We start from the raw sequence: 144,179 nt of genomic DNA on the forward strand, positions 1-144,179 counted from the left end.
GCAAGGGATGAAAGAGCAATTTTTGTTTGATTTGGCAAAACAGTAGTTGTTGGTATAAATATTATTAAGAGTGAAATGCATGCTCATGCTTGTTGTTTTATTAGTCATTTGATAACCTTAGGACTAATATTTTTCAAGAAGACTGTACTGCCTTTTTATTTCAAGTCTAAATTCGACTGTGTCACTAAAATGGATTGAAAATTCCACAAAACTGCCAGTTGATTACAATGGGATTCTCACCTGTACATTTTTCTTGTACTGTGCTGCTAGTTTCATAGCTAGAATAGTAGCTACATCTTGCATTTGAATAATAAAAAGCTGTTATTTTTAACCAAAAACATTTCAAACAGTGTGAAAATCTTCCATTTAAGTAGCAACACACTGTTTTTTTAAGTACGTTTATATTTCTGACAGTTTCTATAGGCCATATTCATTAATGTCTATACTAAGTGTACATCATGAATCTGGTCCTATATTTCTTACTTTGAACAGAACTAATAGCTATTCCTTTGCTGCAAGCTGAGTATTTCAGAAATGTTGCAGTTCACCAATTTTTAATGGGACTTCTAACTTTAAATTGGATCCTTCCTACAGACACCTAAATCTCAGTAAAACATTCAGATTTCCTTATGTATGTATAATTTTAAGGACAAGACACTTGAATGCTTAGTCATATACACTATACAGCATGAGCTAATAGCACTAAACGTAAGGGAACTATATAATTCCAAATGTATCAAACCCAGTATGCACTTGTCAAATCTGACACTGTTGTTATAAAATTTAAAAGGAAGAAAATCATAATTTTTGAGAAATAAAAAAATTGTTTTAATATGACAGTGTACTAAATGCATGTCCGTTTACTTGATTTGGATTAGGGCTTAACATCCAGGTGAATCTATTTTATAAGACTATGGAGGGTCCAGTAGCAAATGAAAGACGTAAAATTAAACTCAAAGTAACTGTAAAGAACAGATGGGAGTGCAGTACAGAAAATTAAGGTTATGAAGTGCTAATACTCTTCATTCTATAATCTTGGGCTTAATTTTCTCATTTACCATTAGTATACTGTATGAATGTCAGAAAGTAGAAAGCATTTAACCAGGTATGGGTCCCAAGTTGCTTGTGGAAACTGGCACATGTGCCTAGCAGGTTTTGCAAGTTAACTAAGAAATTAAAGAAAAAAATCCTTGTAAATAAACAGTTTTTAGGAGCACTTAGTGTCCAGTATAGAAAAAAGTAATGAATGGGATATTTTAAAAGTGAAAATAATTGCAAAAAATGTCCAAAATGTCCACCAAAGAGAGCTCTGTATTAAACAGAAATCAATAAACCATCTAGAAATATGCAAAGGCTAATGTAAATAATACTTTCTTATAGGACAGAAATGTGACATGCATGTCCAGTAAGTTAAAAGATGCCTGAATTGCCTTTTGTTTACACTGAATGGAATGTCAAGAAACAAGGCCTAATTTCAGTATTAAGGAGCTAAGGACTGCTCACCAGTAAGGAAGACTTCCCCAATACAAAGAAAAGTAACAGTGCAGGGCTACACATCACCATCTGCATTCAAAGAATGATTTTGTAATAAGCTTATGTAAATGAACAGCACATAATTAGAGTTAACAGCACTAATGCTAGAACTGGGGACATTAACAATGTAGTACAATATTATAAATGCCTCAAAGCTAGGAAAGTTATAAACACAATTAATATATTTAAAGATGGTCACTTCTGAATTGAAATGTATCTAAAGTGTGTGTGTGTGGCATTCACAGCACTATGTGTGCAAACAAAGCAGGATAGACAGCAGGCAAATCACAGCAAACTAGCAAATAACACAAAAAGGTACATCACCAGTCTCTATTGCTTTTATGTACAAATAAAGTGACTTGACAGGCTATGATAAGTTGCAGCTTGGAAGGTTTGATTGTCAGGGGAAAGTTGGACCCAACCAAAGAAAGAAAAGTAAGTTACCAAAGCAAATAAAAATAGGATGGACAAGGGGTAGCATCCGTGTACTTTGGGGAGCATTAGAATATTACTTAAACAGAAAAATAATGTACAAAATAGCTAGCTAGGTGCACACTAAATACGATTCCATGGGGGTAAGAAAACACAGGCAGCTTTTACAGGGTATATACCAACATTAAACCCAGAGATGTGTGCGTGTTTGTATGTGTCTGTTTGTATATGTGAGCAAGAGAGAGACAATAGAGAGAACACTCACACTAAAACAAACACAAAGAGAATACTTAAGAGAAAATCTCCAGGGCAAGTAAACAAAACAGCACAGGTCAAAATTCAAAACACAATACTTTCAATACAACACATCACAATACTTTCAATACAACACATCATTAACTTTAAGTAAAACATCGTACATGTTTCACTGCGACAAACTGTAGAGCTTAGTAGGGTCAGACATTGCTTTAATATAAACTAAATATGAAAAATGTAGTAGAAACAAATTATATACAGCATCTCATGACTATAAGGAGTCTGTCTGTGACAGGAAACACAATAATACTGAAGAGAATGTATAATACAATTTAGTATAAAAATAACTCTTCAAAAATGTATGTTTATAAATGCAGCTGCAGGACATAAAGCTTTGTTCTTCGGGTGAGACTGATGGTTGGACAGTGGCATGACAGACATACCTGAGAACCAATGGTCAGGATGATGTGCAAAAATTTGCTTGACATGCCTGACTCCAAGAAAAAGATGGCCAAACGTGCACACTGAAGTAAAATGCATTTCTTTTGTAGGACCAAGCATGGTCTACCATATCAATTAAAAAGAAACAAAATTAAATTTGAAATTTAAAACAACTTATAATACTAGTCAGAGTAAGTAAACATCTGTTTGTTAGACCCACACAATATCAAGTATTATAAGTACATAAAAGAAAAATAGGTAAACAACAAATTTCAGTTAAAAATAACTTCTAACAAAATACAGGTACAGACACAGTGCACAATGATAATTTATATTGCTTCCTTGTAATATAACTAGGATTTAAATACAAATGAAAATAGTTAAATCTGGGTAAAAGGGTGCTTAACTCCTTTGTTAAGGTTATAGCAAACTGTCAAACTGTATTCTAGAATTTTCTGAAGTTTTATTAATAAAAGCTGCAACAGTTATACTTTAGTAGAATACCTAGCTCTCAGCCTCTTACCCCAGTAATGAAGGCCAAAGGTGAACATAATCAGAAATCCTGCGTACTTTTATAAATACTAGAATGGTTCATTTAGAAAGCTAATGAAATGATTAGCATTAAAACCTTACTCTTGAAGAACAAAATATTTATGTTGTCCAACATCATTTAACATCCACAATTCATAGGTAGTTACTAGGCTATCTGCTCAAAGGCATTTATAAGCCTAGCCAGAATGTGTTGGCTTTCGCTGCCCCTTTACATTAGTTCCCTGTGCCTCTGTCCAGCAGAGCCACTGAAGTGATCACTGGGGTAAACTTTCTGTTTCCCATCCACTTGTCAAGGTTTCCCTTGAAGAGTGTTAGCGAGGAGCTCTGCCTAATGTAGACTGGAATCTTGTTCCAAAGCATGGGAAGTCTCTGGGACAGGAATCTATCCCTCCAGTATGTCCTATTTATTGTTGTGGTGAGGTTTAGATCCCTAGAGCGTGTGGCTCGAGGGGATATGGTTTTCTTTAGGTGGAGCATGTCCTTCATTTCTGGGTTGGACATGGCCAATGTACCATGTATGTCAGGCAGAGATCACCTCTGAGTAGGCGGTATGCAACCAAGTACAGCTGGAGTTTCTTCAGTCGAGCTGCATAGGGCATCTGGTTGAGGCCAGTGATCCTCTTGGTGAGGTACTTCTGTGGTCTTTCCAGCTGTTGCAGGTGTCTTGTAAGGTACATCCCAAATGGGGTGTTGTACTCTATGATGGGTCTGATGAGTGATGAGTAGAGGGGCACAATGACCTCTTTTGATCTGGATGTGAACCCTTTTGTGATTAGGTGGGCCACATAGAAGGATTTTCAAACCACTTTGGCAATGTGATTATCAAAGGAGAGATTACTATCTACTTGGGTCCCCAGATCCCTTATTACGTCTTCTGTATTTAGGGGACTACCACCTATGTGGTAGTTTGTGGGTACTTTGTTTTTTCCAAAGGGGATGACTATGCACTTTTTGGCATTTAGCTTGAGGCCATGATTTTGACAACAGGTATCTGTCTCAGTGAGTCCCTTTTGGAGGATGTCTGTGTCAGCCGGAGAGTCAATTATAGCCCCTAGTTTGCAGTCGTCTGTGAACTTGGTCAGCCAGTCTTCCTGTGCTTGCCTGTACCTCTGAGAAATATATGCCAAACAGGAGGGATCCTAGGACAGAGCCCTGGGGAACACCACTTGTAACTGGTTTAGAGTCGGCCCTAGCTCCCGCAACTTTCACCATGTGGGTTCTGTCCATGAGCCAGTTGGCAACTCATCTTGTGACATAGGAGTTTAAATTCAGGCAGGTAAGCTTGTCTATAATACCAGAATTGGGAATGGTGTCAAAGGCCTCTGCGAGGTCTAGGTAGGTTCTGTGTACCACCTTTCCCTCATCTATAGCCTTGGCAACTGTCTCAATGAAGTCCACCAGGTTCAGAAGGCATGATCTGCCCTTAACAAAGCCGAACTGGGTAGGGTCCAGTGTTTGGAGGTTCCCAGTGCCTCTGTTAATGAGTTCCATGATGATGCACTCCATAGCCTTGCAGACCAAACTAGTCAGGCTTATAGGGTTTTAGTTCCCAGGGTCTGTTGTGGCTCCACCTTTGTGGAGCAGAATAACCATTGCTGTGTGCCACTCTATGGGTATGTAGCCTGTGGAGAGGCTGAGTTTGAACAGTGTGTTTAGGTGAGGGGTTAGTTCGTCTTTGAGCTTGTGCAGAATGCAGCCTGGGACACTGTCTGGTCCCATTGATGCTGTGTTTTTGACTTTGGAGAGGGCTGTTTTAACCTGAGTGTCTGTGATTTCAGGGGCTCTACATTCTTCTGGTATGGTTATGGGCCCTTTTGGGGGTGAGGGGGGGTGTGAAGTTTGCACTGAACATGTCTGCTAGGATGTTGGTGATATCGGTCAGTTCAGTGTATTTTGTGCCATTCTGCACTAACTCCAAGCAGATCTGAGCATTGCCACTTAGATTCTTGACATAGCTAAAGAATGCCTTGTGGTTATCTTTGGAGTCCTTGGCAATTTTTCTTTCAAAGCTCGCCTTGGATGATTTTATGAGTGATCATAGTTTCTTGCTGATACTGATCAGGGATGTCTTCCCTTCTTGGGGTTTTACTCTTTTTTGTACTAGTTTCCTCCTTCTATTGTATAGCTTGTTTATGGCAGGGGTCCACCAGACTGGTTTCCTTTTCTTGGAGGAGTGAGTCTTGGTTTTGCTTGGGATAGCATGATTCATGCATTCTTGTAGGTGCCCATAGACTGCATTAGTAAAGGATTTTGCAGCTTGGACAGCATTATCCTTTAGCATGGCAGCTTTGAAACTTTTCACCTTGGTCTTAAGTAATGTGATGTTTGCTTTTGAAAAGTTTTTCATGGTGGTTTCCTTGTCCAGGGGTGTGGGGGGGGGGGGTGTGGATATCCAAAGTCATTTGTTTATGGTCAGATCTAACCAGCGAGGGGTTTACCTCCGGTGTGGAACACCAGTCACCCATGTTGGTGATGATCAGGTCCAATATGTTGTCACCTCTGGTGGGAGTGTTGACCAGTTGATCCAGGGCATTTGAGTTTATAAATTCTAGGAAATGTTTGGCCAGGGAGTTAGTACTTGAGTAGTTCTCCCAGTTAATGTTTGGGTAATTGAAATCATCCAATATTAAGGTGTTTGGTAGGACCTTTATGTTTCCCAGTGTTGCCAGAAATGCAGAATGGGGGTCCTGGGACATGGTGGATGATCTGTAGCAAGCTACAATTTGAATTGCAGTTTTGCCCATTGTTAGTTGCACGTGGATGATCTCTGAAGCATCGTGCTGTGCCACTAACCTGGAGGTATGGGTATCCTTGATGAATATGGGTACGCCCCCGCCTTTTGTATTTCGGTTTGGGTTCTGTGGCCAAAATGTATGGTATGAGGTATAGCCTGGTAGTGCTGGTGTGCTCTCTGGAGCCTTAAACCAGGTTTCTGTTACTGCATATATATCGATTTTCTCCATACTGAGGAGTGCCTCGAGTGTGTGCATTTTGAGGTTTAGATTTCTGGCATTAAGTAGCATTACCCTCAGTTTTTTGTTACTTGTGCTATTTATGGCAGTGAGTTTGTCTTTTGAGCCTTGCCTTGGGAGTGGCCAGTATTCGAAAGCATAAGGGTAACAGGTGCAAGCCGTCTCTAGCGAAGCAGCGTGGCTTTTCGAGCATGTCATCCCAGGCAAACAGACACTGGATCCCCTTTGCATGACACCAGAAAGTTAGCCAATTGTTAAAATTGATAATTTTTTCTTTATACCGTGGTATCATTCTTGGTGAGGGCAGGATGCTACTCAGGGTTAGGGTCATACTGGCCTGGGCTACGTGATCAGAGAGCTCTTCCATGCCTCTTTTCATGTAGTCCAGGAAGGTGCGGCTCACGTCATTCACACCAACATGGACAATGACAGAGTCATATTTGTACTTGTTCTGGAGTGACCTAAGTGCTTGTGTTATGTGGCGGATCCTAGCACCCGACAGGCAGCTAACAGTAACCTTCTCCTTATTCAGCCTAGTGAGTGGGATGTCAGTGTGCCTGACTATAGAGTCACCTATTATTAGTATGTTGGGTATGTTATTTTGCCTTAAGGGCTGTGATTGCGTGGCACACTGGTTTTGTGAAGTATGTGTTTCATGGTTTGTGTTGGGGGTGGAGGTTGCTTGGATGTCTGCTTTGGAGTTCTCTGTTGCTTTTGCAGACTTTTATTTAGAGCCTCCAAGTATGTTTTCTCATGACTTTGCTGCAGTATTAGACATGTTTCAAAGGGGCAGAATATACCAGATGCAAAAACAAGGTAATTTCAGTCTTTAACTTAAAATCTTCAGTATTAACTATGGCCTAGTTAGTATTATTTCCTACAACAAAACAGTACCATGAAGCCTGCCATGCTGATATAATTTTTTTCTTATTCAATTTATTGTATTCCACAGTACACCCATGTAGTCTCCCTCCCACAGAGTGAACAAATATTACTTTTCCTGCTCATTATCCTCCTTTTAAGTTATAACAACAGTTGTTTAAACTGATGCTGTGTTTGGTATATACAATCAGCAGTAGTTTAAACCGATGCTTTGTTTTGGTATTTACAATGACACTGTCAGTAGATTTTCTATAAATTACTCCCTGAGAGATGCCAAATTCAAGCTCTTAACATATATTTATAGTTCTTTTGGTACTCTAACCAAAGACTATCACCAAGATGATTACTTTTATAAGCACTGAATATCTTAGATGGTGCTCTTTCTCATCTCACTCAATATCTCAAGTTATAGGTGTCTAGTTTTCTGCTACTCATGGATGTGTTGCACACTCATTTTGAATAATATCTCTCAATTTTCTTATGAGATCGTATTCACCTGGGCTGTGACTGCAAATGATCTATTGACATCAGTGCATTATTTATTTATTTTATTTATTTATTTATATCAGTTTGGTAAATGGGGGAGTTCACTGGGCCAAATAAAAGCCCATTTTCACTAGAGTCATGGGGAGAAAAGCTCCAATAACAATTACAGACATAAAGATTTATACAATAAGTTTCTTACACAGAGAAATACAATATAAAAACAAATTTCTTACTCAGAGAAATACAATCTAAAAATAGAATGTGATAAACTAAGCTAGTACAAAGAAATACACATAATGAGATTTAGGTGGAAGTTTTATATGTACAGAGTTAGAATACAGTTTCCATATAAGAGTGTTTAAGGTGAGGTGCAGTAGGAAACTGTCCTGCAGGGTTTTAATGCATTGTTGTAGTAGGTGAGTGAGGTTATGAGAAATAGGTGTAGTAGACTGTGGAGATGTGGATGGCTAGTGGGGGAAGTTATATTGGAGAGTGGCATGGGCATGACAATTTTGAAGTGAGATGAGGGAACAAGAGAGATTTCAATTTGATGTGGTCAGGTATACTGTGTAGGGAGGGAGGGAGAGAGAGAGTTCCAGAGTTTAGATATTGAGCAGGATAGAAGGAGGTGGCCGGGGGGGTTGTGAGGGTTTGTAGATTTGTAGGAGGTTTTGGTTTTCAGATCTGAGTGAGCAGTTAGGAATGTAAGGGATTAATGTGGTAGAGAGAGGGGCAGCTGGAAGGTTTGTAGATGAGTTTGTGGGCATTGGTGAGTTTAAGGAAGATCAAGTAATTGGGCAGTACTAGCCATTGTAAGGTATGGAGATAATGGCAGTGGTGGGAGGAGTATTTTGAGTTTGTAGCAAAATTCCTTATTTTATTGTAGCACAAATCAAGTTTGGATTGAAGATCAAGTTGAAGATTGTTTAACAGAGGTGCACCATACGTAAGAGGGGAAAGGGGATAGGGGCAGGCTAGAGATTTCCTGGTGGATGGGGAGAGGTAGCAGTTGTGTCTGTATAGGAGTCTTAGCATTTAGTGGGTTTTTTTGATGGCGGTTTGGATATGGGTATCAAACTTTAGATGTTCGTCAATAATGACACCAAGGAGTTTGGTAGTGGATATTATTTCAATGGGGACTTTGTCCTGACTGAATATGGAGAATGAGTTTTTGTCATTTGGGCAGTTACTAGATGGGGGAAAGATTATCAGTTTAGTTTTATTAGCATTTAGGGCCAGGTGATTGTTTTGCATCCAGAATTCAGCTTTAGAGAAGGCTAACTGAGTTTTTAGAAGTAGGTCAGAGGGGAAGTAAGCTGAGCAGATGATTGTTGAATCATCTGCGTACTGGATTATAGAGGAGTCAGGGATGGTGCGGTGAATAAATATATTGAAGAGTAATGGTCCTAGCACAGAATGTTTTGACACTCCAATGGGGGTGTGCAGGAAGGGGGAGGTTGAGAATTTCCATTGAATGGCTTGCTGTCATTCAGAGAGGTAGCTAGAGAACCAGGCTAAGGTGGAAGCGGAGAGGTTGAGAGATGAGAGTTGAGATATGAGTAAAGGGTGGAAGACGGTGTCAAAAGCTTTGGATAGGTCAAGGAACAGAGTAGATAACTGACAGAGTTGCATGCTTGGTTTATGGAATCAAGGAAGGATAGGAGGGCAGTCATGGTACTGTGGCCAGGGCAGAAGCCATGTTGAGTGGGGATGAGAAGGTTGTTATATGTCAAATATGGCATGAGTTGATTATGGATACATTTTTCCAGGATTTTAGAAAGTGGGGAAAGGATGGCTATAGGCCTGAAATTTGAGGTGTCTGTGTTTTTACCTCTCTTGTGGAGTGGGATGATGTAAGCACGTCACCAGGTAGAAGGGACATAAGCTTCATGGATGGATCTGTTGATTAAGATGGAAATGGGAAAGGCAACACTGTCAGCAGATATTCTAAGGAAGGTAGATGGAAGATTATCAGATGCGTTGTGGCCAGGTTTTAATTGGACGAGTAGTTTTTTTATAGTACTTGTGGGAATGGATTTTAGGTTGAAGGGGGAGGGATGTAAGTGGTCGGTGGGGTTAGAGGAGCTGGAGGTGTTGGGGTTGGAGGAGGGGTGGGGAAAAGGGGAGGGCAATTTAGATATGCAATCAACAAAGAAAGAATTGAATTGGGTGGCAGTATAAAGATCAGTGAGGTTGGGGTTAGGGCAGGAGTTATATCTATTACCTGGGTGGAGGAGGAAGGAGATTGTGTCCCAGAATTTTTTGGGGATGGTTGAGTGTTTGGATTGAAGTTTGGAGTAATATACTTTGTGGTCTGTGGTTATTAGTTTTTTTACGCTGTTTTGGAGTTGTTGGAATTCAAGTAAGTATTTATTTTGTTTGCTTTTTTGGTATTGGTTCCAAATTTTATTTGTTTGTATCATGGCAAGTTTGGTTTCTTTTGATAGCCAGGGGGAGGCTTTGGCTTTGATTCATTTGGTTATTAGAGGAGCATAGTAGCTGAGTATGTTTAAGAATGTATCACTGAAGTAGGTAATGGCATTGTCGAGGGGGAGGGTTCTTAGGGGAGTCCAGTTAGTAAGTTTTAGGCATTCAGAAAAAGTTTGAGGGTTGAAGTGGGAAAGGCTGCGAGTGTGTATGTAGTGATGTTGCTGATGCAGAGGAGAGGGGTGACGGTTGGCAAAAGCAGGCAGGTGGTCACTAAGAGGGTCTGGTAGGATTCCTGAGGTTGAAATAAGGTTGGGATGGGATGTAAGGATCCAGTCAATGATGGTGCCAGAGGTCCCATCTTTGTTTGGCCTGGTAGGGGAGTTTATTAGTTGGGTGAAATTGAAGAGGCTGACTGAGTGAGAAGTGGCTTGTGAGTTTATTATAGCCCAATTTATGTTTATGTCACCTAGGATATATGTTTCATTTTTAATGTTTGAGGAAAACCATTAGCCCAATAAACAAATATTTATGACAGTCTGTTGTCATTAGCTGTAAAATATGCTAGATAATGTGACAAATTCCAAAAACAGACAGTGTAAGATTTCAAGGACAGCTAAAATAGCACCCAGAGAGGCAGGAGGAACAGGTGCAGATAAAAACATTGACAGAACTACATATTACATAAAAAAAAAAAAGTACTTCACAATGAAACAAAAAAACTCTTTGGCTATATGCAGATGTCTTGTAAAACTATAGTAAGGGCAGTACTGGCTCCTGTAGTAAAACAGTATGACTCAGAAAAGAAGCATTTTAAAGAATATGTGCTTTCTGAGATAGGGAATAGTAATGAATTACAGCATATTATTTTACTGGCTTGCGTACATATCATCAGTGCTTGCTAAGAGTTTCATGGTTCAGTTCAAGCTTTACAGCTAGGGGGAAAAACAGTTCCATTGCAGATTATCAACATCAAAACCCTACGATCCAAATTGCTGAAGCCCAACACCAGAATGAAAAAAAAACACTGAAAAACATAAGTATTTTTTGCAGGGAGGACAAGATCTCCTGCACCACTAGAATGGAGATAAGGTCCCCAGAGCCCAAACATAAATATATGTGTGTGTGTGTGTGTGTGTGTGTGTGTGTGTGTGTACACACACACACACACACACACACACACACACACACACACACACACACACACACACACACACACCGACTCCATAGTTACACCAGCCTGAAGAAGGGAGAAATCTGTCCAAAAAGAGCATCACCACCAGTATACACTTAGATGTCTCACTGATAGTGATTTCCAATTGTAAACACAGAATTTTGTGCCCTAATCAATTGACATTCAAGGAATAACACTTTGCCTAAAAACTCCTCCAAAAAATCATATAGGTCTCTCCCATCTTATTCACAGTTAGCTAGCTGACTTCCTATACTGGGTAGATGAATCTGCTGATATCATTAAAAACCCTTTTTCAATGTATAGTAATTTTAGTGTATCTTTCCTACAAATTCACTCATCAACAGGCAAAGAAACACACCAAATAAAGTATTTGTTCAGTGGAATTTAATTCTGAAATTACACACATTTGAAGAAAGGGAGGCAGTCTAAACTCTGAAATAGCACTGATTTCCTTTTCTGCAATTGCACAATCTCAGTATGGGAATGATAATTGACTCTTGACAGCTGGTAGTCAGCATATTGCCATTGGTTAAGTTGTACTTATAAAATGAGCACGCCCTAACTATACTTATCCTGCAAACAAAAGCAGAAAGTAGAAACCTATATATTGATCAAAATACAAGCCCAGGGATTCAGAAACACCACATCTGCAATTGCAGGCAAGGCAGCATTATTTGCAGTGTGTGCTCAATAAGCCTCAATGCTTATTACCTAGCCATGCAGGCTAAGTCACTGTCCTTGACAAGCTGCTGCTCCTTGCAGCCACAATACAAACTCATAAACAGCTCATGTTAGAGTATCTCACAGCTGAATTAAAGTATAAACAGCTAAGGTAAACACTGAATGTGCAAGAGTACTGCTGGTATCACTGCAAGCCCACATGCAGAGAAGGGAAAACTAAGCTGATAATGCTGATATAAAGTACAGCAATATATATGTATAGAAACGTTCTACGAAAAGGAAAAGGACAATGGCTAAAGGTGGATTAGAGGTTCCCCTGGAAAACAGAAACCGCAGGGACATAAAGAAGAGTGGAAAGAGTGATGCTCACCAAAACAGGATTGCAAAACACACTGGAGAAGGTGGTATGACAATAACTGAATGTAAAATAATGTGATACTTAGGAGAGGTGGGATACAGGAAAGTAATATGATGCTCTGACCTGCACTAATCCTGGATACATCAGAGTATGAGCATTGGACCTGCACTATAATGTCAATGTCATTAAAAAAAGGAAAATATGATACCTTAAGGCTAGTCAATCCATCATTTCAGTCCACTTGGCAGTATATCCTCAGTTCACTATCTATAGATGCCACAGAAGAGGTCAGAGTAAAAGATAATAATAATAACCTTAATGGATTTGAGCCTATCCCTTTTCAGTGATATTCGCTATACTGGTGCATTAGCAAGGGGAGCCACAGAAGGAGTCAGAGAAAAAAAGTGTCATAAAGCACAGATATTAGAGGAATGCAGCACAATTATAGACTGATAGCAAGGAAAGAAAAATAGGCCTCAAGGGATTTGAACTTATGCTTTTGTCAGTGATATTATGGGTACAGGAGTTTTAGCAAGGGAGGCCACAGAAGATAAAAGGTGTCATAAAACACACATATTAGGGTAATGTAGCACATCTGCAGGTTGCAAGCTGAACAATATAAAACAATATACAACGTTAAGGGGCTTAGAACCCCCCACCCACTGCACTGATACAGATCAAATCACTTCTGAGTATAGTGAGTCATTGAAGCAGTTAGTACTGAAGGCATTACCATTACTTTATCTCATAAATGCCTGGTGACAAGCTGTGATGCGCAGCTCATTTGTGCAATTGATGACAATATTCACAGCGCATAACATAGACTGGATTTTATTTTTGCCATAGGATGAGAAGTGTTATGTCTTGTTGGTTATTCATGTGCTTTGGTATTGCTCTCTGCTACCCATCATGCAATTTATAACCACAGGAAGATGATTTTTTATTTTATAAGTCCTTTTTTGGCCATGTGTGTAGTGTGATAATCTTTTTGTCAATCATAAAAAAATTGTTGGAGATAGGAATGTAGGACAGAAAAAAGATGAAGTAAACAGAAGGAGTAACACAAAATAAGCAAATAAATGAAAAGGATGGAGATGGGACAGGTACACACCTCTTAACTTCCCAGTTCAGTAATCATGGAAAATTGCAGCAATAGCAGTAATTATTTAATGACTTCAGTCCTTGATGATAGTAGTAATTATTTAATGACTTAAATCCTTGATGATTTGTCAGACGACTACACAGATGAACAATTGGAGCCAATAATGAGTACAGTAGTCAAATATCTGGGAAGCTGAAAAATATGGGTGGCAGTATTTTCTTCTGAGACAGATATCTTTATATTTTATTTAGTTATTTATTTAATTTATTTTCACAAAAAGGAAAGTTGGGGAAGAAAGTCAGGGATGTAAATGATTGTTAAGAGGGGGGAGGTCAGATAGCAGGGAAAGACAGGCATGATTGACACGTTGTGGGGTAACATGATGAGAAGGGGGGAAACAATAGTGAAGGAGGCAACAGACAGATCAATAGTGAGGGGAGAATTATATAACTTACTGGGGTAGGCATAGACATGACAGGGAGGGAGAGGAATACCCGGTTGGGGTATAGGAACGGGCATTCAAAGATTCAGTCTCTGCCAGCTTAGACTCAGTGGGAGATTACTTATCACCCTGGGAAATATCACCATTGGATTCTGCTGAGAAGGTGCAGTCAGTGCTGAGCAGGGATGAGACTCAGTGAAATGCCAGAGCATGGTCTCCATGCAGCTGATGTGGGCATCCAACCACTTATCTATTATCTACCAAACAAGCTCTGCAAGCTCCTGATGAGTGACAAAAGTGTAATTTCCAAATGCACTTTTACCAGTCGGTACCACTGTGCCACCCGCTAGTGCAGAGCTACCTGATGAAGGTAAGGCAGGAGTTGTGTAAGCAACTGTGGCATGCTGGGACGCATTTGTGATGAGTACCTCTGGTGGTAGTGGTGGCACTACTGCTGCTACCTGTGGGGGGACGGCAGGCCTTGCCAGTAGGAGAGGTGTAAATTGCTGTGCTGTGCATATAACAGTTGTAGAAATGGTGAGAAATAATGGAGGAAAGAGAAAGGATGGTGACAAAGCGGGTGAGGAGGGAAATAAAAACACAATGACTACTTCTGAACTATGTTGATATTTAGATTGATATTGATATAGTAAAGCATAATAACCTTTTAAAAGTAGGACTTACACAGGTATGTCAGCTACCTGAATGCCTGATTATAACATATGGAGGGGGACCTAAGCCACAGGCCATCTTCACATGCAGTCTGAAATAAAAAAATACTAATTACAAAACCCATTTCTCAAGATAATATATCTGTGTCTGTGGCCAGTGATACTATCTGAGATTTGACAATAATAAAACTGTACATATACAAGATAAACATGCTGATCATGCAATAAATATGTCCAGCACAGGTGATAGACTAGGAGCAGGTACTTCTATTGTATTTAGTGAAATCCCCAGCTGATAACTACTACTACATATTGATATTATATATATGGACCTTGTGGTGGTGCACAGATATTAGCAGGACCAATATGTTTTGCCTTCACAACTAAAACGTTTTTGGGGGGAAATGAACCTACAGCCATCCTTACAATCTCTGTGTTCACAGACATAACACAATGTTCTATGTGTCCATCTATACAGGAGGAGGCATGCAGAAGCACACTTTCTAAAACTGCATAGTTTTACTTCTACTCCTAAACTATGCCAGTACTGATAGATGTGGTACTACTGTATAAAAGTTACAGAGAAGTGTTTTATATAGCTACAATTGTTACAGTGCCAGCAGAGACATTTTCCATGACATCATGTATACTCACCCCTGCACTCTCTTAGGTGCTCTAGTTTGATCCTGTACATCTCCCTATTTGTTTTGATCTATGTAGGGTCTAGAGACATAAATATGACATAATAAGAAATTGGATTGTGCCATGCAGTAACAGGTTATTTGTTTAGCTAAAAGATAGTAAACTTACAGTAAAGAGGAGATGGTTGTGCCCTAACTTCATCTTTCCTTCTGCCAAGGAAGTCAGGCTTTCATCAACCCAAGTCACTGTAGTGGTGATGCAACTGTTTGCCCACACTTTAGATGCCAGTATCATATGTGACAACCATGGTCCAACCATTCCAGACATCAGCCTTATGTGACAACCATGGTCAAACCATTCCAGACATCAGCCTTTTAATGTGGTCCAGTACAACCCTCCTGCAGGAGCTTATGGCTGTAATGCTTATGTAGGATTTCCTAAAATATCTTGGACTCCTCCTCACACCACCTATATTTTCTAAAAGGAGCACTACCCTCACCTTCTCCAGCCATAATTGTCTCACCTTCAAAGATCTCAGAGAAATATGGCACAGAATTGTCACCCAAAACAGTCTCTGCCTTTGCAGAATGGTGGGCATGGATGGACATCTCATTTACATGATAGGTGGCAAACTAATAAAGTATAGGTATTGTGTTATAATGTTTCCAATGACACTTTAAGGAATGAAACAAGGCAGTCCTTCAACCCTCTGTTTGCTGCTAAGAATACATGTTCAATAGACACTCCATGTTCAGATTGTTAATTAGGAGATGGCAATTCTCTCCACCCTAACATAATTGGCTTCCTGTGTGTGCATGTAGCTCCCCTCAGGATCTCAGGTACATTTGTGGCATTTTGTAGTAATCTTCATAATGTTTATCAAGTTTGCACATTGCACAGATTAAGCAATTCAGAGTTAATAGTGAGATAAACCCTAATTATCATAATCGTCATGCCCATAGGAGTGAATTGACATGATATAAGGCCAATGAGGAGCCTAAAATGCTATTGCTATGGAAGAAAATAAGAAAGATGTTTGAATCCTGCAAACTGCTTTTTTTTTTTTAAATCTTACTTTGTGAGTCAGTTAAGTACTACTTCTTAAACATTTCCATTCAGTTGTACAATTCTAACTTTGAGTTATCCTTTACCCTTATGCCTGTGTGGAATGTCATTTTTCCAGTAGTTTTAGAGAAGTTTTAGTGGGTCTATATTAGAACATTGAAGTTTCAAAACTTCGAATGTTCTAATATCGACCCCTATTCAGCGAAAGCTGAAAACATCGAACATACAAAACAGCAAATTTTTTCCTAGGGAAAATATTTGCTGTTGCAAAGCACATACACACAACACAAGCACACCAAACAAACAGCAATCCACACACATACACCTAAAATCTTACACCTAACCCTACACTAAACTATACACACACACCACTAACTATCCACTTACCTTAACCCAAACCCTAACCCTAACCCTAAAGTCCATCACTATCGTGCACTCACCTCACCCGCACACTAACCCTGACTCACCTACCCTGCCCTAACCCTCACATCCACACAATCGCACACTTACCTGACCCACGCCCTAACCCTAACTAACCTAACCTGCCCTAACCCTCACGTCAACACAATCGCACACATACCTAACCCGCACACTAACCCTAACTAACCTAACCCACACTCAATTGCACACTTACCTGAACCCGACCCGTAACTTTCCACCACAGTGCTGAAAATACCGAAGCAACAGAAACGGGCAACCAAATTCTTTCCCTAGGAAAGCTACATGACAAATCTGACAAAACAATTAGCTTGTCACCGGTCTACTAATTTACTAATCACTGTTCTGCAGACTGTTATACTGTACTTTGCTATTTAGTATTAGTGATAAACACTGCTTACTTCAAGTGTATCATCTTATCTTTGGCAGAAGAATAGAGCAGCTATGACACCCTGTATCTGCTATGCACATTGTTGTAATGCCTTACGTGCAGTCTGGAGTGGGAAATATGGTGGTGGGGTGGGGGGGTAGTTCCTCCTCTGCATCCTCGTCACTGTCATCTTTTACTCCATCTCCATGCTATCTACTGCAACGTTATATGGGATCCAGCAGGCCACAGATATCCAAATATTTTTATAAGTATGTATTGTAGTGTGTCATGACAGCTGTCCAGACAGTGGAAATGCATTTTAGGTGTATAGAGATACATTCAGTGATGTTCTGTTCACAGCAGTTGGCATGGCTGTAGGCATCCTGTGTAGATGTCTATGGAGAATGTATGAGGGTCAGCAGCAATAGCTCCAGTGGATATGCAGCATCAGTTAACAGACATCCACAATGAATCAGACATTGGCATTATGTGTTTCTCAATGGGCTGTGAGCAAACGCACCTATGATGTGGATCTGTGGTCATATGCCAGCTGTCAGTTATCCAGATGGTAGGCATGCCTATTGAGGTACGCAGATAACTGGCTTTCTTTGTGGCTCTCTGTGTGTGCCATCCACTGCACCAAAATGTTTAGTAAGCAATGTACTATACTGGAACATCAATAGGGATTATTTCCACCATCCTGTCAGGGACTGTTATGTACTGGTCCACATGTGCCAACAGACAGTCCAAAAATTGCTATGGGAGGTAGCTGCTAAATGCATGAGATAAGCCATTTGTATCATCTGTAAATCTCTGGAAGGTTTCTGTGGCCATGATGATAACAATAATTCTGACCTTGGTTTGCACAGGTACTGGAATATCTCTTAAACTTGCTATGCCCATTGAATGAAACCTGTCCAGCTGCTGTCACCTTGTCAGATCACTATGCAGGATCCATGCCTTGAAGCTCCTGCTAGCACAATGACAGAGTATGGATAGATATCTGGATGCCTCTGCTGTGCTGACAGTATCAACAGTGACAGCATAGATTATTATATCAGGCAGACTATCTGTTTCTAACAATGGTGTTTATGATAATGTTCACTGTTCTTGGCTCATAAATGTATGCCCTTGCCCACTTCCCTGTACACCACTATCTTCCCTTCAAGTGCTTCGTGAATCACATGAGTTTGGAATGTAATGGTTGTAGGCACATTTGCATACTCTTTTCATACTTGTTCTGACCATTGTGCACGTGAGTTCTGCAGTCCCTGTAGCTGTGTTTATAAGTCATTATTTTCACTCTGCACATGTTATTTTACATGTGCATGGGTTACACCATTGCACACTATGTCATTAATAGGGCTCTGTACATACTCAGAGAATTTATACTGTGTCAACCCACTATCATGTTGGTCCATTCATACTATAAAAATATCCCATTCTGACCATAAGGCATGCATTCTTTGATACTCAATTATTACTCTTTCAGACAAATAATAGATAAATGGAACCTGAACTCAAACCTGACCCGCTTCATAAGATTTATGCCTACAAAAATAGCAAAGCTATTTCTAAGAATCTTTTTGATTAAGACTAACACACAAAAAGCTAATAGCTTAATTCATGTCCTAAATTATATTACTTGTTAATAATAATATTATAAATGCTACTATATTTTGCCCAACACATACCATTACATAGTGGACAGCTGCTACAGATAAAGAGACTATCCAGTATGATTGGTCTCATATCTGGTCATGCAAAATTAAGTACTCACCATTCTCTAAATTAACTCACATATAGTACAGGATACAGCACAATGCTTACTTAAACCAACCAATTTAATATATTTGGAATTCATATACCCCCCCATTTCATCTAGTCTGCTGTGTAGGAAAGGCTGAACTCAAACACAATATATGGAATTATAAATATACTAACATACAGTGAAAAGGTTTATGACTTGTACTGAACCTAAACTAAAATAATCAGCAGCCCTTTATACAGGAAACACTGTGTTCTAAACTTAATCCCTCAAAATGACTTGGTCATCATGGTCATACCATGCCTAACATTGGCATGACTTGCAATGCTTATATTACCTGTTAATGGACAGACAGACATCAGGCCTGCTTCATCATCTGGGCTAACTCATCATCAGTAAAACTTCTCAATTCTAGGAATTCATCCAACATTATTTTCTAGCAATTTATCTAATTATAAGTGAGTATGAAATCCATTGTGCCAACATGTATAGAGATCAATACTGAAGTAAAATATAAAAAAGACCATGTTAAGTTACTGAATATAGTCACAGTGTACAATCAGGTCATTCAGAGTCAGATTGTCAGTTTCCAAGCATCATCTGGACAGAGGAACTCCCAGTGTGATTAAATGTTTATAATGTCCACCTCTGAGCCCACCGCTGTTCATATTGATGATAGACCACATTAGCAAGCAAGCCAGAGAGGAAAGATCAACAAAGCTGCTGTATACAGACAATGTGGCATTATAAGTGGGTGCTGATCAAGAGCTTCAGCAAAGGATAGGGGAATGGAATGCAAAATGAAGGCACATAAGATGAAACTGAGTACAGAAAAGACAGCTGTTATGGTAGCAAATGAAGGAAAATCAGAAGCTAAAAATTCTGAGATAATTCTGTTGATATGAGAAAGTCCAGTTTATCATGAGCAAAAGCACTCTTCAAACTACTTGAGTTATTTCTATACTGAAACATGCATATATTTATAAAATAAGACTTGCTCACAAATGCTTTGCATGTGCTTTCATGCTTTTGTCTCTGAATGAAACTTCATCAGTCTGAAATAGCAAATCAAACTACTTAAATACTAATATGTGTTTATGTGTTCAGCCATAATCATGGGAGATTTTAACATGGACTGGAATACCTGCACTTCCCAAAATCCAGCTAACTTTATCAACTTATATGGGTACTCCCGGATTATATTTACCCCAACTAGAGTCAACAAAAACAAGAACAAACTATCCTCGATTGGACCCTGACAAATCTCTACCAACAAGTAGGCTGCCTACCCGACAGTGTGAGTGACCACATGCTCAACTACCTGGTTTGACCCAATCTAGTACTTCAAAAAACACAATTTATAAACACATATAGATCAAAAGAAACTTCTATCCCAACTTATTTAAAAAACTGCTAGAACAATACAACTGGTCCTCTTTAGAACAATTCTCTCTAGACTCAACGGTACAACTATTCAATCAAATTTTCCTCAATATTTTAAATAATCTAGTCCCCATAAGGAAAACATGAGTTAAAGCATAACAAATTCCATGGCTTTCCCTAGACACCAAGCAACTTCTCAAAAATAGGGATACAGCCTGGTCCTGCTATCAGGAGACAAAATCCCAATCCTCCCTGCTTACCTATAGACAACTAGGAAACCAGACAAAAAGTAAACTAAAAAAAGATTAAAAAAAATTACTATGCCTCTCTATAGCAAACCCCCCCCCCCAAAAAAAACAGAAAAACAAAACAATCATCAGAAAATCTGGGGAACCATAAAACATCTCCTTAACCCAGGTCAAACTACTACCCCATCACCCACCACCTTTGAAAGTACTGCAGCCCAATTTAACTCCCACGTCAGAAAACTCAATACTATCTCTAGTAAATCATGACAAAATCTCACCACTAATACTACCTTTAGGCACTCTTTCAAACCTCAACTCATTCACTGTCAAATCAGTTCAAACCAATACCATAAGACTCCTCCTTAACAAGCTAAGGACTACCACTCTTGCTGCTGACCAGTTATCCAGTGAATTTCTCAGAGTAGCAGCTGACAAAATTGCATACCCCATTTTCATTCTAATTAATCAATCTACAACTGAACAAAACCAAAACATATCCAAACTGTGGAAATATTTCACATCATACCTCTGCATAAAGGCGGCCCCTCGGCAGAGTTATTTAACTAGCATCGCAGAGCCATTCTACCCCCATTAGCAAAATCCTCATAAAATGCATTCATAAGCAATTGCTAGACCACCTATTAAGGAACAACCTTCTCTCAAACTCACAACACAGTTTCAGGCCTAAGCACCACAACAGCCTTAATCTGCTTCACCAATAAGATCATTGAGCTTAAAAACAAGAGCATCTTAGTTTCAGCCATCTTCCTCAACATGTCAAAACCCTTTGACACTGTATCACATCAACAACTGCTAAATGAACTAGCATCAATACACCTCTCCCAAACAGCATTAGCATGACTCCATAGCTACCTAACTGACCACCAGCAAGTAGTTAAGTGGCAAAACACAAACACTCTCTCCCCCCTTCTTCCTGTCTCAATGGGTGTCCCTCTAGGGTCAGTACTCGGCCCACTACTTTTATACATATTCACCAATAAATTATCCAATGCTACTAATAATGCTACTACTATTCAATACGCTGATGACTTCTCTCTTATATGGTCAGCACCAACTCTTCCCAAACTCCTGGAAATAACACAAAAAATATTCCTTGACAGAGAAGAATACTTGTCAACTCATCAGCTAATACTCAACCTAAACAAAACAAAACTGATGATCTTTACTAAAAGCAAATCACAAGTAACTCAACCCCCTTTCAGTATCTTGTAATCCAACAATACCAAAATATAAGCAGTATAACACATAAAACTTCTTGGGGTAACAATTGATAACTCACTAAACTTCGATAAACATTTGGCTTTAACCATTTAAAAAGGTCCATATTAAACTTGGTACTCTCTATAGAGCAAAACCCTTTCCTCACCAACACCACCAGACAGACCATAGCAAGAACACATCTCCTTTCCACCCTTTTATATGCCACCCCATCTTTAATAATAAAAAACTGACCTAAATAAACTAGAGGCCTGCTATAGCAAAACAGCTAGATTTGCCCTAAACCACCCAAATAGAACCCATCACTGCACTGCACTACAAGAGCTAAACTGGATTGAACTTCCCAGCCTCCTCCACTTAAACCAACTATCACCCACTCCATCATCTACAAACCAGACCACTGCCTAACTCTCAAAGACTTAGTACAGCAATACAACAATAGAACCTTAAGATCCTCTGATAAATTATTACTAAAAACCACAAAAGTCAATAACAGCTTTGGTGAATCCCTCTTCTTGTACAAAATATCCAAGATCCAGAACTCCATTCCACAACAAATTGTAAACACTACTAATACAAAAACATTTCAAATCACTCCTCAAAAATGACCTAAACGACAACTGGATATGCTCCTGCTCTTCCCCAGGATGACCACTCATCTCACCCCTCTCCAGTTGTCTTAAATTATTCTACTCCTCTCTTCCTACAAAAATCATGTTTCATGCTTCCTACAGCTCAGACTTCTCTCTATCTCTAGTTTCCCACGCTTTCACTTATTCTTTCTTTTTTGCACTTCACCTCAAGATTGCCTCAGTATACACAACTGTGAATTAGTATAGTTGTTTCTTTTCTCTTTTTCTGTAACAGAGCTTTTAGATTTTGAACTATTTTATGTAATATTTTGTATCTATGTTCTGTAATGTTTTTACTCTATGGTACATAATAATTTTTTTTCAATTAATTTTTTACTTTCTTTTAATGGAGCTTTTCTCCCAGGGCCTCTGCTGAAAAAGGGCCATCTGGCCCAGTGGGACATTCCTAGGAAACAAATGTAAAATAAAAAATAAAATAAAATAAATAGTCCCCCGGATTCTCTATAGCTTGCATGACATGCAAGATCGGTGCAGGAGCTCAAGCAGACAATATGTCTGCCATGCAATCCAGGAACAGCCTGCAGGGGCGTGCACAAGCGCTCCTGCACTAATCCTGCATGGATTAAGCCCTTGTATGCAAATCACCCCATTTGCAGGAGAAATCCATGCAAATGAGGTGATTTTGCAATCCAGGAAGCTTGTAACCATCCGTGCAGGACTGGTGCTATCTGCAGAAATGTACTCGGTTAGTAACCAAGTACATTTCTGCAAAATCCAAAACGGAGCTGTGACAGCTCCAACTAAAGACTGCATATCATGTAGTAAGCATGCCAATGGTCAAGTAGAAGTCCACTGGCATTGCAAACAGTAAAAAAACCCACAAAAATCAACTTTTATTTTTTTAGGCGATCACGGCTGTTTAAGCGTAGGGCAGCGGCGTGCAAATGGGATCGGGGGGAAAATAACAAAATGAACCTAAATTAAGCATTCAAACTAAAATCAGTATTCTGCTATGCAAGTCAATGGCAGGCAGAAGACAACATGGCCAGTGAGTAGTGGTTGCAAAGGGGGGGAGGCTCAGTGTGAGACATGTAACTATGCATTAGTAGGCAATCCTATGCAAATGAGGGGAAGGATAGTAAATTCCAGTTTTCCCCAGCATGTAAGTCAGTTCCCAACAGTGTAAGAGTAGGAATAGCTTGGTGCAAGCCTTGGAGTTAGGTGACATCATGGGGGTGTGTGTCAGGCATACTGTAAGAGGATTGGAGCCCTGTGGCTTGGGTTTGCTCCAAGCTTAGCACAGCTAAGCTAGGGGTGTGTCTAAACCTGCCTAGCACTCTTTACAAAGCCTAAGCGGGTGTGTGCACCGCGCATCAGGTTTTACAGGAAGAAAAAAGAAGTTAAACCAGGAAATAGCAGCAGTGTGCATATTTGAGCACTCTGTTTGCGCAGCGCACACCCAGGCTTAAACAGGAAGGCAATGGGAAGGGAAAACAGCAGTAGGAAGGTAATCAAGGAGAACTAGCTTAGCTGGCAGGTGAAATGTATCAGAATCAGCCAATTACACAGGCAGCAGACCAGCCCAGCCAAGAACACAACTATAAACTATGCAAACACCTTCCCCTCTGTTTTTCCTACACTCTACACCACCAGTGTATACAAGCGAGGAAATTTTAACAAACAAACCTACAAAATGAGAAGGCCTGCAGCAGGCAACATAGGACAACAAGAGGCTGAGGGTGGTGAGGATGTGAATGCTACTGATCAACCCACATTGAGGAGACAGAGAAAGTGTACAGACCCAGGGTAACCTACCAAGGGCTACATGAGCTGGAGATAGTAGAGCGCTATAGGGTAGACAGAAACCTCCTACAGCAAACTGACCAAGGGGAACCCATCCCAGTGGATACCAAGGTATGTGTAGGCCTAGGAATACTAGCCACAGGTACCTCCCAAAGCTCAACTGGGGATATTATGGGGATCTCACAGGTATCAGCATCTAGAGTATTCCACCAGTTCCTGGATGCCATATCAGCACATGCCAGTAAGCACGTATATTTCCTCAACACCCATGAGGTGTTGGCCAGCAATATGTGTCTCTTCCACCAAATAGCAGAATACCCTGAGGTAGTGGGTGCTATACACTGCACCCACATATGCATCAAAGCACTACCTGTTGATCAGGGTAGGGCCTACATCAACTGCAGGGGAATCCCCTCCATCAACTGCCAAGTCATATGTGATGCCCAGGGCATTATAATGAATGTGTGTGCTGGCTGCCCTGGAAGCTATGATGATTCCCACATATGGCATCTGACACAGCTGTACCAGAGATTTGCCAATAGGGACATCCCATGCGGTCACATAGTGGGGGATGCTGGTTACACACTGGAGCCTTGGCTGGTGACACCCATCAGAAATGCACACACACCTGTACAAGAACGCCATAATGAGGCACATACACAGACCAGACGCATAATAGAGCGTGTGTTTGGGATGCTCATGTCATGGCTCCTGCGTCTGGACACATCTGGTGGAGTCTTGCAGTACTCACCAGCTACATGTACCCAAATTGTTATGGTATGTGCCATGCTACACAATATGATCCTGCGGAAACAGCTGCAGCAGGAACAGCATGGGGCAGGACCACACAACCCCCCCACCAATACCAAGGCCTTGGCATTGGTGGGGGGCTGTGTAGCCCTACCAATGCCAAGGCCTGCACAGGCACAGAGTGAATCGAAGGAAGAACAACCTGAGCCTGCCCCAGTAGGCAGATACAGCCATGCCCAGTATGTCGAAGCTGCGGCAAAGAGACAATGCATAGCACATACACTGACACAGTAGGGACCCAAGGAATGACACCTCTCTCTGACTCGCACATACAGTAAAAGGGATGACAAACATTACACTACCTGTGCTCAAGTTTGTATAGGGAGTGCACTATGAGCATCTGACATAGGCAGCCCTCCAGCACCATCCACAAGTCTGGCACACACTCATGGTAAGTCAATCAATTACCAATTGCCAAATGAAGTAGAATGTGTTATTACCTGTATCTATGGTATGGATATGAGCATGCAAGGGAATTGGGTGGCTGAATGTTATGACAGCAGATAGTAGACACCCGTAGTGGCACCATGACATCTGTAACACATACTGGAGTCACCATAGTAGCCAGTACTACACAGGGTGACAAAACCCATTGCAGAAATGTGCTGAGCAACATGTGTGTCCATATGACTCACACATGCCAGTCAGGGTAGATCACATACCCAACAACAGTCTCAGCCAGCAGGACAGGTATAGACAAACCCAAACCGAGCCTGTGCTATGGCCCCTGAATGATGGCTATGGTTAACCTCCCCCTCAGGCCTACACAGACAGACTAGGAAGGAAGTCAGACACTAATATGTAGGGCAACCAAATCTACAATCTGTAGTATATTGGTATGCCACTAGTAAGCATGATAGGTAAGAGTACAGAATGAAATGGAGTACCTGACATATCAGTACAGTCATAGCAAATGTGTACAAGTGTCAGGTGTGCCCCCCATCCTACTTAGTAACGTAATAGCAGTCAGGTGTGCCCCCCAATCCTGTGTAGAAATGTAGAAATAGACAGGTGTGACTCCCCCCATCCTACGTAGTAATGTAATAACAGTCAGGTGTGCCCCCCAATCCTGTGTAGAAATGTAGAAATAGTCAGGTGTGCCCCCCCATCCTACATAGTAATGTAATAACAGTCAGATGTGCTCCCCCCAATCATGTGTAGAAATGTAGAAATGTAGAAATAGTCAGGTGTGCCTCCCCCCATCCTACGTAGTAATGTAATAACAGTCAGGTGTGCCCCCAATCCTGTGTAGAAATGTAGAAATAGACAGGTGTGCCTTTCCCCATCCTACGTAGTAATGTAATAACTGTCAGGTGTGCCCCCCAATCCTGTGTAGAAATGTAGAAATAGTGAGGTGTGCCCCCCATCCTACATAGTAATGTAATAACAGTCAGGTGTGCCCCTAATCCTGTGTAGAAATGTAGAAATAGTCAGGTGTACCTCCCCCCTTCCTACGTAGTAATGTAATAACAGTTAATTGTGCCCCCACCCATCCTGTGTAGAAATGTAGAAATAGTGAGGTGTGCCCCCCATCCTACATAGAAATGTAGTAACAGTCAGGTGTGCCCCCCAATCTTGTGCAGAAATGTAGAAATAGTCAGGTGATCCCCCCTATCCTATGCAGAAATGTAGGAACAGTCAATACCAAATGCTTGATGGATACTCTGCAGAAACAGCATGCTACCTGTCGGTGTACAACACAAAGGTCAGCACTGCAGTACAAACCACCTGGACTCAAGCCACACATTAAATACAGATGGGCATACTGGGCATGCTTACACGCTTAGAGAAATGAAGGCAATGTCAGTCAACAACATACTGAAAGGTCATACTGGGCATGCTCACACACAAACACATGAAGGCCATGTCTGCAAACACCAGTGGACCAGACATATCTGGCAGTCGCAGTTGTTAGTGCAGACACTCGTCAGTATGCACCACTCATGCCTTGCACACACAGTGGATAGGAATACAGGCATATATGTAAGGCAACACACTATAATAAACCAAAGGTAGACGTACATAGATGTGTGGAAGAGGATGACTGTGACAAGGAGCCATCCAGGCCTGTCCCACCCAGCACACAGCCAAAGTGCCCCAACCACATGAGGTTCAGATGTCACTCACTGCAGATACTAGCCACCAGTATCTGTCAGCATTAGAGACTATGTGGTGCACGTGCCAGCTGTGCAACATGACTGTACAAGGAGGTAGTCATCTAGCAGCTGTATACACGTACTTGTGAAATATGACCCTGTGCCTTCCCGCATGTGGCATGTCAACCCCTAGATGAATGGGTTATGGCCTATGCACACAAACTGCCCTCCCCATAGCCCTACTATGACAAGCCTGCTGAGGTCATCCACTATGAAATACACCTTTGGGAGAGTTATAGCCCAGTAATCTCCATGGCGCATCCCATAACTGCGAACTGCTGTAGTGTGATAAACTAGTTAGGTAGGAGTTCTAATCCTAGACCTGGCAACTGTGTGTGTGTGTGTGTGTGTGTGTGTGTGTGTGTGTGTGTGTGTGTGTGTGTGTGTGTGTGTGTGTGTGTGTCTGTCTGTCTCTGTCTGTGTAGAGAGCAATGCTTTTTGGGGTAGTCAAACTCCCTAGAATTCAAATGCTCAACTTTGGCAAGGCTGCTGATGTCATCCACCTAGAAATACACCTCTGGGAAGATTGCAGCCCAGCAATCTCTGTAGCGCATCCTGTAACTGTGTACTGCTGTAGTGTGATAAAGTAGTCACACTCCCTACAATTCAAATGCTCAACTTTGGCAAGGCTGCTGATGTCATCCACCTAGAAATACACCTCTGGGAAGATTGCAGCCCAGTAATCTCCGCAGAGCGTCCTGTAACTGCGTACTGCTGCAGTGTGTTAAGGTAGTTAGGTAGGTGTTCTAATCTCAGACATGGCAAGTGTATGTCTGTCTGATTTTATCTGTTTAGAGAGCAATGCTTTTTAGGGTAGTCACACTCCCTACAACTCAAATGCTCAACTTTGGCAAGGCTGCTTATGTCTTTCCCCTATAAATAGATCCCTGGGAAGGTTGTAGCCCAGTAATCTCCGTAGGGCATCCTGTAACTCCGTACTGCTGTAGTGTGAAAAAGTAGTTAGGTAGGTGTTCTAATCCCAGACATGGCAAGTGTGTGTGTGTCTGTCTGTGTAGGGAGCAATGCTTTTTAGGGTATTCACACTCCCTACAATTCAAATGCTCAACTTTGGCAAGGCTGCTGATGTCATCCACCCAGAAATAGACCTCTGGGAAGGTTGTAGCCCAGTAATCTCCCTAGCGTGTACCATAACTGTGTAGTGTGATTTAGATCTCTGGTAGGGTTCTATTCCCACGCGTGGCAGTTCTGGATGTTTTGTGTGTGTTTCAATGTCTGCGTAGGGAGCAAAGCATTATAGGCTAGTCACACTCAGTACATTTCAAATGCCCTACTTTGGCAATCCTGCTGATGTCATTCATTGTGAAATACACCTTTGGGGAAGGAGTTCTGTATTAATTCCCATGGTGCGTCTTATAACAGCACCATGCTGTAGTGTGATATAGACCTCTGTTAGGGGTTCTATACCCACACATGTCAGTTGTGGATGTTTTGTGTGTGTTTCAATGTCTGTGTAGGGAGCAATGCATTTTAGGCTAGTCACATTCAGTACATTTCAAATGCCCTACTTTGGCAATCCTGCTGATGTCATTCATTGTGAAATACACCTTTGGGGAAGGTGTACTCCAGTAATCTCTGTGGCACATACTATAACTGCATAGTGCTGTAGTATAATAAACTAGTTAGGTAGGGGTTCTACTCCCAGACATGGCATGTGTGTGTGTTTGTAACTTGTATCCTGCAGGTGTGAGTGTGTGACATCTGGGCCCAATGTGGAGTGGGTTTTGCAAATTTCTTATATGGTGGCCCTAGCATATATCACAATTTCCACCATACAGGGATAACAGATGTGAAATAGATGAGAGGCTGGGGTGCAAATCCATACCCATACATGTGACATCTCACAGTTAGCAACCCCAGTATTACCCAGAGCACACTCTCAACCCATGTCTCATACACACACACACACACACACACACACACACACACACACACACACACACACACACACACATGCCTAGGCAACAGCCAATATGTGGGCAGTATACTGCATATTGGCCACTGATAGTAACTATGGAGTGATTGCAGTGGGCTACAGAGGGCATGGCACCCTGTCCATCTATCCAATAGGCATGTACATGCAGACAGTGCACCTTCCCAATGGACACCTGCAACACCTGTGATGCCATCACATGTGACCCACAAAGGACATACCATGCCTGAAAACATGCCCTGTATGGATAGATGCCACTGACACCAGGGAATGCCATTAGCATGCTATCAATGTAGGTGCAGGGTAAACCTGCTGTCCATTACCAGTTCCTGCCAAAGGTGGCCAAGAGTGGCACATCTAATGATAATCTGTGTACACAACATAAGCCAGACACCCCAGGAACAGTTCCACATGTCACTGTACATGCATGTGGGAGGTGTGCACATCCCAGACACCGTCCATGTCATGGACTAAGAAACACATACATGGCAAGCAATGCACAGCATTGGCCACACACAATAGTCACCCAGGTGACTGGATGGGGGAGACAATACCCACCTGTGTGGGCAAATGCAGAAACTACAGCCCTGAGCCACAATGCAGACCATTGTTATGTGGCCTGATGACAAGGTATACCCATTACCTAGCTTTGTATAGCCATCTGGCACAGTCAACCACCACACACCCGTGCAGAAATGCACCCATGCATGTCAGTACTGGCACCCTGTGTATTTGTGTGTGTTGTATGATGCGTATGATCACATCCACACTCACTACAACCCCCATTGGCATACTGAAACATGCTGTCTGATGTCAGACACCTCCCCATACCCTTTACCCATATAACCTCCGCATGACCCATGTGGTGCATGTGATACCTGCACAGTAATGTGCTGTGGCAATCTCACTAGTTATGAGTTGTAATCCTGGCCCTGCCAAGTGTGTCAATGTGTGTGCGTCCCTGTGAGAGTGTGGCTGTGTTGACGCTGGCACCTGCTCATATGGGTAGGCACTTGTACGTCACCTACCATATAGCTACCATATCCCTGTTGCAGATGTCACTCACCATCACATATATGTTCTGAAGGCTCCACAACAGGTAACCTATGTGGTGCATCCAATAACTGCATAGAATTGTGATAGCACTACATAGTCGTTAGGGGTTTGATACCCTGTGCTGGTAGGTGTGTGACACAAACATGCTTAAGTTTTACTCTCCCACCCCTCCCTGACTTGCCTTTGCCTCTGTCTGCCTCACTCACTCCCTCTCTGGTGGATGTGGAGACCTACACCTGCTTTGCTTAGGCAGCAGCATGTATATTTCAAGTGATGCTCACAATCAGCTGATGGTCTCTGCATGAATTGCAGCCATCCCCTAGCTGATTGCATGTGGAACAGCTGTGGTAACATTCCCATAGCCAATTGCATGGAAACACACTCCAATATCTAGGAACATCATGTTGGTGTTGGCCCTTTTCATTCACTGTGAGCAGGAACTAGATATGTTGTTTGGCAAACAACATCTCAGATGGATTGGGGATTTACCTTTAACAACATACACTGTGGAAACAGGGCAACACACAGGAGGGGGTGGTGCCTTACCTGACTACAGACTGTAAGTGCTGCTATACTGCATTGGGAGTAATGTTGGTTTAACAGTGTGTGTATGGATATGGCTGTCCTACATGTTTTAATACCTGCCGTGTCAGTTCTATGTTTATGAGGAATCCCCATCTGTAGGGTCATGTGCAGACTGGGCAGTGTGTTGTGCCTTTGGTTTCATGTGTTACCCACAGAGCATCTATCTGTGAACTGCAGAAGGTAGTGTGAGGATTGCAGTCTGTAGATGGTGAAAGCCATGACAGTTACTGACTTCATATCCCTCATAAGGGCATATGTTGCAACAAACCCTGGTACAACAGTAAATGTATGAGGTTATCACAGCAACATGTCAATATTGGTCTTGTGTATGTGCTTCCAGCCACAACTCTGTCAACCTTTGTACATATGTCGTGCATTAAGAGGTACATATGTGCTGTACACCATAATTAGTGTCATCATATCTGATAACAAGCCAGTGAGATATCAGACTGCTACACATGTTATGTACAGTAGGGCTTATATTTGATGACATAACCTGGACATTCTGTGGATGTTTGTGCAGTACTGAGGTCTGTATACTTATGGTGAATGTCGACAGTGTGTGTATTGTTAATATGTACTTTAGCCTGTGTACAGACTGTGGTAGATGTCATTTTTCTAGGTCCCATCCTAGCTGATGTTACATGCTGCTCCACTGTATGTTACCATATTGGCTTACATGTTTGTAGGGCCATACACACATGTCCCATACCAAAGACAGCCATCATACCAAACTGTGTAGCAGCCCAGTATATGTAGGCTTAGTCTGTGAGTGGCACATATGAGGATGGTGTTGAACAGATAGTACATATACTGTAATATTATACTAGATTACCATATGTGGCTGTGGCTGTATTCACATTGGTTGTGGTTATGCACTTTCACACAGGTGTATCTTACTCTGTGCTGTGACATGCCTGTAGAGCCTGCTATATATGCAGGTACATGTGCATTCTCCCATAGGAGATGTAGGCCAGTGGTGAGTCAGTCTGTCTGTAGCCTGCACAGTGCATTGTTACAGGCCTAGCAGCTTAGTGTACTTACCCAGTGAGATGTCATGTACAAATACCTGCCAGATATACTGCTGCCGAGCCTCCCTTAACAGTCATGTATGTCAGACAGAGCAGTGGGATGCTGTACAGATGTATGTCAATATCTAGTGGGTAGTATGTGGCCATGGCACCCCTGCATCAGCGGTTATTATGTGTCAGGCCAGACAGGGGTGTGTGAATGCATAACCTATGGTGGCAAATGTATACCAGTCATTATGTGTTATTCCTATCTACATGGCTGTCAACATCCATATTGTCAGGCATGGTACACATGTTTTGCACTAAGGGGTTCTGTGTATACCTCTGGATTGTACAGAGGGTGTCAAAATGTCCACATATATTGGCCAATATCTCTGCTGCAGTCCACAGGGGCATTATGTGCTAGCAGCAGTACTTTACTATGATGTCCTTAGGATGTCTGTCAGTAGCCAATGGCACACATGTGAAAAGCAGATGTGACCTCCCACACACCATGTCTGTTTAGAAAATCCCAATTACAGTAGCAATAGTCTACTAATATACCTACTATACGTACCTGACATCCCCTTGCACTATGAAGTTGGGACTATAGGGGCTGGGGTAGGGCTACACTCCATGTCCAGGACATATGGTGAAAATATATGTACATATAATTATCCAGATATCTATATATATGACTACACATATACATAACATAAATAGATGGGTATGTATATGACAAAGATATACATATACACACCCAGATATATACATATACAGAGCAATATATATCTACACATATACAGATAGTGATACATATGCACATATATATATGGATATCTACAGATATATTGACAGTAGTAGGTATATCAGAATAGATATGCATGCAGATATAGTTTTACATATATATATATATATATATATATATATATATATATATATATATATATATGCCAACATAACTAGGCATATCTGTACACATAGGATGCCCATAGATATATAGCTATATACACATATATCTATATGTACATATACATATACATATACATATACATATGTATATATACATATGTATGTGTATATATATATACATATATGTATATATATATATATATATATATATATATATATACCAAGAGATGTACACATGGACATATATATGTAGCACTATACAGATGTGTATACAGACATATGTATGAGTATACATGTGTATGTACATGTAGACATATATACACCTATGATATGTATACAACCATATTCCTGTCATGAGTAAACGTCACGGTTGTGTATACCCTCCCATATGTATCTCACTGTATGTATCTGCTATGTGCACATAATGATAATACAACATATGTGATGCAACAGTCATATTAATAACAAGGACTACACAAATTAGGAACTAAAGGCAATTGTACAATGCTACTCAATATGTGTATGGACAGCTATATTGGTGAAACAACAGCTGTCTCCACGGTGGTCGTGGCGTAGTGGTTAAGTGTTGTGACTTCAGTGTAAAGGGTCCTGGATTCAAGATCTGCAAGGGCTGTTCATTTTGTTGCTGGGCAGAACAAGGACTGTCGGATACAGAGTGGTTAAGGCAGTTTTGAGCAGCTTTAAGCGGGTTTGTGCGAAGCTAAGTGGTGCTAAGCTATGGGTAAACATATGGGCACTTACACAGTGTAGGCAGCACTTACCAGCATGCAAATCAGCTTAGCTGTTATATTGCAGCAATGCTAATACTTGCTAAGCATAGCTTAGCCCTGGTAACCAGGACACACAACCCAGTTGGATAACCTGTAATAAGTGTATGTAATGCCATGTACAATACATGCACCTATGTGCTGTCATTACAGTAGCAAGGGGTGTGAGTGTCATGTGTGGGACACAGACATATATGAGGCCTGTACAGCACTGTTATCTATGTGAATGTGTGACATACAGGTGTAGTAGCACAGGGTACGTGCTGTCACACTGGCATGTAGTGTATCATGGCAGTACTACTGCTGCTGACAGTGCTAACCCAGGCAAGAGCAGAGTGCTTAATGTAGTACTGACAATGGGCACACCTGCGAGCATGGCTGGACACTGATGGCTCAATGCTGTATCCCTGGTGTGTGAGCTGTATCACAGTATATACCCCTTACTGGTCTGTCAATGCACTCATGCTACTGCATAGCTACCTGCCAAGCTGATGACTGTCAGCCCCTGTACAGATGTGCAGATGGCAGATATCCAGCTGGGATATGTACAGGCAACCTATGCTTGATTGACAGCCTACTACGCATGTGGCATGTGCATGAGATGCATATCCCTGTAGTACCAAAGTTGGGGTATACTATGAGTTGTATCGCAGTCATGGCCAATGTGTGATGGTGGGTATGGCAGAGTGTCATCATGGGTTTCAGGGAGTACAATATCCAGTAGGGGATGTGGGTTCTGTGTACACTGTTATTACACCAAGGTACACCAGGTATATGTCCCATGTACCACGTTATGGTTACCACTGTCACCATCAAACATACAGGTAACTGTTACCACAATCCAAGCCAGTTATGCATGTGATGTGTGCAGCTTACCTGTAACACACTGGAGGCATGGTCAAGGTAGTTAGCAGCAATAGGCCCTGGTATCTCAGATGTGTGTCTGGCTGTTATGTGTCTGTAAATGTATATATGACAGTATGCCACACTACGTATCGTCCAAATACACCCATTACATCCCCCATTAGCATACTGTACATGCCGGGGGATGTTCTGCATGTACCATGTAACCTGGGACACACCTCACCCTAAATGCTGTGCGGTGTGTGTAATGTAAGCCACACACATCAGTATCACAACATAGTTAGGTAGGGGTCTAGTCCCAGTGTTGGCAAGTAACAGTGTGTGTGTATGTGGATGGGTCTACATCAGGTTGCAGGCTATACACGCCTCAGTGGGCCACCTGTTCATGTGGCACAGGCAATAACTGGTATAATAACCTGTGAAATGTGTTTGATTGTACCCCAGATATGTCACAGTCATGGTGTCAGCACAGTGGCATACCCCATTGTGCAATATGACTGCAGACCATCCTTGTGCTGACACATGTACACCTTCAACACACATGGATAACATTTTAGAAACCATAACTTACCAGTGTTACTAACAGCTATAAGGCATCATTGCTGGATAGCTACACTACCTGCCAAATATGCCTTAGTCTACTCCCTACAACATGTTACACTGCAGGACTGTGGTGCACTGTTTTACAGTCACCGTGTGCATCAGAACCATATTAGCCTGTCCCTGCATCGATGGTATGGATGACAGGGATGGGGCACAGATATCATCATATGCACAGGGCATCCTAGTGCTAACACATGTACACCCACAACATAATTGGATAAAATTTTAGAGACCACAACCAACCAGTGTTACTAACAGCTATAAGGCATCATTGCTGGACGGCTACACTACCTGCCAAATATGCCTCACACTCTACTCCCTACAACAAGTTACACTGCAGGACTGTGGTACACTGTTGTACAGTCACCATGTGCATCAGAACCATATCAGCCTGGCCTTGCATTGATGGTATGGATGGCAGGGATGGGGCACAGGTATCATCATATGCACAGGGTGTGGTGTTGGTTTGCTAGAGGCTGAGGGTGGGCCATACATTTGACACCATGTGTGTGGGTGAGGGGTGTACTCTAATGAGCTGGTCGAGGTGATGTGGTGTGTGTAGGTATGGGGTTGCCCTAGGTGTGTTTGCATAGTGTGTGGGTATGCATGCACACAGTTCTGCCATGTGGCTGCCCTACACAGGTGTTTATGGTCAGATGCAAACCATACCTGGCAGGGTGTGCTGTTCACTGCCTCTAGCCATGGACATGTAGACTGTGCCTGCCAGGGGTTCTGTGGGTACGTCCAGGTGCAGGCGTCGATGTGCTACTCTCACCTGCTGATGAAATTTGTCCGCTGGTAACAGATGCCTTCTGGGACTGGCCAGGACCACGTGCATGTGGTCTGCTGTAGTGTGGTGTGGACAGCACACCCGCCACACTGCCGGGGCTGCTGCTGCTACTGCCACTACAGGAGCCCCTTGGTGTCCTAGCACGTCCACATTGACTGCCAGCTGTTGGTGTTGCTGGCCCACATCCACACGGGAGTCGTCACTTTCCCACCACACGTTGAAGCACAGACACACCACGGTCGATAAGGGCCATCATCTCATCATGCCATTTATCTGCTTGCTCGGTAGAAGCATGGATGGCACCCGACAGTTCACGGAGGATAAAAAAATAAAAAGAGAAAAAGCACCATGCTGAAACTAAAACTGTTTTGTTAGCACTTTCATTTACTGAAAATGTGTAAACTTCTTCAGACAGTTAAACACACAAATATTCAAAGTTTAAATACTTTAAAAAGTCATGACATCATTTCCTAAAATGACCCCACCTCATTTTAAAGTGAACAGACATATTTTACAAAAAACATAAATAAATTAATGATCACTATATCAAAATAATCATTCACATATATAAATGAAATTCCTATCTTAATAAAGCTTTAAGTTTTAAAATACTTTTGATGGAAATTACATCATTTAAACCTGGCGGAGCTGAAGCATTTAATTTCAACTGCCATAAAACTTCTTTTTCTTCAGGTTTCAAGCTAGTAGGACCCCCTCTCTCATTCTGAACTATTTTTTTCAATAGCCATAAATGAAAATTCATGTTCTGGAAATAATAAAATATGCCTAGTTAAGGCGTTGGTGGTATTACCTTTACCAATTGCATAACAATGTTCATAAATTCTATTTTTTAGTGGTCTATCCGTTTTCCCTATATAAAAAGCGGGACATTTAGAACATAAGCCCAGATAGACCACCCCCTTAGTGTTGCAATAAAACTTGCCGTTAATGTAAAACTTTTTTCTATTCACTGTAAATGAATTACTAACTTTTATGTATTTACACCAACGACAATTTTCACATTTGAACATTCCACAATGTGGGTGATGTAGGTTAGAATTATTGTTTTCCAATACAACTTTAAGGTTACATTCTTTACGAAAAACTACATGAGGGTATTCAGTAATGTGTTTGTTAATCAATTGGTCCTCAAATAAAAAACACCAATTTTTGATGATAATAGATTTCAAGAATGGAGCATCTAAACAAAATGTAGTAATAAAATTTGATGTAAAAGAATCCTCATTCTCAATTTTACCAAAATGGTTGAACCCTCTGATGTTATTAAATTCATGCAATAGCGAATGGTCAGTCGAAATAACCAAATTGTCTATTGAACTATCTAATGAGTCAACCTGGATTTCAACAATCATATCCCTTTCTTTTATCTGTAAAATTGGTTTAAATAATCCACTATTTCTTTTGTTAAACATCTCTTCAATAAGGTCACCAATAAGTTTAACTGGGTACCCACGTTTGATAAACATGTCTTTTAATAAATTACACTCTTCCAAAAAATTATTCTCCAAAGTCACCATCCTGGCAGCTCTAACAAGTTGCCCTTTCACCACCCCTCTCTTCTGGTGGTAAGGATGGCAACTGGACAAATGCAGAAATGCATTAGAATATGAGGGTTTCCTGAAAATTTTAGAAATAAAATTTTTTTGGGGGGCATCCTTGATTAATTCCACATCCAAAAATGAAATTTGTTCTGTTTGAAATTCCCATGTAAATTTCAAAAAGTTGGTGTATTTTGTGATTTTTTCAACAAAAGTAGTGGCAGAGACAATGTCGCCTCTCCACAAGATAAATATATCATCCAAATAATGGGTGTACCATGTGGTATTCTCCTGGAAGAAAGTATCCACAAAAAGGTAATGTTTTTCCCAAAAAGCCATGACCATATTAGCAAAGGTTGCTCAACAGGGAGACCCCATGGCTACACCCGTTTTCTGGAGATACAATTGTTTGTTAAACAAAAAGTAATTATTACTGAGGACCGATTCAAGCAAATAAATGATTAAGTCAATACTTTGTCCTTCTAAGTGCTTTTCTAAAAGAAAATCCCTCACCCATTCACAACCCAGGTCCTGTGGTATAGACATATAAAGGTCACAAACGTCTGTTGTGAGAAAGTTTAGGGTTTCATCAAAAGGGAAATTATTAATAGCTAGTAAAAAATCCCATGAGTCTTTACAAATCTGTGACTCATTTTTCAAGACCTCTTTAAGTTTACAATCGACAAATTTTGCACACCCGTATGTGATGGATTGTCTCCCATCAATGATGGGGCAGAAGGGTGGTTTTTGTAGGTTTTTATGTATTTTTGGTAACCCAAAGAGGGTTGGAGTAATTGGATGAATTATTTCTAAATAATTCAAAAGGTCCAAATCAATGCGACCTTCAATAAACAAGTCTTTAATAAACCCAGTGATTCTACGATATGCCCCATTAAGTTCATTTAGGGACACTTTTAAATAGACTTCACTGTTAAGTATTGACTCCATATTCAATACATAATCCTCTTTACTCATAAAAACCAAACCACCCCCCTTATCTGGTTTCATAATATGAATGTTCGCAAATTTCAACCCTTGCAACGCATCTTTCTCATTCTGAGTGAGGTTATTGTTTGAAATGTTACTTAAACAACGTTCTCCCATGAGTGACCTAAAATCATTTTCAAATACTTTCTCAAATAGTGTGATATTAGGATGCAAAACAGGGTTAAAATACTAGCAACCCTAAAGTCCTTTGTAAGACTCGAGTTGCTTCCTAGTAGAACATTCAAGTTAAGTTTCCTTGTAAAGGTTTTTAAATCAACCAGGGTTCTTTCCAAATTGCTCCTAAAAGTAGGAACAAATGTAAGCCCTCTAGCCAGAATCTCAATAAGTGTAGAATCAGGAACAAAAGAAGAATAATTATAGATCTTAAAATCTTTAGAACTGTTGCAAGAAATACACAGTTTGTTCTGTTCCACTTCTCTCAGAACAGTAATATTAAAGTCACTGGAGGAAGTTATCTCCTCCTTTTGTTCTGCTTCTTCCTCTTCCACTGGTTTTGGTGTTGGGCTTGATTTCGTTGCCCCCCGGTGTTGAGGTTTTTGCGAGCTTGAAAACCCTGGCTCTGATCCTGGTTAATAACTATTTTAGGGTCAGAACCATTGTTCCTGTGTTTACTCGCAAGTCTCTCACTCCTTCTAACTGGTGAAATAATCATGTCGTCCCCAAATGAAACATTATTATTGTCAAGTTCACTAGTAAAAATATCACCGGAAGTGTCCTGGTCATAATCAATGTTTGTTTTGCTTTTGTTTGAAAGTTTAGAAGGAGGCAAGGGGTAAGCAACACCCCTTTCATATGCAACAGAATCCCTATTCAAGTTCTTCATCTTGTTCTCTTTAATTTTTAAAAGAGCACTCTCCATACTTGAAAAAATTCGAAGGAAATCAAATTTATAATGTAAAAATTCTACATCCAGTCTTATGCTAGAATCTAAATCTGCCAGTTCTTTTTTAAAAACCTCTGTTTGTCTACCATAGTCTTTAATCAGACATTCCATAAGTTCAATTCCCTGTCTATTGAAAAGGCAAAGTAATTCTTTGTGAAATGGAGAATTAACTACCAAACTTGTTGGAAATCTCCATTGCGTAGAATCACTGGGTTTATTAAAGACTTGTTTATTGAAGGTCGCATTGATTTGGACCTTTTGAATTATTTAGAAATAATTCAACCAATTACTCCAACCCTCTTTGGTTTACCAAAAATACATAAAAACCTACAAAAAACACCCTTCCGCCCCATCATTGATGGGAGACAATCCATCACATACGGGTGTGCAAAATTTGTCAATTGTAAACTTAAAGAGGTCTTGAAAAATGAGTCACAGATTTGTAAAGACTCATGGGATTTTTTACTAGCTATTAATAATTTCCCTTTTGATGAAACCCTAAACTTTCTCACAATAGACGTTTGTGACCTTTATACATCTATACCACAGGACCTGGGTTGTGAATGGGTGAGGGATTTTCTTTTAGAAAAGCACTTAGAAGGACAAATTATTGACTTAATCATTTATTTGCTTGAATTGGTCCTCAGTAATAATTAGTTTTTGTTTAACAAACAATTTTATCTCCAGAAAATGGGTGTAGCCATGGGGTCTCCCTGTGGAGCAACCTTTGCTAATATGGTCATGGCTTTTTGGGAAAAACATTGCCTTTTTGTGGATACTTTCTTCCAGGAGAATACCGCATGGTACACCCATTATTTGGATGATATATTTATCTTGTGGAGAGGCGACGTTGCCTCTGCCACTACTTTTGTTGAAAAAAATCACAAAATACACCAACTGTTTGAAATTTACATGGGAATTTCAAACAGAACAAATTTCATTTTTGGATGTGGAATTAATCAAGGATGCCCCCCCCAAAAAAATTTATTTCTAAAATTTTCAGGAAACCCACATATTCTAATGCATTTCTGCATTTCTCCAGTTGCCATCTTTACCACCAGAAGAGAGGGGTGGTAAAAGGGCAACTTGTTAGAGATGCCAGGATGGTGACTTTGGAGAATAATTTTTTGGAAGAGTGTAATTTATTAAAAGACATGTTTATCAAACGTGGGTACCCAGTTAAACTTATTGGTGACCTTATTGAAGAGATGTTTAACAAAAGAAATAGTGGATTATTTAAACCAATTTTACAGATAAAAGAAAGTGATATGATTGTTGAAACCTAGGTTGACTCATTAGATAGTTCAATAGACAATTTGGTTATTTCGACTGACCATTCGCTATTGCATGAATTTAATAACATCAGAGGGTTCAACCATTTTGGTAAAATTGAGAATGAGGATTCTTTTACATCAAATTTTATTACTACATTTTCTTTAGATGCTCCATTCTTGAAATCTATTATCATCAAAAATTGGTGTTTTTTATCCGAGGACCAATTGATTAACAAACACATTACTGAATACCCTCATGTAGTTTTCCGTAAAGGATGTAACCTTAAAGTTGTATTGGAAAACAATAATTCTAACCTACATCGCCCACATTGTGGAATGTTCAAATGTGAAAATTGTCGTTGGTGTAAATACATAAAAGTTAGTAATTCATTTACAGTGAATAGAAAAAAGTTTTACATTAACGGCAAGTTTTATTGCAACACTAAGGGGGTGGTCTATCTGGGCTTATGTTCTAAATGTCCCGCTTTTTATATAGGGAAAATGGATAGACCACTAAAAAATAGAATTTATGAACATTGTTATGCAATTGGTAAAGGTAATACCACCAACGCCTTAGCTAGGCATATTTTATTATTTCCAGAACATGAATTTTCATTTATGGCTATTGAAAAAATAGTTCAGAATGAGAGAGGGGGTCCTACTAGCTTGAAACTTGAAGAAAAATAAGTTTTTTGGCAGTTGAAATTAAATGCTTCAGCTCCGCCATGTTTAAATGATGTAATTTCCATCAAAAGTACTTTAAAACTTAAAGCTTTATTGAGATAGGAATTTCATTTATATATGTGAATGATTATTTTGATATAGTGATCATTAATTTATTTATGTTTTTTGTAAAATATGTCTGTTCACTTTAAAATGAGGTGGGGTCATTTTAGGAAATGATGTCATGACTTTTTAAAGTATTTAAACTTTGAATATTTGTGTGTTTAACTGTCTGAAGCAGATTGCACATTTTCAGTAAATGAAAGTGCTAACAAAACAGTTTTGGTTTCAGCGTGGTGCTTTTTCTCTTTTAGTTTTTTTATCAGTTGTTGATTTATTCAGTTTGTTTTTAGTTCACGGAGGATGTCACTTACAGATGCAACAGCAGCCCTCTGCAGCCTAAGGCCCTGTCTGGTGTAACACTCAATACGTGCCTGCTCTGCCATTACAGCCTGAAACATGCTTCTGCTGATAGCAGCTATGTCGCCTCTGCCAGGTGCATGATGTCCAGTGACCCTACAATGAGCACACTGGGACATCTGCCTATGTGACAGCCTGCCGGACATCTGGCTATGCCTGATGTGACTGGACATAGTAGGCATGGTTACCACACTTTCCTGTGCACTGCCACTGAATGCCAGCTGTCCCTCTGCTATGGCCACTGGTGATGGTATGCATATAGGCACTGAAACTGTGTGCAGGGGTGGGGTGGCTAAAAGGGGGATGTCAAATGTTGGGGCAGTGCCAGCCCCTGACAACCCCACCTGTGCCTCAACATTATTATCATCATCATCAGTGTCTGTATGGACACCTACATCAGATTGCATGCAGGAGGGACCCTGACCCACCTCGCCACCTGTGGGGGAAACAATAAACACACTTTAAAACCTGTACAGCATTGCCTAACAGTACACAAACACACACACACACACACACACACACACACACACACACATACGCACACACCTCCATAATACCTACCTGTCCATGGCGTTACAGACAGTCCCACATATATGTCCATGTGTTACCCCATCCTGCATCACACTTGTTAACATACACACATTGATACCACTCATTAACATCACAGACCTCTAAATGCCCACAAAAGTGGCCACAACACAAGGCCTGTTGCTACTTTACCTGCTTGACCTGTGTGTAGTGGATTTACATGGCCTCACTGCTGTCATTCGGTATGCACCCTCTATAGGGCCAGAAATTATGTGCATGGCCCCTATATATGTGGGCTACTATGTTGTATCCATAACACCTCCCACTGGGGTGTCATGTGTATGTAATGTGCAGTACATGCCAGATATGTTGTGCCATCAGCCCATCATGTGACACCTGTAATATTTGGATACACTCCCTGGTGTTGACTATTACTTCCCCAATGCATCTGTAGAGCTGAATACGTGGGTTGTAGGTGACCTCTCTGCTGACTGCGATATTAAATGTGTACCTGGAGTCTACCTTCCCTCTAGATGCCTGTTCCATGCTACAGACCATATTATACTATTTGCTGTCCTATTACACACATGACAGGTATTCCTGGTGTGTAATGTAGCAGTCCATGTACATGTACTGCACGGTCCCAAAGGGGTGTACAGCCATATGAACACCTCACGATCACACACATGCATACATGGCCACACACACAAACATACACATGCATTATACATGCATTTGCCTCCCACCACTTCACCAGAGTGACCCTGCACGTAACGCTGAACTAGTCATAGGAATACTCAAAATGAATAACTATAAAAGTAATTGTGTCATGGCCCTGTATATACCCCCTGGAAACAATACCACCACACTTGAAGAAATTCTTCTATGGGTCTCAACAAATATTAAGCTTGAGACATACATATTAGGGGATGTGAACATTGACTGGAACAAAATCAATACCAGTAATCCCTCCATATCTATCAATCTATTTAATTTCACTCAACTTACAAATGCAATTACCAGACCCAATAAAAACAACCCCCCAGGTTCCACTCTGGACTGGATCCTAGTCTCCCACCCTAATAAAATCTCACACTCAGGCACCCTACCAGACTCCATGAGTGACCACTTGCCAGCCTTCATCCATTGAGCAACCCACTCCTCCCCACACCTACACCAATATATTCATACTTGTAACCTTACAAAATAACCCTACAACTTTCTCAAATACCCTCAAACTAACAAACTGTGACAATCTGAAAACTCTTCCCCAGACAACGCCGTAGAGTTCTTTAACACCACTTTCTTAGATACCCTGAACTCCTGAGCCCCGCCTAGAACAAAATGAATAAAATCTAACTCCACCCCATGGCTAACTAAAGATACAAAAGCACTTATGCAACAAAGGGACAAAACCTGGAAACTACCACTACAATAAGCACCCTGATACCCTTCTTAAATATAAGCAACTCCGTCAAAAAACACATTATAAAAGACAAAAAATCTTACTATACTAAACTCCAGTCAAATGATTCCAAAAACCCCAAACAATTCTGGAACTCCATCAACTCTCTTCTGAACACAGGTACCAAAAACAATCATTATCCTGACACCAGTAAAACAGACACAGAAATAGTCACCCTATTCAATTCCTTCTTTACCAACTCTATAGCAAAATTCACCAAGACCTTCCCTAATCACATCTCCCCCTCTCCCCTCAAACCCACTTCCCCTACCTCAACCCAACCTTCCATCCCCAACACTCCTCCCACATTTCATCTGAAACCCATCCCCACCTCTTACATAAAACAACTTCTCTCTAAACTTAAGCCATGCTCCAACGCCACTGACAATATCCCCTCACTCTTTCTAAAACTTGCAGCAGATGGTATCACCATCCCTATTAGCATTCTCATTAATAGGTCTATACAAGAATCTTATGTCCCCAAACTGTGGCGTGCAGCCTTTATCCTACCCCTCCACAAAGGAGGCAAGAATAATAACATCTCAAACTTCTGACCAATAGCCATTCTCTCCCCAATCTCAAAACTTCTTGAAAAATGCATCCACCTCCAGCTCATGCCTTACCTTACCAATAATCAACTCCTTACCCTGACACAACATGGGTTCCATCCTGGCCATAGCACAATAACTGCTCTTCTCCCTTTCCTAGACATAGTAAACCATGCCTGTGACTCTGGAGAAACTGTATCCACAGTCCTTCTAGATCTCTCCAAGGCATTTGACACTGTCTCCCATACCAACCTTCTGAACCACCTTTCTAACCTTAATCTCTCTCAAAATAGACACAAACTATCACAAACTAGTAAACCATTCACTAAATGTCCCATCCCTCCAGAATCTACTCCAACCCTATCGCACCACCAGACCACTAAGATCCAGTAACAAAAATCACTTGCAGATCACTAAAGCCAATAACTCTGCCTGTTGAAGCACTATTCTCTTGCACCATAGCCAAATTATGGAACTCCCTCCCACCCACAATTACCTCCATACCATCATGCACCCACTTCAAAACTTTACTAAAAGTGCACCTAAAAACATGCTGGCTATGCCCTTGCAACTCCCACTCTAATATCACCCACCCCATCCAACCACTACCTTTCTTTCCACTCCACTAACTACCTTGATTATAGCAAGCTCAGATGCTCATAAGCCTAGTACTTATTATACAGCAGGAACTTCTTATTATAACATTTGTTAATGTCTGTTATGTACTTCACAGACAAAGATTCTAGTTGTCTACTGATGTACTATGTTCTTCATCTGTAAATATGTTGTAAGTAATTGCTATGTAAACTGTTAATCGCTATGTAATCCAATGTAACTACTGTCTGTTTATTTTAACTGTGGAGCTTTTCTCCCCGGGCCTCCGCTGAAAATGGACCTACGTCCAGTTGGACACTCCCGGCCAACAAATATAAATAAATAAATAAATAAAAATACCCTAACCTGGTTCAACAGGTACCTCTCTGATAGATCTCAGTATGTGAAATGGCAAACTGGCACCTCACCCTTCCTACATACCCCAACCGGGGTACCCCAGGGATCCATACTCGGTCCAATGCTCTTTAATGTTTTAATTAATGATTTCCATGCTGCCATTCCTAACACTAAAATAGTGCAATACGCAAACGACTCAACTTTAGTCTGCTCTGCTTCTAATCTCTCAGAGCTCCAAGCACAAACTGAAATTGCCTTCTCAACTACTGAGAACTGGATGCTTCAAAACCACCTCTCCCTAAATGCCAATAAAGCCAAAATTCTACTTTTCTCTCCCTCAAAAACCCTCCCATTGGACAAACACTCTTTCAATATTATCATCCATGCCAACTCTACCATAGAAGTTGTCCCTTTTGCTAAACTTCTTGGGGTTACTATTGATGAACACCTGAAATTCGATATACACATTCAGCTAAATATTAAGAAAACACATCAGAAACTTGGCATGCTATATAGAAACTCCCAGTTTCTCTCCCATCTACAAGACAAACACTCACCACTACCTACTTACTACCATCACTACTGTACGGTGCACCCCTACTAACCAACCTATCCTCCACCATCTCTTCAAAACTGGAAATCTGTTACAACAAAATCTCAAAATTTGCAACTAAATCTAACTACTCCTCCCACCACTGTATATCACTCCACCTGCTAAAGTGACTAGAACTACCCAACCACCTTGACTACCTCCAACTCACTACAGCTCACAAATTAATTTTTAAACCAACTACATGCCCAGCTCTAACAAACATCTTACCGTCTTACATCCCTCACAGAACCCTGCGATCTGTCCACCAAAATCTACTTTCTATACATAAACCAAAACGTCCTGCTCGTCAGCTTTTCTTATCCTTTTCCTTAGCCAAAAAAATGGAACTCTCTCCCACCTTCTCTAAGAATTTCTGAAATCTTTGAACATTTTAAAACCCAGCTCTATTTCTACCTCTCCCTTAACTGGAAATGTAATTGCACTCTGCCTACCTAACCTGCTAAAGACTCTTCTACATGTACTTTTACATCTACCTCTACTCCATGCTGTTTTCCTACACAGCTCCCTCTCTCTGAATTTAACGTAATATATCACCAGTACTTTTCAATGTATATATTGTACATACTTTTCTATCTCTCTTCTCTCTCCCCCTTTTGTGATTGATTCTCATTACTGCCTACATATAAATGTTGATGCTATCTAACAAAGATAATCAATGCTGCCATGTATGCACTCCTCTTTTTCTATTGTACAACTGCTTCTCTCTGAATACTCCAATATCACAAATGTATTTAAAGCAAATAGTGTACTTTCCACCTTTATTTCTCCCCTACTCTACTGCAAATTGTATTTACTGCAATCCTTCAAATATTAGTTTTTATAACTATTCACAGATGATTTATAATTGTTAGTTTTTAAAACTATGTACACATGATCTACTGCCTCAGTCCATCTTAAATGCTGTGCAAATGGTTCCCTAACCCACTATGTAAAAGTTTGTAATGCATGTTCTTCTATTTTGCAATTGTACTTTGCTAAATCACATGATATAATACTACTTTTTGTATTACTTTTATGTAATATGGAGCGTTTCTCCCCGGGCCTCCACTGAAAACAGGCTCCTTGAGCCCAGTGGACCTCCCCGGTTATCAAACTGGAAATAAATAAATAAACTAACTAACCACCAGGATGCACACACACAGACACACACACACACACACACACACACACACACACACACACACACACACACACACATATACAGGTGAGGTTGCACAATGATCGCACACACAGTCCTCCTATTACCCATCTGCCAACATGCAGAACATATGGTACAGAACAGCCTGCAGTTCAGCTATAGTCAATCCATTCTAGCAACAGTATACATGTGTGTGATGCATGTGCTGTGTCCCCAGGTGATGCCCCTTCCCCTGGATACCACTGCACCCATGTACACAGTATTGCTGTGCACCTGTTCTGCACCCTGCCATGTACTGTGCACCACAACTCACAGGTGTACAACCCATTGCGGAATGTGTAGTACTGTATCAGTTATGCCAGCTTTACTTCTCACAGCCCCTATGTTTTTCAGCAACACATACCTGGGATGATATGTGGACTGTTGTCACTGGTGAATGCCTGATGCCTGATTTACAGCTGTCAACATCAACAGACCATGTATAACCACTGCAGAAATGCTTACACTGACAACCATTAGAGCATACCATGGCTATGGGGGGTGTACACACCTTTATTGATTTTACACACACATCCTTGATCTACCATGGGACCACATCACCACATATCTTAGCAGTATACAAGCCCAGTATGTGACATATGTCCTATACTTTCACATGCAGTGTCTACAGATTGTGTTAGGTGTGCGGCTGCTGACCGCAATGCATACACACCATGTGGGCATATGTGTGCACACCCTTATCCTGACGGTTTATTACACCTCTTGTTGTGTGTACTACAGCAGTCACTGTTAATGGCAGGGGCATATCATCGTGGGCCTTCTGCATTTGCCAGTGTATGTTCAGTCTACCCTACACATGTCCCCCTATTCTGTATGATTGCAAGGTCTACTCATGCGTACATCCCATGGTGTTCACACAATATCCGTCACTATTGCAGTGTGGGTAGGGTTACAGCTGCCACAGGTCCTGAACCTGACTATATGCAGATAGAGCCATTCCTACCATCCTTAGGATCCCTGTTGCAGTGCACTGGTGTGTCATGCTGAGACCCCCCCCTCCCCCAGCTTTTATGCAGATGTATGACAGGTAAGCCCTACACATTTGTGTCACTTTGCAGTGTCCCATACACTGAACACCACATGTTGCAGCCTAGACCCAGCTGATAATGTGGACTACTGTAATGCCTTATGCCATAGTGTATCTCTGCAGCAGTTGGCATTGTCCTACAGGTATATACACTGGTGTTGCACTGTATATGGGTGTTGCTCAGAACATGTCACTACTGTAGGCCATGTCTACTAACAGTATGTTACTCCCTGTGGACACATTCCACAATGACAGGATGTTAGTTATCATGCAGGTGTGTGACATACCCTTCCAATACCCCATCATGGTCACCCCTGTGAGACTGTGCATTTCACAGCAACAATACATACACATGTACAGCATGCATTCAGGGTAAGTGTGTTAGATGTGTGCATGGAATATACCATCACCATTACATGCCCGGTGTGCTGGCATGCAGCTACATAAAACCACCAAGTAGACCAGCATGAGCAGTATGGAGTAAATATTAATCCTTTATTTGAACATACAAATGCAGACCGGTTTCGGCAAGTGTTGCCTTCTTCAGTGTGGGACAAAACAACCAAGTCTCATCCATCAAACATTTTATATAAACCTTCAGCCAATAAGACAACCAACTTCATAAATATTAATGATGCAGAGAGAAAAAAGTTTTTTAGTCATGACAAAATATTCCCTGTAGTTGTCAAATATTGACCACAAATACTGTATGACCATAGAAAAGATCATCAGAAAAACTCAAGCTGGCAGATGTAAAAATAAATACATATAACAAAGAAAATAAAAAAATAAAAAATTATAAAAAATAATGAAAAATACATGTTGAACATAGAAAATAGGGAGAATACATGAAAAATATATACATTGGATATAAAGTATTCAGGAAATATCCATATGATCAATAGTATAGTGTATAGCACAGTTCAACAGAAAAAAGTTGAAAAAACTTTTTTGCTGTATATTGTGGAACAAACATCATGAACTGGATATACAACAATATATAGCACAAACCTCCATCTAGTGAATATCCATAGTACCAATAATAAACAAAATTAGCAATAATTAGATTGCACTAATCAACCACTCCAAATGAGATACCTAGGGACATGTTAATGTGACACATAAAAGGTAATATCTGTCATATGTCTTAATATCTGAAAACCCTATCAGAAAAACAACAAGGGCTCTTGCAAAACAAAGCAGACCTGCCCCATACTGGAAACAATGCCAGCCAAAAATAAGAAATTGTTATACAGAAACAGACATAGGTCAAATGTATATACCATATATACATATATTGGATAGGCTTGTGTAACTGTTACATCTGAAACTCATTAAAAGTGGTCATTGAGACCAGGGTAGAACAAACCCCCCAATGTAATAATCCAATATTTCTCTTTATGAACTAATAGGCCATGCCAACCTTGTTTATTAGTTCTATCGCCAGAAATACGATCAATAATCATGAAATCGAATCTGGCCTGTGGATGTTTAAGTGTGTGTTGGTACAAAGCACTAGTCTCTTTGTGATTTCTAATGTCACTACGATGTTCGTTCATTCGAGATCTTAATGCCCTAGAAGTTTGGCCCACATAGAATGCACCACAATAACAAGATGCTAGGTACACTACCCAATCACTACTACAGTTACCAAATGTTTTGATGTTAAATATCTTGCTAGTGTTGCGACTGGAAAATTCCTTGGATTTGGGCATATAAGAGCAAGAACCACAATGACCGTAGGGAAAGGAGCCAAAAAGCTCATCACCTTGTAAGGTAAGTTGTTTATGAATAGTACCTCCACTAGCCATGTGTTTATAATGTGACAAGTAAGAGCCCAAGGTTTTCCCCCGCTTGTATGAGAACCGACATTGTGGGCCCAAAAGTGATCGTAACCGGTCATTAGCCAGTAAAATATTCCAATGCTTGTTAATAATATTCCTGATCATATTGATATTTCTTCCATAAGTCGTAACAAACCTGACCTGGGTACAAGATGTATTCTTGTTTTTATTTTTGTATTGCAATAGTTGTTCCCTGTCTGTACGATTTGCCCTGCATCTGGCTGAAATGATATCATAATGGTCATAACCCCTGCTGGCAAACCTCTGGCTCAGATCCATGCTGGCTAGTTGGTATTCCTCATCCTTGGAACTAAGACGTTTAATACGTATGAACTGAGACACTGGAATACTTCTGATAGTGTGACGGGGATGTAAGCTAGAAGCATGAAGCAAAGTGTTATATTGTGGGTACTTGCGAAACACCTTCGTGGATAAGGTGTGGTCAAAATTTCTGGAGACCGTGACATCCAAAAAGTTGATTGAATTTTTATCATGTGTCACTGAAAATTCAAGTCCCCATACATTATCATTTAAATACTCCACAAATTCGTACAAGTAACCCATATCCGCCACACTAACCAGCAGTCGTCCAGATATCGTCGCCAGATGTCCATCTCCACCTGATAGATGTTATGTAAGGCATCATATATCATGTACTCCTCAAAGTAAGCCATGAAAAGATCGGCATAAATGGGAGCAAAAGATGCTCCCATGGCTGTCCCTTGCAACTGCCAGTAACACTGGCCTTGGAAATAAAGAACATTTTTGTTGAGTACATGTTCTGACATGCAAATCAATAATGTGTTAAACCCTGGTGTGTAGAGATTCGTCCTGTCTAACCAGTATTGAAGGGATTGTAAACCTGCCCAATGAGGGATACTGGTATATAATGATTTAACATCAAGTGTACACATGTACCAATCAGGTTCCAGCTGAATATCTTGAATGATCTGTAAAAATTGGGTAGTGTCCTGCAATCTTGATCTTATCAAACCTAAAAGTGGCTTGAGATATCTCGTAAGGAATGCAGATAAGGGTTCAGTCAGAGATCCTGTTCCAGAGACAATGTGTCGACCCCAAATACAAATTCAGACCGTAAACACCAAATGTGCGCCAGTTGAAAAAATAAAGCTCAGTCCCCAAATGTAGTAACAACCATATAAACAATATATGGTATAAGCACAGTTATTAAAGTTGTATAACCTCCTAAATCAGAGCCAAAATGGAGAAAACACTGTGCGTGTCCACATGCTGGCTTGTCGCTAGAAACAAAGCTGAGAAATATGGTAAGGCATCCACAATGCAAGAACTTACCATGAATATTAATTGGGTCCCGAAACTGGTGGAAATATTAGAATGTGAGCTACAGCTACTTCCCGTTTAGGCGCCAAACTAAAACAGAGCAGCCTAAATGCTGAAACAAAATTGAGAAGTCCTGAAGATCCAAAAGTCAGACGATACTCTCCGAATTCAAATTCTTGATGGAGAAACGAAGCCACTGTCCATAACAAAAACCCACAGTGAGAAAACACACTGGATGGGTAGAAAAGTAAAAAATATAATAAAAAGTCCAAAATCAATCTTACAAAAGGGAGATACGACTCCACTGCTCGGTCCCCCAGCACAGAGGGAGCACAGACCAAACCAACCAAATCCTGCGCAAGGGGGAAATGCACGGTCCAAACCAAATTCACGAAACCACCAAGTAGACCAGCATGAGCAGTATGGAGTAAATATTAATCCTTTATTTGAACATACAAATGCAGACCGGTTTTGGCAAGTGTTGCCTTCTTCAATGTGGGACAAAACAACCAAGTCTCATCCATCAAACATTTTATATAAACCTTCAGCCAATAAGACAACCAACTTCATAAATATTAATGATGCAGAGAGAAAAAAGTTTTTTAGTCATGACAAAATATTCCTTGTAGTGGTCAAATATTGACCACAAATACTGTATGACCATAGAAAAGATCATCAGAAAAACTCAAGCTGGCAGATGTAAAAATAAAAACATATAACAAAGAAAATAAAAAAAATAAATAAATAAATAAAAAATTATAAAAAATAATGAAAAATACATGTTGAACATAGAAAATAGGGAGAATACATGAAAAATATATACATTGGATATAAAGTATTCTGCTGACAAAGGGGGTGCTGTGGTGGTCCTTAATACTGCTAATTACATACAGGAGGGGTTGACACAATTATCTGATAAAAAATGTTATATGCATATGTCTATAGATCCCACACCCATTTTCAAAGAAGAAATTGACTCATTTTTGAAGTTAGCTTATGAGGAGGGTATCATCAGTAAAAAATGTCTGTCATCATTAATGGTGTCCGAACCCTCCAAACAGATCTTGTATCTTTTACCCAAGATTCATAAATCTTTGCTTAAACCACCCGGCAGACCTATTGTCTCTGGAACAGGATCTCTGACTGAACCCTTATCTGCATTCCTTACGAGATATCTCAAGCCACTTTTAGGTTTGATAAGATCAAGATTGCAGGACACTACCCAATTTTTACAGATCATTCAAGATATTCAGCTGGAACCTGATTGGTACATGTGTACACTTGATGTTAAATCATTATTTACCAGTATCCCTCATTGGGCAGGTTTACAATCCCTTCAATACTGGTTAGACAGGGCGAATCTCTACACACCAGGGTTTAACACATTATTGATTTGCATGTCAGAACATGTACTCAACAAAAATGTTCTTTATTTCCAAGGCCAGTGTTACTGGCAGTTGCAAGGGACAGCCATGGGAGCATCTTTTGCTCTCATTTATGCCGATCTTTTCATGGCTTACTTTGAGGAGTACATGATATATGATGCCTTACATAAAATCTATCAGGTGGAGATGGACATCTGGCGACGATATCTGGACGACTGCTGGTTAGTGTGGCTTGCGGATATGGGTTACTTGTACGAATTTGTGGAGTATTTAAATTATAATGTATGGGGACTTGAATTTTCAGTGACACATGATAAAAATTCAATCAACTTTTTGGATGTCACGGTCTCCAGAAATTCTGACCACACCTTATCCACGAAGGTGTTTCGCAAGTACCCACAATATAACACTTTGCTTCATGCTTCAGCTTACATCCCCGTCACACTATCAGAAGTATTCCAGTGTCTCAGTTCATACGTATTAAACGTCTTAGTTCCAAGGATGAGGAATACCAACTAGCCAGCATGGATCTGAGCCAGAGGTTTGCCAGCAGGGTTATGACCATTATGATATCATTTCAGCCAGATGCAGGGCAAATCGTACAGACAGGGAACAACTATTGCAATACAAAAATAAAAACAAGAATACATCTTGTACCCAGGTCAGGTTTGTTACGACTTATGGAAGAAATATCAATATGATCAGGAATATTATTAACAAGCATTGGAATATTTTACTGGCTAATGACCCGTTACGATCACTTTTGGGCCCACAATGTCGGTTCTCATACAAGCGGGGGAAAACCTTGGGCTCTTACTTGTCACATTATAAACACATGGCTAGTGGAGGTACTATTCATAAACAACTTACCTTACAAGGTGATGAGCTTGCTCCTTTCCCTGCGGTCATTGTGGTTCTTGCTCTTATATGCCCAAATCCAAGGAATTTTCCAGTCGCAACACTAGCAAGATATTTAACATCAAAACATTTGGTAACTGTAGTAGTGATTGGGTAGTGTACCTAGCATCTTGTTATTGTGGTGCATTCTATGTGGGCCAAACTTCTAGGGCATTAAGATCTCGAATGAACGAACATCGTAGTGACATTAGAAATCACAAAGAGACTAGTGCTTTGTACCAACACACACTTAAACATCCACAGGCCAGATTCGATTTCATGATTATTGATCGTATTTCTGGCGATAGAACTAATAAACAAGGTTGGCATGGCCTATTAGTTCATAAAGAGAAATATTGGATAATTACATTGGGGGGTTTGTTTTACCCTGGTCTCAATGACCACCTCTAATGAGTTTCAGATGTAATAGTTACACAATCCCATCCAATATGTATATTATGGTATATACATTTGACCTATGTCTGTTTCTGTATAACAATTTCTTATTTTTGGCTGGCATTGTTTCCAGTATGGGGCAGGTCTGCTTTGTTTTGCAAGAGCCCTTGTTGTTTTTCTGATAGGGTTTTCAGATATTAAGACATATGACAGATATTACCTTTTATGTGTCACATTAACATGTCCCTAGGTATCTCATTTGGAGTGGTTGATTAGTGCAATCTAATTATTGCTAATTTTGTTTATTATTGGTACTATGGATATTCACTAGATGGAGGTTTGTGCTATATATTGTTGTATATCCAGTTCATGATGTTTGTTCCACAATATACAGCAAAAAAGTTTTTTCAACTTTTTTCTGTTGAACTGTGCTATACACTATACTATTGATCATATGGATATTTCCTGAATACTTTATATCCAATGTATATATTTTTCATGTATTCTTCCTATTTTCTATGTTCAACATGTATTTTTCATTATTTTTTATAATTTTTTATTTTTTTTTTTTATTTTCTTTGTTATATGTTTTTATTTTTACATCTGCCAGCTTGAGTTTTTCTGATGATCTTTTCTATGGTCATACAGTATTTGTGGTCAATATTTGACCACTACAAGGAATATTTTGTCATGACTAAAAAACTTTTTTCTCTCTGCATCATTAATATTTATGAAGTTGGTTGTCTTATTGGCTGAAGGTTTATATAAAATGTTTGGTGGATGAGACTTGGTTGTTTTGTCCCACACTGAAGAAGGCAACACTTGCCGAAACCGATCTGCATTTGTATGTTCAAATAAAGGATTAATATTTACTCCATACTGCTCATGCTGGTCTACTTGGTGGTTTCGTGAATTTGGTTTGGACCGTGCATTTCCCCCTTGCACAGGATTTGGTTGGTTTGGTTTATGCAGCTACATAAGACATGCTTACCAGCTACAGGCTGCTGCCTTGTTGTTATCCCGGAGGGACCTACATAAGAAGGTGAGAGATGCAATGTTAGTGGCCACTCCTGTGGCACTGCTATAGGCTGGGTGCAATAATACCATACATCAATGGTAAATTCCCACAATACTACCACATCTGGACATCTGTTTAGCACTATAATGCAGAAACACAATATATCTGTGACATGTCAGATATGCATAACCTACCTGTACCACTGCGGATTTTTACACAACAGTAGTCTACTGATGTGCCCTGTGTCCTTACCTTTATGCTCCTCGGCTGGTGTGTGGGTGACACCCCCTCATGAAGGGGTCCAGCGGTTGTTGGTGTTGCAGACAGGCAGATGTCATGAGGCTGGCCAGGAGCTCTTCCACACATGTCAGGGGGGGATGGATGGCATGGCCCCCCCTTGTGGCAAGGTGATCCCCCCGGACTGCAGCAGCACGCTGACAGGCATTGTGAAGCAGGTCAGTACAATGATGCCGGGCCTGCTCATAACTGTGGTTGTGCAGTCCAACATCATTGACCCTGTGGACTATGTCATTCCAGAGGGTGGTCCGCTCCTGCTGCTCATGTGCGTGCCTGCCAAACAGCAGTGGATAGTGCTGGATTATGTGTGCCATCACCACGTCATTCTCAGCATTGGAAAAGGTGGGCAACCATGCATGTGCCATCTTGACTGAAAGACATAAAGATGGAAACAGGTCTGAGCAACTCATGTGGCAAGGTTACCACAGTTCAAAATACACATCTCTGTCACCTCCCACACCATATCAGCTTCAACGTATTAGGTATGGCTACAGATTAACTACAGTTTGGGCAGATTTTGTATTATACCACACCTTCTGCTATGGGATTGTAGCCATGTCGCCTGTGCGGACACTATCATTGTTGGCCTGTTACAGACTATTCACCTGCATACCATTGTCAGGGCCACTATGGTTACATATATGCCAGTGGTATGGCTGATCTGAGATTGCTGCACATCTGACAGTCTGTGTTATTGGGGATATCTATGCATGCTGTTGGATAAGTACCGGGATTGTGTAGACTATTACTACCAACAAATGTTCTATAATAGTGACACAATAACATGCATATGTTCTATTGGCCAGCTGATCCACCTCTCCACACCCATCTGCCCATGATACCTGGCCAGATCACATGTGTGTCCCAACCTGGGGCCTCCTCGTGTACTGTTACAGCAATACCATCAGGAGGAACCACCCAACGGATGTTGCCCCCCCCCCCTCAGGGCACACACAGACATGTTCCTGTCCCCTGAGCTCAGGCCTAGGTTCTGTTCCATACCAGGCTCCACAGAGACATGTGGGATGTGCTACATCAGTCTGAGGCACCCAGTACACATTCACACGGCCAACATGCTCCTCCTGCTCAGCCTCCAGACTAGGCACCTTCAGGATTTGGATGGTCCCAGGCCTCTGCCTTATATTGGGAGCCCTGGTACTGACCCTGCAGCAGTCTCTGTGCATGGTCTTTAACTAGGAATCCTGCCATGACCTTGGACTCCTGGATGCACCAGCGCTGCACCCAGAAGTGCACTCCTTCTCCCCTTACTGCCATAGTGCCTGCAAGGGGAAGCTACAACCAGTTATGAGATGTATTCCCACCTCTTGGGTTTAAGTAGGGCCGTTTTCCCATGCTTTTCCATGATTGGCCAGTTTTGAAAAGGCTAAGCTAGGGGCAAACCTGCTTACCTAGGGTTGGCATTGTTTAAAGGGGTATACCATTGGGCACAATGAGTTAGCTGTTCTACACATTGCTCAGACCTCCTAAGCTGGCCTGTGCAATGCTTAGCATTGCTTACATTAGACCTTCATTATAATGCCTTTTGGGCATTGTGTTATTATTCATTAGACCTTATATGTATGCCTGGTATCCCTGATTGATGTGTACGTACACTCTGTAGGGTCCTTGTGTTTTATTGGGGGCTTCAACACTCTATTACAATTACAACTCACTTCTGGGCTTACTGCTGTACTCCAGTTCACATATTTATGTTATGTAGTGGGTTATAGCACATATGACTGTATACTGATGCCTTTCACAGGTTCATTTTGGTTATACTATGGTGAGGACTTGTTTTCTACTACCTCATTCTTCTGTACTTCTGTGATGGCTTGGTAGATAACTACTGTGACTATGGTGTATAGGGTCCTGGATTTGAGACCTGCATGGCGGTTTATTTTGTTGTTGAGCAGAATAAGGGCCATTGGATTCTGAGTGATTAAGGCACTTTTGAGAATTTGTAAGCATGTTGGCATGGGTTTGCGTGATGGTAAGCACTGCTAACCTGTGGTTACATCTGCTTACAGATAGCTAGCTTTAGAATTGTTTAGCCAGTGTAGGCATTGCTTACCACTGCGCAAACAGGCTTACGCCCGCTTACTAGTGCTTAAATATGCTTATTAATGCTTATTTGTGCTTAGACCTGCTTACTAGTGCCTTATTCATTATGATACTGACACCTCACATGTGCATTTATGCAGTACTCTAGTTCATAAATATATATTATGTAGTGGGTTATGCAACACAAATATTGGTCATAGCGTGCTTTGCCATGTTAAATGGAATGTGCTGCAGTGGGACTTGAACCGGGAATGCCTGCTCGTGAGGCAAATGCTCTGCCCACTACACTATTGCTATGCTGCTTCATTTGGATATATCTTCCTTGTTATCCTCTTCAGCCATTTAAGCTACATTAACTGTAGCTAAGTGATGGGCACACCCGCGTACCTACGGTTAGCTTTAATCAGATAAAAAAAAATAATAAAAGGGTTTCTTCATTTTATTTATATGTACTGTTGCTGTTGTATACATGGGGGACTGTTGGTGGGGATATGTGGACACCTGTGAGCGTTATCGCTCATTTCTTACCCCTTTCTGCTGTCTTACCCCTTTTTACTGTTCTACATTGTGGGGGCATGTTTATTCTGAGAGCTCTGCTCTTAGACATGCCCCCTGCACTCTTACCCATTCTATGTAAGCCTAGGAGCTTGGTCAGCCCGCATCATTAATATGCATGGCACACTGCCGTCCTGCTCCTAAACGGTCGCTTCCGTGCAGGACTAAGCTAGTCCTGCACGGAAGATTAGTAAATCTGAGGGAATAAATGACATGACCAAATTCACAGCCATGATTTAGTTTATTCCTTCCTAGGGAAAACTTAAAATTATCCTTGTTATTCAAACCAGGACAGATGCAGGCATCACCCTTCAACTGCCACTTAAACTCCCTCCATTCAAGCTCGTACTCTGCATCAAACCTGGTTTCATAGTTCCTTGCTACATCAATTACTGTACAAAAAAATTTTTGTTGTTCTACAGATAAAAACATGCCTAGCTAGTGGATTGCTGAAATTTTCTGTTTTGGCGGCATATTTGTGTTCATAAATTCTGAAATAAAGTTCTCCCTATACAGAATGCTTTGCATTCTATACAATTTGCAGAAGAAAATACCACCTTAGATTTGCAACCACAAGTCCCTGATACCTTTATTGTTATATTCCTCAATATGATTTTCATTTTTTTTTGTCATTTATAAATCTACATAAATTACAATCAAGGTACCTATACATTCTACACTTTCAGGGGAATTCTAAAGTTAAATTACTCAACCTAGCCTAAAAGAAATATCCTTAAAATGATTCCACAAGAAAATATAAGCAGCAGTGGGCAAAGGTTGTATAAACTCACAAAAACAAATGAAAAAGCTGGAAAAGTAGACCACCGCAACTGAAAACACATAAACTATTTATTAGATACAATGATAAGTGATTTCACAGCAAAAGACACTTCTTCAGACCATATAAAAATTTCAAACCAATTCATTCATTAAAACAGATTGCAAAACCAATAAAATCAGCAGTTACCATCACATGAGTAAATCTTTACTCTAAACCATGTAATATCTATTACTATTCCATTCATAAAACAGTGACCTAGTCGAACCAGTCAGTGGAATAAACCACGGGACTTAAGCACCAGTTTTAAAGACACATACAAATTTAACACAGGGCTTTTGTCTGCTTGTAGATCTATAATCCATTTAAGTTCACAGTACTCATTTCCATTAGTTAAATCACCTCCCCTTAAATCTCTATAGCAATATACTAAAAACAATGATCTGAACCAAAATTTTCAGCATGCTTTGCAAAAATATTACTTAACTTTGCATTTCGAATGTCTTTCATATACTCAAAAATTCTCTTTCAAAGTCCAATTGGTTTTACCTATATAAAAAGCACTACATAAGGAACACATTGCAAGGTAAACGAAATTACTACTTCTGTAATCTGTATAAAAATCAAATACTATATCAAAACCAGAGACCAGATGTCTTATATGAACAGTCATGCAAATATGCTTACAGGCACTACAAACTTGACAAGGAAAAGTACCAATACAATGGAAACCTCTAAAATCAGTAGTGGTATATTGTCTATAGCAGAGATGGCATTTCAGACACATATTATCCGCAGTGGTGCAGCGGTAGTGTTGTTGCCTCACAGCAAGAGGTTCTCCCATTCAATTCTCGGCTGGAGTGTGGGGAGTGCCTTCTGTGTGGTCTGCATGTTCTCCCCGCAGTTGGGTGGGCATTCGATAGACATGCGTAAATGGGTGTGCCTTCGTTGAAGGTTGAACATCGAGCTGGCACCTCGGCATTTGTGAAAATATACTGCCAATCATTAGCAGACCGGAGTTCCGCTGTGGCGATCCCTGACCGGGAAAAGCCGAAAGACAAACAACAACAACAACATTATTCTTAAAATAAAATTTAGGTGTTGTGCCTAAGGATTTCTTCAGGTCCTCATCTGCTGTTAAAACTTCACTTTTTGCTTTATTCACTAAATTTAGTGGGTAACCCTTATAAATAAATCTTTGGGCCAACATTGCACTCTCATCTACAAAACTAAATTGATCATCTGAGTCTACTAGCTCTCACAAAATGCCCCTTTTTTAAAGGAAAAGGGTGTATTCTGTCCAAGCTGAGGAAGGTATGACTCTGAACTTCTTTTTATAAATTTTTATAAGGAGCAATTAGATTTATTAAAACAATGTCTAAAATTTGATTGAACTCAGATTAGAATTAAATGTAAATTTAAGACAACAATTCCCATCATTAAGAAAATTCATAAAGAAATCCAATTAATCTAAATTTCCATTTCCTATTAAAATGTCATCAATAAAGCTTTTATAAAAAGCATGTTCATCATAAATTTTGTTTTAAAAATCTTCTCCTTCTCCCAGTCATAAATGAAGAAGTTCAGCATAATGTCTTCCTAAGGTTCAACAGCATTCGCCCTTTTTCTGAAGGTAGGAAAACAGCTCTTTTGTTGGATTGTGTAAAATGACTTCTGAAAACAGATTTTTCTTTACAACTGTAATTGTTAGTCCATATATACAGACATATGGCTAAGAATCTTAATGCCTCTCAAAAGTGGATTCTGATTAAGAAACTAAAATCTGAGATATGAGGGAAAGTAGGTAAACAGATTAACAGAGTAAGATATTGAGGATGGGTGGTTGAGGCGAAGGGAAGTCTGAATGAGGAGGTCAAAGCTAGAATCAGACAGGCTGCATTCAAGTGGCACAGAGTGTCAAGGGTAGTGTGTGACAGAAGAATGTCAAAGAAGGTGAAAAGTAAGTTGTATAAAACAGTGGTGCAACCATTACTCCTATATGATATAGAAGCCTGAGAAGTGAAGGGAGAGCAATTGAGGAAGCTGGAGGTCAAGGAGGTGACATGCCTGAGATGGGTGGTGGAACAGATGAAGAAATGATGACATCAGAGCAGTAGCCAAAGTCATTTCGATTGCAGAGAAGGTCAAAGAGAATAGATTAAGGTGTTTCAGGCACTTGTACAAGAAAGCAAAAGATGACTTGGTGAAGAAGATTTGGGAGAGACAGGAAGAAAGCATGAGGAAATGAGGAGATAACTAGGTTGCATGAAAGAAAACCTGTAACAGTCAGGCATGACTCTGTCTGAATCGAGAGAGGTGGTGACAGCTGGCACAAAATCTGAGACTCTATAGAAAAAATGTGAAAAACAGGGCTGATGATGATTGTGATACAGATAAGAAAAAAAGGTAAGCATTTCATATGACCTCTGTGGTGCAAACTACAGTAACAGGAATAAAATCAGAAAGACAATGGAAAACAGAAAATAACTGTAATATAATATATGCTTGGATAAGAAAAAAAGGGGAAGACAAAAGAAAAATAAAACATGATATCAGAATCAAAGATGCCACAAATATGTTACATAAGCATGTTGTATTGTGTCAAGGATTTTAAAAGATTTTCATTTTCTATTTTAGATGGTATTCATGTTTATCTACAGGGTAGTGATTCTGAATCTCTTTTAGAAAATTTACACTGGTAGTTGAAATTAAATGCTGATGTATATTCTGGTCTGAACTATCATATCAGTATAATAGTGTCTAATTTACACCATTTAAGATATGTATTTTTAACTAAACATTTTATAATGTGATTATAAAATATCACATGATGTTTACTGTGATTATATTAAGATGAAAATAAATGTTTGTTATTCTGAAGCAGTCCGCATTTTTAATTGAAAGTGCAAACAAAAAATCTTTTTTGCACTATCCATAGTTCCTGCTCCTAGTTTGATACTGAGTGTGTGTGTGTGTGTGTGTGTGTGTGTGTGTGTGTGTGTGTGTGTGTGTGTGTGTGTGTGTGTGTGTGTGTGTTTCTGGGGATCCATCGAGTACAAATCTACTGAATGCTGGTAGAGTGAAAAAAAAAAAAAAAAAACTTGCCAAAACAAATTCCGGAAATCCTAGAAGGAAACTCGTTCTGCATGGAGGTGAGCCTCCCCTGCCCTCCCCTCATGAGGGGGGACACCCCCGCACCCCCAAACATATGTATTCCTACTCCAGGGTCGCACAACAGCGGAAAAACAAGTGATTTCCACTGTCGGCCAAAAGTTGTTTTGACATCTCTCCCTCCATCTACCAGCATTCTGCAGAACTACAATCAATAAACTGGCAGGCTCCCCCTGGTTTGTGTTTATTATTCATAGGTTCATCAGTATATACTAGGCACATGGTTCAAAAGACCAATGAACATCTAAACCAGCTAAGACCAACAGAAACTGGATGACTTAGGCACCCCAAATGAGTAATGCCATGCATGCTACTTACTCCAGGGATAAATTTACAATTGTCCATCAATCATCTACAGTAATTCTTAATGCAGCCAGTGTGTTGCATTATTTAATGTCTAGAGGAAGCTTATACCATAAGTGGAGGATTCACTGGGTTTGAACTCTATCATAGCAGTTTTTCTGTTTGTGAGTCAATAAAAATTAAGGACTCTGATGCAGGTGTTTGCGGTGGTATTTGTTTTATGTAGATGTAGAACATCAAGCAGGATGGGAACTTTCCTGGCTTGGAAGGCCAGGCACAGATCACCATGAAGGAGCTTTCATTCACAATTAGTCACAATTATGTTAAGACTAGAAAAGCACTTCACAAAATCACCATTCTTTTTTTATTAACCTGGGGCTATAATAATTCAACAGCCTATGCTTGCCTTATGTATGGAAATCTGTTTTTTTTTTCTGCTGTTCAGTTTCACTTATCCGTTTCTCTGTGACATACTACACTCTTGTTCAGCAGAACTTTATTGCAGGCATTCTGTTTGAGACTGACAGCTTTGCCTTTAGCAGTAAAGAAGCTCTTGTTTAACTGAAGTGGGAATTTGGCAGATGTAAAGGGCAGTAAGGCATGCCTATGTATTCTGAATCTACTTCAACTGAATGGTCATACCATTCATTCCAGTGTGGAACACAGTGACCTAGCAACCGTGAAAAGAATGTTTGTGAAGTAAACCAGGGCGAATATAAATACTTTTGTCTCAGGTCTGCTAAAGCATAAAATATACAGTATTCAGAAATTTATCAGAAGTGTATTTTAGATGTTAAAATGTAAAAATAAATGCTCAGCTGCAGGATTTAAAGTAGAAATTATTAGAGCAGCAATAAACTTTAGGTTACTCTTAGTCAGAAGAAGCATACAGAATATGGTTTCTGACAAAATAAGTATTCATGCTATACCCCACTGCAATCTAGGGTGAGTCACTAGACAGCATATGTGGTAGTGGTAAGTGAAGTTTAAATTATGTTGTACAGTTTTTTTTAATCATCACTCTGACATAAACATTATAATTAAATCTCCTGTCCAACCTACATAATGCCCCACTTTATCTAGAATATTAAGCATATCTGTAGAACAAGAAAATTATGATGACTATAAGTTGAAGTCAATGTGCTTAGTGTTTACACATGTAGAAAGATAATACAGCTGAAATACATACTCTCTCTCTTTTTCAGCTTTTCCCAGTTAGGGGTCGCCACAGCCGATCACCTTGACCGCTCTTGCTTGGCAGTGGAGTTTTACGGTGTCGAGTTGCCAGCCTGGCGCCCAACCTTCCATGGAAGGCACACACATGCATGCACTCACACCTAGGGCCAATTGTAGCATGTCCAATCCACTTAAAGCATGTCTTTGGGGATGTGGGAGGAAACTGGAGCACCTGGAGGAAACCCATACAACCACAGGGAGGACATGCAGACTCCGCACATAAGACACCCCAGCCGAAGATTGAACCAGAGAGTCTCTTGCTGTGAGGTGACAATGCTAACCGCTGCACCACCACAGCCGTCCAGCTGAAATACATACTAAAATAAGCTTAAATACACACTAAAGTAAGAAAATACTTGTGTGAATTAATCTTTATGAATGTGCTTAATAGAACTAGCAGCCTGGACAATTATTTATTTTTTTATTTAACATGGTGGGTTTACTAGTCATTAATGAACATTTCAGGACATAACATGGATCCTCTAATAAGAATATAATAATAATAATAATAATAACAACAACAACAATAATAATAATAATAATAATAATATATTGGGAATGTAATCTTGGCTGTAAGCCAAAAGTACAAATCACGTTCCAGTGACACACATGGCAAAGCTGGTGGTTTCTGCATGCCTTTTATATGTGGATTGGTGAGCAAGTGTTTCCAGGGTTTGAATGGTGCTGTGTACGTATTTGTGGAGTTGGATGTACATGTAGAAGGTTTATGAATGTAGACAGAGTGATGTGATTAGTATATATACCATGGACTGATCGTCTGCAGTGAAACAAGTTATGATGCAAATTAACTGGCAATGCATTTCAAATTAATGTGCGAAATATGTACATGTCTCTCTCGCTCTTTTTCATTTTCTTATATATGTATACCTCACAATTTTACATGCAATTTTAATCTTTGCTATAATGTTAACTTTTATGTTTAGTTTATGTTTAGTTTACAGCATTCTACACGCAATTTGTTTGCTAGAATGGTAAATATTGTTTATGTTTTGCTTACTGTATTGACACAATTGGCACCTGGGTAGTGGCTGGAAAATCCATGGACCAGTCCATCCACCCAGTAAACAAATGTGAAATAAAATAAAATAAAATTTGCCATCAGTGTCCCTGCTCTGGTGCACAGATGAACACCAGACTTTTTTCTTGAGAATAAACTTTAATTTTGCACCTTTAATACTTTGTTTCTTCACTGTAGGTTGCATTACAGCTTGCAAGCCACTCGATGAATTGCCTCAGCTCTTACCTTCAGTAAGCAAATTCTTGTCTCAGCCTAAACTGCAAGAACTCACCAGTGCAGTAAGCTTTACACCTGTTTCTTGTTTTCAAGCTGTAATGAACCAGAAGAGCTGTCTGTTGATTTAGATGCATGGTCTGACAATTCTGTAAATCAAAGTCTTATAGAGTTAAAAAATCAGCAGATTGCTTGAGATTTATATAATATTGTCTCACTACAGAAGAAACATCAGAGGTACACATGGAAGTTGGAGAATCATTTCAACAAGGAAATTTACAGAACAGAAAAGCAAGTAATATCTAGCACCTGTCAGCTGGAACTACAAAAGCATAGCTTCTTCTACAGAAATAACCTCCATACTCTTACACACCTGCAGATTCTAAGTCTCTTATTTTCTAATATCTAGAACCTAGATATTAAAATTGATCTGACTAAGAAAGGGTCTTTTAGAAGTTAAAGGTGTTACACTGGATTTACAAGAAGAAAAGCACAACTAAATTCCCAATAAATTAAAACAATTAAACTACACAGTTTATGTCTTTGAAGTTCCAGCAAGAGAAAATTTCAGAAGAAAATATACAATTATATAAAGAAAGCAAGAGGATTTGCATCAGACACTGTGATTTTTAAACAAGATTATTTTGGAAGAATTTAAGAATCTTGGGTGTACAAGGGAATTAGGATTTGGGAAACAGACTTGCAGACTTTGCAGACTGCCCCGAGCAGCTATATGCACAAGAAGTTAACTTCATTTAATGATAAGCCTTATTACTAAATTGAGTATTTTACTGAGTTACGTAGAAAACATAACACTTACAGACCTAGCCAAGATCACGGATTTCTTAGGTCAATAGTCACAAAATTTTTAAGATCTAGTGACAGAGACACAGATCTTCTAGCTATTTATAAGAAAAGTCATTATCTGTCAGGTGGCTTAATTATTGTCTTCTGATTTCTGTCTGGATGCTTTTAAAGGTCAAAGATCCTTGACCACCTGTAAAAAAATACTATGAATTTTATTTGTCTAGCAAAGTTATGCTGAAAGAGATTATCTTCATTTTTGATGTATCATAGAAACAGAACTGCATCTGAATACATGTGGGGCAGTCTGAAGGTACCACTTGAACAATTAAAGGTAGTACTTCCTGCACCAGTTGCATAATTCACTTTATTTATAGCCTTTGTCTTAACATTCTTTTTTCTTCTGTCCAGTTGATTTTCTTTCATATTATGTACCAGTCCAAAGTTCTGCAGCCGTGCAACCCAAAATAGTACTAGTAACACAGAAAAGGTCACATCATCTCCACAAACCCTTATAGCTATACCAAAGTGAAGAAAAAAGCATCCAAGATGGAAACATATAAAAGACTGAACCCTTTTGTCCCAATACTTAGGACGTCTTCAGAGCACAAAATACTGGAAACATCCATCTTAAATACATTTCACTAACCAATAAAAAGTCAACCATTCAATAAATAATTATGCAATTAATGAAAACCAATCTTTTCATGAAAAATCCTCAGTTTAAAAATATCAATTGATTATGCTATAATTTAATCCGGTAAAAACATTTTAAATATATAATATTAAATATAAAACTTTAAATAAATGAATAGAAAAAGAATAAATTCAAGGCAGATGACAGGGATGTAAGACAAAGGAGTATATGACAGAAAGAAGCACTCCTGATTTTTATGCGAAGAACTGAGATGTCTCTTTGTGTTGTATTTCATTAAAACTCTGTTGCTGCTCACCAGTCTGTAGGAGTTATAAAACTTTGTGTTACTCAGTGAAAAGTGACACAGTCAAATAAATAAATACCAACTCATAGCCAACACAAAATATAGAACACAGTACACAACATGACCCAGACTACATTTTATTAACCTAATACAAGTCATGATATGAAAATAAATCACTGTATGTAAGATATTTAGCAGCAATTATAGTTATCTACTTCATATAATACCTTTACATGCTTCTAAGTTAATATAATGTATACAGTAGATTTATATTATATACAAAATATTTACAACTTAAAAAGAACTCATCAGGAACATGAGAAGTACCTACAGAGAGTAGATAATTTAGGTGGAGTGGAGGCAGTGGATAAAGCAGAGACTGTGAGAGGGTTTACGTGGATATCCGTATCATCTGTGATGAATTTTTTTTCTGGAAATACAAGATCACAAAAATGACTGAAATAGTTTGTTGCCCAACCAGTGCAGTCTTGTAAAATAATACAATAGAGTTATTTTTGCATTTAAGCCCCACATTGGTAGCTGTGTCCCAAACCTTTTACTTATGTAATTCCAGGGTTATATCATCTCCAAGAAGTGAAGAAGGCAAGTATTCTTATTTTCCAGTGTTACACAAATTTGGAATTTATTATATAAAAAATGAAGCTATAGGGTTTATAATTTCTCAGTTGTCAGATGATGAGAAAAAAATTGAGATATTTTTAGGAGTTAAATAATTCAAGTAAATTTCTGAGGTTTAATGTGAATATGCAGAAAAAATACAATTTGTAGCCTAATGGTTATATACAGCAGGAAATAGAATTATAGTTGGATTTACAGAAAGAAAGTAGAGAGTAAAAACCTTTTGCATTGTTCAAGTGACTAAATGACAATATTATTGAGAATGCATTAATGAGAGTCTTCAGGCTTGGCACAGGAGATGGGGAATATGATTGTACTAAACAAGAGTATAAAAATATATATTTTAAACAAAGAGTATTCAAAAACTGATTTTGCTAAAAATGGATGAGGAAATAGATGCAAAAAGAGGTGTTAGAGCTTTGGAAAAGGACAAGCACTCAAGTAAAGAAAAGGATATGTTTGATAGTTGTAGCTGGGTTTTGCATTATTTACTTGAAAGTAACAATATTGAAGATATTTTAAAAATAATTGAAAATGTTTAATGGCAAATCAACCACTTTGGGTGGCTATAGGTGAAATGCTAAAAAATTCATGTAAAAAAGTCTAGAAATTTTAAAAACACTTTAGAAAATTCACAGAATGAAAACACTGTAGGCAGAGGAAGAGGGATGTTCAAATATGGTCAGCATAAATTTAAGTGGCATGTAACAGAAGGCCCAAATTTTGCAAATGAAAATACAGGGAAAACATATGGTATAAAGAAACGCTACACATGCAATTAATGTGAAGTATATTGCAAAATATCAGGGCTGCACTACGTTCCATATAGGTAAAACAATAAGAAAGTTATTAAGAAGCACAGACCACTTATATTCAGTTAAAACAGAAAATAGTTACAATGCAATGCTTAGGAATTTAACAAAATGTACTACTCATAAAAGATTTTTAATTAGCATGGTGGAGAGTGTTAGATAAGAAAGAAGTAGTGACACAGAAGAAAACGTTTTAAACAGGAACGAGATTCGGTAGCAACTACTACTCCTTGGTGTTCATTTTGCACTAGAGTCGAATGAAGTCATCTGTCTGCATCCAACCAGAGTTGATGCACAGGAGTTTGAGGAAGCAGGATATGAAGCACTTTACAGATAGTTAATGTACAAAGCATACCTCTTAACTGTACAGATTTTTACACAATGTCCAGATTTTTGCCTCATATTTTAGGTGTGTTCCTCCTAAAATCTGTACCTTTCTGGCAAATAGCTAAGGATTGAAGTCATTGAATAATGACAACCATTTGGGTTTAAGACTCCACATCTTTCAGAAAATTCATGCTACTTTCCAAGTTTGTAAGAGCAATATTTAAAATCTATCCCTATTTGTCCCCCATAATTTTAGGCTTTGTCCCAATTTTTTGCTGTAAGAGGTTAAGAGGTATGGTACAAAGTCATTGCACAATTTTAAAGTTTATTAATTTTTAAGGATAATTTTAAGAGATATTTATTTGTTTAGTAATGAATATGTTTACTCAAAAGACAAATATTTTATTCACAATAGTTTTACAAATTAATTTCTTTATTTTGATTGGTTTTAAAAGTTTATTGTGTGACTTTGTATGCTTATAAAGTTTCTGGGTTATTGAATTAGAGTTAATCTGATGAAATCTTGAGAGAAGTAAGGATAAAAGCTCTCACATTTGTAAATGAAAGCTGTGCACACATCTTTTTCCTTGCTTTTTGTTTTGTTTATATACATACACACAGAGACACACACACACACACACACACACACACACACACATATATATATATATATATATATATATATATATATATATATATATAGTGTTTTAGAACACCATGTTTCTTGCCGTTGTAGTGATGAGTGCTTGTCTAGCCGTAGTACTAAGGCAATTTACATATACATCAGTAGTAGTATGACATGATTTCCACTGCTCACTGTAATGATACTGGGTAACACATTAGCAATATAAAAATTAAGCAAAGTTAGAAAAAAGCTGGTGAACTGACTCCTGTAAGCTCTACACTTTTTGGAAGAGAAAAATCCTGAAGCTCTAAAGCTACTTTATTAGGAAGAAGCAAGTGTAATGTAGGTGTATCCTTTTATACTCTGTCCCCAGTTTGCATTCAGTAATGTAAAGAAAAGCTAAGCAGTGTTTTTCTCTCACGAAGACTATGCATAATGAAAAAGTAAGGGATATACTGATCACAGGCCATACTTTGCACTTTACCTTAACATACATATGGGCCCATTCCAATCAGAATGATTTTACTAGGTTATGCTGCGTATGGCGAATGCAGAGTAAGGTTAGGTTTTGTGATGAAAATATGTGACTAATAAAGATCAAACAAGTTTTAGTTGCAAATTAATTATTTTTTGTAAATAAAGATACAAATAAAGACACTTGTTAGGAATTAATCTATAATCTGTAGAGTTGAGGGGCACTGATCTGGTTGTACATTGTGAAAATTACAGCCGAGTGCACCTTCAGGCATTTCTACAGTTACCTCCTATTCCTCCTCTAGGTGTCAAATGTTGCTTGTTCATATTTGCATTAATAATTCCAAAACCGTGTTACTTACAAGGTATCAGAATATTTTATCTTAAAGCATACTTGATAGCAAACACGACTGTATTGATATTTGGCCTCTGTCAATGATTATTTGTTGGAACCGTAAGGTGATAACTTAATTTTTAAAAGGCTCAAGCCACACCCACTGGGAGTTAAAGGTACACACTGAAAAGAGCTGTACTGAATGAATGAATAGGTTGTAAATTTAATTGCAAGGACATTGGTGTTATCTTGTGTTCAAAGTATGCTTTATGGTTGTAAAATACTGTTATTTGAGACTAAAATGATCAGATTATATTTTTTCACATTTTATTGCTTGAGAACACGAATGCTGTGCATCTTTGATGATTCCATGTAGGAGTAGTGCATTTGTACTGTGAATAGATGTGTTCGTATTATGTCAAGCGGCTGAACTTTCGGTATAATGAGTAAGGCAGGTTTATGCTGCATCTTACTGATTGCTGGTTTTCTCTAGTACAGTGGCCTTGGAGTGTGAATATTTAAAAAATGTAGGTATGGAGAGAAAGGCCCCCCAAATGCCTCCTTGCAAGGAAAAATACTTTTTGTTTAGTTATTTGGTGTACTTGAAATTTAGACTAATTGTTTACTCAGTCTGTAATGTTTACACAAATGCAGGTAGACAGTTTTTTTTTTGTGGTCTTGGTCTAAGGAGACACAGCGGAACTATGCTTTATTATTTACCTCAGGGGTAATGTACTTCTGAGTGTTGCTCTAATTTTCCTTAAATTATTGTAAAATATAATTCTTCAGTGTCATTAGTAAGTGTATGTTCTGAGGAGGACCTTGTATTGCAGATACATTGTGTTCTTTTTAAGTTTGATTCAACTTGATTTTATTTTTTGACATTGGGAACCTTTCGAAAGGCGAGTAGAGACTTTTTGCTGTATTGCTTGCTTGTTTTGCAGCTCCACCATGAGGCTTGCATTTGAATCTGTCTATATCTGTGTCTAATGGAGCATAATTGAAGATATACAGCTGTCTAAGGATGTTATAGAGCTCATTAAAGTTGTCCTTTGCTAATGTATTAGTGGGTTAAATCCCATTCACCATTGTTAATTTTGATTTTATTTTGGTGTTGTTGTTGTTGTGTTTTTCGGCTTTTCCTGGTTAGGGGTCGCCACAGCGGAACTCCGGTCTGCTAATGATTGGTAGTTGATTTTTACGTGCCGAGTTACCAGCCCTGATGCACAGCCTTCAACAAAGGTACGCCCATTCACGCATGTCTCCACGCAGAAGACGCTCTAGCTGAGAATCGAACCGGACAGCGTCTTACTGTGAGGCGACAACACTACCACAGCACCACCACTGTGGGTATTTTGGTGTAATTATTATTAAAGACGTTTCTAAATATGGAGGTATTATGCACAAGGCTAACCTCTGTTTTTTCCTGATGTGAATAGTCAAGAAAAGGGGTGATAGTAGCAGCCATGCACACTGAAATTATATTGTTTAGGACAATTTCTAAAACATATAATCCCCTGACAGGATTTATTTTTCTAGCTGTATGAGGCAGAGTTAATAAAGTCAGAGGCATTTGGCATGTTTACTATTGGTTTTGTAGTCGCTGGGTTACTTAAGTCATCCTCAATTATTATGTTATTTTGGGTTGTTAGCATTGTAGCCTCACAGTGAGACGCTGTCCGGTTCGATTCTCAGCTATAGCGTCTTCTGCGTGGAGACATGCGTGAATGGGCGTACCTTCATTGAAGGTTGTGCATCAGGCCTGGCAAGCCGGTACGTAAAAAAAAAAAGCAACTGCCAATCATTAGTGGACCGGAGTTCCGCTGTGGCAACCCCTAACCGGGAAAAGCCGAAAGACACAAACAAACAAACTTTTCATGTTTAGCAGGATATTTCTTATATTCTTTGGGTGACATAGTAGGGGTGTTGTAACAGTCAGTTGCACATTAATCTGGATTGTTGATGGCTATGAGGATTCTGTTATCTTACCTTTGTGGTCTGGACTGAGTGACTGTGCAATAAAATTATTATACATTTAGAAAGACACTCACCTGCCTGTTTCATCATGTCTGAAGATTTCAGTGGGTTGTAGAGAGTATATCTTGGAAATTTTAGGAATGTTGGAAAAGTCCTTAAACCAAATTTCTGTGATGACACAAACCAATTTGCAATCCTATACCATGAAATCCATAAGGTTGCACATATTTTGGTTTAAACATCGGGCAATAAAGAAGGCATTTTAATCCCTTCTAAAAAGACCCTAGACATGTCATATTTTGTATTCAGAATGCATAACTCTTTGAACAGAAGGGTGGAAACCATCACTGCTAAAGATGGATTATGGCTCCACACATAACCCTTAAAGTGGACATGTAATGAATTTCTATATACAGTCAAAACTCCAAACACAAGGAAAAAAGTGACCAGGAAAAATAAAATGAAGTTTCAGAACAAAAATTCCCAGGCACTCATGGTTGTAGGCAACAAGAGCATAAATCCAGTAAATCCAATGATAAGTCAAGTAACACAATTTTAGAGAAAAGTTTTAATAGTAAGCACTTTCATGATTCAAGCACCACTTCTTCAGACTACAAAGAAATACAGTGTATTAACATGTTTAAATAGTAAAATGGAATCAGTCACAATCAATTAATTATCTTTTATTTAAAGTAATATACTCATAAAAACAGTAAAACATTTTCATTAAAAAAAGCAATTCAGCTGCACGTCAATGTTTAAGTGCATGTCTTTTTAAGAAGGGTTTCAGAGACACTTTACTGTTTAAGCCAGGTGGTTTGTCTGCTTTAAAAATATAATCCACTTTTGCTCATTATCTTCTGTGATATTTCTTATATCACCACCCCTCATATTATTTTGTATAATTTCTAGAACAAAAAACTTAAAGCAATGTTCATCTCCTTTCTCTATGACATGATGTGCCAAGGCATTTTCTAGCTTTCTGTATTTAATGTCTCTAAAGTGCTCCAGTATCCTTTGTCTTAAGGTATGGTTAGTCTTACCAATATAGTACATATAACACATTGTGCAAAAACTAAAATAAATGATATTCCTAGTTGTGCAGTCAGCATACAAGTTAAAATCAGTTGTCGTACCTAACTGTTGATGTGTAAACTTTCTGCCACTAAAAATATGTTTACATGCTGAGCATCCTCTACAAGGATAGGTGCCCTGTCTATCCGAGTGTAACATATTTCTTTCCTGACTGACCTTATAACATAGCTGCCTTTTTAAAGATTTTTTTTAATAAAAGAGAAACTTGGCTGATTAGTAATGTCATCTTTTAGTCCATCTATTGTAGTAAGGATGTTCCAGTTTCTTTGTATAATATTGCAAAAGGTACTTACATCGCTAGAGCAGGGCAATGTTACTCTTAAATTGTTACTTGAAGTGTAATTATTCCCTCCTAGTACCATCACATTTCTTCATTCATGGCATTACTTTGACTATAGTATGGTTTACATCTGTCCTGTCTGTGTGTCCATGCTTCTTCTATACATTTTACTATGTCCATCTCCTTATAGCCCCTTTCTAAAAATTCTTGTTTAACATTCAACAGGGCTACGTGCAGTTGTGCATCATCATTGTAAAGGCGCATGACTCTAAAAACCTGCCCTTTTAGTATATTGCGTTTCATGTGACTTGGATGCATGCTTTTGTTGTGTAATAGATTAGTTTTTCTCATTGGCTTCCTGTAAAAGCTTGTCTTTATTCCTTGTAGTACATCTTTGTTTATCTTCACATCTAGAAAATCTACTTCTCTAGACTATTTAGATGTAAACCTTAAAAAATCTGTTGCATTCTGTAAATATTCAATAAATTCTCTCAACCTTTCTTGTGTATCATTCCAAAGCAAAAAAAAAAAATCATCAACAAAACGCACATACCATTTTAGGGAGTCCTTAAATCTTTCCTTTTGAAGGATCTCATTAGTCTCCCCTTGCACTAGAGCAAGGCTGGTGTAGCTATTAGCACAATGTGTGCCCATAGCCATGCCAACCCTCTGTAGAAAAAACTCTCCCTCAAAATCAAATACGTTATTGTCTAATATAATGTCCAGCAATGCACATATGAGGTTAACTTTATTGGCATTAACATTTTTAGAAAGTAGAAACATCCTTATATTATCTATACCCCATGTATTGGGTATAACTGTAAACAGTGATTCAATATCAAGAGCCAAAAACATATATGTCCCATTTATTTCTGATATTTTATGATATAGCTGTTGTAAAAATGTCTTAGTATCTTTTAACACTGTCTCACAGCTCCCTAAGAATGGATGTAGATTTTTTCTCAACAAATATAGACATGGGCTCAGTAGCCCAGCCTCTGCTAGGCACAGTTGGTGGAATAGGTGGTATAGTAGGATGTTTGTGTATCTTAGATAGTCCATACATATTTGCCAGCAATGGATGTTCTACTGTAGAATATTTAAATAAATATTCAGAAAGCATGCCTGTAATCAATAAATCAAAAAATTTAAAATGAGATTCTATCTGTAATGCCCTTGAGTGCAGTACTTGAGATGCGTACATAAGTGTTTTCATCATAAAGAAGACCACGCATTTGTTGTAAATATAATTCTTTCTCTAACACCACTATACCTCCACCTTTATCTACTGGTCTAATTTCAATACATGACATGTTTTTTTAATTCATGTAGGGCCTGATATTCTACTTGTGACATATTATAATAGTTAGGTTTCGTACCTTTACTATATTCATTCCTTATCTCCTTCTCACAAACTTCCAAAAAAGTCTCAGTGATAGGGTGGGGTGGGGGAATGAAAGTACTTGGTTTTTTGAAAATAGCATAATGTTCATTACCCCCTTTAAACTTCGTTTTCAGTGTCAAATTCCTACCAAAAAGTTTTAGTTGTTTTAACAGCTCAACCAGTTCAGCTTTCTTTGCTGGTATAAAGTTTAGGCCTTTAGCTAATAATGCTGCCTGTGCTTCCGTTAAAACTATAGAGGAAATGTTAAAAACTAGACCTGGTTGTGACATTTCCAGCTCTTTCCTTTGTTCATTGGGTCGGTTATGCTATTGAGACGTTGAATTCTTCCCTTCCGTACATGACTCCTCGATCGTTCTCTTATTGGGAGTGGATCTCTCAATAAAATACAATTCTGCTGTGAAGGATTATCTGCAGCATTCTCTCCTGAGTGTAGTTGTGCTATTTTGGGGTCTCACTGCCATGTCCGTTCTTTTACTATTTATGTAATTTCTGATTACTTCAGATCCAACAGTAACAGTGTTAGCTACAATTTGTGAGTGGCTAGACTGTCTCTGTTGCTGTTCAGCAGACTGCTCAGTTGCGTTCTCACTAACAGATGCATTTAGCATTTATGGTATTATATTCGATGATCCGATGGCTGGGTCAGGATTTAAGGTGGAATTATTAACATTGAAGCCTTGTCTAGGTTGCACAGAATTGTTCCTAGTATGAGAAGTATTACCTTGTTCCCTGGACCAAGAAAACACGGTACCTTTGCGGAAATCAGCCAGATCTCTCTGTATTTTACGAATTTTAGTAGCTTGTAGATGTTTTTCATAAACAGAGAGATTATCATATAACAAGTCCATTTTATCACAGATGACTTCATCTGGGAACAAGTCATACATCTCATTTTGCATTGATACAATTTCCTTAAGCAACTCATCTTCCTGGGGTTTAAAAAAATCAGTCAGGAGATTCATGTATTGGACACTAAGCTTTAAATTTAACATTTGCCACTGCCTTAAAAGTTCAGGATAGGTTTGTCCATAACTTGGCATGTTAAAAACTCTAAGCCCTCTTGGAACAATTTGATGTTTCGGTGAGGCTTCAAAGTGAAAGTGTTGCCATTGCAAACGCTTAAACTTGTACATTTTATCCTCTAAGGTTCTATATTTGTCTTGAAAGCTCAAAAGTAGATTTTTGTCATTAGATTCTGATACAGTTTGCTGTATAATATCTCCATGGAGAAGAAGATTAGTAGTATCTTCCAGAACTTTAATAAGGCATTGGTTCCTATTCAATGTTTGTCCAAACCCATTCAATGGGTTGTATGGAAGTTCTAATTGTATTTGATTCAAATGCCCCTCAGCCATGTTCCGTGTTGGAGAAAAATTAAAATGTATAACAGTCAAAACTCCAAACACAAGGAAAAAAGTGACCAGGAAAAATAAAATGAAGTGTCAGAACAAAAAATCTCAGGCACTCACGGTTGTAGGCAACAAAACCATAAATCCAGTAAATCCAACGATAAGACAAGTAACACAATTATAGAGAAAAGGTTTAATAGTAAGCACTTTCACGATTCAAGTAATTATCTCTTATTTAAAGTAATATACTCATAAAAACAGTAAAACATTTTCATTAAAAAAGCAGTTCAGCTGCACGTCAATGTTTAAGTGCACATCCTTTTAGGAAGAGTTAAAGAGACACTTTACTGTTTAAGCCAGGTGGTTTATTGAGATGATTGATTGTGATTGATTGTATTTTACTATTTAAACATGTTAATACACTGTATTTCTTTGTAGTCTGAAGAAGCGGTTAAGTACGACAACTGATTTTAACTTGTATGCTGACTGCAAAACTAGGAATATCATTTATTTTAGTTTTTGCACAATATGTTATATGTACTATATTGGTAAGACTAACCATGCCTTAAGACAAAGGATACTGGAGCACTTTAGAGACATTAAATACAGAAAACTAGAAAATGCCTTGGCACATCATGTCATAGAGGAAGGAGATGAACATTGCTTTAAGTTTTTTGTTCTAGAAATTATACAAAATAATATGAGGGGTGGTGATATAAGAAATATCACAGAAGCCAATGAGCAAAAGTGGATTATATTTTTAAAGCAGACAAACCACCTGGCTTAAACAGTAAAGTGTCTCTGAAACCCTTCTTAAAAAGACGTGCACTTAAACATTGACGTGCAGCTGAATTGCTTTTTTAATGAAAACGTTTTACTGTTTTTATGAGTATATTACTTTAAATAAAAGATAACTGATTGATTGTGATTGATTGCATTTTAGTATTTAAACATGTTAATACACTGTATTTCTTTGTAGTCTGAAGAAGCGGTGCTTGAACCCCGAAAGTGCTTACTATTAAACCTTTTCTCTATAACTGTGTTACTTCGCTTATCATTGGATTTACTGGATTTATGCTTTTGTTGCCTACAACCGTGAGTGTCTGGTATTTTCTGTTCTGAAATGTAATGAATTTCCCTTGACAGACATCAACTTTGAAGCCAGCTATCATATCCAATACTTTGCCCAGAAGTCATTTTGCCAACTTGGATGACAGTAGGCTCTCAGTTAATATCCAAGTATTTCCTACCTCAGAGAGGGAAGTGTTGAGGACACCTGTGTTTGAGGATTGCCTTTAGATATGTTCAACAATACGTGAAGTGGCCAGCTTGTAACCATCGTTAATATTCTGTAACCATTTTCCTGTATTTGACAGAACTATATTTTGGCCTTGGGAAAACAGGTTATAGTGACTGTTTCTGTGTCCCAGTTAGTTGGTGTATCATCACTACCTCTTCTTTGAGTCACTGATGATCCCCTTACATCTATCTGATAGGAGTTAGTGAATGTTTATTATCATAGTCCTGTTTTCTGGTTTCTATTGGAAAAAGTCTCTGGGCTACTACTACTTGTGCATATCCACCCCCCACCCCCCGTTCCACACCATCCTTTTAGTAGCTTTCATGTGGAATCTTTTTCCAGCATGTTCATTGCATGGTTTGGCTAGGCCTTTGTACTATGGAATTATTATTCCTTTGTTTCTGTTTTTTTTAATGGCTTCATTTCTTGAATCCATCACCTAGAGGATATACTCCAGCAGGCTATTCACTGTTGTTCAGTCCTTTTAATTTGATTTTTATACTCCAGTTCATTTGTGATAAACACACCAGAAAATTCTTCTACTGCTTTGCCACTGTCACTTTCACCCCACTCTGGCTTATACCTTACACCAGGGATGATGTTGCAAACTGAACATCTTTGCATGATTTGCACTAAATCTCAACTGCCATCTTTATGCCCACTTGGCCAGTCCTTCCAGATCCTTAACAAATTTCATAGATATTCCATGTACACCAAGTCTTATGATCATTCATGCTTTGCCATCCTCCAGCTGCTTTCACCAGGAGGCCCATACCATTCAATGCCAGACTAGACATGTGCCTACCAATCTAGTCATCTAGGTTACATGTAAAGGAAAATAGCATGTTGCACTGCTTAACATGCATGGGACGTTTATCCTATCCCTCTACTGTGTTTTATTTATCTGTTGCTAAAGTGAGAAATCTCTTCTTTTGACTCTTTCCTTACTGCCACTGGTGAAACCACAGTTGTATCTTTAGCACAGAGACTGATTCTGCAGCCTGCTCCCTTGAGTGTACTTATAATGAGCAGACTGAAAATTACTGAGCCCAAAACTGACCACAATGATACTCCATTAATCACTTCCTTTACTCCTGATTATCATCTTTTACCCATCTGTATCTTTTGTAGCCATGCCACTATGTGGATCCTCACTCTTAGTCATACACACAACCCCTGCATTTCTTTTCTAGAAGCTTTTTGCACATGGTCAACTTAAAGACCTTGGTGGAATCCACTAGATCATGTGCCATGGTATGCCCTTGTTAAGTTCTACTATAGTCTGTTCATAAAACATCATTAAGTGCAGTAAACAACTCCATCTAGCCATGAACTTATGTTCTTGGTTGTCTTGGTCCTTGAAGAACAAGGTTATATTTTTTTCTTCATCAGATATAAACTACTACTGTTACTACTAGTCCTACATCACATACAAAAATAACTTCTGACATGGCTTACTGACCTATAAATATCGGAGGTCTATATCATTTCACTGAAAACTCATTTCATTGAAGCTTAATTCATTGACACATATTCACTGAAAGCTCACTTCACTGAAAACCCAATTCACCGAACGCTCACTTCACTGAAAACCCATTTCACTGAAACTCATTTCATTGAAAGGTATATATGGCCTTTTCCCCACTGTTGTGCGATCCTGGAGTTAGTATATAAAGTAAGGGGGGGGGGGCACAGCCACAAATTGTAAATATTTTAAAGCATAGAGATAGATACTTACAATGCAATGAATACATTCTTCCAAAAGACAACATATAACCAATTTATGTGGAGGGCTTCATCCCCCACACCCCCCGAATGTGAAGTGAAGTGAGCTTTCAGTGAATTGGGTTTTCAGTGAAGTGACCTTTCAGTGAATATGTGTCAGTGAATTAAGCTTCAATGAAATGAGTTTTCAATTAAATTATATAGACCCAAATATCAGGTCTATATTAAATCAGCGAACGCTGATTTAGCAACTGCATGTAAGCAAAAGCTTACAGTCCTGAACACTTAGAACAGCAATCTTTTTCCCAGGGGAAATAATTGCTGTTCCAAAAAAAAAACCTTTAAAACATTACATAAAGTGGGGAGCTCCCCCCACACCCCCACACACCCCTACTTACATATACCAACTCCGAGATCACACTACAGTGATGAAAAATGGCAAAATAACAAAGGTGGCCAAATGATTTATTTCCCAGGGAAAGAATTTGCTTATATGCAGTTTCGGTATTTTGCTGTTTCGTGCTTTCAAGTTCGATCAAAACACATTCGAAAGAATGCGCCTTCGATCATATAATAGGGAACCTAAATATCAGCTTCTTTCTCTCACTAAACTAGCACAAACATTGTTTAGTTGTTGGTTATTAGCTTTGATCTTACCTTTCTTCTCTTCTTCCCTTTCCTCCTTTACCACCACCACCAGGTTCACTTTTCTGTCCCTTCCCATTCCCTATTCTGAGCACCAGATGGTGGTAACATCAATCAGAAGCAAAGCAATTCTCATTAATAACTCAATTTATTTGAACCCTTTATTAGTGGTCATGTGTAGTAGAAGTCAATGTAAAACATATTTTTACTTAATCCTGCACGTGCCCCACTTGCCTTGATTACACGCCATCCTCCATTGTATTGTTTTCTTTTTTTTTTTCCTTCCACTGTCTCTCTGTTGCAAACAATAAACATTTTTCAGGTTAAAAAAAATTCTTAGCTTTGTGAATTTCTTAGCTTTGTGAATGCTTTCTCTGAACTTTGATCCTCACGTTTGTGTTTGTCAGGCAAAATGGAGTGTAATGTGTTAAGAGGGCAAACACAATTGGCAAAATGTGGTCTAGTGGTTTTGTAATTGTCTTTGTATACTTTACATATGTAACAGTCTATATTAACAGCATGAGGCCTGTTAAATATATTTTTGTATGAAATTAAGGTTTCCTCTACAAGCGCTCGAGTCCCAGGCACTCAAAACCCACTGTTTCAAAAGCAAGGAACCTGAGCATCTTACATTGTGGATAAGCTGTTACTTATGCTCAAACTTGAGTAGGAGTTTGAGCAAGCAGCTGTAGGGAAGGAGCAGGAGGGAGAGTTTCAGATTAGGGAGCAGGAAGGTAGTTTTAGGATTAGGGAGCAATCAGGGAATTTAGGTTTAGGGAGGGGGGGTTGGAGTTTTATACTTAGGCAGTGATTGGGGACTTTAGGATTAGAGAGAGGGAGCTGAGATTTAGGGTTAGGGACCAAGGAGTCAGTATAGTGGTGAATGGGAGCTGTAGATTAAGGATTTAGGTTCTAATAGTGCTTTGTAATGCCTAGGATTGTGTGTGTGTGCTGGGACAGTTATGCACAAATGGGAGATCTAGCTAGTGGGAGTTAAACCACTTGCTTTTTCAAGCAGGAAGCAGCGAGCAGGTGTGTCATGAGCTTCTGGTATGCAAGCAACTCTAGTAGACCTGAATGGGTTGAACTGATGTACTTTTATCTGAAGAAGTAAAAGCTGAATACTGTTTCTGCTACTTACTCAAAAGTGCAATCATAACTGTATATTTATGTAAACTAATATGAGCGTAGGAGGTGAAGGATCCAAAACAGATGGGTAAGAGGACAAAACTCCCATGACATCTATTTTGCTCTTGTGCTGCTTTTTATGGAAGTGCATCATTTTATTCCATACCATAATGTATCTAAATAGAACAGAGCAGGATTACCAAGAAATAATATCCATTCAAGGCTCCTATTAGATCACATGAAAACCCCTAACAGTGTAAAGTTAGAGTAGATTCCTTCTATGTGGTCTTTAGAGGAAACTAGTACAATGATCCTCATCAAGTGGCAATCATACTGGTGGATGGTTTCTACCTTCAAATCTGAGACAGCTATACTCATTAAGAAGACAGCATCTTATACGTGTCCTGTTCATATATTTGGAATTTAATACCAATTAAAATTTACACCAAACACTGGCAATTAAATTTCTGATTAGAGACTGGAAAACAACTAGAAAACATTGTCAGCAAATTAAGTTTGCAAGCTTCTCCAAAATGTGTTATCTTTTCCCAGTGGCCAGTAAAGGAAGGCAGATTTCATCCTCACACATTTTTTAAAGTACACTAAAAGAAAAATGCACTTAGACAAGCAGCTACACGATATGTGCATCAGTTGCTACAAATTGCTACTCCTTCCCCACTATAGTCTGCCCAAGGAAAGTGAAACATTGAGTAGTTAGCCCAAGTAGCTGCCTTTAAACTTGTCCCTCTGTTGTCATTCAGCTAGATGTTAGTTTTAAAATTCAAGATCAAAATCCATTAGCAAACTGGTTACCAAAACAGTATTAATGGAGTGATCATTTTACAATGTGACTGTACCGGTCATTATGAGATAGCCAGGTATTTTAACTTTCCAAAGTGGCAACCCTGGGTATAAGAACAAACAAAGGACTACCACAGCCCTGGTCCAAATTCAATGCACAATGTCTTATTCAATACTGCTATGTTATTTCAAATAACAGATATAGTTAGAAAGGTGAGTACAACAGACTGCTGAAGAATGGGCAGCTGCATTATACAAAAAACAAACAAACAAAAAACACAATTAGACTTCAGATGAATATTATCACATTATTAGCAGTAGTGCAGCAGATAGCATTTTTGCCTCACAGCAAAAGGTCCCACTATTCGATTCTCAGCTAGGTTGCCCTCTTTGTGGAGTCTGTATGCCCTGCCTGTGTCTGCATGGATTTCCTGGGGGCTGCAGTTTTCTCCAACATTCCAAAGACATGTGAATGGGTGGTGTGGAAGAATTACAGCAGCAGAGCTAGCCACCTGGCAGTTTAAACATTGGCTGTACATGATTGCCACTGTTGAAGTGACACTGCGACCCCATGTGCAAGAATGGGAAAAAGGGACTTGGATTGGTGGACTAATGGTAGAACAAGCAGTGCACTGAGGTTTCAGTAAAAAAAAAAAAAAAAAAAAAAAAAAAAAAAAAGGCTAAACAGAAGAATTACTAGTCAAGGGATTCTGAAAAAAACAAATGAAAAAACAGTAACCTTTCAGGAGGAACCACTACTGAGCAAAGTCACCTCACAGGACAAGTTCACAGGAGTAGAAAGTCTTCCAGAACAAATCCACAAAAATGGAAACTCCAATAACAAAACAAACTCAAACTCGTCCTGCGAGGTGACTTTTGCTCCATAGGGGTTTTTCCTGAGAGAAGAAAAAAGGTCTCATATTGAGGGAGGAGGGGTCTTGACATTTGATAGCTGCAGCTTTGATGATGAGTATGAAAATTTGCAGGGAAGAAGAAAGGAGATACTTTTTTTCTGACCATAAAGCAGTGAGGCTAATAATTGGAGAAAAAGAGGAGTTTATTAAAGAATGTAAGGTTATTTAACAGTTAAAACTGCAACATCATAGCATATGAAAGAAGAATGGGCTGATGATATTAATATAAGAACTTTATAAAACATGAGCAGAGTAGTGGGCACTGTTGAAACTAAAGGTCTATTTAGAAGTAGAAGTATGTATAACAAAATGACAGAAGTAATTGTATGCAAAGAGTTTACATTAGTATGAAAAAATTAGGATGAGGAGAAGTCTACAGATTTATGAAAAAAATAAAGGAATGGTAAAAGATTTTATTTATAAACAGAAATTTGTAACAAACAAAAAAGGGGAATGTTGCATCATTTTTTTTAAATGTGATGTATGAAGAAGGAAGAATGAATGAATGAGATGAAAAATAACCATGAAGTGAGATGCAAGGAAAGGAAAGTTGTAAAGATCATTTAGGAATATGTGAGGGAAAGAAAGAAAAAATATATGGAAGGTGAAGAAGATACACAATGAAGGAAACAGATGGAAAAAGATGCAAGAAATTAAGGGTTGAAAGGCATATTAAGGGAAGGGAATGAGATTAATGCACCATGTCCAGAAGGGTTGAGTTATGATGTTTATAAAGGAACTGAGGAAAGGGAAAAAGAATTATAATAAATATAATGAATGGTTAAGAGTTGTTATAAATTTTGACAAAATATGTGTAGGGACAGCTAGATTTATATTTAAAATGGTGAAATAGATGATATTAATAACTGGAATTTGGTTGCATTAGTGAATACAGAATATAACATAATTATGAAGATTTTGCAAAAAAAAGTTTAGTAAAGTGGTGGAAAATATGTTATATGTAGCAATTTATAGGGTGAAGGGAAGGCAAGCATAATATATTCTAATTGTAATAAAGAAAGTTATAGAACATACATTAAGTAAGGAAGATGGAGGTAAAGTGACAGTGTGTGACAAAGGAAAGGTGTTTTTTATAGTTTAGAACATGACAGTATGTGGGAAATAATAGAAAGTTATGGGTTAAGCAAGAAGGGAAGTAAAAAAGTGCAAAAATAAGTAATGCAAGGATTCCCAATGAGTGGGGCATTATTTGCGTTGGTTATGAATGTGGGGTTGGTTTAAAGGAAGCAGGATAGAAAACTGTAGGACTAAGGGCATCAGTGTTTATGGCATATGATGATTTAGCAATAATTGCAAATAACGGAGGATGGATGAAAAAGCTAATAGAAGAAGTAGAGGAGAGCTGAAAGTATAAGACTGAAACTAAATAAAAAGAAAGGGTTTATAAATGGAATAAAAATAGGCAGAGTAAATGTTTAAGCCAGGAATGAAGTATGTTGGGGCTGAAGTTCAGAAAGGAAGAAGTTGAAAGAAAATAGTTGGCAGACATTTTAGAAGAAGTTAAAGTATAGCTATTAAAGCATTTCATATGTCATATAACAAAAGTTTGTGTAATGCATTCACATATACTAGGAAAATTGTGGTATTCAGGGAAGTATATGCATTTCAAGTGTGTAAGCAAAACATGATGGAAATTGTGTTTAGAATTATATGGAGCTCAAAACCAATTCCAGTTAAAAGAGGTATTTATTATTGTGAGAAAGAAACAGGAGAGTTAGTACTGATTAATCCAGTGGTATATTTGTCATTGTTACATTTATTTTGGGTAATGCTGAAGGTAGGAAAATATGAGAAAAATGTGGTGGGGCAGATTTTTGGAAAAATAGAAGAAATCTGGAAGGAAGAAAAGACTGATAAAAGAAGAAAGTGTTAGTGTCAATGTTAATAAAAAGGTAGAACAGTATGTATGCAAGATTAAACTCTGGAATGTAAAATAAGATATAGAAAATAAGAATAAAATGAATGGTATAATATGATTATGGGAAATATGTAAAACTGTGGAAAGACTTCAAGAGATGGGCTATAAAGGAGAGAAAAAATATAAAGGGATACAGGATATGTCTGACTTTTTGTGGAGATTAATATTAGGCGAATTACATGTAAGAGGGCAAATGAAATATAAATAGGAAAAATAAAGGATTTTCAACATATCTAATGGAAAAGAGACAGCAGCACATGCATTGAAGGATTGTGAAAGGACAAAATAATTTTGAAGAAATTTCAGGAATATAAATATAGATCTGTGTGCTTTTTTAAAATAAATGTGAATATGGTGTTGTATGTGGAATATGAAGATTTGGAGAAAAGGAAAAATGGATAGAGGTATGAGGAATTGTTTCCTTGAGTTTCAATAAAGTTCTTTAACAATGAGTGAATGAGTTTATGTCATTAATTATAACCCTAAAATAATTAAAGATATGCATTTCAAAGTGCTTTAAAATACATAAACCCAAGAAAACAAGAGACATTTCAGTTTTACATAGCTGATTACATTCCCATATGTAAAAAAATAATAAAGTCCTCTGGAACCATGAGTAAAATCATTAGAAAAACATTAATGCTCACTAAAAACAAACAAAAAAAATCACAAGTGCAAGACTTTTGCATAATGCTCCATCAGGCGTAATAAAACAACCAAATACTGAAGAATGTTTTATAGGAATACCAGGTCACATGACTTAAAACCAATTACATAAAATCAATTAACAGAAAGGAGCATACACCTCATACCTTATTATGTAACTCATATAAAATAGGCTTTATACTCATATTGCTGTTTAATCCTGGAGACAAGTGTGCATGAAAGTGTAATATCCACTTTAATTCTGCTTGTTTAGTGTAGTTTATCAAGTTACCTCCTCTAATACTAGCATTAATTACTTGCAAAATACAAAACTGAAAGCAATGTGTATCATCCGTTGCATGGATATGTTTATAAAGTACATTGGTAGGTACTTTCCTAGATGTGTCTGAAAGGTGACATCCAATGTGTTCTTTAAATATTCTACTTCTCTTGCCCACATAGCAGAATTGACAAGATACACACTTAGCATCATAGATGACATTCTTGGTGTTACATTTACCAGAAGCACATTATACAAATTAATTTCTTAAAACAGGAGGTACTACGGCATCACCAATGTAGAAATATTTACAATATAGATATTTATAACATTTATTTGTGCCTTACTTATAAACTATAGGCCTATTACAGGTCTTAGTTAGCTCCTTATAACATAAATAATGTTTTACATTTTTATTTCTCCTATAACCAGACTTCAAACTGTTGTCCAAATTGCAGTTCTGGTATTTGTTCAACCACTGGCCAATATTTTTTTATTATGTGTATTTCTTTAATATTATACCTATAGGTTAGCATACACCTGTAGCCATTATTAATTTTAGGATTATTCAAAAATGTGTTCCAGGTAGAGAAAATTGGTTTATATAAAGTAATACATTTATCTACTATTATGTTATGTATCATATGAACTTTAGAGGGTTGATATCCTCTTGGAATAAAATCAGATGACATACTAGGAAGCTGTTCAAGGATGGTGTTTTCTTTTGAATTAAGCTGTGCCATTCTACTCATTTTCCCGGTAACAATATTGTCAAATGTAAATGCAGGGTGCATGCTTGATCTATATAAATGCTTGTTATATCTTACTTTCTTCTTATACAAAGAAGTGTCAAGCCTGCCATACTGATTCTTAGTAACAGTAATGTCTAGAAAGTCAGACTGGGTTTTGTTAACATTCTTTTTAGACCAAAAAAAGTCAGTGGTATTAGAGATCAAGCATACATCCTACGTTTATGTTTGACAATATTGTTACCAGGCAAATGAGTAGAGTGGCATGGTATAATACAAAAGAAAACTCTATGCTTGAATAGGTTTGTAATAAGTCATCTAAGTTTATTCAAAGAGGATATCAGCCCTTGAAACTTCAAATGATACATAATAGAATAATAGATAAAGTATTACTTTATATAAACCAATTTTCTCTGCCCAGAACACATTTTCGAATAATCCTAAAATTAATAATGGCTACAGGTGTATGCTAACCTATGGTCATAATACTAAAGAAATACAGAAGATAATAAAAAAATATTGGCCAGTGGTTGAACGAGTACCAGAACTTTGCATTCATTTGGACAACAGTTTGATGTTTGGTTATAGGAGAAATAAAAATTAAAAAAATTATTTATGTTATAAGGAGCAAACTAAGACCAGTAACAGGCCTATAGTTTATAAGCAAGGCATGAGCAAATGTTATAAATGTGCATATTGTAATTATTTCTACACTGGTGATACCATAGCATATCCTGTTTACGAAATGAATTTGCATTACATGCTTTTTGTATATGTGACACTAAGAATACCATCTATTATGCTAAGTGTGTAACTTGTCAAGCATACTATGTGGGCAAGACAAACAGAAAATTTAAAGAACAAATTGGATGACACCTTTCAGAGATATCAAGCAAAGTACCTACCAATGCACTTTACAAATGTATCAGTGCAATGGATGATATATATCACTTTCAACTTTGTATTTTATAAATACTTGTATTAGAGGAGGTGACTTGATAAACTACACTTAACAAGCAGAATTAAAGTGGATATTATGCTTTTTGCACATTTGCCTCCGGGATTAAATGGCACTATGAGTATAAAGCCGATTTTATGAGTTACATACTAAGGTATGAGGCATATGCTCCTTTAAGTTAATTGATTTTATATAATTGGGTTTAAGTCATGTGATCTTGTAAGCCTATAAAATATTTTTCAGTATTTGGTTGTTTTATTACACCTGATGAAATATTATGTGAAAATTTTCTACTTGCAAATTTTTATTTGTTCTTAGTGAGCATTAAAATTTTTCAAAGTTTTTACTTGTGGATCCAGAGGACTTTATTATTTTATTGCTGTTTTTGCATTTTTAAGATCTCTGGATTTGCTGCTATACTGTTTGTTCTTTCATTACATGTCCCATATGTAAGAGAGATGAGAATCTGCATTATCTGATTTACTTTCATATTTAGGCATTTTGAGTGAGCATTCAGGGTTAGTGTCTCCAGTTTAGTTTTTTTATTGGACTGTATTATGATAAGCTTTTGCTAGGATATCCAGGTCATTCCCACAGCCCTTTTAAATCACCTATAGGAGACTGTGTGTATGTGGGTCTACTTCAGTAGACTGAAATACCACTTACCCAAAATTCAGAAAACTGAGACAAAGAGCCAACAGCAAGAGAAAACCGATGTCCTGGAACAGCAACTCACTACACCAGGAAAGTAAATGCTTGGCCATCCTGTCGAACTTTTCCCCTTACCCTGTGGGAGTGTGATCTCAGAGTTTTTATATTTATTTGGGGGGGTGGGGCTTGTGTTCATTCAGTTTCATTTGTTTTTAAGGATGGCCAAGCGTTTACTTACCTGGAGTGGTAAGTCAGTGTTCCAGGATGTCAGTGTTCTCATGCTGTCACCCTTTTCATCTCAGTTAGATGGATTTTGGGTAAGTGATATTTTGGTCTACTGAAGTAGAGTCATGTTTGTGTGTGTGTGTTTGTGTGTGTGTGTGTGTGTGTGTGTGTGTGTGTGCCTGTGCCTGTGTGATTATGTGCATGCATCCTGTGATAGATAAACATGATATCTCATCATCCTAGAGTCATATTTTTGTCTAATACCCATTGAATTTTTGTGACAGGCTCTGGCTGCCAGTGTGATTTTGAAAAAGATAATGATAGCTTTTAAGAATGATTTTATAAAATAAGTGAATGATATAAAAATAGTTACAGCTGGTTCCATGATCAAATTAATTATCATATGAAATACACTTAGTATATGGCATTACAATGTCACCTAGTAGTATAACCCACTTTATTAACTTCTCAGATAAGGGTGGCCACAGTGGTGCAGCGGTTAGCATTGTCACCTCACAGCAAGAGGTTATCTGGTTCAATCCTCAGCTAGGGTGCCTTCTGTGTGGAGTCTGCATGTCCTCCCTGTGGTAGTGTGGGATTCCTCCAGGTGCTTCGGTTTCCTCCCACATCCCAAAGACATGCTGTAGGTGGATTGGACACTCTAAATTGGCATGACTGTGTGTGTGTGTGCCTTTTGTGGAAGGTTGGGTGCCAGGCTGGAAACTCAACACCATAAAAACTCCACTGCCACTCATGAGCGGACAATTGATACCCTGTGGTGACCCCTAACTGGGATAAGCCAGAAGAAGAAGAATTAGCTTCTTAGATAAATCTGTTTTTATTAAAATCTGAAAATGGGCATGTGACAAAGGGAAATACTGCCAGCCCAGCTATTTGGAATTTTGTAAGTAATTCTATGTCATTTGTGAATATTGATATGATTTATTCAGAAGTGTATGTAAAGTGCTGAGCTAAAATGTAACCACAGCATGCCCTATTGAAATACAACAGGAATGTACCTGCACTATTGTGACTGCTTAGATGTATATGTTTAATGAACTGGAACACAGGAGGTTAACATGGAATAAATTCAGAGAAAAAAGTTGAAATTAAATTGTTTCATAACCACGTAATAAAAAAGATGTTATCTTTCAGTTTCAGTACAGTAGCAGACACAATGTCTAGAGCTAGAAGTTGTTTGTATTGTTTTGCAAGAGAAGTAATTACTAGATTTAAGATGTAGAAGTGTTTTATTGTTTTATGACTTCCAAGATCTGCAAACATCTGAGAGATATGTATTTTTCACACAGAGATGCTAAAATTCTGTTAGTTTCTGACAAAGAAGCTTTAGCTTGGAAACTGAAGTCAGGTGACAAAAGTGTTGTCATCCAAGCTAACCCAGAAGTAATATTTGATATTAATTTAAGAACTTTCTCAGAGAGAGAGAGACTGTGCTTTTTGTATTTTGTCTTTGACCTAACAACATCAGCTGGAAATATCCAGTATTCTCTGCATTTGCCTAGCTGAAAGTAAGTTTTAGGGCATAGTAACTCCTTACATTCAGAGAGGAATATAGTAAAATGTAGCTTATATGTTTTATTTATTTATTTGAGACTGTCCTCCCATGTTGTTTTAAATATTTCCTGTGATTTTGAACTCTGATGCAACTGATTACTTACTGAGTATTGTCTTGTTCTTTTATTATTTATTATTAAATATATTTAAACCTTTTAATTGTGGCTGGTCTGTTTAGAGATATTTAAGTTCTCAGCGTACTTGCATATCTATTTGGTGACACTCTACAGGCTACTCCTAAATAGCCTTACTCTTGGCCAGACTACCATTTGGATTAATAGTAACATTACACAGCAGGATTGGACAATCTTGGCTAAAGGCCTTAAAGTAGCTGATAAGAGTTGGCTGGTGGTAGTGAAAACTAACTTATAGTTTGGGCAGAAGGGGGCATAGCTAATAAACCTGTGCCAGGCTTTCCCTGGTGTGTGTGTGTGTGTGTGTGTGTGTGTGTGTGTGTGTGTGTGTGTGTGTGTGTGTGTGTGTGTGTGTGTGTGTGTGTGTGTGTGTGTGTGTGTGTGTGTGTGTGTGTGTGTATTTATGAATCAAATCTCAAGAAGTGTGTGTGTCAGCTACTTAGGCAGGGACACGAAGCACTGGTTGGACAGAGAGGGTATTTCAGATCTTGGTTTGGCCACTCAGCTGTGATCTCAACCCTATAGCTGTGCCAGTGGTGAGTCTTATTGGGGATCTGGAGAAAGAGGAAGAAGCCAGCCCCAGACTGAGTGTGATCTCTGTGTGCTCTTAAAGGAAATTGCACTTTACTGTGTGGGTGCTTTTCATCCTCCCAGTGTGCACGTTCCCCACTGTTGCCATTGGTGAGGAGTGAGCTCCTTGATTACTGGGCCAGTGCAGGGGCATCACATGGCAAACTGAACAATACCACAGAAGTGTAGCTGGTGTGGAGCAAAGGGTGCAGCCACAGTGGGTGTAAAGTGTGACGGACGTGATTGGCAATGACAGTATTCAGTTTCTGAAAGATGATACTATACTTGTGGTTAGCTCTGAAGCATGCTTCCTCCTTGTTTTCTGTAATACTGGCATTTAGAAATGCCTTTCATTTTCTAAAGCAACTATAGCAAATTGATTGCATTACCTGTTTGTCTTCCATTTTGCTTAATGTTTGTGATTGTCTTAATATTATGTTTACTGGAGTTTTTCTCCCCTGCCCTCCACTTAAAAAAGGATACCATTGCCCAACTGGAGCACCCTGGTATACAAATGTCAGTAAATAAATAAATGCTGATACTGGCTGCATTCACCATTAGGAGCCAGGTGTGAGAGAACCTCTTTTCTTTTGTCCTAAGGTAAGAGAGGCCATTTTTTTTATTTACTCCTCAACTTAAAGTAGGCAGGGCACCAGATCAGGGAATGATATAGGGCACTAGAATAATAAGCTACACCTCTGTGACACCAAAATCTTCAAGAAGATTACTGTTAGCATTTCTGGCATTGTATGGGTGCCAGAGATAACTGACATTACATATGGTGATGTATATGACATCAGAAGCTCTAACAAATTAAGACATACAGAAATGCCCTGGTGTGCATTACAATCACTGTTCCTCTCTGCCCCATTTTTCTTTACTGACTGGTGCAGTTGCAACTCAGGTATAGTACTTGGGACATCAATTTAAAATGAGTTGTAGGTGCAGCCATAGACAGCAACAGATGGTCATCTGGAGGCCACGCAAAGGGGACAAAATAAAACATTTGTGGGAGCTACTTTTGCTTCCCATTTAGCCCCTATTATGAGAAATGCAGTTTGACTGCTAGGATAGCTTGGCATTATATGTTTTGGATACTTTACTGTTTACTTGATAATGCAGCAATCTTAAATGCTTTATTTTTCCCTAAGATTTGTTGTCTACAGTAGTAAGTAAAAGTGTAAGCAAAAGCTCAGGAATCAGTATAATAGTTGTAAGTCCATCTAGTGTAACGTGTTAATTTCACCTAATAAACATAACCTCCAGTGACTGTGCTCCAAAGTGAGCACTAACACATGCAAATGAATGGAATTAAAATACAAATGCCTTCATGGGAATGATCAGTTTAGTATAATTTTGGAATGCAGGGATATTAAAGCCTCTGTATCACTGACTGCAAAGTTAATGTCCTATCTAAATGGTGTCAGAAAAAAACATGGAAACTGATTTGAAGCAAAGTGAAGAGCACAAAATATGCAAAAGACCAAATTATCCAGTCTATGTCATTGCTGCATAATGGTAAAAGAGCAAAAAGACAAACTGACCACTTTGCAAAAAAATGTCTCAGTAAAAGCAATCAATCAGTAATACAATGGAGCAATGGCTCTAAATCCATCTTGCCTATCTTTCATCACTTTCTTATCACAGGGCTCAGCTGTAGTCCTTCAGTGTGAAGAAAGGATTAAACATCACAAACAGACCTCAGTTACATGGAGAAATGACTGTTGACAATGCTGTTATAAGCAGCTGGACTTCAGATTCATTGGAAGTAAAATAAAAGTAGACAGCACCTCTTTGTATGTTATTGCAAAGCTGACTTATTTTATCTTTACACCTCTGCATAAAATAAGTAATTGTGGTTAATAATTCACTGTGGAGGGACTGATCACCACCTTTAACAAGAACAAACTAAGTTCATGAATGAGCCTTCTTGGGGGAGGGAGAAAAAGATAACATCTACTGTGATGAGGATACCTATCAGGGGTTTTAGGTAGCCATGCATGACAGACCTTACTTGTATTAGATGTTTGCAACTCTGCAAATCTTAACATTAGAAAAAAGGCAAGTCAGTACACAATAAAAGAGAGACAACACACAAGATTGAAGCCATAATTCTAGAAGGAAAGGCTGTGTGGAAAGGTTAGGGGAGGAGGTGTTGGTCGCATCATCTTAAGGGTAAGAACGTCGGGTTAGACATACATTTACAGAGGAAAATAAACACGTGAAGGCAATCGATATGGTTAAAAATGGAAGAGGGGAACAACCCTCACTTCCTCCTTTATTATAAAGCACATGGTCGCATGACCTCTCTTGACCTCTCCACACCAACAACTTCAGTGTAAGAGCACATATACGATCATTTACTCTCTTTTATTAATGTCAGTCTACACACCCACTTACACTTACGCTGTATGCTTGAATGTCATAACAGCTCTGAGATACATTTTAAGAACATTTTTTTGGATAACTTTTCCTTCACATTCCAAATGCATAATACATGAACTTTTCAATCTTCGATTTCGTAGCAGGTTTAGTAAAGATATCTGCAACCATGTCCATTGTTGGGCAATATTCAATGCTTATTTTGTCATCATTAAGTGCTAACCTGACAAAATTATACTTAATGTCAACATGTTTACATCTCTTGACAGCTTACTGGATTCTTCGATAAAGCGATTGTTCCTTGATTGTCCTCAAATATTGTTACTGGCACATACTTGCACTCTCCATCCATTCCACTCAACAGCTGAACAAGATACAAACTCTCCTGTGTTGTTGCTGCCAATGCCATGTACTCTGCTTCACATGTAGATAAAGCTACCATTTGTTGCTTCTTTGATTTCCATGAAATAATAGGCCCGTCTCTATTGAGGCTAAAGCAGTAACCTGTTGCACTACATCTATCGTTTTGATCTGTTGCCCAATCTGCATCACTGTATGCTACAATCTGAAGTTTCCCTTCACTTTTCTTGTAACACAGCTCTCTGTCCAATGTACCTTTTAATTATCTTAACATATGTTTGGCTAGTGCTAAATGAGATTCACTCGGTTGTGACAAATATTGTGAAAGTTTACTTACAATCCAGCTAAGATCAGGTCTCGTGCTTGTCATAACATATATCAAACTACCCACAAGCTCATGATATTTTCTTGGATCTGTAGATTCACTGTCACATTCAAAGTTTGTTTTTTGTTTGGAAGGGGTACTTCTTACTTTACAATTAGACATACCAAATTTATCAAGAATTTTTGTGATGCACCTCTTTTGGTTCATCTTTACTTCACCAATGTTCTGGGTAAAGTCAGTGCCTAGAAAATGTCTTAGCTTTCCCAAATCTTTCATTTTAAATTTAGCTTTGAGCATTTCCTTTACATCATTTAGTGATTCATTGTCACTAGCTCCTATAATGAGATCATCAACCCATATAATTAGGACTTTCTCATTTTCAGCTTGTCTAGTGTATACACAGTGGTCTGCGAGGTTTTGGATAAAACTATTTTCACAAGATAATCGTGCAACATTTTGTTCCAGTTACACCCTGATTGTTTCAATCCATATAATGACTTATTCAGTTTACAAACCAATTTTTCATCATTATTTGATTTCTTTTCAAAACCTTCAGGTTGCTCCATATACCCCTCACATTCAATAGGAGCATGTAAATAGGCTGTTTGTACATCCATCTGGTGCAATTCTAAATTGTACTGAGCTGCCATCTGCATTAGACTTCGTAGAGATGTCATACTCACAGTTGGTGCAAATGTTTCATTATAATCTATACCATCGACTTGACTTGACTGTAGCCTTTAGCTACATACATAACTAGCTTTGTAAGTCTCAGTATTATCTGCATTGTCTTTTACAGTGAAGACCCATCTACCCCCCACTGCATTTTTATCTTCCAGGAGTGTGGTGAGTGTAAATGTGTTGTTTTCCTTTAAAGACTTAAGTTCCTCCTTCATGGCTTTGACCCACTTTTCCAAGTTAACCAAAGTCATGGCTTCTTTAAAGCTCTGCGGTGTGTTGCATATTAATCGGTAACAATAGTCAACATTAACTGTCACATAATCATCGTTTTCAATTTTACACTCATAGTCCTTCAAGTATGCAGGTGGTTTTCTCTCTCTCTCTCTCTCTTAGAGTAGTATGTATCCTGCCTTTCCTCTTCTTGCCTTATTTTTATGCTCCTTCATTCATTATAGATTCAGTGTGATTCACTTATATTTCTTTTGTGATATGACTATCAGCTTTTGATTCTGACTTAACATGCACACTTCTTCTGGTATTAAGATCTTCATTCATCACTTCTGGGTCTGTCTGAATCTGGCATTCAACTACATTCTTAGTAAAGAACTTGACTAACCTGTGTCTAAGGATCCTTCCTGTGTCAGGATAATAAACCAGACATGATGGGCTGTTTTTATCATATCCGAAAAAGATCCCCTTATCATATCTTGGGTCTAACTTCTTTTTATTTTGTCTGTATGCATAACACACTGATCCAAATTCTCTCATCCTTGAAAGATCAGGTTTCTTCCTGTTAGCATGAAGAATGGGGTCTGGTCCACACGCATGTTATAACATCTGTTGTGAATAAAAGCAGCAGTCATTACTGCATATGTCCACAACTCTTTAGGTAAGTCACTCTATCAACATACACCTTGCCATTTCGAACAATGTTCTCCAATTTCTCTCTGCTGTCCCATTCTACACCCGAGTAGTCATCAGTAAATGCTAAAGTATACTTAAAGCCATCTTTTGCTACTGGCTCGATTGGGCCTGTCAAATCAGTATGGACTAGTTCAAACACAGATTTTACTCTTGCATCTGGTTCTCTGTTTCTGCTCTGTACAAATTTCCCCTTGCATACAGGTTTCACAATCTAGGTTAGATCACTCAACTTTACCTTTAATTTTCATTCCTTTTACCACTTTTTCTTATTTTGACACATCTTCGAAATTACAGTGACCAAGCATTTTATGCCATGCTTAAATGTCATAACAGCTCTGAGATGCATCATAATGTATCTCACTATCATTTTCTTCATCATATGTGTCTAAATAATAGAGGTGATCACACTCAATTATGTCAAACCTGGTGCCGTTTTTATATGTGTCTAAATAATAGATTCTATCACACTCAATTATGTCAAACCTGGTGCTGTTTTTATATGTGTCTAAATAATAGTCTATCACACTCAATTATGTCAAACCTGGTGCCGTTTTTATAGATGAGTTGGTCCCGGCCTTGTTTAAAGTTGATCGAGGCCCCTTTGGACATTGCTGCCTTAACAGAAAACATGCTTGGTGGATACGTCGAGATATAACGCGCCCAAGTCATCATCACCTTTACTTTGCACCCCTTTGTGTTAAGCAGCCATACTTCTGCATTACCTCTCTTCTGTGCAGCCCCACAGATTCTTGTTCCATCAGCTAATTCCACAATGTGTTCCTCCAGTTGGAAAGTTGCATCAAAGTATTTAAACTATTTCAGGTCATTAATTATGTGTGACATGGCGCCAGTGCCCACCATTAATCCCTTTCTGTTTTAATTCACGAATTTGATGCTCATTTATTCTGAAGACAAATGTGTGATCATCCGCGTCAGTTATTTGTTTCACATTGTCTTTCTTCTTTCGTCTACAGTTACTGTCCCTGTGGCTAGAGTTTTTACACAAACTACACCATTGTCTCTGGCCTTTATATTCTCTCCGGCATTCTTGTGCCTTGTGTCCCTTTTGGCCACAGTTATAGCATATAATCTCTGGTGTTACTCTTTCTCCAAGACCACTTGCTTTCATCACATTATCATTACTTGCGTTGGTATTAAATTTCTTGGTATGTTCATAGCTTCTCAACCTTGTTTTGAATTCACCAAAGCTCAATTTATCATCATCTTGCATGATGTGTATTGCAAATGGTTTAAAGGTTTCAGGCAAACCTTTCAGAATCATCGCAATTAGTAATCCATCACTGAGCTTCTCCCCAGCATTTCTAAATGCCATAATGGCCATCTCAGCCCTAATAATATAGTCTGTGACACTTTCTCTGGTGGCCTTCTGGAGGCTTTTTAATTTGGTGTATAGGCTAATTACCTATGGCTTTTCTTTCCTGGCATAATGGTCTCTCAGGATCTGAAGCACTTCTCTACCATTGTCTGCGGCTTCTGTCATGATGAGGGACAAACTTTTGTTGTCTAAGAACTGTATTAGTTCTGCATATGTCTCCTCATTTTTCTCAGCATCATCGTCGCCTTCCTCCTCATTCTTGTCGTTTTCTGTGTCCTGCTGCACATTTCGCAAAATGGAGTCTTTCAGCCCTAGCAAGCGCAGGTGTCCCAGAAACTTTGTCTCCCACAACTCGTAATTCTTCTCATCTCCGTTGAAACATAGTCTATGCCATCGGCTTCCTACTTCCCTCCTGGGCCCATAACCTGTTGGCGGTATCATCTTAAGGGTAAGAAAGTCAGGTTATACATACATTTGCAGAGGAAAATAAAAACACATGAAGGCAATCAATCTGGTTAAAAACGGAAGAGGGGAACAACCCTCGCTTCCTCCTTTATTATAAAGCACATGGTCATGTGACCTCTCTTGACCTCTCCACACCAACAAGGTCAGTGTAAGAGCATATATACGATCATTCACTCTCTTTTATTATTGTCAGCCAACAGGAGGAGTCTGCATTTATGTTAATAACAGATGGTGCAGTAACTGTGTGGTCATTATATCTCACTGCTCTGAGAATCTGGAGTTTCTGCCTATAAAATGTAGACCTTTTTACATTCCTAGAGAGCTAAATGGAGTCTGCATAACAGTGGTGTGTATCCCACCTACTGCTAACACAAATAAGGCACTCACAAAAATTGTACCAGTCTACATGCAGAATAAGCACCCTGGGTTTGCTCATGTGATAGCTGTTGATTTTAATCAGGCTGATCTGAAGTCAGCACTCCCCCATTACTACCAGCATGTAAACTTTCCAACAAGGGGTAGGAGTACCTTGGATAAATTGTACACCAATATAAAGCAAGCCTACAAAGCAGTGCGGCATCTACACCTCGGCAGCTTGGATCATCTTTTTATCATGATGGTGCCAGCTTATAAACCTGCTCTGGTGAGAGAGAAACCCACGGTGAAACAGATCAAGATTTGGCCAGAGGGAGCATTATCAGCTCTCCAGGATTGTTTTGAACGTACTAACTGGAGCATTTTCAAGGAGGCAGTGACAAGAGACCAGCACATCAACCTAGATGAATACACCAAAGCAGTGATGGCTTACATCATAAAATGTGTTGATGATGTCACAGAGATCAGAAGCATCATCACAAGAGCTTACCAAAAGCCATGGCTTACAAGTAAGGTCTCTGAAGGCATGAAAATAAGCATTCAGGGCAAATGACAGGGAAGCTTTAAGTGCGGCAAGGGCAAACCTGAAGAAAGGAATAAAAGAGGCTAAAAGGAAATATGGGAGGAAGGCATTAAACCACTTTGAGGACATGAGAGATAATTTATGGAGTATAAAACAAGAGCTGCACAATGTAATGATAACACTGACTTCTTAGACAGGCTGAATATCTTTTATGGAAGATTTGAAGAGAGGAACACCACAGCTATCTAAAGGTTATACACAGGGCAGTATGATGCAGTACTCAGACTTAGCCTGATGGAAGTAAAAAGGGTGCTATAGAAAGTCAATCCCAGACAGGCGACCAGTCCAGAAAATATCTTAGGTAAGGTGTTAAAGAGCTATGCAGACTAACTATGTACAGTCCTCACAGATATATTTAACACCTCACTTGGCCTAGCAAAGGTCCCTTCATGTTACAAAGTAACATATCATCCCTCTACCCAAAAAACCCACACCCTCAAGCTTGAATGACTTCAGGCCTGTAGCACTAACACCCACAGTTATGCAAAGTTTTGGCACTCTAGTTGAGAAACACCTGTCTGCAGAACTACCATCAACCTTTAATCCATTGCAGTTTGACTACTGAGAAAACAGATCCATGGCTCATGCAACAGCGGTTGCATTGCATCTTGCTCTTGAGCATCTGGAGAGCAAGGACAGCTATGTGAAAGTGCTATTCATTGACTTTAGCTCAGCATTTAACATGGATGCCCCTATGCAATTGATCAATAAGCTAGTACATCTGAGCATCAGCAAACACCTCTGCAATTGGATCCTGGACGTTTTGGTTAACAGGCCATAGAGCATTTTTGTGGGCAAGAATAACTCTAGGAGCATAACATTCAGCACAGTTGTTCCTCAGGGTTGTGTTTTTAGCCCCCTATTGTTTACTATCCTAAACCATGACTGCACAGAAACTTCAGTACAAATCATATCATCAAGTTTGCTGATGACACCACAGTCGTGGGTCTCATCAGGAGAGAGGACAAGAGTGCATACAGAGAAGAGGTTAACTCAGTGACTGGCTGGTGTGCAAGAAACAACTATGACCCGAATGTAAGTAAAACAAAAGAGATCATCATAGACTACAGGAAGAAGCAAACACCCCATACACCACTCCTGATCAACAGCAAAATGGTGGAAAGGGTATGCAGTACCAAATTCCTTGGAGCTCATATCTCTCATGACCTCTCTTGGTCTGGGAACACCTGCCACAAAGTGAAAAAAGCACACCAATGTCTCCACTTTTTGAGAAGACTCAAAAAGGTGAAAATACTATTGTCAGCACTTTCCACCTTCTACAGAGCAGCAGTTAAAAGCATCCTAACATCCAGTTGTTTGGTATGGTATGAGAGTTGTTGGTCACAGATAAGAAATCACTGCAGAGAGTAGTGAGAATTGCCAAGAGGATAACTGGCATTAGTCTGCCCACAATCCAGGATCTTTATACATCGAGGAGCCTAAAGAGAGCCACCAAAATACTAAATAATGCAACTCATCCTGCAAACAGTCTGTTTAGGAGCCTGTCATTGTGTAAAACATACCGCAATATTCGATGCAGGACAACTGAATTCAAAGACAATTTTTATCAGAAGGTAATCAGACTTCTTAATTCCAACATTAGGTCTGATCACTGACAGGTCAGAAAGTTGGGACTTCCCATTCACTGTGCAATATTATTTTATCTTTTATTTATTACGCTCAGCCAACCATTATAATTTATACTACTAATCCAGGTGCGATATTTTTTCTTCAGCTGCTACTGCTATGTGCTTGTTCATCCATAATGTGGTACATGGTTCATGTGCAATACTATTACTTGAACCTTGTGTGTTTTTAATATCTTAACAAGTGTTTCTAGGAATATATGTAGCTATATACTTAAGTGTACAGTTGATTTATAAGACGGTGGTAGTATTATTATATGTTGTTTTAAAATATGTCTTTCTATGTATGTGATTTCTTTTTTGTCTGTCCCATGATGAGCTGATTGCATGGAATCTCATTTAATGTACACTTTTGTAGATCTAAATGGCAATAATGTTACTTTTGACTTGACTTTTAAGAAGCACTCTGTCCATTTCATGCCACTAGTGACCAGTAGCTGCATTCAGCTAACAACTCATGGCCTCATTTGATGGACAGTTGTATAAGATGGAATAACAGATATGGATAGATAAGCACTAAGTGATGATGAACGGGGGTTGTTGTATAGCAGACCTGATGGAGGTATGCAAAAATAGAATATAGCATATGCATAGCTGTAATACAGTTTGTAGAACAGTGGCTGTTTGGTATGAATTTGAAAACCAAATGTCACTGTGGTCAGAATTAGGGATAGTGCAGCTGTTGTGTGTCAGAGTTGGAGGAAGTTGTGACACCACCCATTATGTTCTCTTGCACATCTGTATAACTGAGTGAGAACATCTTTTATATTTACTTAGTCCTAAAAAATATTATGTAAAAAAGGGACTCCTCAAGATTTACATCAAACATAAATAGTATAAAGAGAAGTCGTGCTGTGCATGCAGTTTGCCTCACAGCAAGAAGTCTCGGTTCGATTCTCTCAGCTGGGGTGCCTTGTGTGTGTTTTGCATGTTCTCCCTGCATTGTTCTCCCTGCATTTCCGTTTCCTCCACTTGGTTTCTCCCACATTCTAAGACATGCTGGCTTCACTTCACCCTCCCCTCCGCTGAAAACAGGATCTGTTGAACCTAGTCGGACATTCCCGGTCAACAAATGTTAAATAAAAAATAAAAATATGCATAAAAAAGGTTAGCGCTTTTACGTCACAGCTGCTATATACAAATGTTGAATCTCTTTAGGTTCTAAAGCTTGAATGTCAGGCACTATCCTATTTAATTTGAGTGGAAGTTTATACTGTACCTCCTGCTTCATCAGACTTAGTCACTCAAGCTGAGCTTTGACTTGGGTCAGGCATTGCATTGCTTCTTTTTTGGTGTTAGACCCTGAGTTCCATATTCACAGTGATTGTAAGTCATAGTTGTGGTATGAACCTGTGAATCTTCCATGTCTATCAAATGATAATAATTCCTTCTACTAGACAAAATGTAACAAAGCATGTGATTCAAAGTTGTTTCATCAACAGAAAGCTATCTTAACTTAAAAGGTAAACATTATTTAGCTGAATTAGCTCCCATATAGAGCAAAATTAGCTGTATAATTTTCACATTGTCAAAAGCCATGTAATTCTAAATTGCATTTTTTTTGAAACAGATAGAATATGTGCCAAAAGGTATTTCTAATGTTCATACAAAATTAATCACTGGTGATTAGTACATGAGAAGTTTGGATGTGTAATGTAATATGGTAGTATTGTTTTCATTTTTTTTGAGGTGCTGGAGATTTGGAAAGGGCCTGCAATTTTGTGAAATACATAAAAATGAAACTTATCGTCCTTAAATGAGTTACTAATCTGGACAGTTCTTTGCTGGAAAATATTGTCTTTGGATAGGATACATTCTTTCCAACAAAGTGTTACTCCTGTTAATGTTCAGTATTCTTACTTGTGGTTTGCACAACATATAGGTTCTTAGGAGATTACTAGGCTAACAGCTTAAGGGCCCTTACAAGCCTAGCCAGTATAACCCAATTTTACTCAATATATGGCCCTTAGGGGCAAGAGGGTGGCATGGATTTATGCCTGTGGATTGAGTCTCTTACAGATTGGCCCTGTCCATAAGGGACACAGACACCACCTCAGGTGTGAATTTGTGATTTCCCATCCATTGATCCAAACTGGATTTGAAGAGGGCCAGGAAAGGGCTCTGCTTAATGTGAATAGGAAAACATTCCAAAGAAGGGGTAATCTCTAAGACACATATCTGTCTCTTCAGCATGTTTTGTTTGAGTTGCTGACAAAGTTTAGATCCATAGATCGGGTGACCCTCATGGTGTTTAACTTGTGGATGTGTAGCAGCTCCATAAGGGCTGGATTTATGAGTGCCTTGTAGGTCAGGCATAGGTCATCCCTTAATAATTGGTATGAGACAGAGTAAATGGATTGGGCTTTTAGTCTGTCTCCATAGTTCATGTTGTTTACACCCTGTATTTTCTTTGTGCAAAACCTCTGAGGTCACTCCAGCTGCAGCAAGTGCCTAATCAAGTAAATGCCAAATGGCGCACTGTACTCAATTATTGGTCTAATGAGAGCTGAGTACAGCGGGACTATAATTCCTTAGATCTGGACGCCACACCTTTACGTATAAGTTGTGCCACAAAAAAGGATTTTCTCACCACTGTGGACACATGGTGGTCAAAGTTCAGGCTACTAGCTATCTGTGTACCTAGATCTGTCACCTCTGAGTCCACTCTAAGGGGTGTGCTGTTGATGTTGTAATTTGCAGGGGTATTTGACTTCCCAAAGAGTATGATAATGCATTTTTTTTGCATTTAGTTTAAGGCCATGGTTCTGACATCAGTCATTTGTCTGATCTAAACCATTCTGGAGGATATCTAAATCGCTGGGTGATTCAGTGATTGCCTCCCCTGCTTATGGTCATTGGCAAGCTTTATCATCCAGAGGCCTTCCACATTTGCCTTGACTTTAGAGGAGGAATCCCTGTCCTAAAAACATAACAATAAGAACTGATGCTGTTAAGTCTTAGCCATGGAATATTGTCATATTTTTCCTTTTCTGTTATACTAGCGCAAATGAGTGTGTAAATGCATCTGGTAAATGCAAAAATAAAGTGACCTAATCTGAATTGTTCATGCAGAAAAGTAAATATTTTAAACTGCCGTAGATCTTAAATTGTCGTACCATCAAGAAGAATATATTACGCAACATTACAAACTAAAACTATTTGCTTCTGCATATTCTAACAGTATTCTATAGTTTATGTTTATAAAAACTATTGAGGGAAAGTCAGAGCTATATATCATACATATGCATGCCATTCTAAATGAAAAAAGGTAGCTTGTTTGATTCTCCATGGGGCCAATATAGAAATGTCACCACAAGGGGTAATTATTTTGGATTCAGAAACAGCCTTACCACTGTGCTTTAGCCCAAAGATGTGCAACACTATGAGGCGATGTCTCTGCAGCCATGCTAAATGCTAATGAGGCATTCTGGGGAAGAGACATATATTAATTAGCCATGTGCTCTCCCCTGGAACTGCCTGTGGTAAGGCATTGCTTAGCTATGTAAAATAACATGGCTTCTCCCAGCCACTTGTGTTAATGAACATGACCTAAAGCTCATGTTCACCCATTGTAGTAGAGGTACATGTTGGGGAGTTTAGTGGACAGGTAGTGTTAGGGGGTATGTGCCTGTGTGTACATGTGGGTGTTCTGTGTGTGTCTGCCTAGGAGGTCACAATAGGCAGGTTAGTTAGGGATTAAAGTAGGTGTGTGTGAGTGTGTGTGTGTGTGTGTGTGTGTGTGTGTGTGTGTGTGTGTGTGTGTGTGTGTGTGTGTGTGTGTGTGTGTGAGGGCTGTCACAGCTCCACACACCTGTAAACTAATGAGCAAATCCTGCAATATTAAGGAGTGAGGAACACTAGACTCCAAGGCTGCTCTCTTTATTATGCTTTAAATGCACTTAAAATATGAACAGAACAGTTTGGATGGCAACACAAAATATGTGGGTTAGACAGCAGGGATACAATTCAGATCATACCATAAAGGCAGTTAAAAAAAGAGTTTCAGTACAGAAGACATGGGTTGGGGGAAGACAAGACACCAGGGACATGTCTTTACATTGTACTCTAAATGCACTAAAGAAGATTCAAAGCCTGTACCTGTGAACCTCACAGAGGATATTAATCCTCTGCACCACCACTAGACACTACTTGTAAATACTTACCCAAGTCTCTTAAAAAGAAAAAAAAAGTGTGTGTGTGTGTGTGTGTGTGTGTGTGTGTGTGTGTGTGTGTGTGTGTGTGTGTGTGTGTGTATGTGTGTATATATATATATATATATATATATATATATATATATGTATATATATGGATCTATGTAGATCCATCAAAAGTACATTTCATCGAAATGTACAAGATCAAACTCACTATCGCAAAGTGCATTTTATCGAAAATTCACAGCAAAAAACTAAAAAAATAAAACAGTACTCACGTTTCTGCAGGGGGGGCAAGCCCCCTTGCATCCCCCATGTGGGGGGTTGTGCCTCCCACTTCCCCCTACTTTAATATTCTCACTCCGAAATCACACTACACTGGGGAAAAGGGAATATTCCCTTATCCCCACTGTACCGTGATCTAAGTAACTGTTTGCTTAGTTATACAATCAACAGTACATGTTGATGTACAACTAAATCTACATGCAAACAACTGTTTGCTTAGTTACCTTTCAGAGAAAGTGAGTGCGATCATGTACATTTCGATAATATATATATATATATATATATATATATATATATATATATATATAATACACACACACACACACACACACACGCACACACACATACTCAATTCAATTTTATTGTTATATGTACTAGAGACAGCATCCCAAAGTACAATGAAATTTCTATTCTGCAAATCCTTCAACAACATATAAAAACAATAATATTTAACAAGAACCAGTACTCTAGGACAACAAATAGACAATGACGTGGTGAATACCAATATCAGTAAATATATATATAACTGTGCAAAAGAGCACATTTGTGCAAAAAAAAGCTTGTATATATACGTGAAATGTGAAAGGTTCCAAACACTGCATACTTGACCTATATACAACAGCAGTATTAACCCACTACACTAACTAACCAGTTAGTGTAGTTATTTATTTATTTTTTTACGTATTACAAAACCTGAAGCTCTAGTGTCTGGCATGATCCCACGCTCACAACAGTCCATGAGTAATGAGTGAAAGCAGCAGGAGAATTCATACCTCCCAGCCATCCAGATTTTTGAAGAATGTTTATTTTTTTGCATCATATTATTGGCCTTTTTCCCATAAAATAGTTGCTTTCCTGGCAAATTGTTGAGGAATGGAGTCACTTTATGTGACAGTCAATAGAGTTTCAAACTTCATATCCTTCAAAAAAATGCCTGCTAATGCAAAACCTGTTATTCTAACCATGTTTTAGGCTTTCTAAGTAGAATATTTAAAATCTTTTCCCTGATTCTGGTATTTTGCCAACCCCCTTTTACTTTTGTCTTTGTCTAGAGTACTGTCAGTAAGAGCTTCTGAAGTATGAATCCTGTAATATCAGGGACAGATAGATGAGATGGATGGGGGGTGTCCATGTTGGAGGGGAACTTCACAACACAGCCTGGAGGAACAATAGATGATACCAGGAAGATATATAAAGTATTGGTGGGATTCCTTAAACAGTTACTAGGACAACAGGCGTACCATCCCTATGTATTGTATGTACACTATGAAGAATAAAGTTCTAATATCTGGCATTATTTGCTAACTGCAAGGATACATGGTTTACAAGCGCAAGGAAGTAACACACAAAGAGATATTGGGGTCATCACTAGCTAGGACAGCCAATGGGAAATGTGTCAACTCAGGGATAGGTAGGAGGTATACTTGTGTGTGTTTGAATATGTGCAAGTGTCTAGGAGTGTGAATGAGGAGAGTGCATGCACTTACAAGTGTTAACTACCAGAGAAAAGTACTAATTACTACTAACGCTAGTTAAGGGTGAGTTGTAGACATGCAAATGAGGTCTTTCCTCATTACGGCTAACTTATCTCAGAATCACAAATTACTGCATCATGTAAACAACCTCTTTTTTTTACTACAGCTTTTACTCCCAGTACTGTGTTTCTTTCTGAATCCCCAGGCATATGTACTATACTCACAATCAAATGCAAGGGTATCTTTGACTCAGAACCAGAAGAATATAAATAAATGCTGTGGTGCAAACTGGATCCCTTTCACATTAAGGGATTATGAGCAAGTGACTTAAGTTCAGTATGCTTCCTCATCGACCATAAAAAAAAAGGATTGCTGCTGCTCAGCTATATTCTAAACAAAATTTGGTGAATGTGTCATTGTAAAGAAGGACTCTCGGTTGAAGCTGAATCAACTGAAAATGTTTAGCCAAAAGCACTTCTGGTGATTGTGGAAAATTACCTTTTCTCCATTGTTGTGTGACCTCAGAGTAGGTATATTTAAGTTTGGGTGTGTGAGGGCTGCAGGGGGCTTGCCTCTGCAATTTTTTTTTACTTTTGCTGAAAACACTTTCAACTAAATGTATTTGATCAACTTGCAATTGAGGGAACTACATTCGATCTGTCAACAAGAATCCCAAACTTTGTGGGTTTCTGTGTCTTTGTATAAAAACTGTTTTGTAAAAATGTGCAGTAGGCATTCAAAGAAGTGTAGGTAGAACCCATTCAGGAGGACTAGTACTGACAGAGCAGTTTAAATAATGAGGCCCTGGGAAACAGGAAGTTAGGAAGAAGGATGCTAAGCAAGGGACAGGATGCACATTTTTTATAAGATTTACTTAAAGATTTTATATATATATATATATATATATACATACATATAAATATATATATATATTATATATATATATATATATATATATATATATATATATATATATATATATATACATATACACACACACATATATAGATCTTGTTTTTGAAACAAAACCAATTTTTATAGAACTGTAGTTGAGCTAAAAGAGTTGTGTGTACTGGTGTGAGATGTTTAGAGGAATGGTGAGTAAGATTAAGATTGGGAATATTGAGGTAACAGTGAGACCGCAACTAATCAGCTGGACTGTAGACTCCTGGGGGGAAATCCAAGTAACAAAGCATTAGTAAGTATGGCTTATAGAATATTATTTTTCAAGGTGCTCAGGGACAAGTAAACCTACATTAATGTGGGAAAGAGATCTGCATTTTAAAATTTCAGAAGATATATGGGTAAACTGTTAGAGTTGTCAGTATATGCCACACAATGTCTAGATATTACAGATTTTTTTTTATTGTAGTGCCTGTTTAAATATTTTATGTCTTCCAGACTAGCCCAAATGTTTCCAAGGGTGTCCAGTGATTGTTGGAGATTTGGGTCTTAGGAGACTGGAATCATACATTCTGGGGCTGTAAGTTCTTTAACTGCAACCCATTCATTTTGTGAAATACTATAGTACTTTTTCTTACCTTTTTTTCCTTACATGTCAGATTACCAGCTCACATTTGGCTTCATAGGCCCCTAGAGTTCTGGTTCATCGGGGGCAGAAAACGCTGGGTTTCTTCCATTTTCAGGTGTTGACTTGATTTATTCCAGTGTCCCTCATGTTTGCATCCCTTTTTTCTTTGTCATCAAAAATACTTTTAAATTTAACTTTCTTTGTAACAGTGCTCACTGGGTTATTTCAAGGTTCGGACATACAAATAGATTCCTAAAGTAAGACAGGAAAATAAGTTGTGGTCTAAGTTTATGTAAACAGTAATAAACTAAAATTCCAGAAGTATATGCCATTGGGATGTTGCTATTCTAAAGGGTGTATTGTAGGAACCCTAATTTTTTCATCTTGTCTTTTTAATTTATTTATTTATTTATTTAGTGCTTCCAAAGGTACAAATAAATTATACTAAACAGCAGCTTGTTTGCTGAAATTTTGTGAAGAATGTTAATAACTCTTACTAGTCTGTTTTAGTCCCCCCTAAATCACTATTCAAAAGCCTTCTAGTGTTATTCAAGCTCCTTCCAGATTTTAAAGTGTGAAAGTGTACCTAACTTTAACACTGTATCTTAGCTCCAAGATGATTTATGAATTATGATTATGAAGAAATAATAAAGACAGCAGATGTACTAGCATTGCTAAGAGAACTTTTAAAGAATAAATATATATATATATATATATATATATATATATATATATATATATATATATATATATATACACACACAAATGTCAGATGCCTCAAATTATAAGCTTATTGTATTAATCTTAAGTGTAGCAAACAATGTTAAAGTCTGTTACCTTTAAACATCACTTCTCTACTCATAAGCCTTTCTATTATTTTGTATCAATTGCTACATTGTTATAACATGTTATTGGCATCTGTGTAATACTCATTTTTTATATGTATTCATTTTATTGAAACTTTGTAAACTGTTGGTGTTATTACTCCCAGGTTGTGGCTGAAAACAAACCTGGGATAAGTTCACTTGTCTGGATAACTATGAATGAATGTAATGCATACATAAATAAACAACTGTTTTCCAATCATTTACATTAATGTTCATGTGCTAATGTTTTATATTATAACTTCATCAAATACATTTTGTCGGGAATAAAAAAAATCATGGGTTGATAGGTTCTGACACACTGTCTTTTGAGAATCTTGATTATGTGATAAAAACCCAAGTTTAGGAATTCCCTTCCACTAATATGTAAGCCTTCTGCTGTCTCAGCATCTTTTCCTTGAAATTGAGAAATCAGATTCATGCCAGAAATAAATCTACCTTCAACTGTAATTAAATGATTCATGTATCTCCTCACTGTCCATACTTTTAGTCTTTATCATTCACCCTCCCCCATCCTTACCACACATGCTGACTCCAACTCCTACCACAATTACTCACCTCTGACTTCTGCACGTGTGCATCTCACCAATGCCTTTCATGTTCCTCTTCATAACCTGATGTCTTTCACTTGGCATAACTTCTACCATTGCAAGTACTGCTTCTCTGAGCAACTTCCTTTCATATTTACTCCCTGTTAAAGAAGAATATGATGTGATATATGTTTTCTTCATACTCATTTTAGCACTATAGAGACATTTACATTAATTAAATACTTTAAATTTGGCTGGGCTGGAGACTGACAACACAGGGCTGTGTTTTAGCAACAAACCATTGTTTATAGACTAATGTTTTAAAGTGAAATGAATTGTCAGCTGTTTTACATATAAATATTATAGAGATAACATAACTGTAATAATACTTTATAAGGAGGTTTATATTTTAAATATGATAGTAGTCACAAAAGTTTTAAAATTGTAAAATAATTTTAATAACCAGATAAACATTTTCAGTGAAACTGTTTTTTGCCTTTCTATAGTGGCTGCTTGATTGTAGCCATTCATTCACCCCCCCCCCCCCCAATAGAGGTAAAAGTCAGTTACATGGATCTCACAGATAACAGTCACAGAATGGAAGGAAAAGGTCATTGTCTCCCTCTGCTCTTCCCCCATTAGGCCAATCATCGTCCCATTTGGCATGTACCTCACTAGACACCTGCAACAACTGGAGAGACCGCAAAAGTACCTCACAAAGAGGATCCTAGGCCTTAAACACTTGTCCTATATGGACAGACTCAAAAAACTCCAAATATTCTCTGTCTCATATCGCCTACTTAGAGGCAATCTCTGCTTGACTTACAAAGCCATGTCTGACCCAGCTCTGTTAGAAATGCTACATCTAAAGAAATCCCAATCCCTCTGCACCAGCACATGATCCAGAGACCTCAACATCATTACCATAATTAACAGAACATGCTGGAGGGGCAGGTTCATAACCCAGAGACTGCCCATGCTATGGAACAGACTTCCCATACATGTCAAGTAGAGCACCTCGCTGACCCTCTTCAAGAGAAATCTTGATGAGTGGATGGGTAACAGAAAATTCACCCCGGGGATAACTACAGTGGCTCTACTCGATAGAGGCACTGGGAACTAAGGTCAGGTGGCACTATGCCAGGGTAATCCTATGGCTAGGCTTGTAAAGGCCCCGGGGCCATTAGCCTAGTACACACCTATGAACCTATGAATCTATTATGGCTATACCCCCCAGCAGCTAACATTTGCACTTGTGAACATTATTATCACCACTCTCTTCTTGTGCATATGCACTTCTGCCCATACATGTACTTTAATGGCTGCCTTATAACTGAGGCTTGGGAGAAACAGCACACAACTCTCTCCTGAAATGCTATTATAATACTAAAAACAAAACAAAAAAGAAAACAGATAGCACTATCTTTGATCTCCACAACACCTTACTCAAGTGTACTAAGTGTAGCCCTTCCTCTGCTTCTAACCTTAAACATTACATTACATTATGAAAAGCCCTGTCTCTAAGTGTACCACTACACATGAGAAGGACACAAACTCACACACCAGTCTTATGAGTTTTGAAATTCCAGTAGGAAGCGTTTGATCAAGGATCCATCTGTGTACAGCACTCTAGGACCTAGAAACACTTGTTGAACCTTATCACATTGTAACACATTGACAGGCATTCTTTTCTACTTATTATTTATTTGTGTAGGGGAACAAGGCATTTAACATATCATGACTTTTATTGCATAGATTGCTCAAAATGGTAGAACCGAAAGGACAAATCTTCAAAAGTAAATGATGGTGAAACTACACCATCTAACTCTACACTTGCAAAAACATTATTTCATGTTAGTACAGAGCTTCTCCACTAGTACACAAAATTTTGCTGTTTGGCACTCTAGGTATAATAATAAAGTCTGAGGTCACTGCATGTGGAAGAAGGAATGGACATTTGTCCAGCTACTCTCACCTGTTTCAATAAAGCAGAGGGCAGTCAGCTGTGCAGATCCAGTGTCAGTAGTTGACTTATAACTTAGCTGCCAGAAGCAAACAGTGCAAGCTACACTCATCAAACAATGCACCTGCTGAAACCGTTGGTGAGAAAGGTTTAAACAGTGCATTTTGCTCAGGTGCAGGCCTCCTACACCCTCACGTGGGAAGCTTTATCACCCTCACAATCCCCTTGTTTGCAAAAAAAAAAGTTTTAAGGATCTTACCTCCTTTGTCTTGCTGTGTGTTGTGTATTTTAATTTTGAATCCCTTTGCCTGTTTGTGGTTTTCTTTCCTTGTAAAATTCTATTTGCCCAAGACTTGTCGTGTGCTATAATTTACTTCCTAGGTCTTAATACCATAGCTGATTTCTCCTTTTTGGAAATGGTTTCCTGGCTATCTGTAGTAGCTTGATATTTCTCTCATGTATTGGGATTTCTGTTATGATGGACTTATTCCCCTCTCAGATCAGTAGTTTATATTTCTGAAACATTTCTACCTGACTTTGAGCAAATGTAATTACTGTTCAGATCGATGCAGTCAACAACAGTAAGCATTTTGTAACATATGCATGGATTGGCTCTTCAAGAAAACATCTTTCCATGCTATACTGTAGTGTATTAAATCTGTTTTGCTGTGGGTAATCTACAATCTTATTACAATAAGGTTTTGTTACTGTAATTAGTGTTTATCTGTGTATGTTGAGCTGAACTTGTGATCTGCTCATATTTTAGTACAGGAACAAGTCACTTATCTGTCTTTAAGTCCACAGTATTACTTTGATGCTATGCATATCTGTCGGTTCATTAATTCACAAATAAGCAAAGATAAGATGTCACTCATGAGCTGTAGTTCACTCTTATAGTGTAACAAAACTATCCAGATTCATCCCCACTGCCTAGTAGTACTTATTGTTAAAATCTGGTGAATTAATAACCAGATTGTTACATACTGTAAGTTGAATAAAATAATATAAGGGCACACTACATTAAATTCTCAAACCAACTATTAAAAATAGGGAAGCAGAACTTGAATGGCTCAAAATATCTGTAAACCTAGTAAAAATTACACAAAAATACTTCATTAACATTTAAATAGTATTTGCTGAACTAATTAGGCAGATTAGAACACAATACACACTTATTTGATTAAACAGCTGTGTTTGCTGAACTAATTAAAATGTTTAGAATACAATATGCCATTAAATAAACAAACACCGACCTTAATTTGCCTGGTATTGTCTTTTGCTGTACTTCTTTTTTAAAACTATGAATCATATCATTTAGGTATTCATTCATTCATTCATTTATTTATTTATTACTCTTAAGTGATGTCCTTTATAAACAAGTATCATTAAAAATCATTTATCCTTTGCTCTTGTCTGTATAATCACTTTTTAATACATTACCTTCAGCTCAGATTTTGAATTTAAAGTTTCATATAAACAAGTTCTAATGTTATCATACATACTAACATGTTGAGTTATCAGCAAAAAAGAGTTTAGGGAATTTTAATATTTCTTATCGATAGACCCATATCTCACCTCATCCCATTTGGTTAGTGTCAGTTATTTTTAGGTATCCACACAATCCTCATTTTTTCCATCCCTTACTATTTTAAATGTATTATGCAAAGTCTAAATGAATTGACATCCCTTCACAATAAGTATGAATTTTACATGCTGGCTTGCACTCATGAACCTTCAACAGTGTCAAAGCACTGTTTTTAGCTTGCAATAGGAATATGATCCACCATGAAGAGTCTCATTTCAAGAAGCCTTCCATGACCTTACCTCCACAGCACCACCACCGATTTTAAGTGTATTATGCAAAGTCTAAATGAATTGACATCCCTTCACAATAAGTATGAATTCTTTGTCTTGCACTCATGAAGGACGCATTACAAAAATGTAACCTATAGATATGCCACTGAGAGCAGTATGCAAACTTCAACCTTATTAACAGTGAGCACCCATCAATACCTCTCTATCATAAGAATGATCAGAGCACTGTCTCTTGGTAGACAGGCAGTGATTAGATTTTTGCACCCCCCCCCCATACAAATAGCAATGCAACCCCCCCTACAAACAGCAGTTAGTTACCTGCCTAATTTCTCCCAACCAGTGGCCACTGACTGCTATCCCTGTTAGTACTTTGTTCTTTCCCCACCCAGCCTGTGAGCAGTCAATGCTCTTCACCTGTTATTATTCAGCATCTAAGTGACTGAAGCCTCATCCATCTTGTTAGATATCTGAGCTCTCTGCTTCCTCCCACCCATCCTAGCAGCAGTAAGAGCCTCTTCCTAACTCCCAAATATTGTAGTGTTCATGGGTGTCCACCATAGCTACCCATCCTGTTAGTGGTCATCATTCCACCCACTGGAATGTCTGTGATGAAACACAATATCTGCCTCTCAAAAAAGCAGAACCACATTTTCTGTCTCTGACATTTATTATGCCATGCTTCCTTAACCTATAAACTTTGTGGTCTCTCACCTGCCTTTTGTCTGGCTCAAGCCTGGTATACTACTACCAACACATAGAGTATTTTAATTTGTCCTTAAAATGAACTTTGCACGTATAGTACTGGAAGGGTGGGCAAGCATACTCTGCTCACCAAACTCTACCTTGCTGCTTTAAGTTACCTCTGTTCTCATAACATAAGTAACCTCTCCAATTCCATTCTTCTTTGCAATCAGAATTGTGGATGGCCTTATTGTTCATTTTCTCTCTGCACCTGCTGAACATCAGCTCCGTCTTATGTCTCAAGTCCATCTCCTTAGTGCAGGAGGCCCTTCCCACACTGATTGATAAGCTGACTGGATGTAGGCTGTTGTTCCAGCAGTCTTGCAGGAACTGGTGTCTTTTTTCCAACATCAACATAGAAAAGGAGTGTCTTGTTCTCGCAGCCTGAACTCCTGTCTGCACTCCTTCAGACTATGGCCAGCCATGTTTAGGCCATACCTTAAATGTCCCTAGGCCAAGGAGCTATACTTCACCCACCCCTGAATGCCCCACTTCATAGAGTGTGAAGACTATGAGGGTGTTTTCTCTTTAAGCCCTAACTTCAGTCTGGCTGCTGATGTCAGCGTCCCACATCACCACAGGGGCCTACAATGTTCTCCTTGTTGTGTACATGTATGCTCCCTATTAGTTATGAAAGGTACCACCCCTGTCTTGGTATCGCCAAATCCACATCTCTGATCCTGGTGCAGTCAATGCTTTGCAAGCTTTTGCCTACATGGTGGTGATTAGCTGGTTGAAACAACCTCTCTTTCTGGCCAGAATGGAAGAGCCAGTGATGGCCACTCATCTCCATCCTTCCCTGCATGGGGCTTCCAGTACCATTGCTGTTACTGAAACTCAGGTCATCTGAGTCACAGTTAGGATTTATCCTTTTGTGTTAAAGAGCCAGAAGAGCTTAAGTAATTTCAACAGCAACATGTCTTGAGTCTCAGTTATTGCCTGCTTATCTTATTTTGCAAACAAGCTTTCTCTTAAAATGGTTTACACATCTGCCCCTAGAAATAGGAATGGACATGTGTATTTTCACTGCTTGTACCAGTGTTTTTCCTGACACAGTGCACATGTAACAGCTATTAGATAACTGCCCATATTGCTTATTTTAATATGAGTGCCTATATATCTATTTATCTACCTGTCTATCTACTACGTACACATATAGATTTTGTTTGTTTCCTTGTCTCTGAGTTCATGTTGGCCTTGGTTTTCCAAAAGTGAAAGTGACTATTGTTGTATATGATGTACATCTGTGGTTTAAACTGAGCAGAAAATGTAGAAGCCTATAAATTATTTTCAGATATACTTTATTTATTTGTTAACTTGGGTTGAGCACACTGGTGTTCCTGGACTGTGTTCAGGCTCACCCCAGAAAGTATCAAACCTTGAAAAGATTACATAAATGTCTTAGCATGCATACAAGCAGAAAGTAAAGAGACACCTCAATACAGTTAGTGCTTATTTATATTCTTTTTATAAAAATCTAGTTACTGCAGGCAATAGAGCAGTGACATATGCAGAATATAAAATAGATCATATTTTTGACAGTTTTTCTTGTGCCAGCTTAATGGGATTCCAGAAATCACAGCAGAGCAGCACTCAGAGCCAGAATGTGCATCCATGAACAACTGATTTGCAAGTGGGAACATTTACAGGTACATGTCTGAGAGGGCATGCTTGTGATCAAGCATCAGCACTGTGAGACTTATACATGTCAGGGCTGACATGGGGATCAGAGAGTTTGAGCAATGCCAAAGAAACTGTAATAACTGCCTGAGTGATAGCCTTCCATAATCACCAAAGAAGAACAAATAAGTATTATAGTACTGGGAAGGCTAATAGTCTTTGGGAACAGTACAGGTGCTTGAGTTCCCAAGCTCTCAAAAAACACTGTTTTCAGGTCAGGGATTCAAGTACCAAGTATAGGCTGCTAGCAACTCATGCTCAAACTCGAATATGAGTTCAGACAAGCATCCTTGGGGTTGGAGCAGGAGGTGAAGGGAGGAGGATTGTATGGTTAGGACATGGGAAGGGAGTTTTAGGATTAGGAAGTAATTGGAGAATTTAGGTTTAGGGAGGAAGGTTGGAGTTTCAGGTTTAGGGAGTAATCAGGGAATTTATGGTTAGGGAGGGAGAGGAGAGTAGAGGTTTAGGGTAAGGGAGAAAGAAGTCAGGTTGGGAACTGGATGGGAGTTTTGGAATTAGAGTTTAGGTTCTGGTAGTACTATACAGTGTAATAGGACTGGCTGTTGTGGGGCTAAATAGAAACAGAAGATCAGACTAATGGGAGTTTGCTTCTTTAAGCAAGTGACAGCAGTGTTGCGAGCAACTTGCATGTGAGCACCTGTAGTAGACCCATAGTCATCAGGTGGGTGGATAAAAAGTCTATTATACAAAAACCTCAAGGATGTCCTCTGAGCAGAGACTAATATCAGAAGTTAAGGGTAGTAGTAAAGTATTTTGTAAACAGATTAAAACACTGGAAGTGGACCCCCTGACAGTTTATAACACATGTTACTCTGACACAGTTGATATTTCTTACATTCTGGCAAGGATGTTTAGCACTCATTTCAAACATGTATACAGTGGTCATAACCCCTACCATATTAGATGAAATATGCATTCAGATTTCCCTAAACAAACTAAGGAATGCTAATTCTCTGAACCTTGATGATCTACCCCAGATAGTTTCCTATTCATAGGTTCATAGGTGTGTACTAGGCTAATGGCCCTGGAGCCTTTACAAGCCTAGCCCATAGAAGTGCCCTGGCATCATGCCACTTGACGTTAGTTCACAGTGCCTCTATCAAGCAGAGCCACTGGAGTGATCCCCAGAGTGAACTTTCTATTTTCCATCCACTCATCAAGATTTCTCTTGAAGAGGGCCAGTGAGGTGCTCTGCTTGACATGTATGGGAAGTCTATTCCAGAGCATGGGCAGTTTCTGGGTTATGAACCTGTCCCTCCAGCATGTTCTGTTGATTGCGGTAATGAGGTTGAGGTCTCTGGAGTGTGAGGTGTGGAGGGATTGGGATTTCTTTAGATGTAGCATTTCTAACAGAGCTCGGTCAGACATGGCTTTGTAAGTCAAGCAGAGATCACCTCTTAGTAGACAATATGAGACAGAGAATAGCTGGAGTTTTTTGAGTCTGTCCATGTAGGACATGTGTTTAAGGCCTAGGATCCTCTTACGTGAGGTACATTTGTGGCCTTTCCAGCTGTTGCATGTGTCTTGTGAGGTACATGCCAAATGGGGCATTATACTCAATGACTGGCCTAATGAGGGAAGAGTAGAGAGAGATGATGACCTCTTTCTTCCTGGATGCAAAACCCTTGGTAATGAGATGTGCACACATAAAAGGACTTTCTGACCACAGTGGCAATGTGGTGGTCGAAGGATAGGTTGCATTTTTTGGCAATAAGCTTAAAGCCATGGTTTTGACACCAGTCATTGGTCTCAGTGGGCTCTTTCTGTAGGATGTCTACATCACTTGGGGAGTTAATAATGGCTCCCAGCTTGCAGTCATTTGTGAACTTGGTCACCCAGAGTCCCGCCTTGTTTGCCTGGAGTTCTGAGAAGTAGACACCAAACAGGAGAGGACCCAGGACCAATCCCTGTGGAACTCCACTCGTGACTGGTCGGCAGTCTGACTTGGAGTCCGCTACTTTCATACTGCGGGTTCTATCTGTGAGCCAGTTTGCAACCCACCTAGTGATATAAGGGTTGATGCCTAGTTTGGTGTTTTTATCAATAATTCCTGAGTGGAGAATGGTATCAAAGGCCTTGCCCAGATCGAGGTAGGCTGTATGAACTCCCTTGCCCTCATCCACAGCTCTGGTGACTGACTCAAAGAAGTCAACCAAGTTGAGCAGGCATGATCTACCTTTCATAAAACCAAACTGTGTTGGATCTAGAATTTTGAGATTCCCTATACCCTTGTTAATTAGGTCCATGATGATATGCTCCATAGCCTTACATATCAGACTCATCAGGCTAATGGGACAATAATTCCCAGGGTCTGTAGTCACTCCCCCTTTATGGAGAGGGATGACTGTAGCAGTGCGCCATTCGGTAGGAACAAAGCCTGCGGTGAGGCTGTAATTGAGCAGAGCAAATAGATGTGGTACCAGTTCACTTTGTAATTCATGTAGAACACATCCAGGGATATTGTCAGGTCCCATGGAAGCTGTATTCTTGGCCTTGGACAATGCAGGTTTAATTTGTGCTGCAGTAATGCTGAGTGCCTGACATTCCTCAGGTATTGTGATTGGTCTTTGGGGGGGGGGGTTTAAAGTTGGCACTGAATCTGTCAGCCAGTATGTTGGCAATATCTGTTGGCTCAGTATAGGAGGTACCATTGTGCAGTAACTCAGACCAAACTTGGGTATTGCCATGGAGATTCTTGATATAACTATAGAAAAAAATTTAGTTTTAAATCTAAATAGTTTGGCCACTACACATCCTTCTTGACTTCTTATATCCATCTATATCCCTGATTCTTGGCAGCAGTAGTAGTTGTGTCAATACACAAGGGTAGTAACACATAAAACTAGAAAAACTCTAGACTAATTAGTCTGAATGCATAGTCTTCCAATTAGTCCAGACTGCTACAGGAGATCTTATTCCTTTTGGTAAAGATCAGTATGGTTTTGTAAAGGACAAACCATGTGTTCTGAATTTAGTGCCCATCTCAAAGAGGTCAGTCCTGCCATGGATAAATAGCTGACAATCCATACTGTATACCTAGATTCACACATCATGCCTAAATGTGTCAAAGGCCTTTGACAGTGCCCCACATTGGGCAGTCATCTTCTGATTCAAAGAGCTCATCAATGATGAGTTCATAATTTAGTGGACAGAAGACTGACTGACAAGCAGGACTCAACAAGTTAATATTTCTCAACTCCTTTCTGAATCTAAAAGACTGACCAGTTGTACTCTACAAACATCTGTAATGGATTCCCTTTTAATTGGTGATTTTCTTCTCTGAAGTAAAAGTGGGCAGGTATCTTTGAATGCCAAAATATGCAGAAAACTGCATGTCAAAGCCTTAGCAGGCTAGACCACAAGTTTGATTTTGTCAAAGGGAAATCCTGCTTTCTCAGTTTAGTTACTTCTTCATGAACATTACTTAGGCTGTTGATAGTGGTCATTCTGTAATCAGATGGATCTGACCTAAGCATTGGACTCTATACCCAATGCTGGCATCATGAACAAAGTTAAGTGCCTTAAATGTGGATCCATACCTAGTGAGGTAGATAGCCAACTAGCTCAGAGATCAAATCTACATAGTTGAGGTGGTAGGTGCCCACTCAGAAAGTATGAAGGTAACTAGTGGAGTGCCCCAGGGTGAAGTACTGAGACCTCCCCTTGTCATCATCTACTTCTCCAATCTCCAGACCAGGAATCAGGGCCTTAGATTAACTAAGTCTGCATATGAATGAAAACTGAGTATTATTGCCAAATCTCCTTCTGGTACCAATTTGTTATAGCAGGAATTAACCCTTGTAAGCAAGAGGTATATATAAAAAAGACAAAATGAAATACAAAAAAGTATTGTAGTGTCACATTTGGTAAGTTGCTGTGTTCCTCAACATACAGTCTAGCTAATACCTCACTCCAGGATGTGGCTTTATTAGCTTATTAAGCTACTGGAAAAGTCCCAGTGGTTCCTAACTAAGGAAATTTTTCTAAAGTCCATGTACTACAATGAAAGGCTTGAAACACTATCATTTTACTTATTTTCTTATAGAGTCTTGTGAGGGTGATCTATGCCATGGCTCCGTGCCATTAGAGACCATATCTACCTTGATCTCCTGTAACTTTGCAAGTCAAATATCTCCACTAATATCAGAACTAAGGAAGTAAATCTCCACCAACACATAAAATATACTGGAGAGACAAATTTAATAGCCAACCCCTACTTCATCTCTGGTACAAACTTCAACTGCAAGTTAAACAAGGTGACACCCTAACATCCTTCAGATTATGTCTGCATGGAAAATTGGATGGCTCCCCCTTGAATTTACTCCAGCACTGACCTGCTTTGCCTTTCTTGAGAAAGGGGATACAGCATGAGGGTGAGTATTGGCAAGGTGTATATTGTGTTTTGACTCACCATGTATTTTCTATGATCCTATGACAGGGACAAGGTGAATGTGCAAGCATTTAGCTGCTTTTTCAGACAAGAACATAGAGGAGTTACATAGTAAAGTAAGCCAGCCATGCACACTACATTGGATGAGCTTTTGAGAAGTCAGGCCTTGTCCATAACAGGTTGTGTAAATCAGAGCCTGCTCTCACTTACACTGCATACCAACAAACCAATAGCATATATTAAAGATGTGTTATCTGGTGTCCAGCCAGCTGAACACCTTATTTGTTCTATGAAAGTTGTAGAAAGAGGAGTATAGAAAAGAAAGAAAGAGGTTGCATAGCAAGGAGAAGTACACAAAAGGAAAACATAAAAGGAAATGCTGGTTAGGAAGACAGGAAGTACACAATGTTTTTGTGCACACAGGTAAGAGGGAGATGGAAAAAGGTGAAAAGAAAGTAGGGGAGACAGCAGGCCCTAGTAGTAGATAGACATGAAACAGTGGAGGCAAACAGGGGTGGACTGACACACAATAGGAGGGTACACATGAATTCATAAATTTATAGGTGTGTACTAGGCTAACGACCACTGGAGCCTTTTTAAGCCTAACCATGCATCCCAAATCTCTGACAAATTCTGATACTGTTGGTAAGTGTAAGCAGGGGATTGGGAGATGAAACATTTACAAGCTGGGGCTTGGGAGAAAAACCACTTACAGGCTGCCTGTGTCCATTAGAGGCATAATGATACCACAGTATAAGGACAAAGTGATTGACTTCAACAATTGGCTAAGCTTCTGGTGTCATTCAAAGGGGATCCAGTATCTGTCTGCCTGGGAAGACATGATCGACAGACCACGATGCTTTGCCAGAGATGGTTTGCATCTTTCAACCCTGGGATTCAGGTTACTGGCTAAAGCTCTTGCCACCCTTATAGTGCCTTTTTTATGGAAGGTTCAAAGGATAAAACCACCACCATAACAGATACAAGCATGCAAAATCTGAAGGTAAAGCTACTCAATGCTAGAAGTCTGAACCTCAAAATGCACTCTCTCGAGGCACTCTTAAAAATGGAGAATATCGATATCTGTGCAGTAACTGAGACCTGGTTCAAGGCTCCAGAGAGCACCCCTGCAATACCAGGCTACAACTCTTACCACACTTTTAGGCCACAAAACCAAGACCAAAACACTAAAGGTGGAGGAGTGTCCATATTCACCAAGGATATTCACACCTCCAGGCTAGTTGCCCAACACAATGCATCTGAAATTTCGCAATCCAAATTGTTGCTTGCTACAGATCCCCCACCATGCCCCAAGATTCTCACTACACCTTTCTAAACATACTGGAAAATATTAAGATACAACCAAACACCCTAATACTGGGTGATTTCAACTACCCTGCCATTAACTGGGAAAACTACACAGGTACCAACTCCTTTTCCCAACAGTTCTTGGAATTCATAAATTCCAATGCCCTGGATCAACTAATCCATTGTTCCACCAGGGGCTCCAATATCCTAGACCTGGTCATTACCAACATGGGAGATAGATGCTCCACACCGGTGGTCACCCCCTCATGGGTCAGGTCTGACCATAAGCAAATCACCCTTGACAGCCACATCCCACCCCCACCCCTCAGTAAGGAAACCTCCTTAAAAAACTTCAAAGCCAACTTCATACTACTGAAGTCAGAAGTGACAAACTTCATGACACCCATGCAGATGGGATCTGAAAGTTCGACTACAGAATCCTACACTAAGGCACTGTATGATCACATCCACTCATGCATGAATTGTGCCATCCCAAATAGAACCAAGATGCTCTTCTCCAAAAAAAGGAAGCCCATCTGGTGGTCCCCTGCTATAAATAAACTATACAACAGAAGGAAGAAATTGTTGCAGGAAAGAGGAAAAATCCCAGTATGCAAAAAACTCCCTCACCAGCCACAGTAAGAAGCTGAGATCCCTCATAAAATCCTCAAAAGCTAGTTACAAAAATAAAATTGCCAAAGATTCCAAAGACAACCACAAAGCATTCTATAGTTATGTCAAGAATCTAAATGGCAATGCTCAAATCTGCTCTGAGCTACAACAGAATGGCATTAAATATACTGATCCCAAGGATATTGCCAATATCCTGGCAGATCGATTTAGTGCCAACTTCACCTCCCTCTCACTCTCTAAAGGGCCCATCTCAATACCAAAAGACTGCCAAATTCCAGTAATCATGGCCACATAGGTAGAAACCACACTCTCCAAAGCTAAGAATACAGCATCTATGGGACCAGATGACATCCCAGGTTGAGTACTACATGAACTACAAAATGAAATGGAACCTCACCTAAGTGTCATGTTTAATCATAGCCTCACCTCAGGCTTCATGCCCACTGAGTGGCGCACAGCTACAGTTATCCCACTCCAGAAGGGGGAGTCGCCTTGGATCCCGGGAACTACCGTCCCATCAGTCTGACAAGCCTGATCTGCAAGGGCATGGAATGCATTATCATGGAACTTATAAACAAAGACATTGGCAACCTTCAAACACTGGACCCCACCCAGTTTGGGTTTGTGAAGGGACGATCTTGTCTCCTGAATCTGATTGACTTCTTCAAATCAGTCTCCAGAGCTGTGGACGAGGGTAAGGCAGTCCACACAGCCTATCTGGACCTCGCCAAGGCCTTCGACACCATCCCCCACTCTGGAATCATAGATAAACTTACTAAGCTGGGCATAAATCCCTACATCACTCGATGGGTTGCCAACTGGCTTACTGACAGAACCCAGACTGTAAAAGTAGCTGACTCCAAATCTAACTCCAGACAAGTGACAAGTGGAGTATCTCAGGGTTCAATCCTGGGACCACTCTTGTTTGGCATCTACTTCTCTGAAGTACAGGCCAACACTAAGGGACTCTGGCTAACAAAGTTCACAGATGACTGCAAACTGGGAGCCATTATTGAATCTCCAAATGATGTGGATATTCTACAAAAGGGCCTTACAGAAACAGATGCCTGGTGCCAGAGCCATGGGCTCAAGCTTAATGCCAAGAAATGTATTTGTATCCCCTTTGGAAAAAAAACATGTACCCATGAATTACCACATAGGTGGCAGTACACTAAACATCGAAAGTGTGATGAGAGACTTAGGGACACAGGTGGACAGTGGTCTCACTTTCAATAACCACATCGCCACAATAGTCAGGAAATCCTTCTATGTGGCACACCTCATCACAAAGGGCTTTTCATCCAGAAAAAAGGCGGTCATTGTCCCACTGTACTCATCCCTCATTAGACCCATTATAGAGTATAATGCCCCGTTTGGTATGTACCTCACAAGACATCTGCAACAGCTGGAAAGGCCACAGAAATACCTCACTAAAAGAATCACAGGCCTAAAGCATATGCTGACCGTCTAAAAAAACTTCAGCTATACTCTGTGGCACATCGTCTACTCAGAGGTGATCTCTGCTTAACATACAAGGCCATGTCAAACCCTGAGCTGTTGGACATGGTCCACTTAAAGAAATCCCAATCCCTCAGAGCCACACGCTCCAGGGATCTAACCCTTGTCATCACAATGAACAAATCATGCTGGAGGGATAGGTTCCTGACCCAGACACTCCCCATACTCAGGAATAGACTGCCCATACATGTCAAGCAGTGCGCCTCCTTGGCCCTTTTCAAAAGGAACCTTGAGAATTGGATGGAAGATTGGAAATTCACCCCGGAGATCATGTCAGTCGCCTTGCTAGACAGGGGTCCAGAGAAGTAAATATTGTGGGAAGAAATATCCAGGGAATTGTTATAGCTAGGCTTGTATAGGCCCTAGGGCCGATAGCCTGGTACCAACCTATGAACCTATAAGTACCAAACAAGGGATGAATATAGCAATAACCCACGACTGGGTGTGGGTAATGCTAAATTTACCCACGGTTGGCGTGGTTTGGTCCCGAGGGAGAAGCCCGAGGGACCAAACAAAGCCAACCGTGGGTAAATTTAGCATTACCCACACCCAGAAGTGGGTTATTGCTATTATACCATGACATTATTTAAGAAAAGAAACTGTTACTTTTCTTAAATAATGGCATAGTATAATGCCTGTTTACTGCCCTTCCGCAGATGTCTGGCATCGCGGCAGTTCTGATGTACTGCGCCTGCGCAGTACATCAGAGTTGAGCAAAAGCAACGGAGAAAGCAAGATCTCCGTTGCTTTTTAGTGTCTCGCTATGTTAAATGAGTTTAACATAGTGAGACAGTTTTAAAATAAGCAGCGGAGAGTCTCCGTTGCTTTTTAGTGTCTCGCTATGTTAAATGAGTTTAACATAGCGAGACAGTTTTAAAATAAGCAACGGACATCTCCGTTGCTTATTTTAAAACTGTCTCGCTATGTTAAACTCATTTAACATAGCGAGACACTAAAAAGCAACGGAGATCTTGCTTTCTCCGTTGCTTTTTAAACACTGCCTCGCTATGTTAAATGGGTTTAACATGGTGAGACAGCTTTAAAATAAGCAACGGAGATCTCCGTTGCTTATTTTAAAGCTGTCTCGCTATGTTAAACCCATTTAACATAGCGAGACAGTGTTTAAAAAAAACGAGTTATACTAATGGAAAAAGTCCGGCACGGACCTTTTTCCATTAGTATAACTCGATTTACAACGGGCACGCTGGCCAATCAGCGTGCACGTTTTGGGGGGATCATGGTATAATATCCCATTCCTTATCCAGTTGTCCAAGTTAAACTTGAATTGGGTTGTGGAGGAGTTCTGCCTCTCATGGATGAGGAGCCTGTTCCAGTGAAGGGGTAGCCTCTGGGATGCATACTAGTCTCTCCATCAGGTCTTATTTATATCATGGTCAATATTTAAATCTTTAAAATGGGTAATTCTTTTGTGGATATGCAGGAGGTCCACAAGGGTGGGGTCTGCCCGTAGGAGATATAATACAGGGATAGGGCTTTGAGGCAGTCTGCACGGGACATGTTGCTTACACCCTATATTCTTTTCTGAGGAACCTCTGTGGACATTTCTGTTGTTGTAAATGCCTGGTAAGGTATATACCAAAGGGGGCATTGTACTCAATGATAGTTCTGATAAATGCTGAATACAGTGGAATAGTGACCTCCTTGGACTTCGATCCCATGCCTTTGTTTATAAGTTGCACAACATATAAATATTTCCTCACTAACATAGACATGTGATGGTCAAAGGCTAGATTACTGTCTATGTTTGTCCCCAAGTCCTGACTACTGGGTTGACTCTTAGCAGTGTGGTGTCAATATGATGGTTACAAAGGGTGGATGACGTCTTGAAGGATATTATTATGCATTTCTTGCCATTTAGTTTTACTCCATGACTCTAACACTAGTTATGCCTGACAAGTATAGGGCAGATAAATGACTGTAGATAGGGAGGGGTATGGACAGCATAGTAGGAGGTGACTTGCCTAAAGGGATGTCACTGGGATTCAGCAGATGAAAGATTTGGGTTGGGATGGTTAGGATATGGGCTGCATCATAATTTAGCAAGCTAGTTGCAATGCCAGCTGGTCTAATGAATCTGTGATTCACTGCAGCAGGGTCTGATATGTGGTGACCAAGGGTGTCAATGCCTGGCCAACAGAAACCTTTACCACCTTTTCCAGATTCAGTTTAGCGCATGTAACTGGGGGTGATCTACCTGCTTGGGATGGACCATAACTGCCCCAAATGAGGCACCCCACTCACTCACTTCAGTTGTAGCATAAGCCAGGGCAGTGGCAGATGGTATCTGATGTCCTTTTGCTTAAGGGTTCTGTCAAGATCTGAAGAAGGGAGATAGACCTGCAAGATAGCTGCACATTAGAAGAGCTGAAATTAAGCTATTAATCAGTGCAAAAACAGAATCTCAGAAGAGAGAGCCAGTAAAATCTTATTTTGGTGTAAATTTCAGTAACTGGCTAGTAAGTGCACTGCCTGGATACCAGCAAAAAGGAACTTCAGAGAACCAGAAAGAAAATCAATCACAAACGGCAAAGAAAAACACTGACTGGGAAGAATTCTGTAGGTGTTCAGCAAAAATCAGTGCAAGCTCCAGCTTTGGTGCAAGACATGACTTCCAGTAACCTAGAGGAAAAAATAAGTCAAATGTACTCTGAGATGATTAAAATAAATGAAACACTGCAGGAGTATATCAGTTCAAATAACAAAAGACTGGAAACATTGGAAGAAGCTTTAAACAGATATTCAGATGAGGTGATAAAACTGCAAAGATCAGAGATTGAAATGAAGAAAAGGTTGGCTGAATATGAAACTGCTCAAGAAGAGCTGTTTCAACCATAATAGACTTAGAGGACAGAGCATGTACGGGAAAACCTGAGATTTTCTGCGGTGCCAGAAAAGCTGGATGGTATAGACTATTAATTATATGAAAGCACAAATAAGCAACTGGACTGGTATTCCACAGCAAGAGCTGTTAACTGAAAGAGCACATCATGTGTATATTCCATACCTGTCCATAAGAAAGCAACCTAGACCTTTAATAGTAAAGATGCAATCCTACCAACAGAAGGAGTTGATTCTGACAAAATTGTGGCAGAAGGACAAAGTACTAAAAGTGGGAAATGGTAGAGTATTTGTGGAAAATAATTACTTATTGTACACCAGGCAGAAGAGGAGTAACTTTATTCCACTAAATTCGGAATGTCAAGAAGCAGGCATGAGATTCAAGCTGCTATACCCAGCTACTTTCAGAATATTCTTTCCTCTGAGGGACAAAATCATTTTTTTAATACAGAGCATGCTAAGGATGAAATACAAAAGTTTGTCCAACAAAAAGTGTGCTATGAAACAAGAGATGATTCTTCTTCTCCTGGTAATAAAGACTACAAAGAGACTGTGCCAGTGAAATCTTTTCCACTGTTTCGATGGAAAATGTTTGAGAGACAGAAAAAGCACAACAGTTGACTTAGCAGAACTGGGAGTACATTGGAAATGAGGCAGAGACTGGATTTTGGCAATGGAGATCAACAGGAATAAAACCAGCAACTCAGAAATTGACAAACAAATGTAGAATTATAAAGTAGTAATTTTATTTCTGAAACATGACAGAAAAAGAAAAACTGGAAATATTAGACTTTTTTGACTTTGTTAAACAAGTAGGGGACTCTAAAGCATATGCTCAACTTCATGCCATTAATGTTTGGAAGAACATGTAGGAGGGAGGAAGAGGAAGGAAATAGTTAACCATAAGTAAAACTAAATTTTGTTCTTAACATAGTATTTTTATAATGCACAATATAATCTGCATGCTGTAAAGTGAAAAAGAAAACAAAACAAAAAGGCTCCGTCAAATGAGAGTCCAAACACAGAGTTTAATGCAATAAAAGTGAAGCACTTTCTTTTCTTTTTGGAGTTTGTGTTTTTTCCTTTGAAATTTTTGTTGCTGTAAAGTGAAGTTTTCTCAGTTATTTTCAAGTATAATGGGGACACAAAAGTAAACAGGTCCCCCTGTTTTTTTCCTTCTTCTTTCTTTCCCCTTCTTCAGTTTTAAGAAATGTTGGCATTGCAACTCAAAAAAAGAAGAAAAGTCTGGGCAAAAGAGCATGATATAAGAAAAATGTAAGTGCTTTCCTTTACTCTTATATAAAGAAATGAATGGGTTAAGGCCCTTTGCTTGCTCTAACAAATTTTAAGAGAAAGCAAATAAATAAAAAAGAACATTGAATATAATAAAAAGTTTTCCTCTAAGAAATACATGAACAATTGCAGAAAAAAAATATGTATCTAGTTCTCATGTTTCCATGGAGACAATCTGATAAAGAGTAATAAAAACAGAATACTTCTTTCATTCAATTGCTAACCAATAATGTTTTCTTAGAGCATGCAAGTGTTTTCCTAATCTAGAAGAGTAAAAAAGATAAGACAAAATCAGACAGCAGTTATTAGAAGCACATTTTGCAAAACACATCTTAGCACTGATAACCTTCCTTTTAGGTTAATCCAAGTTTGTAACTGAGGCTGTCAGTCTATGAGAATTGTCTCTGTTAAGAAGGTAAAAACTTCAATATTTGAAATGTACATAGTTTTGTGTTTTAGTATTAAGTTAATAGGTTTGAGGGTCATATTGTGTGTGTGTTTTTGAGGGCTTTCAATAAAACAAAAACTTTGTAAAAAGTAGCATATGCTTAAATGGATATGACAAGAAACAGCTGTATAAAAGAGTAACCTGACAAGCATTAATCTATGTATGTAACACAAAAGCTGGAACTAGACACTTAACAAAAAAAGCTATTACACATAAATGATGGCAATAATAACTCTTTAACATAATGACATTTTCTGCATTATCTTTAAATGTAAATGTTCTCACAGATATATACAAAAAGAAAGAGTAGCAAACTATATTAAAATGTACAGTGCAAATAGCTGGACTACAGGAGACACATTTGGGAAGACTTGAACATGAGAATTTGATAAAGAAAGGTTTCCAGGATGGTTATTCAGTGGAATACCTGGGACAGATGAAAAGATGAGTACTAATATTAATTGCAAGATGAGCTCAAATAGTGACAGAAGATGATAAAAAAGATAATAATGAAAGAATTGTAGTCCTAAGGGGCTACTGGCAAGGGAGGAGGATTACACTGCCAAGTGTTTATATACTACCTAAAACTGCTATAATGGAGCTTAAGACAATTCAGAGAGTAATAATCATCTTTCAGCAGGGAATATTACTTATAGGTGGGGACTGGAATTTGATTTGCATCAGTTCAATGTATCTGTGGCCCAGAAGGGAAATGCAACAAAGGATGGTAGATTTTTGAAGAAATTTATGATATTTGGCATGCAAGATATAAACTCAGTAGTAGGAGTTCGGAGTGAATTTACATATTCTCCAAGATACAAAAACTGGGCTAGGCTAGACAGAACTTATATATATATATATATATATATATATATATATATATATATATATATATATATATATATATCACAGGAATGTGTGCATTTAATTGAAATGTTGATATGCATCCAGTTGTTATTTCCGATCACATGCCAATAACAACTAAAATAAAAATGTAGGGAAATTAATTAAAAATGAGATACTGGTGCTTTCCCACCTATCTGTTGAAAAGAGAGGAATTTAACAAATGCATAGTGGAAATTATTAGGGAGTTATTAGAGAAGATGGAAATTTCTTCTAAAAATATAGCTAGGGAGTCGGATAAAATTAAAGGGAAGTTTAAAAATAGGGTGGAATTAAAAGAAAGAGATATGGTTAAGAAGTAACAAGACTTATTTAGAGGGACTAATAAAGGTAAAAGCATTACAGAATAGGGGTAATCTCAGAGAACAAGAAGAGGAGCAATTGCAGAATGATAAACAGAAAATAAGGAATTGCCTGCATGAGTTTAGAAAGATTGCTGTTAAGCAACTGATTTTTTTGTTTGTTTTATTTTTATTTATTTATTTTTAATAATAACTCCAGAGCACAAAAACGTTTAGCACAATGACTCAGGCAACAGACAGTAGAAAGGGTTGTTGTCAAGCTTAGGAAGCATATAACATGGAAGATAACAAAATATGCTGTAAAGGTACTAAACATATTTTGGAAATTTTATGAAAGTCTGTATAAAGTAGAGCAATATGGAAATAAAGAATAGGTACAAATGAAAATGTTTATGGAATAATTAAATATGCCAAGGTTAGAGGTAGATGAATCTCAATTACTAACAGGATAGAAGGAGATGAGATAAAAATGGTGATCTATAACCACTCTACAGGAAAGTAACCAGGAATAGATGGCATTCCTGCAGAATTTGGAAACTAGGAGGGAAAAACTGATAAAGATCTGGAAGGTTTTGTTTAACAGTATTTTAAGAGGAGGACAGGCACCATCATCCTGGAAGAAAGTGATGGTAGCTCTAATACCTAAAGAGGGTAAAGGCCCATCAGATCCAGATTTATACAGGCCCATTTCAATCCTAAACCATGACTGTAAAGTGTTTATGTTTATAAGGCTAAAAGAATGGCAAATCTGATGCTAAAATTGATAGATATGGACCAATGTGGTTTTTGTGGAGGGGAGGCAAACATTTGACAACATTAACATAACATCAATCATCCAGAGGAAAGCAGAATGTCAGAAAATGCCATTGTTGTTGGTAGGTCTTGATGTAGAGAAAGCATTTGACAGAGTAAGCTGGGACTTTATGAGCAGGGCAATGGAAGCATTTGCATTCCCTGATAAAATTATAAGGTTGATTAGGAGGATATATGAGGGATCGGAGGTGAACATTAAAGTGGGTGGGTTCCTCTTGATAATTTGTTTAAGCAGAGGAACCAGGCAGGTGTACCTCTTTTCCCTTTGTTATTTGCATTATGTTTAGAACCACTGGCAAAGAAAATAAGGGCCTCAGTAATTCAAGGATATAATTGGTATGGTAGTTAAGAAAAGAAGTCTGTATTTGCAGATGATATTATTTTATACCTGATAAAACCAGAAAAGGACATTTCAGTGTTGTGGAACATTTTGAGACATTTCAAATCTTTTCAGTATACAAAAGTAATGAAGTTAAAACAAAGGCAATAGCTGTAATTTATGTACCTACACACAGATTCGATCAGCAATATCCATATTTATGGATGATAAAATGAAATACTTAGGAGTATGAATTAAAAAGGCTTCTGGTGTGGCAGCTAAGGATATTTGGAAGAGACTAAACAAAAGATAATACAACAACTAAGAAATTGGAAGCTCTGTTTTATGGATATGGATAGCAAGATACAAGCAGTTAAACTATTTTAGTCCCTTTAGTTTTATGCACAGGTCAGGCATACTTTTATCAACCACAGGAGAAGATGTGGACAGCAATTAATAAAATAGCTGAATGATTTTATCTGTGAGGGGAAGACAGTAAAAGTCAAGTGGGATAAGCTGATTTTTCCAATAGAACAAGGTGATTTGGGATTAACTGAGTTGAAGGGGTATTTAAGAGCCACACAGTTAAGGCTTCTATATATACCACAAGAAAAAAATTATAATTCAAAGTGGAAAGGGATGATGATGAAACAAGGGGAAAACTCAAGAAACAAGGAGAGACTGAGATTTTGGAAGCAGATCCTTGAGAATAACAATAAACATACAGAATATTATACTCAAAAATAGCAGAAAGTATTCAAAGAACTAAACCAACACTGGAATGGAGAAAGAAGTTTCTGCCAGTATGGATGACTGCAATTAGGGATACAGACTGTAGGCAAGAGGGGCTGTGATTTATTGGAGAAAACTAGCAAAAGAACCAGGATATTGGGAGAAATAAATGCAGATGGAAAGATAATAGTTCAGGAAGAGGCCAATAATTTATTTGGACAGCAGGCTAGAGATTGCCTTCCCTATCAAGGAATAAAATTAGAGTACAGGCAAACAGAAAGAAATAGGGGGATCCTAAGTGAAATACCAGCACTGGTAGAGTTTCAGTTGGATCTAAAACAGAAGCTGCTGTTAAAAAGGAATAATTAGTAGAGGATATAAAATATTGCATGATAACTATAACAATCCCAACTCTAATCCCAAACTATTTTGGAACAATATTAATAAGCTCCTCCACCCTGGCAAACCTACTATACCCAGTCCCACTCCTGATCGCTCTGACCTCGATACTGCCACTTTACTCAACACCTTCTTCATCAACTCAATTAAAGATCCTACTAAAAATACTCAAAACTTTTCTTATCTGAACCTAATCCTACCACAACTACCCTAACCTTCTCTCTTAAACCCACTCCCACTACCTATATCAGATCACTTCTCACTAAACTAAAAACCATGCTCTCCCTCTGCTGACAACCTATCCCCACACTTCCTCAAAATTGCTGCAAATTCTATTGCCTACCCCATCTCCATTCTCATAAACTGCTCCATTCAAGAAAACACCATACCCAAAATCTGGAAGAAATTCTATGTTATCCCTTTTCATAAGGGTGGAACCTCCACAGACCCCTCCAACTATCATCCCATTTCTATCCTATCCCACTCTCTGAAATAATGGAAAATGTATCCATAAACCAATTTTGAAGCATCTCTTACATGAAAACCTCCTAAGCCCGCACAACATGGCTTTCACCCCTGTCACAGTACCACCACAGCTCTCATTACCTTCACTCAGACCATTGCCAAAGCTCAAGATGATAAGAAACTGGTCTCATCCCTCTTTCTCAATTTATCAAAAGATTTTGACAATGTCTCTCATAATCTGCTTCTATCAAAACTCAAAAACCTTAATCTCTCTCAAACTACCATACTCTGTTTCTCCAGCTATCTCTCTGATAGATTTCAGTCAGTCAGATGGCTATCTACAGCCTCTCTGTTCCTTCCTGTACATACAGGAGTACCCCAAGGCTCCATACTTGGGCACCTCCTATATAACATCTTCACAAATAACCTCTACACATCCTGCCCCCACTCTACTCTAATCCAATATGTTGATGACTCAACCATCACATCTTACTCTGATAATCATCCCCACTTTCTGTCCATTATTCAAGACTCTCTTCTATCTGTAGAAACATGGTTTACTGACAATGAGCTCTTTCTTAATCCAAAAAAAAAACTGCTTCTTTTTCTACCTAAAACCCTGCAGCACTACAAAAACTCCTTGTTAGTCTCATCACTTAACAATACTACAATCTCAGTAGAAACCCATACTAAACTTCTTGGTGTGGTTATTGATGATCAACTTAAATTTAACATTCATGTTCTACAAAGTATCAAAAAAACCCACCAAAATCTAGGACTATTATATAGACACAAGAAATACCTGATGAAAGACTCAAAATGAACCCTTGCTCAAGCTTTTCTACTGCCGACTCTATTCTGTGCTCCACCTATTTTCCAATCCAACCACATGAACAAACTTGAATCCACTTACAATAAATTTGCCAGGTTTGCTGCCAATGTACCATATAGATCCCATCACTGCACTGCCGTAAAAAATCTTTCATGGCCAGAAGCTGATAATCAACTCCTACTTCCTCAACGCCACCTCACACATTCTGTTCTAACGAATCCCATCTGCTGCCCTGCTCTCTCTACCTTAATTTTTCCCTACACTCCCAAAAGTTATCTCCCCAGCTCAGACCAAAATCTCCTTGAAGTCCATAAGCCAACTAAACAAATTGGTAAACTTCTGTACAGTCACTCTGTCTGAAACACCTGGAATAAACTGCCCCCAAACCTCAGCTCTATCACTAATAACTTTATTTTTAAAAACATCCCTAAAAGACTACATGTTAAACAAGTGGGCCTGCCCCTGTCCAGCCCTACCTGACCTTTTCCTCCCCAACTTCTTCTCTCCCCCTTTTCTGTATTGTACTAACCTCATCCCAGCAAGTCTAAGGACATAATTATATTGTTTTTGTACACTGGGAAAACTAAATAGTGAATTTAGTTACTAGACTACTTAACCTGGTTTACTTCTTGCGAATGTTGTGATTCAAGCTCATACCCTATTTGTTTATACTACTGTTTAAATTTTTGTAAAAAAAATCTCAATTTGCTTTTGATCTTCCATACTCTGTTCACTTGAAATCTGAATTTTATACTTGTTTTTATTTTTATTTTTAATCTGAATTTTTGTACTTGCTGTTTTACTTTTTAATAAGTTGTTCATGTATGAATGTTTTTTACTTGCTTATGTCTGGAGCTTTTCTCCTCAGGTCTCTACTGAAAAAGGGCTTCTTGCCCAACCAGATTAACCAGGTCAACAAATGTCAAATAAATAATAAAAATAATAAATAAATATGCTGCAAAGTCTAGAAGATTTAGGATCTTTGCTTGGAAGTGTTTACATAGGTACTTTTATACTACAAGTAGACTCCAAAAATTTTTCCTCAGGTAGATAGCAAATGTTGGAGGAGTGATGGGGAAGAAAGAGGCAATTGGGAACATATTTTCAAAGAGTGTAATGAGTTGGCAGGCTTTAAAATTCCCTGCAGACTACTCTATCAGAAGCACTAGGTGAGCAAATTAGTTTAATTTAAGTAAATGATTTTTCAGCTATGATACAGAATCAGAATTGCCTAGACATAGTAAGGCCTTGCTGAATCTAATTACGGTGGCTACCAAAAAAGTAATTATTAGAAAATGGAACTCGAAGTCTAAACCAACTGTACTAGAAGTAGTGAACATAGTAACAGAGACAAAACAATTGGAAATGGGAGTGTTAGAAAAGGGTAGGAATAAATTACATAGAAAAAAATGGGAATTGTGGGAATAATATATGCAGAGGAGGAATGAGGTTTAAAAGAATGCAGGATTTGAATGAGCTATGTAATGTTTGACTGACAGTGACTGGATAGATTATAAGCAATGTATAATGCTTGCAACTAAAATTATGTCAAAATGGTTTGTTTTCATTTATATAAATACATCACAATGACAATTAAATAAAGATGTTTCTTCTTTAAAAGAAAAAAAAAAGATCTACATAAGGGAGACAGAAATGGAAGTGTGACTACTGAGGATGTACAAATAACATAAGTAGAAGTGAGGAGGTTAACACTCCCGCACACCGTCTTGCCCCAGAACTCATTGTTGCCTCCTGTGGCAGCCAGCAGCTGTATTTTCCACTTGCTCTTCCCCTAAAGAAGGGTAAAAGAAACATACTGGCCATCATGCACTGGTGAGGATGATATGTAGATGACACTATAAATGTAGAGCTATGTACATATTTGCAATGAAGCAGAAACTTGAGATGGTTCCCATAAAAAGTGATTGCTACATTACCATGTGTACATCCAATGAAGCAGAAGCCTGGGATGGTGCCTACCAGTAAATAAAGGCAATAACACTTTTATGTGCAATCAAGGAGAAACCTCAAAAGCAAAGTCAGATTGTACTCTTACCAATTACCCTATGGATTGCCATTTCACAACACCTGAGGCACTGGACCTAACAGGGTGATGCACACATTGTGGTGATAGGGTTGTGGCAATAATGAAATAAAATGGATTACCATTTGCGATGATGTGAGATATTGCCAGCTATGCCAGGAAAAGTAGGGCAGTGGATACGTAACATATGCCAGCACAGCTAGCTGGGGTTTTGTAAAGAATTATATATCATTTGTATATCAAATTGATTTGTACAGTTGCTTGTGTTGAAAATGTATTTGTAAAGCTGCTTGTGTTAAAAATGTGCCAATATTGGGTCCTGCTGGACAGAAAAGAAACATACCTATATGCCAGACTGTATTGTAACTGTTGAAATGAATATATTGTAACAGAGGATAGTGGAAGAGAAGAGGTTAATCTCATTCCAACTAACATTGAAAAATAATCTGAAATTAAATTATCTAGTTTAAGCCATAAAGATTGTATCTTACAGTTCTGATTGCAACCATAGACAAAATGTCTCTGAAAAGCAGGACTAGAAATCCTACTGTATTGTCCTTAGGGGTGAACTAATTGCTAACCTGGAAGGGTGGAAGTTTTGAAATGGTTTTATACCTTCCAGATGTTATAGCACATCTCAGCAAAGCTCTAGCTATGTGTTTGGTAATACATGTGCTAAATTCTGGTTTAGTTTCTAGGAAAGGGGGTAGTGTGGGAACCAGATTCAGATTTATTATTTATTTATTATTTTTATTTAAATTTGTTGACCGGGAGTGTCCGACTGGACGTAGGTCCATTTTCAGTGGAGGCCCGGGGAGAAAAGCTCCACAGTTAAAATAAACAGACAGTATATACATTGGATTACATAGTGAATAACAATTTACATAGCAATTACTTACAACATATTTACAGATGAAGAACATAGTACATCAGTAGACAACTAGAATCTTTATCTGTGAAGTGCATACCAGATGTTAACAAATGTTACAAGAAGAAGAAGTTTGTGCTGTATAATAAGTACTGGCTTATGAGCATCTGAGCTTGCTATAATCAAGGTAGTTAGTAGAGTAGAAAGAAAGGTAGTGGTTGGATGGGGTGGATGATATTAGAGTGGGAGTTGCAAGGGCATAGCCAGCATGTTTTTAGTTGCGCTTTTAGTAAAGTTTTGAAGTGGGTGCATGATGGTATGGAGGTAATTGTGGGTGGGAGTGAGTTCCATAATTTGACTATGGCGCAAGAGAATAGTGCTTCACCAGCAGAGTTATTGGCTTTAGTGATCTGCAAGTGATTTTTGCTGCTGGATCTTAGTGTTCTGGTGGTGCGATAGGGTTGGAGTAGATTCTGGAGGGATGGGACATTTAGTGGATGGTTTACTAGTTTGTAGGCAAGTGAGAATTGATACCACTGAAGGAGGTGAGGGAGTTCAAGCCAGCCCAGTTCAGCAAGTGAGAGACAGTGGTGACTACGGTAGGATGCCCCTGTGGCGAATTTGGCGATTTTGTTGTAGCAGGTCTCTAGCTTGTTTAGATCACATTGCCTTAGGTTGGTATATATTGGAGAGGCATAAAGTAGGGTGGAGATAAGGTGGGAATTTGCTATTGAAATCTTTGCTGCTTTGGTGAGAAATTGCTTATTTCTGTATAACGCTCCTAGTTTTTGTGGACTTTTATAGTCATGGATATGTGAATGTCAAATTTTAGTTTATTGTCTATTTCCACTCCTAGCAATTTGGTGTGTTCAGTTGGGTATATAGTGGTGTTGTCTTTTGCCATGATGTTAAAGTGAGAGTTGTTTTGAGTATGTTTGGTGGGTTGGAAGATGAGTAGTTTAATTTTGTTTGGGTTGAGTATTAATTGGGCATCGGATAACCATGTTTCAACAGAGGAAAAGGCTTCCTGTGTGACTTTTTGCAGTTTTGGTAGGGACTGGGCTGAGCAGATGATGGTCGAGTCATCTGCGTATTGTATGAGTGTGCCATGTTTGGTGGCAGAGGCTAGATTATTGGTGTAAACAGAGAAGAGTAGGGGTCCAAGGATGGATCCTTGGGGAACCCCTATGGAGACAGGTAGTTGGGGAGATATGTCATTCTGCCATACAACGGATAGGTTATTGAGGACAGAGATAAGTTGTTTTGTGTGGGACCATGTCAAATGCTTTAGATAGGTCTAGGAAAAATGCTGACCAGATGTATGTGATGTCATTCTTTAATACACTACAGAAGTAATGTTTTAGTACTATATGAGACAGAAGTCTCACAGCCATCTGTTTCTGAAACCTGAAAAAGAAGGAAGACCACTCACCTTCTTCATCATGCCTTGCTCTAGTACGTGAACTATGGAACAGTAATTCTTTAGATCACTCAGGAAAATAGAGTGAGATTAGTTAAGTATTGTTTTTCCTGTGCCTGTGTGAATCTTTCCATCTGTGTTGTATTTAAAATTTCCTGTGATTGAAACTCTGTTGTTTATTACAAAAAGATATTTAGTATTTTCATGTTCTTTTATTATTTATTATTAAATACATTTAAACCTTTCATTGTGGGCGGTCTTTTAGAGAATATTTTAACCTTTGAGAGTACTTATATTTATTTGATGACACTGTGTGTATCTATTTTTGTTCCAAGTGAATGGCCCTCTCCAGGATCAGTGTTGAGGATTAAGGCTCCTTGATTAGTGGTCCAGAAGAGGGACCATCACATATTGGCAAGCAGTGGTGTGGACATTAATTGAACTTCTGTAGCCTGTAGGCAGCTGTCACTGAAGGTGTGTGTACTCTCAGTAGACACAAGGTAAACATACAGAGCTTCATTTTCATAACAGTTTTATTTCTTTATTTATTTTTGTTTATTTTATTTCTATATTTAACATTTGTTTACCTGGAAAGTCTGACTTGGAACAAACCAATTTTCAATGGAGTCCCGGGGAGAAATGCTCCAGATGCATGTCTTTTGTAATGTGGGAGGAAACTGGAACACCTGGAGGAAATCCACATGAACACAGGGAGGACATGCAGACTCCACACACAAGGTACCCCAGCTAAGAATCAAAGCTGAGAATCTCTTGCTGTGAGGCAAGAGTGCAAACCGCTGCACCACTGTGCCATCTGAAGTTTAGTTTAGTCAGGGAAAGCAGGCAAAGATGTCAGCAGAGGATTATGGCAAGCTGACAAATAACCAGTTGGCCAAGGTGTGTGAAGCCAAAGGACTGGTACATGCCAGCCTGACTAAAGAGGAAATTATTTTAGCTTTAGCTACAGCATGGACTGACAACCAGTTTGGTAATGGGGATGGCAGCCTTCAGAAACAGGAGAGTTCACCTTTTCCTCAGAGGACTTAAAAATCCATCTGGAATTAAAGAGACTTGAACTGGAGGCCAAATATTTGGAACTGGAATTAGTGAAGACACTGAGGTGCTTGGAGGCTGAAGAAAAGAAGAAACAGATGGAATTAGAATCAGTAGAGAGACTGCGGCATTTAGAGGCCAAAAAAAAAATGAGAAACAGTGCTGACATGAGAGGGAGATGCTGACACTTCGTCAGGGTCATGGAGGTAATGGGGAAGGGAATAACTGAACCCCAGAAGCAACAAAGGTCAATAGATTTCTTCCACAGTTTACAGAGGGTGATAATTTTGATAGATTTATTCATATATTTGAAAGAGTGTAGCTCTGCTTGGCTGGAGTTTTCATTTAGTTTTTTTCATATTTGAAAGAATATGTAAACAGTACAATGTTGACCAAGAGCTCTGGGTACTGTTCCTGACCCCCTTACTTTATGGTAAAGCTGTAACTGCTGTTTCTAACTTTGATAATGATTGTTTAAACTATGATAAAGTAAAACAATGTTTATTGGAATGTTTTAACTTAATACCTGAAGCTTACAGAAAAAAAATTTTGTAAGCATAGACGCAAGGCAGATGAAAGTGTGTGTGGCTATATTGCTGAGTTAAGCACTTGTTTTCAAAGGTGGGTGAGTGGGTGTTACATCACCACTTTTGAAAGGATGGCAGAACTTTTGGTGAGGGAACAAGCCCTCAGCACTTTGTCTGAGGTCATGGGAATCTGGTTGGCAAAACTGGAAGTGTAACTCTGCAGATGAGCTGGGGAAAAATGGGATCTCTACTTAGCAAGCAGGGCATCACTGCACTAGAAGGGGATACCCAGTGCTGCATGTGGATATAAAGGAACCCACAGTGGGCAGCCTAAATCACCCTAATAGAGTCCATCAGTTGTAGGGGAAGCCACTAGTTCAGGTACACAGCCAGGATCAATGGTTAGATGTTTCAAATGTAAATAATGGGGCCATATAGCATACAGAAGTCCATGGAAGCATTGTGGGGAACAAAAGTTGGGGGAGAGCCAGCAAGTGGGAATAACAGTAAGCCAGTGGTAAATTGTCTGGAGACAACAGCGGTATCAGATTATCACCAGAGTTTATATACTATCTGACTGGGTGGAAAACAGGCCACTGCTAAAGCAGACACAGCATCTAGCATAACCATTGTGAAGCCTTCAGTGGTTAAAGAGGATCAGTACTTGCTTGGACAGTCCACTCCAAACAAAGCTTTAGGGGGGACCTCATTCCAAATGTCTTTGGCCAGAGTTCTCCTTGACTGGGAGGGTGGAAAAGGAAGCAAGCAAGTAGGTGTGTTTGAGGATATCCCTGCAGATGTCCTGATAGGGATTGATTTTGATAATGCACTACCTTGTGTGCATGCAGTTACATGCAGTCAGGCTTGCAGACAGTCATGTAGTGCTGGTAGCCTGGGGAGACTCAGACAGACCCAACACCTGAAGCCAGGGCTGGTGAGGTCGCTATTTCAGGCAGGGAGCTACCCTGTAGCAGTGAGCCTGAAGGTGAGCCACAGCTGCTGGTAGATACTAATGTTTCCTTGGACAGAGTGACTGCAAGGGCAGCGGTGAGTGGCAGTACCCAGGCTTACAGTGAGACATCGCTGTCAGAGGATACCAGACTTCCTGTGGAAGGGGAGCTGGGAAGGTCACAAAGGTAGAGTTGAGACAGGCTCTGATCTCGGACCCTACACTAAGAGGCTTAAGGGAGGTAGCTAGGGAGGCACCTGATCTGCATTGAAAGGGGGAGTCTGTATACTGGAAAAAAGGGTTACTATATAGGGAGTGAACTCCTGAGGGAGGGCTAGAAGGTGAGGTAATAGAGCCTAGACCCTACCACCTGGCACAATAGACAAGACAGTAGACAAGGTCAAAGCTCTTTTGATGCCTTTGCCTGTGACTGAAGAGCTGTTTCAGAGGGTAGCTATGCATATTGTGGGAATTCTGAGTATCCCAACTTCCACAGTGTAGAAGTATATCCTGGTGGTAATAGATTATGCTACTAGATACCCTGAGGTAGTGACTCTGTCCTCCATTGAGGCAGAGAAGGTGACAAATGCTTTATTAGAGATTTTCAGCAGGGTAATTTTCCCAAGAGAAATATTGACTGACAGAGATGCCAATTTCATGTCAGACCTGCTGGCTTGTCTGTGGAAGCACTGTTGGGTGAAGCACCTAAAGACCACCCCTACCACTCCCAGACTAATGGTCTTGTAGAGAGGTTAAACTCTATACTAAAGACCATGCTACAGGCATTTGCAGACCTGTTTAAGAGACGGTAGGACAAATATTTGCCCCATCTGCTGTTTGCATATACAGAGGTACCCCAGGAATCTACACATTTTCACCCTTTGAGTTGCAGAATAGGCATAGCGTGAGGGGGGGCCTTTAGATTAAATTTGTGATGAGTGGGAGGGTGAGTTTGAATTTCACAAGGGGTATGTTGTGGCATATATCCTAAACCTCAGGACAAGACTTAGGGAGCTCATGGGCTTAGCTCAGGAGAACCTGACAGAAGCCCAACAGCAGAAAAAAATCTGGTATGACAGGAATATTCAAGCCTGAGAGCATGGTGTAGGGCAGCAGGTTATGGTGCTCATTCCTGTCAGGCACAATAAGCTGCAGACAGCATGGTAGGGATGCATCAAAGTGTTAAGGAAGGTCAGTGATGTTAACTACATGGTAGAACAGCTAGGCAGGTGGCAGGGACAGAAACTGTACCATGTTAATATGAGGAAGCCTTACCATGATAGGGAGACCCTTGTGCTACATATTTGCAGTGGGAAGCAGGAGGAGTCTTAGGGGGTTCTGATGACTGATCTCCTCAGTGAGGCTCAGACTGACACTTCAGTTGGAGTGATAGCAATGTCCGAGTGGCTATCCCCTACCCAGGTTCGAGAAATCCGAGCAGTGTTTGGAGACATGTTCACAGGGAAACCTAGTACCAGGAGTCAGGTCAGCAATGCCAATGCAGATGGGATCTCATGACAGGGTATGGGTTAAAGTGTTCCCAGACAGGTTCATTTCCCTCAAGCCATGTTTCTCAGGGTCACTTGAAAAACTAACTTGAGTCTTCAAAGGGGGAGAGATGTCATGATGTGATGTATTGCCTTCTATGCAAGGAGAAGTAGGGCAGTGGATATGTAACATATGCCGGCATAGCTGGCTGGAGTTTTGTAAAGAATTATATGTCATTTATATATCAAACTGGTTTGCACAGATGCTTGTGTTGAAAATGTATTTGTAAAGCTGCTTGTGGCAAAAATGTACCAACAGTGGGTCCTGCTGGACAGAAAAGAAATACATATGTATGTCAGACTGTATTGTAATTGTTGAAATGAATATATTGTAACAGATGATACTGGAAGAAAAGAGGTTAATCTCAGTCCAGCTAACATTGAAAAATCATATGAAATTAAATTACCTGGTTTAAGCCATTAAGATTGCATCTTGCAGTTCTGATTGCAGCTAGAGACGAAATGTCTGTGAAAACTAGGACTAAGAATCCCACTGTATTTTCTTATGGGTGAACGAATTGCTACCCTGGAAGGGTGGAAGCTTTAAAAAGGTTTTATAGCTTCCAGATGCCATATATAACATATAAAACATATGTGCTAAATTCTGGTTCATTTTGTAGCAAAGGGGATATTGTGAGAACCATAATCAAATGACCAGATATATATGATGTCATAATGAATCCAGCATGGAAATTATGTTTTAATACTAGATGAGATAGAAGTCTCAGAGCAGTCTGTTTTTGAAACCTGATAAAGAAGGAAGGCCACTCACCCACTTCATCTTGCCTTGCTCTAGGGAGTGAACAAGGGAACAGTAACAATAGCAAGCTGACTTTTGACCACCATATTGTCTCCATTGTATGGAAAGCTATCTACATGGCCCACCTCATTAGTAAAGGTATGTCATCCAGGGACAAGGATGTCATAACATCCCTATATTCTTCCCTTATAAGACCCATTATTGAGTACAATGCCCCTTTTAGCATGTACCTCACAAAGCAGATGCCACAGCTGGAGAGACCACAGAGGTTGCTCACCAGGACAATCCAGGGCCTCAAACATCTACCCTACACAGTAAGCTAAAAGCCCTATCCCTCTATTCAGTCTCATACAGACTCCTCAGAGATTACCTCTATCTGGCATACAAAGCAATCCCAAACCCTGCCTTGATGGGACTGCTGCATATCTACAAGTCAAGCTTCACTGCAGTAACCCACATGCGTGACCTCAACCTGGCCTGTGACATCAATAGGACTTGGCGGGACAGATTTGTGTCCCAGAGACTCTCCCTTCTGTGGAACAGACTCCCTCTCCACATCAAGCAGAGTATCTCATTAACCCTTTTAAGTGCAACCTGGATAACTGGATGGGGAAGAGAAAATACACTATTTAGTATATCAAGTTCTTTTATTATTTATTAAATATATTTTAACCTTTCATTATGGCTGATCTTTTAGAGAATATTTTAACCTTTGGGCATACTTATATTTATTTAGTGACACACTGTGGCCACTTCTGAAAGCCTTGCTGTATTAGTCAAACACTACCATTTGTATTAGTATTAATTTTACTCAGTAGAATTGGGTACCCTTGTAAGAGTCTTAGAGTAGCTGGCTGGTGGCAGTATAGCTACCTTATAGTCTGAGCAAAGGTAGCAAAGCTAGTAAATCTGTGCCAGCCTTTCCAGGTGTGTGCGCACGTGCACATGTGTGTGTGTGTGTGTGTGTGTGTGTGTGTGTGTGTGTGTGTGTGTGTGTGTGTGTGTGTGTGTGTGTGTGTGTGTGTGTGTGTGTGTGTGTGTGTGTGTGTGTGTGTGAAAATCAAATCTCAAAGAATGTGTGTGTCAGCTACTTGGAGCAGGGGTACAAAGCACTGGTTTCATAGAGAGGGTGGTGGAGGACTTGGCTTGGAACACTCGGCTGAGGACTCAACTCTACAGCTGTGTCAGTGGGGAGTCTTATTGGGGGCCTGGAGAAAGAAAGAGAGAGAGAGAGAGAGAGAGAGGGAAACCCAGCCCTGGGACTGAGTCTGTTCCCTGTGTGCTGTTAAAGGAAATTGTGCTTGTTGCAGAGACCTGCATCTGGCAATACTGTGTGTATCTATTTTTGTTCCAAGTGAATGCCCCTCTCCAGTGTCAGTGATGAGGATTAAGGCTCCTTGATTACTGGCCCAGAGGAGGGGGAAAGTCACACCATTCAATATAGACTTCAGGTATAGAGGTTAAATTAAGCTTTTCTGTACAACAAAGCAAGTTGTATGTCTTTAAGTGACTTAAGGATTCAGTGTTTAGGTTCCTATAGAATGTCTGTGAACTGTAAATCATCATCTATGACTGTCATGTGAAGAATACAGCTGAAAGGTAACAATGAAAAAAATGGACAGAAAATACTTCCCAATCCACAGTCACTAATTCCAAGTCAGCTCAAAAAAGCAGTGCCAAAGGTCTTTTTTCACAAGATGGGAAGATTACATTGAGAGGACATGGTTCTTCAGTTTTTGTTTCAACCCACTTCCACCACCATAGAAAGCATGAAGATAGAAAATGTCACAGAACTGACTATTGTAGCAAGACCAGAATATTACTGTTGGAAAAAGTACAACCTTACACCAAATCGGAAGGAATATGAAGGGAGGGTGGCCTAATGGTTAAGGTGTTTGCCTTAGAAACACAAGGTGCAGGGTTTGAGTCTCACAAGGGATAATTGGCTAGGCTTAAAATGGCACACAAGGGCAGTTAGCTTAGTACTAATCTATGAACCTATGAATTCAGAAGAGATAATTGGCTATCAAGATTTCTAGTGAATTGGATTTATTCTGCAGCTGACCCCAGCTTGTCTATTAAGTACTGTAAACTGTTTTTGTGAATGGATATAATATTTCAACTGAAATTCTGTATATAAAATTATTTCAGGAATTGATTTAACTTTAATTCTGAGGAAAGAGAAAGATGGGGAAAACACACATATTTCTGATATGCCACCAAGCTGGCCAATTAATATAATTTCTAAAGTCAACCAACTCTTGCTGACCTTAAATAGAGTTAAAAAGGCATCTCAGGAATTTAACACAATAAAATTAACTATAAACAAGCAGACTGCTCAGCTAGAAGATCTTTCAGGGCAGCAGAATTGATTATAAAGAGAAATATTTGATTTAAAGCAAGAAAATTCATCTGAAAAAAGATAATTTTAAGATTTCTGCAGCAGTTCAACATATAAAGGATTATGTATGTCATCAGAAGCCCACTAAAGGAGATTTAATTTGCATTTTACAAAAGTCCAGAAACTTTAGACGAAATAAGAACTACTAAAAGACAATGCGAGCCATGCTAAAAAACTTTTTGAAATCTTCATCAGTGGAGTACTATAAAAATATCTGTCTACAATTAGATTGCTACAGTAGCCTAAACAACATATGTAGGAATTCAACCATGCAAAACTTGCACTGAATTTTTTTTTTTTTGGGTGGCTGGAACCATCACCTAGAATTATATGGAAATGTTAATTCAGTTATGTATCTGTCAATATAAATGGTTTAAACTACTGAATGAAAATGAGTAATTTGATGAAATATTTATATGAAATTTCACCAATCTTTGTTTACAAGAAAGAGATTTGGCACAAGATAGGCATTATGTTTTGACAAACCTCAGATTTTGTTTTGCAAGTGTTTGTAAATTCATATTGTAATAAGTTGATAGGTATGTTGATTCTTGTTCAACCATCAGAGGTTACTATAATTGATAAATATTCAGACTAGCAAGGAAGAATTTTATTACTGAGAGTAGCTATGAAGAAACTGATTTTGTAATAGGATTTATTTATCCTCCCTTCACATATTATGCTTGTTTTTTAAATTATCTTCGCAATGGACTTATACAACTACATTTAAATAAAATAATATAATACTTCCTGGAGATTCTAATGTTCAGTTATCTGATAATAAGGGGGATAGAGATGATGAAGGTAATTCTTTCCACTCAAATATTTTGGTTGGCCAAGAATTATGACAAACCATCTGATACACATTTAGATTACAGTAAACATGAACATTTTTTCAGACAGCATTAGCTAATCATTCTCCTATAGAACTGTACTTACTTAATTCTTCTGGTTTTGGGTTGAAGAACATCCTGAGATTTAATTATAAGGTTCTGTCAGAATTTAAGTAAAAAATCCATCCATCCATTAATCCACAACCCATTTTTTCCATTTTTTACACATGGGGTTGGTGTATAGCCTCAACAGTGACAGTCATGTAAAGCCAAGGTTAACAATGCAGGGTGGGTAGCCCTGCCATGGCTGTTCTTCCATACTGCACACTGTTACACACACTCACACCTATGGCCAATTTAGAGTATCTAATCCACATACTGCATGTCTTTGGAATGTGGGAGAAAACAAGAGCACCTGGAGGAAATCCATGCAAACACAGGGAGAACATGCAGACACCACACAGAAAGCACCCCACCAGAAAACCAAACCAAGGAACCTGTTTCTGTGAGGTGATAATGCTATGCATTGTGCCACCTCAGTAACAGAATTAAAGAATATTGGCATAACAGTGAATGAAGTTTATTTCCACTTCATATATCATAGGCATCATTTAGAGCATTTTTTTAAAATATGTTTAAACTTTCTAAAAAGGCTAAACATAACAGAAACTAATACATATTGGGTTTTATTAGAACAATTATCAATTATAGAGAATCCTATGGAGGTAAATTATGACAAATACTCCTGGTTTAAGATATCAAATTCTTTATAAAATTTGATCACCTTCTATAACTTGTTTTATTATTTTTTCAGAAAAAAAAACAATTATGCAGGAATTAGGGATCTTTTTCCAACAAAATCTTATTACAGAAAGACATTTTTTATTTAATAATTCTGTTAAAACTCATTTTGG

Source organism: Protopterus annectens, chromosome 6.part0 (genome assembly GCF_019279795.1).
Source record: "Protopterus annectens isolate FY-2018-M chromosome 6.part0, PAN1.0, whole genome shotgun sequence".
Taxonomy (NCBI): Eukaryota; Metazoa; Chordata; order Ceratodontiformes; family Protopteridae; genus Protopterus; species Protopterus annectens.